The following is a 118,585-nucleotide window of genomic DNA, read 5'->3' as shown; positions in this document are numbered from 1 at the left end:
TATGTGTATGTGTGTGTGTGTGTGTGTATGTGTGTGTATGTGTGTATATGTGTGTATATATATATGTGTGTGTGTGTATATGTGTGTATATATATACATATATGTATATATGTATATGTGTATATATATGTGTGTATATATATACATATATGTATATGTGTATATATATGTGTGTATATATGTGTGTATATATGTGTAAAAAGAAAAATACATACAGCATATAAGAGAAAAATGACTTTATATTACCTTTATTCTTACACATACAGTTTGACACACTTATGCAGCTTTCTTGTAATTTCTTTAAGGAGTCTTCAGGAATATTTTTTGAGATGTCTCGAAGGACATTCAACGCTCTTCTTTGGATGTTGGCTGCCTTTAGCTCTGTTCTCTGTCGGAATGATCACACACTGCTTCAATAATGCTGAGGTCCTGGCGCCATGAATCATGGAGGCCAGTCCATGAGTGATGGTGTTCCACTCTGTGATTTTTCTTTCCTTGTATGGTCTTACTGCATTGGCTGTGTGTTTGGGACCATTGACATGCTGAAAAATAAAACTGTTGCCAATCAGACGCTTTCCAGATGGTATTGTATGGTGAGTCAAAATCTGACCTTGTTTCTTTGCATTCATAATTCCAACAATGATGACAAAATCTCAACACCACCGCCAAACCATGACAGAGCATCCACTGTGTATTACAAATGGTTGTGTCCATTAATTTCAAGTTTGGATTCATCAGACCTGTCAACACTGAATTTCAGTCCAGTTCTGGTGTAATTTGGCATGCCTCTGCCCTTCCTCCCACTTTCCCTTTATTAAGCACGACTTCTTGACAGCCATCCTTACACTGGGACCATTTCCGATGAGGATTCGGTAAATAGTAGATGAATCAACTGAAAGGTCAGATAGATCTTTTTTGTGTAGACCTGCTATGTCTCCTTTACCCTCCACTTTTCCACGTTCCTCAAATTAAGGGACATACAGAAAACTACAATAAGATATGCACCTTGTCGATGCACAAGTACTATTTTACACCTGTTAAACTGTTATCTTTGGTATTTTTCATAGCTTACACTAAAGAAAATCAAGAAATTGTGTTTCTGCGATGGTAACAAAGTGCCTAAAGATACAGTTTAAAATTGGTTCTTTGCTCAATTTTCTGTTATGTGTAGACAACATGGTTTCATCACTTCAGCTACATGCTTCTTTCAAGCTTGAATGAGTTATAGGTCAGTGTTAAGTGGGTTAATAAACAAAACATTCCTCTAAATGAGGAATGATCAAGTACGAGGACTGAACTAAAATCAGGGCAAAAGCATCCAATTTGAAAGACCTTCAGAAAGCCTGGAGGAGGTACAAATTACAAAATATGAAAAACTGAAGGGAAGGGTTAAAACAATGTTTAAAATGTATTGTTTAAATGTTATTTTTTTAAAGCACTATTCAGGTTCTCGGGACTAGACAAATATGACATATAATCATTCATATCTGACATCTGCAAAGAGCTTTAAAAGTTTTTCTGGGTTTCCCCCCCCAGGCATGAGGTTTTAAAAGATTGTTTTCAGCTCTTACGTGACATCCCCGAAAAAAGCCCCTTCTGCGTCACTATGAGGTTTGTAACGTTTACGTGCTGGCAAAGCAAATATCCGACGAGCATGTGAAGGCAGCACTCAGCTGGTAGTTCCCTGAGCAGCAGACGTCGGAGCGAGGTACTGACAACTGACAGAAAATATGTGAGTTTCATGTGTTTAGCCGAACATCTGACTGCGATTTTAGGATTATTAGAAGAGTTTCTGTTGTAGTTTTTATCTTGTATGCGTGGAAGACGTCGGTTAAGTCCAGGGTGCGGTCTTTTAGGCTGTTTTGCTTTCGATTTCTTCTTTCTTTCTTTTTTTTTTTTTAATGATCTATCGTGAGTTTACGGCCTTCAAAAGTTTATAAAACACATTTGAGGTCATCGGCTGGCAAGGGGGATGTCTTAAAAATAGCATTTAAGTCATTTCAGTTGTAGGAAAGTTGATTTTCAGACCGTTTTTGGAGCGTAAGCAGTCAAAGAATAGAACAATGGTAAGTGCGCAAAAGCAAATAAGCAACAACATCAGGAGGAGGCCTGTAACACCGGTGCTGCTTTCTGTCCTGACACCGAGAGCTTGCTGCACCTGTTCTCATCAGTCAGCGTCCTGAAATGTTTCATCATCGACCTTTATATGTTTTCTGGCAGACTGCATCTCAGCATGGAGAGCAACACTGCTACAGAGGTAGCAGACCACTCGGCGCGCACCTTCTCCCAGGTGGTGTTCATCGACATCCCTCAGTCATACCCACCGTCCACCCACGTCACCTGCAGCTACACCCTCACTGCGGCCTTCCAGCCCAACCCCAGGGACTGGGTGGGCATCTTTAAGGTGGGTTGGATCAATTAAATCCTCAACTTTTTATAAATGTTAAATCAAAGAATGTCCTTCTTAAGCTTTTCTACCCTTTTCCAGGTGGGGTGGACCACAACAAAGGATTATCATACCTTTGTGTGGGTGGAACCATGTATAGATGTAGTTGGGGAACAGACAGTGACAAGGCAAGCTTTCTTTAAGGGTAAGAAATGCTTTCACTTCTGTTTCCAGGTGAATGTGTTTGGCTGTGTTTGTAGTGTACACCCTAGTTGTGTCTTAAATGCAAACAGTTTCGGATTAAATCTGTTTTTCCTGAGCTGCTGTGTCAATGATCTGCACAGACAGATATGATTGTATCCAGGTTTCACCCACAGATTCATATTTTTCTTTTTGTTTTTTGTCCAGTTAAAATGGCAGAAGCTTAGAGTTCAAACAATCCATCACTGGTTTTTCAGCTTTACAATAAAGTATCCACATATTTTATGCCTCAAAGAGGTGAAAATACCCAATGTTTTGCACACAAGAAAGTCAATATGTTATATACCAAAATCTAAGCTTTTAGAAAGCCTTATTTTCATAATAATGAAACTTTTCCTGATATTTGATTTTTTATTTTTTTTTAACTTGCCAATCAGAAACCACTTTTAGCCAATTTTACAAGAACATGTAAAAACAAATCTATCATTCTGGCATCTTCAGGGTTTTTGTGTGTTCAGTTTATTGGGGGAGTTTAAAATGTAATATGGATCTTTTTACATTTTTTTTTTTTTAGCATTTTATTGATTGAGAAACAAAATAATAAACGTTTCAAAGAGCAGTGAGAGTTTTTGATTCATCATGACATCAAGATCTCGTTATCCGTTTCCTTCAGATTACTACCTGCCGAAAGATGAGATCGAGTTCTACCAGTTCTGCTACGTCGACAGCACCGGTCAGGTGCGAGGAGCCAGCACTCCTTTCTGTTTCAGAAGCTCTGCGGAGCAAAGCCTGGAGAGCAGCCCGGACGACGACCTCCTGGTTATCACAACACAGGTAAGTGACTTAAACCTGACATAAAGGAAGCGGCAGGGTAGCCAGGGTAATGTAGTGAGGAGTGATGTGGTGTTGAACAAGCTGGAGATAGGCTTCGAGACTCTGATTAGAGGGTATTACAGCAGATGACGACAAGGAAAAAGACGCATAACTTTTGCAATATTTTTCACTTGGTGAAAGCATGGCAGCGTCACCTTGTTGATATGTATGTCAAAGCAAAGCTCAGAGAGTTACAGATCGCACCCAGATGGTGGGCGGAGCTTGATGTTGAAGGACTGGTTTTAATTTCCAAGCTGCAGGTCAGGTATGTAAGGCCAAATAAAAGAGGGTTTACAGCCTCAGAGGTTCACAAGTGCCATTCCAAAGGCTGGATAAATGGGAGGGTTCAACCAATGTAAAGTCTTTGTGAATCCATCTGCTGTGGGAAATAACAAAGCTAAAAGTACCTATATTTGGAGTAACTAAGCTGTAGGAAGTTTTCTGACATCCAGAAATGAAGCTGCAAGACAAAAAAAACAGGACCACCTTAAAACCATCTTAAAGCATGGAGCTCAGCTTTGTGACTGTACAGCAAATAAAGATGCCTCATATGCCGCGTTAATGAATCAAAAAGAAACGCCATGAAAAAAGAAAGCCTTTTGCCCACCTACACTCGCCACCTTTCAAATTACTTCTTCAAGCTTTAAAGCGCCTTCATAGCCTCACAAATGTAAAAGACTCATCTGGAACGCCGTCACACTGACAAAATCCAGCCACAGATGTGCAGTATGAACGCGTGAGAAGTATTTAAACCAGTTCTGTGGCATTTCCTGCTGCAGTAGGTGCTTTGTTATGATGATGCATACACAGACTCAAAGTGAAAGCATTACAAGCTTTGCTGTCTAAGCTGGTAAAAACAAGTTATACATTCTAATAACAAAGCCTTTAAAAAGACTGTTACGGCCCTAGCAGGGCCTCCTAGCAGGGTCTCCTCCTGACATTGTCCTGGAGTGGGTGTGGTCTCTCGCCCCCCTGCCTAGGTGCTGTCCGTTTGGTACAGCTGACTCCCATCAGCAGTTAGAGGTACTTAAGGCCAGGGATAGGTGAGCTCTAGGCCAGAGCCAAGCCAGGTAATTATAGACCGATAGCTTTACCATCGCATATATGTAAAGTTATAGACAGAATGATAAATGAAAGATTAATATATTATGTAGAAAGTAGAGGATTTATCTAAATATCAAAGTGGATTTAGAAGAGGGAGAAGTACTATGGATCCAGTATTGTGTTTGGAGCATGAAATTAGGAGGGCTCAAATAAATAAAGTGTGTGTGGTGGCAGTGTTTTTCAATATGGAGAAAGTTAATGATATGATGTGGAGAGAAGGTTTGTTAATTAAAATCCATAAATTGGGTGTTAGGGGGTGGATGTATAGGTGGATTTTGGATTTTTTAAAGGGTACGCAAATACAAGTGAGAATTGGAAAGTGTTAGGGTTCCTGGGTCTTTGACCCAGTGGTTTCTGTTTTGTACCCTTTATTTGTGTTCTCTTCTTAGTTTATTTTTGTGAAGGTTTTGGTTTCTGTTTTGCATTTCTATTTTTTCCCCAGTTCTTCTTGGTGTTTGATTATGTAGTTCTCAGGTTTTGGTTTCCATACTCCCTCTATTCTGTGTCCAGTCAGTGTCTGTGTCTGCCCTGTTCCCACATCTGTTACAGTGCCTGCTTGTGAGTCTGTGACTATAAGTTCAGTCTGTTTCCTGTTTTACTTTGAAAGTCCATATCTCATGTTAATGCGTCTGGTTTTGCTTCCTTTGTCTCGTCAGCCCTGTTTTGTCCCAGCTGTGTTTCCCTTCTGTCTCTCATCTTTTGATTGCCCCCTCTGTGTATTTAAGCCCTGTGTTTCTGTGTCAGTGTCGCGATCTACCATCATATTGTACTGTGTGTTCTGTCTGCCAGCCTGCCGCATTCGTTTATTTTGTATTCTAGTTCAGCCAGTTTTCTGTTTTGCCGCCCAGCATTAAAGCTGTATTTAAGTTCACCTTTTGTTTCCGTGAGTCTGGATTTTGGGTCCTTTTCCTGCCCGCACACAGCCTTCACATGACAGTTATTCAGGAGAGGTTTTCTGTAGAGAACGGGACTCCTCAGGGGAGCATAGTGAGTCCCTTGTTGTTTTCTCTAATGATTCATGATGTGTTTAATGATATAGAGCGTGGGGTGGGATGTTCACTTTTTGATGGAGCCTTATGGAGGAGAGAGAGGAATGTAGAATTTATTGTAAAGAAGCTGCAGGAAGCAGTTGGTAAAGTTGAAGAGTGGTCGTATAAGTGTGGCTTCAAATTTTCAGTTTGATAAGACTAAGACAATGATTTTTACAAAGAAAGGGGTTAGTGAGGAAGTTAGGTGAAGCTATATGGAAGAGTGAGCAAGTTTAAGTTTCTGGGTTTGTGGTTGGATGGGAGGGTAACTTGGGGTGCACACATTCAGGAATTGGTGGGTAAGTGTAAAAAAGTTTTAAATATTTTGAGGTGTTTAGTTTGGAGGGATTGGGGAGCGAATAGCGAATCCTTGGGGGCCATATACACTGGGTTGGTGAGGTCAATGTTAGATTATGGTTGTGTGGCATATAATTCGGTAGCAGACACTACTCTCGGGAAATCAGATGTTGTTTGGTATCAGGTGTTGAGACTTTGTACAGGGGCATTTAAAACAACGCCTACTGTAGCCTTGCAGGTGGAGATGGGGGGGATGCCACTAGGATTGAGGAGAGAACATCTTAGATTGAATTATTGGGCAAATTTGCAGGGGCAGGATCACCCTACACTAGAAGTATTTAAACCTTGCTGGGAGAAAGGAAGGAGGGAATTAAAGAGCTTTGGATGGGTGGTGGTGGTGGTGGGGGGGGAGCTAGAGAATTTAATTTGGATCAGTTAGTCATATGTCAACGAGTACCGTGGCCTGCAATCCCCCCCATGGATACTTCCTGAAGCAGTAGTAGATTTTGCATTATTGGACAAGAAGAGTAAGGATAGGCAGGCGGTCTAGACTCCCATTCAGTTCAGGGTTACATTGAACAGTATTATGGGTATGTGCAAGTATATACAGATGCAAATCCAGCTAGTCAAGTGGGGGTAGAAGTGGTGATTCTGGATTTTATGGTAGAAATTGGGAAGAGAATAAATGATGGCTTGTCTGCATTTACAGGAGAAATGATAGCAATTCTATTAGCGGTTCAGTGGGCGGAAGAGATGAGGCCATTGAAAGCAATTATTTGTTCAGATTCAAGAGCAGCCATGGTCAGTCCACAGAGCGGTCATTCAGAAGGTCGATCAGATATTTTAATAGAGATTCGGCAAAGTCTTTTCAGAATACATATGATAGATCTGTTAGTAGTGTTTATATGGGTCCCAGCTCACTATGGGGCGAGGGGGAATGAAGAAGCAGATAGGTTGGCAAAGGAAGCCACTTATCATAGGATAGATGATCTGGCGGTGAGTTTTGTTCAAGCGGATTAAGAGTATTATAAAGCTAGAAATGAGGGCTAGATGGCAAAAACAAAGAAGAAAAGAGGGGAAGGTGGTTATATAAAATTCTAAGGGGAGTAGGAGAAAGGAGAGCCACAGGACGGAGTAGGCGGGAGGAGGTGGTGGTGTCAAGAATGAGATTTGGACATACAGGATTAAATTCTACACTATTGTTGATAGGGAAACATAATTCAGGGAAATGTGATTATTGTGGAGAGGAGGAAACTTTAGCACAGGGGTGTCGAACTCCAGGCCTCGAGGGCTGGTGTCCTGCAGGTTTTAGGTATCACCCTGGGTCAACACACCTGAATCAAATGATTACTTCATTACCAGGCCTCTGGAGAACTTCAAGACATGTTGAGGAGGTAATTTAGCCTTTAAATCAGCTGTCTTGTATCAAGGTTACATCTAAAACCTGCAGGACACCGGCCCTTGAGGCCTGGAGTTTGACACCTGTGCTTTAGCACATGTTGTTTTGCAGTGTTGGAAGTATAAGGTAGAGAGGAGACAACTGGTCCAAAGTCTCAGTAACATTTAAAATGAAATTGGATCTTAAGTTATTGCAAAAGGAGTCGGAAAATAAAAGTTATCAGGCTTTGTTTTAAGTTTTTGAAGATTGTTTGGAAGGATATGAAGTTGTGTGTGTGCTGCTTGACTCCTGCTCAGTGAAGAGGAGTGGGTTTGGTGATTAACCTTCTGTTTTGCTTAATTTTTCAGGGTTTTGACCAACTACTGAATTTTGTTGTTTACTTTCTTTTTTTTTAATGGTGATAGCAGCTTGACCATCTCTGAGTTTTGTTGGAATGTTAATAAAACCTTTTTAATTTAACTGTTTTACCCCTTTCTCTCCTTTTTCAACCTTTTTGTTACTTCCCCTCATCCCCTAGACATTTTCATGTGTACACATTTTCCTGCTGTTTGAAGGGTTTTCTTGACTTTGTCCACCTCTGTTTTGTCTCTGTATCCCCCGTCTTCATTCCACTTCCAGTTTATTTTGATGATTGTTTTACCTTGCTTTCCTCCTGTGAATTGACTTGTCTTTTCCCCTAATTCCTTGATGTTGTGGTTTGTTTGTTTTGTTTGTTTTTTTCCCCTACCCCAAGTCTCATCTTTGCCTGTCTGAATTCTCGCCTGTGTGAGCGTCTTCCCCACCTTATCTCCACCTGCACCCCTTTCAACCCTGTGTACATTCAGTCTTTATACTTTGTCAGATTCTGTAATATTTTATTCCACCGTTTTCAGTGTCCATGGAGGGTTAGGTCTTTAGTGCTTAGTTCTGCAGTGAGCGTGATAGATCTCAAACACTGTTCGCAGTCACGTGTCAGCGAGCGTCTGGGCTATTGAAGAGCTTCTGAAGATGTTTGTTTTAGCCAAAAAAAAAAGTATCGGTGATCCCTGAGAGGTCTTTGCTCACCATTATACTTCTAATACTTCAGAGGGGTTAAATGCAGTGCTTGCTTCTGACTTTTGTCTCTCCAACAACACATGAGAGCAGGTCGCAGTGTCTGAAAAGTAAACAGAGCTTTTTATTGACGTTTGTTTTTTCCTTTTTCCAGGACCAAGTCGAGCAGAGCTTACGCGAGAAAGCTGAAATGCAGAAAGAGCTGGATCAGATAAGAGCTGAAAACGAAACCTTGAAGAGTGCTCTGCTGAGGGAGCAGCAGCAAGCTGACAGCTTAAAGGTCCACTTATCTTATTTTCCACTCCGCCATTTGTCTTGTGCAACAGAGAAAATAGTAAAGTGTAAGCTGAACTTTGGTAAGCTGACTCAGTGTTATTGATTCTCTCACAGGGGCAGAATGAGCAAGAAGAGAAAGAAAACGCCGAACTGGCCACTGAACTGGATCAAACCAAGCAACAGATTGAAAACCTCAGAAGCTCTTTGCAGCAGCAGCTGAAAGAAAATGACAGCTTGAAGGTTTGCCCTCGCTTGACATGTTACATCTAAATTCAGCACTTCGACATCGGTGTAAAAACTTATGTTTGACGTTAGGAGGAGATGGTGATCCAGATGACGAAGCAGATGGAGATACAGCAGGACAGCGTCACTGAGAGGAGGGAGCGGAGTTCATCGAGAACGAGCGAGGTAAGATGGATTCTGTCTCACTGTTAGACAGTCTAAAGTAAGTGAGCTTTGTTAAGTGGGAGCTTTGAACACCACCAATGTTTGGTTCTGGGCTGTATGTGGACTAATCCACTGTCCAGCTCCCAAAGTGCTGAAAGGAAAATCGCGTTATGCCGGATTTGAAGTGATAAGCTGTAATATTTGATGTTTATGTTGCATTTTTAATATGCTTTGAGTTGTAAAGGTCTCAGTGATGATCTCAGTGTGATTTCCCGGTTAAATTAAAGTAAATAAAGAAGTCTGTAGAGCCAGTTTGCTCAATGCAAGCCGTGTTTGTGCAAATTATGTGTGCAAACAAACTTCTTTTTTTAAACTGCCACACTTCACTCTAATGGCAGATATAAAAAATAAAAAATCTTGATACCACAGTCACAGTTTTGTAAAATTGTTGTTTTTCTTTCCTTTTTTCCCATTTTCATCATTTTCAATCTGTTTCACATGTCAAGTGAACCCTTCTCCTATGCCTCCTGATCTGAATCTTACAGTAACCTTGTAACGTTGGACCCAAGAAACATAAGCTGGAGCGAATATGATGACAGCAGAACTTTTATTTAATACTGTGGTTTTTACTGGGACACAGACACTCCCGCTCTCTCTCTCTGCTGTCACGTCCGCTTCCCTCCTCCGACTGTCACTGCCAACATATAAAGAGACACAATCACTGTCAGATCCCAGCACACCTGTTCACCCCGCCCCTGCGCCACCCTGGGAGCTCACTGCGTCACCCCTCCTCTGCAGCTGGCCAGAGACCACACCCACGCCACAAACCTCTTCCTTGTTTTTACAGGAGAAATATGATCGAGCTGTGCAGAAGATCAACCAGCTGAAAGACGAGCGTGAAAAGCTGAAGGAGGCGATTGAGGCCCAGAGTGAGGAGATCTCCAAGTGAGTCATTTTCTACTTCAAACCAAAACTTTTAGAACGCATCTGCTTACTGATGCTCGAATCTGTGCGTTTTTAGGCTGAATGCAAAGGTCAGAGAAGGTGAACGGGAGCTGTTTAAAGCAAAGGACGGCATCCAGCTCATTGAGGTAAATCTTTAGTTAACTTTATGTACTGCTGTGATCATTTTAAATGGGCTGGCCTGAGAGTTCATCCATTCAGTTGTCATTTATTTGGAACCAGAAAAATACAAAAATATATATTGCATGCTGGCAGGTGGACCTTCAGAGCAGCAGGAAAGAGAAAGAGAGGCTCGCTGCAGAGCTGCAAAGACTGCAGAGCCTCACCTACAACGTGGACAAAATGCAGAGGGAGAACCAGGACTTACAGAGGAGGCTTTCAGTGCAGGAGACTCAGCAGAGCCCGTCGGATGACCTAATGGTGCGAACAGGTTCAAAAAAAGGGGATCGTAACCTCCTAAAGTATCTAATTTCATGGCTTAAAGATGCGTCTCCTCCTTAGTTTCAGTGTCAGACTCTTACCAGACAGCTACATGAGACTCAGGCCAAGCTGGCAGCTGAAAAGGAGGAGACCAGAAACGCCAAGAGACGTAATGAGTATTTGGAGGCGGAGATGCAACAAATCCGGGATCAGCTGGAGAACGTGTGCAAAGCATTGGATGTCGAAAAACGGAAGAGCAGCAAATTTGAGGTGAATCGATGTGAAATTTTAATCTTTTAAGATTTAATTCTTATCTGTTTTGGGTTTTCTTTTTTTCCTGCTCAAACTCCACCTAAATCAGAACAAGCAAGAAAAATCAGCTGATAATCATTAAAATAAATATAAATAAATAAAAATAGAAGAAATGCTGAGAAAATTAAATGATGCTATATTTATCATGTGCATATTGTGCCTAAACTCATGATATAATATAAAGGTACAGACTAAAAATTCAGCTTATTATTTTTTAATATTTAGCTGATCTGATACTTTGTGAGAAATGTGCAAATATCAAACCCCAAGAGCCCTGAACTCGACTCTATATGATACCTTTGGATCGGACCTCATTAAAGTTCTCAGCGGGTTTGACACAGGCTGGAAATTCTTTAGACTTACAGTGTTTTTAATTCTGTGGTTTATTATCATTTTGGAATTTTTGACCTGCAGTTTGTCTGTTGGACGTTTCTGAAAATTGAACTTGGTTTTCTTTGATTTTTCAGCTGCAAATCCATGAAGTTAATGAAGTGTTGGCAGATAAGAACATCGCCATAGATGAAAGTGTGTCGACCATAAATCGGAAAGACAATCAGATCACACTGCTGACACAAGAGAAGGAGGAGCTTGCTCGAGAAAACCAGGTACACACAATAATGCTGGCTCTACTCAGTAGATGTTCAAACTCAGAATCACTTTTTAAAAAAAAAAAAAAAAAATGTTGACACCTTAACTGTGTTTATTTTGCCAGACTCTCAAAGAAAACATTCAGGACCTGCGCAGACTTTACACAGAGCCCCCTACGACTCCTGCAGAACCTTTGTACTTGCAGCCAGATGACGACGCACCACCTGCTTCAACCCACGTTTATGAAACCATAGGTGGGAAATGGTCTCACACATGTACTGTCTAAAACCTACCAAATCTGAAGAAAATACTAACTTTAGTATATTTAGCTATTTACACAAACCTTTACCTTGATCTTACAGCCCCTCTAAGTACCGAGGGGCGACTTGGAGTGTGGTTCTTCCCGCACTCAAAATTTCATGTGTACAGGACATGTGTGCATGAAATCATGAAACTCTGTTTTGGTTGCAGTTCTTAACAATCTTGCAAAACTGCACTTATTTCATGCCTGTAACGTGCTTTCATTTAAAGATTCGTATCACTGTGTAGGTGAAAAATTCTCCTCTTATGGCGCTCACTGCTTTTCTTCTGTCTCATTGCAGGACCAGAGGACGAGGAGGTGAGTCAAATACTTTCCTTTTTATTTAAGTTTTTATATTTAATTCAGTCCAGCTTCATACCTACAGTGGTTTTGGTTTAGGATTTATTTTTTCCTGATAACCTTGGTGTAGATATCTTAACTAAAGCTGCCGCAGAGTGACTCCCATGGTATTTCCCTTCTCCAAAACACATTAATGAGAAAAGCGCCCCTCCCTCGAGTGACTCGACTGTTTAGGGTTTATTTTTGAAGCGGATTTAAAACTTAATCCGCTCGCTATTCCATTACGACCCCTGATGTGCTGCCGTCTCCATTTCAGTCGCTGGTGTGTCGTCACTGCCGCGAGAGCTTCCCCGGCATCACCCAGGACGAACTGGATCAGCACGAGCAGTGTCACCGCGTCTGCCCCTTCTGCACGATGATCTGCGACGACATGGACCAGGCCACGTTTGAAGATCACGTCTACAGCCATTAGAGAGAGCGGCAGCAGCGTGGTTTGAATAAGTCTTAAGAGATGGGTGGTTATACATTTAAAAGTAACTTCTTGGCTTCAACATGTTGGCCTGCAGACACTGGAAACCTGCCTGTGTTACATAATCCTTTGCGGCCTATGTTATTGCATTTAAATATAAAAATGTAGAAGTAGACGGCACAACTTCTCTGCTTACATTTTGGCACATGCGCACACACAGATATTTGGCTCTGCTGCTGGTATTAACACAAGTGTCAAACAAGTCAGTTAAACTAGACTACAGTCAAACGCCTCATTAAAACCTACTTAGGACATGCAAACTTCTGAATGCACGCTGAAAAATTCACTCACACACACACGTTATAAAGACACACCCGTGGTGGTTTCACATGAATTTAAAGGCTGGTTAGTGAATAAATCCCAAACATTATGAATATGGGAGATATTTAGGCACACAAACACTGATGTTGAACCCCTGCCACATGCAAAACATGTAATGTTTCGCACCACAAATTTGAGTCTACTTCTCCCCCCACTTTTCTTAAGTTTTTCCACAGGCACTGGTTTGGTGAAGAAATTGGAAAGTTGTGTGGAAATTCAAGTTTCTTAATATTATAGACTTTAACTGTATTGTAACTGTCCTCTAATCCGTAATCATAATGTGATGCTTCACTGCTGCAGAAGCCTCGAGGCAGATAGTGGTCTCATTGGTGGTCACCCTAACATTGTGCTATCGGAGTATGTTGTTTTTGTTCTCCTAAGTTTCTGAAATCAGGAAAGATTATCAGTCATGTATAACGGAAGAAGTATAGTTAAGATCAAGACTCCACTCATATTTGCTGAAGAGATGATAGATAAAACCTTAATTTACCTGACCTGAACATCATCGGGGAGGATTTTAAAAAAAAAAAAAAAAAAAAAAAAAAAATTGTTGTTCTTTCCAGCACAAGCAGGATGTGATATAATCTTAAAAAAAAAAAAGACCCCACTAGCAGTTTAAGATCCCATCTTTGTCTCAAAATCTTAGTAGTCTTTAGTTTCTCACATTGAAAGTCAGTTTTAAAGTTTTTACTTTTGAATATAGCCATCAGAAAAATGTGTGATTTTATTAAATGATCCTTGAAGTTGATGAATAGCATTTTAGGTTAATATCGAAACTTGATGAAATATGAAATATATTATCCAGAGTTATTCATTTGTCTTTGCACTTATCTGTAAGAGGAAATTATGATCAGTTATAACCAAGTCATTTATTTAACCAGGTTTCTGATGATTTGAACATGTAACAAGTTTGAGTCAAAAGTCATATCAAGTAATAAATGTAAGTGCATTTTATTGCAGAATAATAAAAAATGTACAACAAAACAGAATAATCTCGTTTATACATTTGGAAGAACTTTCTAATCACCCAAAAACCTTGATAGTATAAGCCGAATTCTTCTGCTGTGGGCTGGAGCTCCCTTTCGCTGACTCTGCGGTAATATTAGTGCACTCTTTGGAAAGTTTCCCCTCCACATGTCCAAAAACTGATCTCACAGGGAGTCCATGCTGCACGCCAGCTCCAGAGACCCAGCCAACTCCGTCACACGAGCCACCTTCTTCCCACAGGGCACATTTTGTTTACCAACAAGCCTCAAGCTGCAGGTCCGGGGCCTCCCACAGCTTAAGGTGTCATCTGATTGGCCTCCTCCGGTGTGACGTCACGGGAAGTCAGCTCAGAGAAGAGCGCTGGCAGCCAGTACTGTGCCTCTCCAGCTGCCTGAGAGTCCAGCCAAGCCAGGCCTTCCTTCAGCAGGTGATCCTGGGAAAAGGACAGGAGAGTGAAACAGTTATTTTTAGGCCCCAAATAAAAGAAAACAGCGGATCAGTTTGAAGTACCACAGGATTAAAGGAAGATGAAGAAACAGCCAATGGCCAGGCTGTACCCTGCTCCTCACAGACCTCGACCTTGATATATAATCTCCATCCTGGCTGCTTTCACACAGTTAAAGTGAGCGGTGTACTCACCAGCACGTGACACGCTCGCTCCTTCTCCCATTTTAGACTGTCCTTGATCTCACTCACTGTGACGTATCCCTTTTTCTGCAAACAAAAATAAGACTGACATTAGAGCACCAGAAACAGCCAGGATCTCACCTTTCAGAATAAAAGCCTTTATCTCAGACAGAAAATCCTCAACATTGTCCTTTTACCTCTCCCTGCTGTGATCCTTCAATACATGGTGGCAATAAAATAAAATTCAGGCTGGAGGTTTATTTTACTGCATCACATTGGCGGACTGCCTTCATGGAAATAAAAATGGGACTATGCAACAAAGTAGTTTGTCCAAAAGAATTATGTAATGGCATGAAAGTTACACAACCAAAATGTAATAAAGACCTCAGGATGGAGGATAAAGTACAAGAAGTCCTTAGGATGGTGTAAAAACAAGCACTTGATTATTTTTCAAGGCTGCTGATTGCTTTATGCTGAACTCTGGCTTCGTCTTACCTCGGCCAGCTGAAGAACCACAGTGTGGTCCATGTTGAGCTCAGCCGGGACTGACTGGACCAAGTAAGAACCACCAACGGGAATCATCCCAAACCCATTCCCCATCACCTTCAGTTTCTTTATGGCTCTCACCAAGTCGTCCCTGGGAAGCACATATTCAGCCACGTGATTTAAAGTTGATGTCCAGGCATTAAATAATCCAAAAATAAACATCTTTAAGGCATTTTATGTCAATCAGTAGCACATGTTTCTATACTACACAACACGTTCGGTTGGTTATACTTACTGGCTAACCTCCTGAGCGTATTTACCGCGTCCTTTCAGTACTCTCTGATGGAGCTCATCCAGAGTAATCAGCCCTGAAAGAAAACACACACATTGGGACTTTATTTAGTGATTTCAGAGCTGGGTTATAATTACCGGATTCAGTTCATGATTTGATTTTCTGCAATTCACTGTTACCTCTGATGTCTAAGATATTAATGCCAGCAGACTGCTGCAGGTAAATAAAGATGCAGGTTACTGTTGAATAGGAAGGGTCCTAACTGAGTGACCCAGAAGTATCTGCAACTGTAATAAGAATCCTCTAAATACTAGGAAAAGGTGCTTCTGTGTTTCTTATTTACCGCATTTAGCAGAGGATACACTGAACTAGCCTTTATGAAAGCAGGCCCAACATAATTAAGGAGTCTTGTGTAAGTGCAGTCTGATTCTCTCAGTCCTTAAAAGTTCTCTTTCAGATATTTCCTTGACCTTATGATGTTTTCTACTGAGGCTGAGAAAAACAGTTTTGGGGGGGACTATTCACAGCCACTCTGCATACAAACCTCCATTTCTATGTTTCAGGGCAAGGCACACTTCAATGATCTGCACACCGAGTTCATAGTAGAAGTCACCAACTCCAAGCATCTCAGACCAAAACCCTTTACCAGCTGTGGAAAACAAAAAATAAAAACGGCACAGAAAAGGTTACGTCACTTGGATAAGCAGAAGAAAACAGACGTGAAACAGCCTGAAAACTTTAACTCCAGCTGTGATCGTTTCCTTCTTTGCGATCAGTTTACTTGTCGAAGTTGATTCGTCACTAACATATTTACGTTTACAACCAGGCAGCCACTGCTCCAAGTTTTTTCACTGCAGGTTGCTATATGAAAATTTCGACTTACTAACTCAAACATGTGAAAAAATAACCTTATTACATTAAAATTTTGAGATAATAACCCAAACTTCTGACTTATGGATGCCAAAAAAATTTTTTGTCTCAGTGGCAGAAACAGGCTGTGAGAGAAGTGTGTGGGGACAAAGTGAAATACCTCAAATTAAAAAAACATGAAGGATACATGTTTACTAATAACTTTGCTCTCATACAGCATGATTTTTTTCCAAATTAAACTTGTAAAGTGAATTAATTTGGGCCTATGTAGAAAAAGAACACAATTTTCCAAGTTTTGTATTGTGAACTTCACTTTTTTTTCATTCAGATTTACAACTTTGATCTCTAAAGTTCTGACCATATTCTCTGAATGGATCCCCATCCAGTCCCTTATTTATTTATTTTTTAATGCCACTAATATGCCAAAACATATGCTGATTATATCCCAAATCATTCTCACATGCAAGCGGGTCAACGCCGATGGTGGCACACATTTCCTGAAACTGGACCCTGAACTGTGGGTTCTTGCGAATCTCTTGTTTATGTTTGCTGGCAAATTCTTCCAGGTGGGTCTTGAAAGTTTCCAGCTGCTTGGACATCTAGCAAAAAAGGGAAAAAAATGTTCAGTTGTAAAACTGGGGCTTCAATTGGGACTTATTTTCATAATTTATTGGTACTGATAGCAAATTTCATATTCAAAATATCTTTTAGTATGTGAAACATTCAAAAATAGCTCACCACAAGGTCACAGAATCTGAACCAACTACAATACCATCTGATTTTAATGAAACAAAAACTCTAAAACAAAAATATTCAAGGCCAAAAAAGCAAAACTTTTCAATAGAAAGAATAGAAACTATTTAGTATTATTATTATATATGTTTTGATTAATCAGTAAGAAAAAGGCGACAATCTAGAATAAACTAAGTGCATTTATTGCTATTTGAGGCCACCAATTTGCATTCAAGGAGTGTGTCAGTAAGCCAGTAAGATAAATAAATAATAAATTTAACACAAGAGTGAAAACAAATAATCACACAATTCATGGTTTAATTTACGGACAATGGTTTCACTTCGCAGACAAAACTCACAGAAACTCACCTGCACTATCTGATCCTCAGCCAGAACATTTCCTCTTTCTTTGTATTTGGCCTTAACAAACAAAAAAAGTACAAGTGAGATAAGAAAAATGTTGCTCCAGTTTCTACACTCATCATTGGCAGGCGGTTTTAATGTGTGTACATACGGGTTAACTGCTTACAAGTGCATTTAAATAAAGGTTGACATTATTTAGAGATATTTATGATATCTTTGCCCACATTAACCTGCATATTACAAACTAATTCCTGGTTTCATCATTACTGAATGATGAAGCAGCAGTAAATGGCTTTTGCAGGTGTATTCTGCTAAAATTAAACCACGGCAATAAAAAAAATATCTGCGGCTCACGTTGGCTTTTAAATACCTCCTGCCAGCTGGAATAAAGATAATACACATATGGCTAATGTGAGGCTCTTGAATCACCGCTTTGAGTTACAGCGTTACCTCAGCCAGCTTCTTTTTGGCGATCGCCCCGGCGCCGACACCTCTCCGCATTTTGGTGATGTCTGTCCCAAACTGTAAGAGGAAGGTTAAAACTCGAAACTACGAGGTTATGGCACAAAAATGACTCCTCTGCACAATTTTAAGGTAAAAATCTTAACCTGAGCTAAACTAATCCTAATTTAACGCATCGTCGCTCATGAATTCTTCCTGATTTCACCTCAAAGAACAAATCTAGCTCTTACATCACCGATCTGTAACTCCTAGCGATTTTAACGGCTGAAAAGTGAAGTTTTCTGTTTTTTATCTGGGATGTTTCACGCTAAATGATTGCAACTGCTTCCATTTTGTTTACAAGGAAGTAAACAGATGAACAGTGTACTGAACACTGCCCCCTGGTGTTGGGGAGGATATAGCAGCTTGTTGCCGTTAATCCGTTATTATGCATATATTATATCAAAATTATCCTCGTCAGCAAATAATAATTGCTTCTTAGCATCATGAGATCCCTTTATATTCTATTTTTGAAGAATTAATTTTATTTATTAGAAATTCTTATAAATTAAGAATTTCTGGCTGTTACAGCAGACAAAACCTTAAAAATAGCATTAGAAAAATTAAAGGAGCAGCTATATAGACATATATCTGAACAACATAAAACACAAAATTAAAAATAAGCTTAATTAAATAACAAAATAATAAAAATAAAAAAATAAGGAGCCTAAATAAGTAAAACTCTAAAAGCAATACAATACATATAATGATATGTAGAAAGAATACACCATACAGATACAGATTACCAGCTTTATTTCAAGTTCACACACACATATTTATTTTTAATGATGTTTTAATGAACATAGAAAATAAAATATATGACATTTAATAAAACAGAAAAAATAAAATTTATTGAATAACGTGGGGAAAAAAAACAATCAGCGGGTGTTGGGTGACAGGTTTTGCAGTGTAAAGTGTTACAGCGTGATATTAGTAGTGTGTTGATTGATTTAGGACTATAATTATTTTGAAACGGAGCAACAGTTATCAGGGTGTTATAGTTATAGTATCTCCAGTATTTCAGGTTCAAAGACTCTGAGAAGTACAATTCAGTGATTTTTAGATAATAACTTTATTCATTTATGTGAAGACTGCGTTACACAAATGGAGCCTTTGCACGGGACAAATATTCACAGTTTTACACTAGTAGACCTACAGATTGTCCATCACAGAGTTAAAGATGAAGAAGAGTTGAGATGATGTCTCCACAGTGCCACTGCATCCTTCTGGATCCTCACAGCCTGAGAACAGTGTGACAGATTATTTATATTAAACACAGCAAAGTAAATTGATTTTGGATTTTATTTTTAATTAATTCATTGTTCTGTCACAAAATAGAGAGAAAACGCTGCTTCAAATGTCCCAGAGCCCTGTGTCCTCATGAAGACACGAGGCTCTGGGACATTGAGCCTTGTTATGTTTATTATAGAATTATGCTTATTTCTAACCAGATATTCAAATTTTCTGTGCATCATCATCATTTGAAAATAATACAGGAAGTGCCTCTGCACGTCAATAAGTTTAAGCACACCTAAATGTTTCTCCCCTGCTTCTCCTGCAGGCTGAGCTTCAGCAAGTCGTTGTACTGATGTTCCTCTAAATCCTTCCCAGCATCAGCAGGCCTGAGAGAACAGAAAATACCTCTCAATCAAATAAATCTGTTGTTTTGTTCTGCTTTTAATCTGGTGCTTCATTCACTGACTCACTTGGTTTTCTTCTGCCTTTGGCTGAGCAGGAACTTGATAAAGTTTTTCTGCACCATTGAATCCATGATTTTGCTGAATTCGCTGGCGATGGTAGACTCAGCGTACCTCTTCCTCAGGTTCTGCTCGTCTTCACTGAGAGGCAACAAAGACACAAATATAAAAATCATATTATTTCCCTCTCCTCACACTCAATAGTAGTCAGATCCTGTCATATCTTAAAGACTTAATAGTATCTTATTATTAGTGCTTTGTGATACTGGAAATTTTGGTATCAAACTGATACCGAGTAAATACAGAGTCAGTGTTGCTGACACCAGTAACACCTTTGAGCTTTTCATGTACTTTGAAGCTGGTTTTGTTTTTAGAGACCTGTAAATCTGCCTGTCTCTAAATCCCTTTGGGTCAACTTCTGTTGTTTAACTGTGCTGTAGGCTATAAATAAAATAGACGCGACAGTGTCGATCCTCTCGTGCTAGTATCAGTCCAATACCAGTACTAGCACTGGTATGATCGATATTTGGATCGATCTGCCCACCTCTACTTATAATCCAAACAGAGCTCTTCCCTATATATATATATATATACAACCATTTGTGCTTAGTAGAAACATATTTATTTTTCTAATATATCTGCAATTCACTTCCTGATCCTTCTGCTGCTCAAACAAGTGAATTTCCCCAGTTTTGGATACACATTCTTCTTCCCCACTGTCACCAAGCTCTGCTCACAAGGGATCGCCTGCTTTTTCTCTAATATTGCAGGAACTTTGTCTCACACTATTTGGCACCTCGAGATGACTTTTGTTATTGTTATATTTTTTTGGTTATTTGTTCAACCTTTTGATTGCTAAAGTTAAAGAAAATTATGAAAAGATTTCCAGACGTGTAATTCTATCTGACCAAGAGTCAAATCCTCACATCCAAGAAGCAGAGGATTTTCCTTTTTGTACATTTGCTTAATAAGCGGCTCAACTAATCATAAAAATTGTAGTTTTAACCAATTAGCCATTTAACTTGTCCACATCAGCCACATTATTACAGTGTACTGTATTATAGCAGCAGAATATGGACCCTGATAGCTTCCTTGTCATATGATTGTTAGGTTTTCTCCGTTTTTCTTGTATTATTGTGAGGTTTTTACCTTACAATTCAAAGCACCTTGAGGAAACTGTTCGTGTGATTTCGCACTATATAAATAAATCTGAACTGATTTTAATTGAATTATCAACGATATAATAAAATGTGGTATAAAGTACTTATTATTATGTATTTAAGGAGTCACGCTATTATAAATTGTGTTGACATACTGGGGGAAAAATAGTCAGCTAAGCACACGGAGAAAAGTTTGGAAGCCATTTAAATAATTATATTAAATTCAAGCTCATTATGCAGATAAAAGGACTTCCTGCTGCACTGAGGCAAGGTTTCCAATCTTTTGTGATTGAAGTACCCCCCACAGTAACCCATTTCTACCCCACACTGTCACGTTCAGACTGTATTCATTAAAATGTTTAACCCACAAGTCAATTAAAAGTATAAATTCCAATTTAAGATGTTTTTTTATCAGAATATTTTCTAACATTTAAGATTTGTCTTCACAGCTGTGACCTGCCATGCACTATATTGTGATAAATAATCCCCCACTATAAGCCTTTACATTTATTTTCCTCCGCAAACACAAACATGTGTGAATATTTTTACAATTTTACAATCATATCTTTTTTGCTTTTATTAATCCCAACTTTTACATTTTAAGTCAAGCTAAATATGAGTTTTGCTGTATCCGAACCTCACTGTCCTATAGAACAGCAAAACTGTAGACTGTACACAGTCTACAGTTCACCCCAAAGTTTAATTTATAAGCATTCAATGTTATAAAATTCCCTAAAATTAAATATATAAATTAAATGCAAGTTAAAAAGTTTTAAAATCATTGGAAGTTTGAGCAGCCTTGTCTTATAAATGTTGCCGTTAAATCCAATTATCACTCAGTATGTTCAGGGGAAACAAGCATGTAAAGCATACAATGAGACTTACGCCATCTCTTCTGGTTTTGCATGCAGGGCTCCCAGCAGGCAGATGATCAGAAGTTTGAACAACAAAGCCTTCATGATGACCTGAAAGCAAAAACACAGATTGTTGGAGAAAGGTCTACACTTAGTTCAACAACTTTAAGCAACCTGGAGGAAAGGTGAGCATATTCTGCAGCTCAAACCAAGTGTGTGAGCAGTTACATGAAATCCATTCAAGTATATTTTCTCACCTTTGAATAAAACGTCTTTAAAGCAGGCAGAGGGGAAAATTTCCAGAGAAATTTGTAGACTGCTTACTACGATGTGTTGCTTTCAGAAAATGGGCTTTTATAGTTTCCACTGAGATAATATGAGCCAAAGCTACAAAAACAGTTTAGTTCCAACACATTAAGTCATTAATGAAACACATACACACACAGGTGACTACTGATAAAGAGGGACGTAATAAACTTTAAATGGGAAAATGCGTGGGCCATTAAACTAATGAAAAAGTGACAATGTGAAAATTAAAGCATGTTGAAAATACGGTGAAGATGTTTGACTGATGCTTATCGTAAAATGAGAAACCTCTGCTCTATGACACTTTCTCCAAAGTAATGACACCTACTGCTCCTCTCACAAAACAGCTTAGCCTCAGCTACTGCGACCCTCACACAGTGACACTGAAATTATAGATTAAAGAAGACCCATTACTATCATATATAGGGTGGATGCTTTCACATATTAAGATGGTTAATTCAGTTTCATTTAAAAAAAAATTCTATAACGCCAAATCACAAGAACAGTTGCCTCGAGGCACTTTATATTGTAGGGTACAGATGCTACAATAATACAGAGAAAACAGAAAAAAACACAAAAATCAGACGATTTCCTGTGAGCAAGCGCTTTGGCAACAGTGGGAAGGAAAAACTTCCCTTTAACAGGAAGAAACCTCCAGCAGAACAAGGCTCAGGAAAGGGGCAGCCAACTAGTGCGACCAGTTAGGGGTGAGAGGAGGAAGACAGGACAAAGAAACGCTGTGGAAGAGAGCCAGAGATTAATAATAACTAATGCAGAGTGGTGTAAAAGCTGAATTGTGTAGGTAATCATGTGGGTCAAAAACTCAGGCTTCAGAGTATTCTGAAAGCTCTGTTTTAGACATTTTTTCTACTCTTTGCTCTGTATGATGCCCGTTTGCAAAAAGCAGCCTATCTGCTGACAGGAATTTCTTATGTATTTTACATATTTGAACCTCGAAGTAATAACCATTGTCTGTTAGAAACAATTTTTAAAATGGTGTTCAACTGTAATCTATATTCATTTTGTAATTTACATTTTAAATGAATTATTTTAATTTTATTTTTTTTTAAGTTTTTAACAAAAGACAGTTCTCATGTAAGTCCATAGTGTTTCTATTAGCTCAAATTTGAAAAATAGACGTCCAACCACGGACGTAACACGGACACGGACGTAACACGTTGGCCTCTTACGTGACACCAACGTAACACTAGAACACGCCCCTTCAGTCGTTGTTTCCGGTTGCTTCACTCGGTTGCATTTTTTAAATATCCAGGGGGACCTTTCAGGCAGCTCTAAAGGGAGTAGTTACTCTTTGACTAAATGCACTTCCAAATAATACAGACTGGGCGTCTATAACGACTTACTTGAAAAATGTTTAACAATGATCTCGAAATGTCGCCATTTCATTATCTAATGTTGGTTTAATGCATGTATAAAGCGTCGTTGTGCTTTCTCGCGCCCCCTACTGGTGTCCTTCCGATGGAAACCTCCAAAACATAAGAAATGGCCATCCAACAAATTACGCATGCGCAGTAGTCAGCGCTTTAAAACAAGTCTTGAGGAGGGAACGCGAAGACAGTTGCAGGTGGACTTGAATAATAGTCGATGTAAGCTGAAAACGCATAAAAGCGTGTTGGTAAAAAGCAGGTACGTGTGAATTATGAATATCACAATGCGTACGTTACAGCCGGCCCTCTGCGGGCGCGCGGTTTGTCCGTTTAACTAACCGGCTAGCGTTAGCCACCTAGCTAGCTGTTATTGTTTTTTCGTGATTCCGCGAGAACCAAAATGGAGGAGATGGCTGATGCCAGTGTCCTACACAGCCACTCCCGAGTCCTTGTTTGAAGCCTCCACACTGAAATGTCGACCCAGGTGCATTATTTATGGGTCAAATTCCCATCAAACGCACGAGTTTGTTACCAAATCAGCGTGTCTGTGTTTGCACTGCTGTGCTAGTATAGCTTAGCTTCAGTTTTCAAACCCGGCGAGCATTTTTTTTTGTAAAATGTGCCCCCAAATCATACACAGTTTAACCGAGTAGTCCTCTTTGATTTGTCCAACCGTTACAAGCCCGTGTATGTTTTTTACCCCAAGCGCAAAGACTGTGTACTCTATGAAATAAACACACAGGAGGAGCCAGACGGATGAATTTGTCCTTTGTTTTTGCAGGACAGTAGCTTCGAGTTCACATGTGAAGTTGCTGCTGGTTGAATCTCAGGATGAAAAGTCGTCGTTGTGTTCGCCATGACTCTGAGGTCCACGCTGTATCCAAACACGCGATTCAGGCAGCACGCTGATGCTGGGGTCGTCACCGTTAGCCCCGTGAGCCTCAAGAGGGAGTCCTGCGACTTTGTTATAGATGTTCAAGACGTGCAGAGGGGCGAGATCCCAATCAAATCAAAGGACTTAGACCAGAATTACATGACAAGCAAGGTTGCCCTCGCTGCCACTGTTGCAGAGGTAGTTCAAGGAGACACTAAACCTGTGGGGATATTGTCCCCTGTCAGACCAATGGGGGGTGAGGGAACCCTGGTGAAAGGTAAACCCCTCTCTGTTGACAATATGGAAAACCCTCAGATGGCTGTGAACAATAACTCAAAGGATGCCGGTGCTGATGAAAGTGCGAAAGGGGTTGTGCCTGGAGTGCTTGGCACCGCATCCATCGAACTCTCGTCTGAGGGTAAGTGGAGGAACATCAGGAAGACCCCTGCCAACCCTCACACTCAAGCCAACTGCCTCCGTCAGATTCTCCTCCTCCAGCTGGACCTCATTGAACAACAGCAACAACAGCTCCAGTCCAAGGACAAGGAGATAGATGAGCTCAAAGCAGACAAAGAGACGGTAGGTTAAAGTCTTGGCCCGTCTTAATGTGTTTTCTATCACTTTTTCCTTCTTTATCCCAGAAATGTTGCTTTTTTTCCACACTTATGTCTTCCTTCTTTTGCAGCTGCTTGCACGTATTGAGCGAATGGAGCGCCGTCTTCAGCTCACAAGGAAGGACCCACCCCGTGATAAGCGCCTTTTCCAGCCCTTGGAGCCATGGACCCCTGACAAAGAGGACATGTGGGATCTGGAGCTCGAGAGTCCACAGCCTGACCCAGCCACGCCACTCATCTTCAGTCGGGGTGGCAAAGGTCATAAAAGGTACAATAAACGCCAGCAGAGGCAGCACAGGTGTTTGTTCCTGTTCCACATAATAAAGTGAAAAAATGTTCTGTATAATTTGGTCTATTCAGACTTTGTCCACGTTATTAAAGGAAAATGAGGTGACATTTTTCTGCATACGAAAGACCAAAAAGATTTTAACCGTCCTCCAAAGGGAAACTGCCATTATTTATTTCCTAAATATCCAGAAATAATGGGGAATTGATACTGTTAGATAAGATGCCGCAGACTTGGTGCCTGCACTGTATGTAGACCACTTGCATTTCCAAAGGCCAATTTCCATTTTATGTCTTTCATTTTTAGGAAATCTTGCTTTGGTGATACAAAAGTGCAAAAATCTCGAGGTAAAAGTGCCAAGTTGAGCCCGCAGAAGCCCGAAATTGAGCCTGGCTCTCCTAATCAGAGAGAGCTACGCAGCAAGGAAACCCCAGAGAAGACTGTTCCCGCGAGGGCAGAAAGGGACGGTTTGCTCCCTTGCAAAGAGGAGGCCGAACTGAGCTGCCAGATGGAGGATCTCCCGTTCATGTCAACGACAGAGATGTATCTGTGTTGCTGGAACCAACCTCCTCTGTCCCCCCTGCGTGAGACTTCCCCGAAAAAGGAGGAAGAGGTGGCCAGTGAGTGGACTCCTCATGTAGTACATGATATGCTGATTGTTTGTAAGCCTAACCTATATCCCACCTTCAATCACTTTATCCTTCAAAGTGTCCTGAACAAAATATCTATGAATAAACTCTTCTCCCTGCTTCTGTTCACCTCCTAGTCCCATCTTGGAGGGAAAATATAATAGAGCCGCTGAATGAAGACTCCTCCTTTAATCCCCCTGAGGTGAGAGACTCATCTGAAAAGAAACTTGTACCTCCTAAAATGAACTCGCATCAGATCCAAATGAGTTTTTAACTCGCAATTCACTTCTGTTTCCCCTCAAGCCGCTAGACGACGGCGTGTTTTTGAAACGTCACTCAAAGCTCGAGTTGGATGAGAAGAGGAGGAAAAGGTACCGGTCGCTGACTTAAACTTGGTTTAACATTTTAACAAATATATTTGTTGAGTGTTGAGCGGTATGGGTGCTGGAGTGAACTGCAACAACCTGTATTGGATAAATTTTATTTAAATTTTGATTATTAAATAGTTTTGATGAGAATTTTCAGAGACTTGGTTTAAACTGAGCCCTGGATTTAAAGATTAAAGACCAGAGTATCAATAAACATCAAGGTCTGCTCTGCTCTCATTGTTGAAGAATGCCAAAGTATCCCCCACCCCATTTTAATGAATGAAAGCTGAAGGTGTGATATTATCAGCAATGTTGAGCTTTTAATGCTTATATAAATCAAATTAAATAATGTCAATCTGCATACCAAAATAGTGATTTCTTTTATGTATTTATTTATTTTTTGCCATAATTGAGCAGCCCCACTACCACCTGTCTCTCACTCTTTACTTTTCCTGTCATGTAAACGAATCCTGCGTGTTTCTAGATGGGATATCCAGCGAATCAGAGAGCAGCGCATGTTCCAGCGTCTGCAGCAGCGCATGAACAGGAAGAAAGTTGTCCAGGAGACCGAGCCGGAGTTGTCGTCCTTCTATCCCGACACCGAAGATGGTACATTTTCAGTATTAGAGCAGTGTAATTCTTAAATCAAACCAGGAGATCTTCATTCTTAATTTTAATTCTTAATTCTCTTCCAGTTGAAAGTATAGTGATCACTCCCTTCTTGCCTGTGGTTGCATTTGGTCGGCCTCTGCCTAAACTCTCACAACAGTAAGTTAAAAGTTTTTTGTTTTGGGCTTTTCCTTTATTAATATACAAACTGTTAATAATATTGGTGGATTCTCTTTAAATATGGCCAAAGCTTCCAATAATAAGCTCAGCATATGTACAAGTGCTCTCTGTGAGGTTAAAGCTCAGGCACTACTTTGTTTCTGTGTCAGTAGGGCCATATATCCTTAATATGGTTGTGTGAGCACAGCAGCCCCACTCACCTGCTGTTCAACCTGCCTGTTTGGCTCACATGGTAACAGAAATTTGTCTCTAACTGAACAAACATCATAGCTAAAATCTTTGTGTAGTCTGAGTTTCATTTAAGACAAAACATCAAATGAAGTGAAGGCCATTTTCACAGTCCACCTCTTCCCCCGCTGTATTTCTTCTGTAATTTATTGCAGGCCTGTATTCATTTAAAGCTGGGATAAAATGATTTAAATGGAACCTAATGCAGTCCATATTTTTTTTGTCCTTGGACTATCACAGTAGCTTTGATGATTAACAGTTACATATCCTTATTTATCTTATACTGGGCTTTGGTGCAGCCCATCAGTTTGAAACAAGCTCCCTTTGAGCCAGGGTTAAATAATTATTATAAACAAAACAAACAAACTTTAAATAAATAAATTATATTTTAATAAAGCTGCTAAAGGACACCACTCACCACACTCCAGTGAAAAATGAACAGACACCAGAGGGTTTAATATTATTATTCAGTGATGGTATGTTGATAAGGCCATTAAGCATCTGTTTTATGTGCAATTCACTCACATATCTCATCTTTTCAACATTTAGTCTCTAATAAATATTGTAGTTTTACCACTATATTGTCTGGCCTTCGTAAACAAAAGGTTTGAAGTTTTGGTATACGCCGATGCTTTTATAAGAACCTGAAGCTGTTTTTAATATCAGCATCTGTCATTGTAACTCTGTGTGTAGCATATATATGATATAAAATGAGAAAAAGCAGCAGGAGCATTCCAGTTATTTTCACTCGTCTTTACTCTTGAACTGAGGGTCGACTGTCCGTTGTTTTCTCTCCAGGAACTTTGAGCTGCCTTGGCTGGATGACCGCAGCCGGTGCCGCATTGAGGTTCCCAAGAAACACACGCCTCACCGGACCTGCAGGAAGTGAAGCCCTTAAAAAACAGCAGCAGTGGTGGGAGAAGAAGATGATTATGATGATGCTCCACACCCAGATTAAAAAAACAAAACAAAAAAATTTGCCGGTGTGGCAGGGAGTCGCATCACTAGTCGCTTTGTTTAACTGTCACTGTTGCTTTTGCTCTCCTGAGTTTTGGTAAAGGATGGACGATATCTGCAGGGCAGGGTGTCCTTGATGTTTTCGGTCTCTTAAAAGAGAGGCTGAGCCCTCCATGCCAGAAGATTACAGCCCTCAAGTCAGCAGCTGTTCATAATTACACATTTACCAAGAGTTGCATGCATGTCCTGATACTTTTTTGGTGGATCTGCACCACAGACGTAAAAAAGACCCGTAGACTTAATCAAACAGATGTGGTGTTTCTGTCATGTTATATGGGGTCGGTAGTATTAAGGGACAAGCTGAGGAGCTCTAATCCTTGTGCATACGTGTAGAGGGAACGATTTAAAGCCACTTTGACTGAAAATAGAGCTTCGTGAGCAATGCAGCTGCATCCTTTTCGCTTTGGGTCGTGTCACCGCGCCTGTTCTCCCCGCATCAATGTCGTGCTGTGTATTGCCTATATCGATTGCACACGACTGCATTAAGATTTTATCGATGTTAGGTGTGATTATTGGGAGTTTTGAGCCAGCATGATTTCATATATATGCATATATATATAAAATAATCGAGCCAATCCAGTGTAAGGTGAAAAATGTAAACAATCAGATGATTGGGTTTGAGAACAAAGGTACAGGAAATTATTCGGGTGGTAAACTTGGCGTCGAATTCAGTGACCTGTCCCCTTTTTTTTTGTTGTTGGTGGTTTGTTTTTTTTTGGGGGGGGGTTTTGGTTTTTGTTGTTTTTTTGTTTTCTTTTGTTTCTGTTAGTTCCTTTTTTATGTGAGATGCATGGACTCTCTTTAGCCGTTTCCAAATAATAAAAAATAAAAAGGTATTAGCATGGCTTTGCCCCAAAATGGAGAATAATCTCTGCTCATTGGGCTACAAAAATACTGTCTTGAAAGCATGACCTTTGGCCGCTCAGTTCGGCCGATCTGATAATAACAAAGTTTGATTTTTGATCTTGATTTTTCTCTTTTTCCAATCAAAAAAAAAATAGCTTGTGTCCAGTAAATATACGATTTAGGTGTACGCATCAGACTCCTGACGTTCACGGGAGCCGTTTTAGAAAATGAAGCTTTCTAGCTGTAGTCTGTGTGCGCTCTTTAACACGCTGCCAGTTAGTCTCTCCCTCTGCGAGTTCATCTCAGTCACAGTCGCAGTGTTTGGTTTCTGCAGGTTTTCCTCTTCGCTGTGTTCACTCAGCCTCTTCTACATTTGATGCAACAGCTTTCTGCAGCTTCAATACTTTCAGCTGCTCAGTGTGCACCTGCACATGCGGCACATTCTGGAAATACAAAGTCAGTTTTTGTTTTGTTTTTTTTTCCTGTTGTTTTTCTGTACATAGCTTTCATAAACAAATGTACATAAAACATTGCTGTTATTTTTTTATTATTTAATGTTGGAAGTGTTGAGTACATCAATATCGTTCTATGATTGTAAGTTGACAAATTGACAGTTTTGAAAGTAAAACTTTTTTTGGAATAAAATGAATATGTCTATCATATGTGGATGTGGTTATTTGATAGGGATGAAGTGGGTACAAATGTACACTAGGAGGTTGTTTATGAAAAATACATAAAGCTATTTTTTCCATACATAGCACAAAAACTTTAGATTTAACTGTGTACAACTTCAGCCTCATCTGCTTTATCTGTGCCTGTGATCCTGATGACTGTGGAGTAGAGAGGATGTATAATTGAAAATTTCCAGGTGTTAACAGGTCATTAACAAGCTCCTCCCATGTAGTTTTGGGCTGTTCGTTCTCATGATCATCCCACCCCTGACTGGTCGTTTTACTGCACCAGCAGTGTGTTTGGGATGATTGTCATGCTTACAAATGAAGCTGTTCTAGATGATATTGCATGGATCAAAAAATGACTGTACTTTTCTTAATTCCATCAATTTTCACAAGATCTATAACGCCACTGTCTGAAATTCATCCCCAAACCACCACAGAGCCTCCACCGTGTTTCAGAGATGACTGTAGACTCACAGTTGTACCTCACTCTGGACTAAAACTTCAGATATTTAAAATCGCTCTGTAAGACGACCTGCTGATTTTGAGCCCAGTTCTTGTGTAATCTGCCTTTTCTCCCTTGGAGTAGATGGATCAACTGAAGGGTCAGATTCATCTCTCAGGTCCGGCATCAGGTGGATTTTTCCCTTTATCTGCCAGATATTTTTAGGCCTTCCACTTCATCTTTTGTGCGCCGCTTGTCCACTTTCCTCATTGTTCTTACAGACACGCTGCACACCATGCCCAGATATGCCAGGTTTTCAGCTGGTAGCTCTTTGGGAATCACCTTGTTGGTATAAAATGTTATATCACTCAAACTGTTGTTTCTGGCACTTTGTAGATTCAGCTAAAGAAATGGGACCAAAGTCTTTGATCTTATGACTGCTAGTAACAAAGTACCTAAATATACAACTTAAAACCGGTTCTTTGTTGTGTGTTTTGTGTAAACACTGAATCAGGAGACTTTTTTTTATGCTTGCATGGTTCATAGGTCAGTGTTAAGTGGGTGAACATAAGAAGAAACATTCCTCTGCAATTGATCAGGTACAAGGACTGGATGGAAAATGAGTGAAAAAGCAGCCAATGTCCAAATAAAAACTTTAAAAGACATCGAGAAAGGCCTGGAGAACTGGTGCTGAAGAACACCTTAAAAAATACTGGCAACCACCAGTGCTGCCTCTCAATGTCCCAGCAGACACACTTATAGTATCAGTTTCAAAATCCTACATTGCCTTGTTCTCAAGTTATCACATTCACATGATTTTCAGAAAGCTTTTTCTGTCCTTGCCATCAAGCTCAGTGAGATTCGAACTTGTCCAAGATTTGTAGTAGATGCACCTGTGGTATCAATTTGAAAATCCTAAGTGACTTCCTTCTTGAGTTATCGCCTTCACAAATTAAGGTGTCCCAGTGGGGTGACGCACATACCCCATCAGCCTGGCTGAGGAAAATATAAAGAAATGATGCGTGGCTCAAGACTTCAGACTTATTCTCAGTTCTCTAAACTAACTACACATATTCATAGAACCTTGGTAGCAGATATTGAAAGCCTATCTCAAGCAGTTTTTCAGAAAACTGAATAATTGAAATAAACGAATAACAGCAGTGATTTAATTCACATTAAGAAGTTTATCTTTCCCCTGGAATTTTGTCTGAGATGGTCAGGGTGAATCTGCTAAAAATAACACTCTGATCACACAGCCAGTTATTTAAATCTGGAAAAAATGTTTATTGAATAGAGAAAAAAAAAAACAGGACAGTTTGTCAAAAATAAACACCACTGACTCTTTATTAACATTTTGGTGAAATAAATCTTAAGAGTGCCAAGTCAGCTGACCTCACCTTTTTTTCCAAATATAATCTGTAAAATCTGTGAATGCAGCTGCAAAAGATGCCGATATTTCAACTTCCTGCACAGCATCTTCAGGTAAACCCTGACAAACCGCAGATTCCATCTACTAAACAATAAAAAAAAAAAAGGCTACAAGTGTATTATTATTATGATTATGGTGATACAAACACCAAAACAGCCTCATGTACAAAAAAAAAAAAAAAAAGAAAAACTTCACGTCACCCATATAAAATGTCATTTTCTGTGATATTACCAGCTTTTGTTTGGATTTCCTTAAACATTTTTATAATTAGTGTTAATTTAATTTGTGAAAACGTCATGCCTGGAGGAGTTAGTATTTACAGACTGTGACATAAAGTCAGCTTGTGTCATTTGGCAAAGTCGTAAATGAGGCAACAATTTGCCAAACCTATGAAGGATAATGACCCTTTTGCTTTTTTTTTTTGGATAAAATACATATTACACATAATGAGAAAACACCTCAAACAGAAAGCCATACACCTTTGTCATACACCCCAGTTCTGCTGCAACAAACCAGCGTACCGCTGGCTCTACTTCCAATAGAATCTAGACACAGAGATTCGAGTATGTTTGTATTAAAGGCTTCGCCACAGCGCTCAATCTCTCCGAAGGTTATTCAGACGCTCCTCCAGGTCTGCGTCTGCGTCGGCCAGGGTCGCCTGAGGCTCCGCCTTCTTCCCTCCTGCCACCGACAGGCTTCCGCCAGTGCTCGGCAAGCCTGAAATAAACACGGGGCGTTAAAAGAAAATATCCAGAGAGTCAAAGAAAAAAAACGTAAAAGGGTTTTTTTTTCCTTACTTGACAGTTCATCGGACAGGTTCAGACCCAGCTCGTCCAGCACTTGGGACACAATGGCGTCGCTGTGTAGGAAGCACAGACATGGAGGGTAAATCAGAAGTCTGCCAGTCGTATTGATATTGGGTGCCAGATAAACTTCTTCTTTAAATGATTTTAAAGAAGACTGTTTAATAAATCATCTAATCAAATCAAAGGACAGCAGGGCCACCAGAGAGGGTATCTCACTACTGTCAATAAAACAAACAAACAAACAAACAAAACTTTAAAAAAAAATAGAATAAAAGAGTGTTCTAGAGCTGAAACACACCAGATCTGTGATCACTTTTAGCTCATATTTGTCTTTTGTCCGTAAGTGTGTTCTGTTATATATCTGTCAGCTTCGTTTCATGCTACCTGTCGGGGCGGGCACTACGGATGTAAATTAGCAGCTAAATTGCTTATTGTAGCTTCATTTTTACACAGCTGCGAAAGATGATGGGAAATATGATAAAATTAAAAGATGTAAAGGTTCTACTTCCACATAATTTATCTTATACTTTGATTTAAATGCTGTACTATACTGCTGTTGATATACTAGCACCCTTCTTTTAAACTGTCTATTCCAAATTATAGTTGTCCAACATTACACTTTTCTCATATTTTATTAGTTTTGTTTTTAATGTTTTAAAAATTTAAGAAAGATCACAACTACAGGAGCTTCCTGGCCTTGGAAATCCATTGTCAGGAAGCTCCCCGCCCACAGTTTATGTGCTGATGTTAATGCTAGAGGAAGTTTGGAGCTCTACAGTTATGAACTCAGCAGAACGTTGGCAACTTCTAGACCCGCTCTGTAGCTTCATTTTTTGGTTGAGTTGCTGTGGTTCCTAAACACATGACTTGGTGCCATGCTGGCATCCTATTACAGTACCACGCTGGAAATCATTGAGCTCTTTGTTTCACAAATATTTGTAAAAATAAATCACAGGCCTGGGTGATTGATTTATACACCTGTGGCATTGAGACTGAAAACACCTGAGATCCAAGATTAAGAGACTGAACAGCTCAGTACTTTGGTCTGATCATGTTCCGATGCTCTGAGAATCCCTCACCTCTCCTCCTCATCATCCTCGTCTCCCATGGCGTCGTCGATGGCGTCGTTCATCATCTCTTCCTTCATGTCCATGATTTCACTCTGTCGCTCAAACTCCATCATGATCTTTTGGATCTGAGGCAGTTTCAGCTGTGGGGATGGGATGAATAAATGAGAGTCTGTCAGCATGTTGAGCACGGTGCATTACTATTTTTTAAAAGCTGGATCACAGAATGTTTGCTGGTTATCGGACCTGTCTGTTCATGGTGGCCATGGCTTTGGTGACGCCTTTCATCGCCTGCGCCATACTGTTGTTGGACTTCAATGTCTGTATCTTCAGGCTAACTGCCTGAATGTTGGCTTTCATCATGATGAACTTCTTAACGTAGCGCCTAGTGCGCACTAAATCTTTGGCCATGATCTTGACGGCATCCTGCAAAGACCGAAACGATAAAATCACTGTGAACATTCTTCCGGTACAAACGAAACTCTGCTCACAAGCCCCACGGCCTCACCATTTGTCCCTGTTTGGCCATTTTCTTTATGTCAGCGATGATCTTCTTCTCCTGCTGCTCCAGCTTCATTCGCTCCCGGTCCAGTTCTCGCATGGCTCGGTTGAGTGCCCGCTGATTCTGCCTCAGCATCTCCTCCGGAGTCTTCCTCCTTCCAAACAGGAAATCCATCTGGATGTGGATATAAGCAGAGGATCAAATTTGGTCAAACAAATATCAGTTATGGCTCCTTTTTTATATTCCTGCAGTCCTCTGGGATCAGTAGCCATATGATGTGGCGATTGAGTAAGAAACAACAGGAACCATTAAAAGTACCCTCTACCTTCAGTTATAAAGTGAGATTAATCTATCTATCTATCTATCTATCTATCTATCTATCTATCTATCTTCTAATCAATCAGTTGATCAACAGGTAACAGTCTTCCACAAAACAAAAAATGTCAAGGATTTCCCTTCTTCTCTGATGAGCTTCTCTGTCACACATGGAGTTAAAATAAATGCATGTGGGTCAAGGTAACAAAAACAGGTGACAAAAACAAAAGATTAATAAAAATTTTAAATTAGAACGGGGAAAATTAAAAGTAACTAAATATGGACAATGGAGTCTGCAGTTTTAGTCTCGGTGAGCCTGGTGAGGCTTTGTTCCACATTTCCTGAGACCTGAGATGACCACATGACTATGAATCAGCTCCCTTCACAAACTCCTGTGTTTATATTGTGGTGTCTATTCTGATCACCAGCCCCCCCCCCCCCCCAAGTAAATATATAAATAATTAAAATTAAAAATACTAAAACTTACACCAATAACAGTGGACATTAATGGTTATTTTAAGCCTGAAATATCAGACATCATAATCCTGACTCAAACCTGAGCCTGTGCTCACTCCATCGGCTTACAAACACATTATTAATTATTAAAATCGCTTTTCATCATTACTGTGTCAATAAATTGATAAATAAATGCCTGACATTTGGTCATTTGGTGGATGTGAGAATACGAGATGGGGGATTTCTATTTGAACTTCTCTGCCTTCCGTACAAATAAAACCCCCACTCTAAACAAACTTACAGCGACATTTTCTACACATATAAACGTGTTTCTAAAGCCGTCTCAGGCTGTCACGAGCCCCTGTTTACTGGACGGTTACTCAGCAGTCAGTTATGTGACCAAAGGCCTGAAGTCTAAATCCAGCCTTGTTTAGCTCGGTTGTTCTCCCCCTCTGGCAGGGCGACAAAAACCAACAGGTAACCCCACCACAGCGTGAGGCCGGCGGTTAAATCTCACCGTGTGCGGTGGAGACGGGGGTCCAGACGGCGAATACGGCGCGAAGAGGCGTCAGCTCCGACTTCTGCTCGAAACAAATTTAAACGATTATTTGTTTTCTTTCCTACGCTTCCGTGTTGCTAGACTTTTACTTCCCGGAAATTACGCCATCGCGCACACCCAGGCAGACGTCAGTTTTACCATGGCGTCACATTTGTCACGTGCCTACAGTCGACACCACAGACAGACATTTCAAAATAAAAGCTAGAGCTAGAGTGCTATAAAAGCTAGCTAAAAAGATAGCTACAAGCTATTGTTATTCGTTTAATTTATTTTTTTTTTTTGCGTTTAACTTAATTATTAACAAAGGAAGCTGTAACAAGCTGTAACAAAGGAATCTTACAGCTATACAGTGCTGTGAAAAAGCTATTGGCCCCACCCTAATTCTTTCTTTTTGATTTTTGTCTTTTTTAAAATATTTGTCACAGTTGGGAAGTTGGGAAATAAAACATATAGAAAAATATACTGATTAAAATTAAAGCAAAGCAAAACATGCAATAACGATAAAATTATACAAATAAAATCAAATAGATAATACAACAGAAAAGTAATTAAATAACAGTTTATCCATAGAAATAGACGTTTAATGACCAGTACGAAAATGAAACTAAATATTACAACAGCAACAAAAGTACATGTCAGACTTGACCCCGTAAGAAAAATGTTATTTATGCGAAATGTATTATTTTAATTCCATACACTTCCAGCTTTGGGTGACGCCTGTCATCAGACTAGCAGTCTCAGGCTTTTATTTTGTAGGGTAAATGACTCCACGTCAGGTCATAATATCCGCTGCTTGCTGAGACTGGATTGCACATGTGCGTAAAGGCTACAAGCATGTTTGCTGAGATAGGAAGTTGGTTCTTTAACTCCTCGTGACAGATTATCAGTGAAGGTCTCTGACACATCTGTGGATTGATGGACTTCTCGGGAAGCTGATTCGAGTTTCTCCAGTGCAGAGGCTGCCCCTTGCTGGATATGGCTGGATTTATTGCACATCAGCACAGGTTGCTGCTTGTATTAAACAGAAGATTTCACGCACCTTTATCAGCCTCCCAGGTTGCCTTTTACCACGTAACAGCTTCACACCTGAGCCCGAAGGACAGCAAGGTCAGCCCTGTAGCGAGGGGGCGCTCCAGGGTCCAGCACAAGCCTGCAGAAGGGCAGCAGCATGAGGGGTCAACTCAGAGAAAAGTGTTTAAAAGTGATATCTCACTGCTGCAGAAGCAGATGAGGGGAGATGACTTCAGAGTGTCACCTGAACTCAGGAAACTGTGCTTGGAAGATTTCCCTGCAGAGAGGGAGAGGCAGGTGAAGCAGAAACCTGCACCTGAAGCCAAATCTAAGGACTGCGAGGTTGTTTTTGGCGTTGCTCCCTGCTTCTTGGCTCTCACTCAGGGAAGGAGGAGGGTCCGTAAGCTGTTTGTAAAAGATGGCGAGGCATCTTACAGGGCGTCTGTGTTGAAGGTGTGCGAGGAGGCTCATCTGCGAGGAGTTCGAGTCCATCGGGTCAGCAGGAAGGAGCTGGACAAGATGTCCAATGGGGGAGTCCATCAGGGAGTGTGCCTGCTTGCCAGTCCCCTGAGCTACCTCACCGAGGACTCTGCACCCAGCAGGAAAGATGCCCCACTGTGGCTCGTTCTGGAGAGAATCCACGACCCCATGAACCTCGGCGCCATCCTGCGCTCTGCTTATTTCCTCGGGGTGGACAGAGTCGCCAGCAGTCTTCGCTACACCTGCCCGCTGTCTCCAGTGGTCAGCAAGGCGAGCTCGGGCATTATGGAGGTGATGGGGGTGTATGGATATGAAAACCTTGCAGAGATGTTGAAGCTGAAGATGGAGCAGGGCTGGCAGGTGGTTGGCACAGTGGGACATGAAGCAGAAGTGTCTCAGATGCCCATCACCAAGTGTTCAGACTTTAAAATGACCAAACCCACGTTGCTGCTGATGGGAGGAGAGGGAGAAGGACTCTCCAAGGAGCTGCTCTCCATGTGTCAGACACTTCTCACCATCCCAGCGGGCAGGGAGCTGGTGCCTGGCATCGAGTCTCTCAACGTTTCTGTAGCCACAGGCATCCTGCTGCACTCTTTGCTGTCCTCCAGGAGCTCGACCACATGACAGCCACCTCAAATAGCCTCCCAAATGAAGATGCAAGGTCACTGACAACACAGCCAACCACAGGAACAAATAGTTCAGTGTAATCTTGAGTACAAATTCATAGAAGACCAAACCAGAGCCCTCATACTCTTCTCTGCTGTTGTGTCTAAAAACTGCTATTCCTGAAAACAGAACTGAGTAGCATTTGCTGGAAACAAAAAACACAACCCACCTGTTTCAAGAAGTTACGTAGCCTTTAAAATAAATACACATTATTTATTTATTGCCTATTTTCAAGTTTGATGTTGTCAGTGGAAACCAACAGGCTCTGAGCCGAGTCTTACAGATCTGCGTGATTGTTTCCTGGGATTTGTTGACTATATATTTTCTCTGCTATCTGTTATTTGGCATTGATGTTATTTGATACTTGTTACTTGATATCAATGTTTTAAGTCATCTTACTGTGTAATTTGTATCTTTGTACAGCACTTTAGCCAACACTACTGTTGTAATTAAATGTGCTATATAAATAAACTAAACATAGGTAAACGTCCACATTTTCAAACCTTATCCACGTGTGTTTTGATTCAGTACAGGAGTACGTCCTGGTCGCCCAGCATCAGGACTGTGTAGTGTCTATTATTTTTATGTCTTTTGCTCACATTTTAAGGTAGGTTTCTGTATAATCAAACATGGATTTGGGTACACCAAAGTTTCAAGGTGCAAAATGTCCTCCACATGTCAGTTTGAGGAACTTTTGATTGCACAATTGAAGCATGAGGACCAAGCGTGACAGCTACACTTTTACTGTGTCTTGCTCCACACAAGGTTTCTTTTATCCCCCTCACAAATGTTGCTGTCCTCCTCACAGACCCTTGGTTGTGTGATGATACAGTAAATCTAATTAATTATGATTTTCTGCATTTGCAAAAAAATATTTGGTAACACAGTGTTTCTTGTTTAAGTTTTGGTCCTCCTCCAGAGGCCTGGATGTTTGAGGATTTGATGGTTCGGCTGCACCTTCCTGGACAGAGACCTCTGATGTTGTTCCCAGAGACTGTTGGAGCCATGATTCCAGCTCCTGTTACCAGTGGGACGCTTTGATTTTACCTTCCAGTTGTTCCTTGAGCCACTGGGAATTCTTGATTATCTCATATCCCTTCTATCTAATGCTGCTGTCAGCTGCTATTGCCAAATCTATCACAGCTGCTGTCTTCTGCTCCTTTGCAATCACCGCTATCTCTGATTGGTTGGCCAGCAGCAGCTTGTGTATCCCACAAGATTCTCATCCACCTCAGAGGTGTCTCCCATCACAACAGATAGGTTCCAACCCCTACCCGCTACTTTAGGTTGGATAAGTGGCGGGTAGGGAATGGATGGATGGATAACTTTTCGGACTATTCCTCCAAAAATGTGCATATATATATATATATATATATATATACACACACAAGTTTCAGCATATAACTTACATTTAAAGTCAACTGATTTCAATTTTCTCTTTATCTGCTGTCTTTTGTCTTCGCCTTACACATTATTTATTGTACACATGTTGACCCTTGACCAAAGAAAAGAAACACCTGTGTAATAAGTGACACCATAATGACTCATGTGCATTTACTTCCCCAGTACACCATGACAATGAGTAGACATGCACAGTAGGAGGACCTCCCCTAAGTGGAATGCAGCCCTGATTAATAAACCAGTGCTTTTCCTGCTGAGACATGCCGACTGTCCGCTGAGGAAAGAAGACTGCGGTTACGCTTCACATCAAACACTACGTGTCCAAAGGTTTGTGAACATATGATCACAGCAGCGGGGAATTTATCAGTCACAAGACCATCAGTGACGTGGAGCACTGATACTGGCTGATAAGGTGTCGATCACATCTGCTGCTTTAGTTTATCTTGGAGGCATGAATGAGGGTGACGTCAGGGCTCCATGCAAGCTTGTCAGGTTCTTCCTCACCAAACTGTAAAACTATTTACTGAAGCCCAGGGCAAATGCACAATTTTTATTGGTTGTCAGGTTGTAAATTGATAGTTTTGCTCATCTCCTGTGACAGGCGTGTTCCCATGAGTGTTGTCTTCTTCTTTACTATCAGGAAAAACAAGCAGTTCTTACACTTCTATTAACAAGAATCCTAAGAATAAAGGAAAGACAGTAGGAGATGTCTACATACTTTTGGTCATGTTACTGAGATAAGATCTCCATTTAAAAAACACTTTTCCTTTTTTTGTAGAAACTGAAAACTTAAAGTGACATTTACAAATTAATGAAAAAATAGAAGGTTTGTGGAAATATACTAATTTTCTTGTTTAAACCTTTATAACTAAAACTGCAAATACAAACCAACTTTCATTATCTAGCAAAGAAAATAGCATTTGAAGAGAATATAATGAAAGCTAGAACAAAACAGATACATAAAAGTTATTTTTTCATATTCTGACTGCTGTAACACAGTAATTTCCTAGATTTTTATATAAATAAAGTATTTTTTATTATTGTTTTCATATAATGGCTTTCATATCAGTTACACACATCAGTGATTTACTCAGGAGGTTTCGACTTGTGCCTAAATGATACTTTTCATCAGGTGGTAATTAAGTCCTTTTGGACTGCACCAAGATCCACATTTTTTCCAGAAAGCTAAAAGCTTTCCAAGCTTTCACTATAACAGCTATTTACATCCAAACCAATCCTCACTCTTAAGAGGTCAGACTTAGTTTGGTAAATCTTATTTAGGATTTTAACATTCACCCTTATACTTTCTGCTTTTCTTCAACGTCAAATTTCAGAATATGATCACAGTTTATCAGTTTTAATTTATATTATTTATATAATTTTTGTCTTCCAGTTCACTTAAACACAGGTTAGTCACCAGTGTGGGTTTCCTCATTTTAGTTTAAGTGCTTCAAATTTTTTTAATTGTGTTTTTTGTTATTTCAGTGGTAGTTTTAGCTTGTCTTTATTATGTAATGGGTGGCATTTGTCAGGGACAGATGAAATGTTTAAAACTGTCGGATAATAAAATAGTGGTTTAACACATTTGCAAATAAGCGAAAGATTCCCAGTTTCATCACAGGAGTTGGCACAAATCCCTTTCGGGTTGTGTCAGGAAGCGTGTCTAGTGTAAAAAATCTGTCATAACCGCCACATGGAATGACCTGCTGTTGTAGCTCCTTTTAAAAAAGCGTCAGGAGCGCATCTAGAGAAATTGTCTCAGGGTGGCATGAGGGTGGCATGGAAATCAAATGGGGTGGCAAAATCAAAGCTTTTTTTAAAAAAACAAAACACATATGCAGGTTTTACATATGGTTAAAATGATTCAAATGCAGTAAGTATACACATGTTATGTAGACCACATAGTTAAACATTCAGTTACATAAAACATGTGAATTTTGAGTTTATGCACTGTACAGCCTGTATAATAAATAAATATATAGCCCAATACGTATAAAATCCAGAAAGCAACACAACATGGGGCGGTTCATTTACAAGGAAAGGTCTAACTTAAGTTTCGCTTTTGGAAAAAAAATTACACTGTCATGAACAAGATTTTAAATTTGTATTTCACCTTCAAATTGTTTTATTTTATTTTTTACCTTGCCTTGCTTGGCATCATTCTTTTCAACCTCACGTGTCTGAATTTACAGTTATTTTTTCATTAACATACTGTATTAACACAACTGATCTGAAATCACATAAAAAACATAAAATCCTAGTAGTAGTTTTATTTTTTTTACTGTAAAAACCACAAACATGTTTAGTAAATTATTTTCACAACTTCAAATGCAAATATGAATTGTACATTTTGAAAACTTATGCATACATTTTGTAAACAATAAAGTTATATACAACTATTTATCTAAAAATGCAGCCAACACATGTGGTGTTTGTTTTTTCTTTTAAATTTGTACAGCCATTTAAAAATACTACTATAACTAAAACGAGAAAACAATCAGTTGTTACAATAAAATGTCCCAGAAATTATTTTTGCCAGTACAAAGACAGAGGAGAAAACCACAGGGATAAACCCTGCAGGCCTGAAAACAGGAGGTCTTTCACTTCTCTGGTTTTCCACCTGGAGACAGTTTACATTGCACACTAACTATACCCTAACTCTAATATCTAAAAAAAAAAAATCTTACCCCCCCCCCAAAAAAAAATTCACTATGAGGGTGTCCAAATTCATAGGCGACACCCGCCATCACACCCAAAACCTCCCCTTCTTCCTAATCGTACGAAACCCACGTGTTGCCGTTTCCACTAATAGGAAAGAGTTGGCTATTTTTCCTTATTTACTGTTTTCGCGCTGTCCTTAGAAGACGCTTTTTTTCTCTTTATTTGCAAAAATGTTATGTTGTAGACATTGAAAGAAATATTATATATTATAATTTGGCTCTTTAAAAATCTTCTGGGTGTGGAGCTTCTTTATGAAAACTAAAAACCTGACAGGACATCTCGGTCTCCATAGGGTGGCAGTAGCGGAGTAGCAGTACCAGCGGAGGTACCAATCAGCCTGCCTGATGACTGAGGAAGAAGAGCGGAGCACACAATGCACTGCACGGTTGACAAGGGTTGTGTCTCCCTGGTTTTCGCGATAAATCTCCAGTTCAGTACAAACTCTCGAAGAGGCAGCAGTGGAACCGACCTGTTTCTTTCTTTATAACCTACACACTGGATTTAGCGAGGGAAAAAAAGAATTCGGTGACCGGAAACGACGGCGATTGGTCAAGCTTCTCCTAAACATTGGATTACAGAGGCTGCATGAAGGAGCTGCCCAGCCCAACGGGGCTCGGCCGACACCCTCGTTTATGGAAATCGACCCCGAGGCTTTGATGCTTGGGCCTCGGTTTTTTTCCTTTATGATGGAGGTGGAACGACTCAACAGTTTTATGTGAAGGAGAGGGATATTATTTCGTGGATGATTCGTAGAATAAAAACCCGCTTCCGTATTCTTCCTGCTTCCTCTTAAAAAAATTAGAGATAGTTGGTTGTTGCTAACAGCTGGATTGGCTAACGCTGACTAGCATCCATGCTAATGTTACGTCTTTCTTTTGATGCGACTCAGCTACCACTATCGGCCATCAACAACCCGACAGGAGAAGATTTTGCCCTCTTGGCTGCTGATTATTAGTTATATTCACACTCCACAGCCCGGCTCATCAGTGTTTACAGAAACGTTTTAAGAATAAAGTTGTATTCTTAGTTTGTCTGGCTTATATTATTATAAATTGAATTAGCCGCGTATAGGCTAACTGACGTTCGCTAACAGCAGCCATTTACTATTTAAAGTAAAGCAGACAGCTCTTTTTATTCCTCGTAAGGCGTAAATTAGAGTAACTGTCAGAATTAAGACGTTCAGTTTCACAGTAATATGCAACGTCTCGTAATAGTCGTTATCAGGCCTGGCTAACTAGCTAATCAATTTGCTACTAATTTTGTCAGCGTGTGCAGAAATTAAGGAAATCACAAACAGTTTGTTGATTTAATCTGTGCTGAAAACAGCATTATTTTCAATCTGTTACTCCTGCGGAGGAAATCTCGCCCTGCTTTGGGTGTAACACAGCCAGACTTGTGTTTTATTGTTTACATGTTTACAACTTGTGTGGTTATCGCTTGGATTTCCTGCTAGCTAGCACGCTAGCTAACGTTAGCCGTCAACGAGACACAATCAGCGATGTCCTGACATTCGCGTTAATGTCGCCGATGTTTTGAATTCCCATGTGGATGTAAGTTTGTTTTCAGATTTCAGAAATGACACTAACATTTCGCCGAGAGAACGGCACTGATGCCAGCAGCATACTGCTGTCAGAGGACGGTAAATAATAGCCACTGGTTTCCATTAACGCCATTTTAACAGAGGTTCTCGGAGAGGGCCTGTGTGGTGGTGTTTTTATTCGCGGTTCGGTACCTTCAACCGGGCCGGGACTTGCGTAAAAAAGTGCCTTTGGGAATCTCACCTAAGTTGCGAAAAGGAGGTGTCATTTGAACATGGAGGGCCCGAGCCGAAACACCGGATTCAGGCAGAGCCGGCGATCCCGTTCCCAGCGCGACAGGGAGCGGCGGAGGAGGCGAGTGGATCTGGCCGAGGAGCGGGCCACATCCCTGTCCTCGGGCTCCGATCGGGAGGCATGTGGGACCAACAGCGTGCTGGGTCCCGGTGGGAGAGAGTGCCGACCAGGGTTTGGCAGACACAGGCCTCCACGCCGGAGGAAGAGGGAGTCTGTGTCCTGCGAGGAAGAAATCATTGATGGCTTCGCTATTGCGAGCTTCATCAGCTTGGAGGCTCTGGAGGTGATTGTCATAATTTGGTGTTTTTTACACCCCACTATCAGCTGTCATTCATGTGTACTTTCAGTGTTAGTGTTTGGTGGGGATTTGGCACCCTCCTTTCCTCTAATTTATTAAATAATCACCATCCTCGTAGGTGGTTGCTTTAATTCTCATCTTTGTAAATTAAATCATCCAAGGGTGTGAAGGGCTGCAAATTGAGCCCCTAAAGCGTGACAACAATCCACTCCCCAATCCTCTGATGGCTCCTGGAGAGGCCTCAATTATTCATGATCTAATTTTTAGAGGTGTTGATGAGCTGTGAAGTGGCCTTTGTAGATAAAGCAAGAACAAGAAATACATTAAGAAAAGATCGTTTAACTATTTTCTGAGTTTGCGCTGTCACAAAGCTTTTCTTCAGACACTCAAGATTTAAAGTCAGGATGCATATCGATGTCAGTGCCTCATATTGAATCCAGTTTTGATTCTAAAGGTGTTAAATAAACCAGTAAATGCAGATAATACTGACTCTCTGCCCCCAAGTCACCCCAAAATGCCCATTTTGAGAAGAACAGTCCCTGATATGTATTTGATGGGTTTTCTGGCTCAAAATTAGGCCTTTGATGGGTGACTACGCGCATAAGTATGACTGATTCCCATATAGTCATAAAAAGTGTATGTGTTTCCTGATTTTTCCCTATGTGATAAAAAGCATGTGCCAAAGGTAGGTCAAGTTAAACCCAACTTACAAAAAAAACTGTACTGCTTTGGTCCTTTGGTGGAAGACCAATTTTTTGTATGTAGCAAAAAAAGTACATTTTATGTTTAATTATTTACAAGATGTTGGCATGTGGTAATTTGTGGATAATCTTTGATAGTAGTTTAATCTGCCTTTGTGCCGATGCTGATATCATTTGCGTGCGTCTTACATCTGCATCAGTTTGAGGAAGCAAATTATTTGCCAATAGGTCCCGCAGTAAAACTGCCCATTCACACACATACAGCTGCGCTGTTCTTCTAGGTAACTTCATTTTACAGTCAAATGGACCCATGAAGTATCTGAAACTGCTAACAGAGAAAAAGGAAAGAGACCTGCCAAAAAATTTACTGCTCTATACCAATGAAACGTTGTAAGTCCCTTTTGTTTAAAAAAAAAAAAAAAAAGCCATATCCTGTCTGTAGTTTTTCTGTAAAACATTTTTAAAAAGGGACTTTTCCAAATTAGACAAACAGACTGTGTTAGTTTGCATGAATTTACCTGCAATTCATGCTGAGTTTATTTGCCTTTTTAAGTGTAATCTAAGTAGTTTTGCTCAAAATGACCCCATGGAAGCGACTATTAACGATTGGTCTGTAGTTAAGGCACACAGTTTGTGTAACTTTACTAATCAACTAACTAATATGTTAGTTTTCTTTTTAATTTTGGCCATTGAAAACACAAATATATTTAAACTTGAATAAAAGTTAGGCCTAATATAAAATACAACTCATTAATGTTTTAAATGTGGGACATACAGTGCTGTATGCCAGTCAAATGTTTTAAAAAAAACAACAAAAAACTAGCAATTTTTAGATCTCAGGTATAAGGAAATGTATATTTAATGTGGCTCTTTTGGGTGAAGGAAAATCAGCATAAACTAAACTTTTATAAGTGGGTTTAATTTACTCCAGTTTAAAATGCATTTTTATTTTTCAAATAGCTGAAAATCACATACTGCATAGCTTTTGCGGTAAGCGTAGGTGAACCAGTCATGCTTATTTTTTGCAGTCACTCCTGAAAGACGAGAAATATCCTGCATATGCATGTCATATCAGAGTTGTGCCTTTGGTGGTGACTAACAGTGATCAGTCCGGATGTAGTTAAGGCAAAGAGTCTGTGGGACCATACTTAACAGAAGTCTGCAGAGTTTCCTGTATTTTAGGACTGACTGTAAATGGCTATTTCTGTCAAATAAGATTTTTTTTTTTTTCAAAATTGTCAACTTAAAGCAAAATCAACATCAACTTTCAATGTAATTTGATTGATTTGCTCCATTGAACCTTTTCACCATTACTCTCTTTGACCTTTATATTGTTTGTGACATTCCAGCAACTGGTTAAATTTATCAGCAGTTTTCTGAAAGAGTCATTTTTCCCTGTTTAAATAATTTTGTTGTTGTAATTTGTCGTTGCCTTGAGGGCTGATACTTTCCAACAGTTCGTCAAAGAAAGGCAACAAGGCTGAATAATGATTGTTTGTAGCAGAGATGCGTTACTCGTCTCACGGCTCCGCTGATTTTTCTTCTCACCGCTGGGGGTATATAAGTAGGGAAGATAAATGGCCAGAAAAATTAGAAACCATGTACACTCCTTACTGTAGATTTTTCTCAGAAAGGTATTGATTAAACTCTTGAGTAATTGTTTAGACTGTAAGTTGTTATATCAGTTTTATTTTTCCTCTATAGAGAAATTTTGGTTGCTCTTAAAGACACGTTAAGTTCTTTTAACCAGTTTAACAATCAGTTCCTTTTTCTCAAGCAATTTGGACGTTTTTCTTCATTAAATGGTCCAAATATTTCAGTCAAATAAGGTTGTTACCTGTAGTTATTCCTCAGACTTATTGTGAGCCAAGAAAAATCTCATACATATTTATTTATTGCATATCAGAGTTTTTATTTGCTTAAAATGTGCTGTTGGGGGGTGACTGCATACCTAAATATGATTGGGTTGCATGTAATAAAGAGGGAAAAAGTATTACCTTATATTCTTTGGTAAAAAGTCTGTATGAGTGAGCTGGACACCACAGGTAAAAGACGCCCTTTGGAAGGGAGGTCATGTACAATGCTTCAGTTAAATATATTGTCAAAACAAGCAATATAATTGAGTCCACACACAAACAGCTCCAGTAATATCCTCATGCTGGCTCATCTTTTTTTTTTTCTATTTTTATGAACAGCAAAAATTAGGACTAATAAGCCTGTAGCTTGCCTTTGGGTCTTTGGCCTCAGGCTTACACATTAATGCTTATTTATCCACATTTAAATCCACATTTTTTTCTCTCCTCCTTATCAGATGGACTGTTCTTTGAAGCCCAGTCAGCGAACTGATATGCTGGGAAGGAGGAACAAGGGGAAGAGAGGGCCGGAGGAGAACGGCGGAGGGCCGCTGTCAGAGCCGGAGGAAGGAGCCCCGCCCAGCAGCTATTGGAATAATAGTAGAAATAAGAGAAGAAAGATAGAGGTGAAACTGACTTTACTAGCATGTTAGATGTCACTGAGATAATTCCTAATCAAACACACCATGTTTATACTTCTGTAGCGGTAATCACCTGTATATCCTGCTATTGAGAAAATGACCTTGTAAAACAGGTTCACATTCACGCTCTTGCACGAATTTTGACAACACCCATCGTCCAGGCAGTCCAGAGTGATTAATCACATCCATGAAAGGTTTAGAGCTAACTGAAACTCACTGAAGCTTATTTTATTCCTTTTTTTCCCCCCCCAGGGGCAACCTTTGGAGACTGGCTATATTGTAAGTTTCTTTTCTGCTAATGTCCAGTGTTTCCCACACAGACTTTATTTGGGCATGCCTCATTTACTAGACATGAAGCTCTACACAGTATAGCCTGCCATTACTTAAATTGCACACTTTTATTTCTTGGCGTATTAACAGTGTCATAATTATAACATTTGTATAAATAATCCGACATAACAATCTTTCTCTACTCTGTCCATGAGTGCACTGCTGTAAAGGAAAAGGCTGCGCTTTATTTAGAACACAGAACATATTAAATGTTATGAAAATATCCATTTTATCATTCGTGACAAACATTATCTGTATGTCATAGACTTAAAAATCATGTGGTCCACATGGTAATAAGGAGACCAAATAATTTAAAATTTCTGAAACTATTACAATAATACTTGATGGAAGAAATAGTGAAGTAAAAATATAAATGGAAAAGGCAAAGAAAAAAAAAGTTGGAATCCATGTATTTCTGCTTGCATGTACACAGGCATACGTGGATGTGCAGACTGTGTCCACTGATGTGTTGCAAAGCATGCCCAGCAGGTTTTCGTTTCCATTAGATTGATCTAATCTCTTCCTGTTAAGATCAGTCTAAATAGTTGAGCTTGTTAAAACTCAAACTTGAGATATAACTGGAGGCATTTCCCCTGGAAAAAAAAAGGGTTTAGATTTATTGATCTACTAAAGTAGATATAAATCCCTTCTGGGTTGCATTGGGAAGGCCATTCAGTGTTAAAAACATGCAGAGCTACCTGCTCGGGGGGGGTCCCTTGTGAATATGGGAGCAGCCAAAAATAGACTTACGCTGAGGGAATGGGATGATTGATTTACATGAGGACAATCCTGCTTGCTCTCATTTTAATCCCTCTGATGTCTAAATCATCATCTGTGACAGCCCCAACTCTAGCTCCTGTCCCTGTATTACGAGAAAGGCAGAAAGGACTTTAAATGTTTGTTTTCTTTGGACACCTGTTATGATGTGACACTATAACAGAAATACAACAGGCAGAGCTGAAGATGCTAAGAGTGACCAGGATGGACAGGATTAGAAACGAGTATTTCCGAGGGACAGCTCAGGTTGAGCAGTTTGGAAACCAAAGTTAGAGAGGTGAAGCTGAGGTGGTTTGGACATGTGCAGAGGAGGGATAGTGGATATACTAGGCAGGAGGAAAAGAGGAAGAGCTCAGAGGAAGTTCATGTAAAGGAGGGGACACACACACACAGGGTTGGTGTGACAGGAGGATTCAAGGGGTGGATGGAGGCAGATAATCTGCTGTGGCAACCCTTAAAAGCAGCAGCCAAAATAAGAAGAATTGTCATTTAGAATGATTAGTGTCTTTATCCTGAGATAACAAGACTTTGGAGTTTGGCTTGAAAGTGAAGCTGGGACGAGAGGCAGTTTATTATCACTCTATTTATTATCATAACGTGTACATAATCTAATTTATTTAAGAAAATGTGTGCCCCACAGATATAGTTTACTTTGCGAGTCATGTCACTGTGATTTAAAAAGTTAATTTGAAAACATGGTAAATGAATTGGAAAATGTAAAACCGGGAACACGGTGGGAAATAAAACAAATGACTCTAAAATATGAGGAATCAAGGCAAAATATTACAACAATGAAAATTAATAAGCAAACGAATAGAATAAACCCCACTAGGTTAATATTTTAAAATATAATTCTGTGGGGAAACACTGTTGTGATGAAGTTGGTTTACATTCATTGGCTGACGTATTCTAATAAACATAAATGTTTTTTTCTGCCCTATTTTCCTCTTTCAGTGTGACACAGAGAGTGACACGGGAGACAAGGTGTGTGTTGTTTACCAATATTCTTATCAAGAGTTTCCATGTTTGGTTATGTTTGTGTAGATAAAATTATTATTATTAGAGGGATCCTACCACAGTCATGTTCTCTTCGGTTGTAATCTTAAAAAATGTGTGTTGATTAAAATGGAGACTCGTTCTAATAAAATCCTCCTCTTGTTTTCCCGTGTAGGCCTCCGACAATGACATGGATCCAGTGTTCACAGTCAGCACTAGGAAAGGTTTGAGAAATTTACTATTGCCATTTCTTTCCTGCTGCTTTACATTCAGGAAACGCTGAACTGATGTGTCAGTCAGTGGGCTCCCACAGGGCTAAACTTAGATCTTAACAGAAAACGAGTTAAACAGGCTCAATTGTTTTCGTTCTTTTTGTTATTACACAAAGTGGAGCTGATTAAAATCTGCAGATAATGAAATGAGAGAATACAGACATGTGCTGCATACGGAAACATGAGGTGGAAGGAAACGTTAGAAAAATATTTTGGAGACCTGGAGAGGGTACAGAAGATGGTATCGTCACTGTCTGAGACTTCTTTTAATCTCCAGCAAAGTATTGTTAGATTTAAAATAGAACCCACTGGCTTTTTGTTTCATTTAACTCAGTTTATTTTATTAAGATAAGAAAATACCATCTTAAATACAAACTAAAGAAGACAAAGAGCCACTGCTACTCTGCATTAAAAGGAGCTGCTTAAGGTGGTTTGGGTATCTGACTCAGACAACACCTCCTAAATGAGGCGTTTTACGCATGCCTGCTGTGGAGGAGACCCAGAAAACGCCTTCTTATCCCCCACCAGAAGAAGTGGAGGAGCTGGCTGGGTGAGGAGGTCTGGGCCTGTCTTAGACTGTTAGACTGAGACTCTGATCCGGACCTGGAAAAGTGATATAAAATGGATGGATGGATAAACCCATCAGTGGTTATTCAGTTTTGTTGGATGTATTCATCAAAGGAACAATTATGAAAACAATTATAAACATAAATGTGTATGCTTTGTAAACCTTTCAGAAGCTTAATGGTCCTGATCAGACTCCTCCACTCCCAGTATCACAGTCACAGGTAGAAAGGGGTGCATCCAAAGTCCTTCTAGAAACAAGTTCAGCCACCCCGGCAGCCCTTCTGTACATTTATTTAGATGCCTTATCTAAATTAACTTTAATTTAAATGGTCATTCGGATATAATAAGCTGCATTTCTGCAACCACTAGTAAAATATGATTTTAAAAAATCATTTTGTCATAACTTATACTTGGTGTTTAGTTTCATGACATGACTTATTTCGGCAGAGACACCATGCTAATTCTTGTTCTGGACAGGAATTAAAGAAAAGCCAAGAAAACGGTTATGTTTTTAACCAGTTTTGTTAAATTAACTTGACTAAACTTGGACATAACAGTGTCCATCAACACAGCAAGCAGGACAAACGCCATCTCCCAAAGATGTTCCCATAAATGGCACCGAAATGTTGTTAGAGACGCAGCAAAGATTTTTAACTGTTTAGTTTCAAACATTTACCCGCCTGTGGCAGACGGCTGATCATCTTTTTTTCTGCTGCATACTCAGATCCAGGTCCATGTTTTTATGGTTAATTGATTAGGTTATTAAAAACTGTGTACCGCTCGGTCTTTGACTTCTAAGGAACATGAGGCTAAAACATTGAGATGGCAGTTAGTTTGCAGGAATTCATACTGACAGTGGAGGTGGGGGCAAAAAAGTATTTAATCAGGTTGGAACATTGGATTGTTGCGTCCAAATTTTTTAACTTTGGGTTTAATCACACTCAAGTGGTCAAGCCAGTTTTGGCTCTTCTGAGGTTGTTTTGCTTTGGAAGACCTTTGTCCTTCCTGCAGGAGTTGAGAAATTGCTGACTGGTTTTCTCTTCTCTCAGTTGTCGATCCCGCCCCTTCAAACATGGGCTCATCTGTGGGCAAAAGCTGCCCGTCTCTGCCGGTGCGCTTTGGTGGCGTCTCACGGTTAATGGTGACTCCACGGGTGTCTGGGCTGGAGCGAAGTCAGGAGAAAAACCTGGAGCCACACTTCCCTGAGCCGGTTTCTTCTTCTACCTCTTCCCCCTTCTTCCCCGGCCTGCCTTCCCACTCCCCGGTCACGGTGCCCCGGTCCAGCCCAGTCAACGGCAGCCGCCACAACAGCAGCCCCCCGCTCTCCAAACCCAAGCCCTCTTTGCCCCCTCGAACTCAATCCATCTACAACAGGTATGAAACATACTGAAAACTGAAGCTCAATTTCTTCTTTCATCCCTCTGATGTTGTCTTCTACAACTCTTTGGCTCAACTGTTGTGTTTTGTGTTTGTGTTTTCTCGGCGGCAGCAGCACCCCAGTCAAGCCTCAACCGTCTGCTTCATCTGTCGGGACTTCCTCATCTTCCATTCTTCCCCCCCCTCCTTCCGCCAGTGTTTCTCTGCCCTTCTCAAGGGGCTCAGGATCCTCAGGGCCTCTCCGACCCCCATCCCGAACCAGCTCTGGAGCATTGTTCACATCCTCACCTGGCCTTCCTCCGCCTCCACCTCTGCTGCAAGGTACAGCTCACCCGACAGAAGCGGGCACAGCAAAACAGAAATGCTTCATTTCACTCTTTCAGTTGTTTATGGGAATGTGATGACTAATGTGTTGCAAAAATAAACCAAACCCAGACTTCCCCAGGCGGTTGTCTGGGTTTGTCTGGGGTGTTGAGGAAGTTGTGTATTGATGAACTGAGATCGGGTCTCATAAGCACAGCATGTGTTGCATAAAGTAGAAGTTGCATGTAAGTATCACTTCAGTAGTTGTAACTCTTTTGTTCATGTATCTGTGAGCTTAACTTTAGTTTGTGTTTCCCACACACATACCTGGTTTATTAACCTTTAGGAGTATTTGGCAACAATTTTAGTTTGTTTTTTTTTTTTTTTCTTTTCATCTGGCAAAAGGGAATCATGAGCAACCAGCTCTTATTTTGAAAGTTGAGCCATCCTTTCGTTCTCATGTTTTCAGCTTTGTTTATGGCCACTGTGTTGGTTGTGGTGCACACCAATTATCATTGTTCTCACAGCTCTGTAACCATTTATACAGACCTGGCAGTCTTTTCCTAAACGATGGGTGTCACAACTCAGAGAAAACCTCAACTTCAGTACTGTCACAGGAATAGAAGAAGTCAAAACAGGAAGCAGAATGATTAGAGGGTTTTTTTTTTCTTTCCCAAAGCTGTTGTTTCAGTATCTCCCCCTCTTATAATCTCTCCGAACTCCTGCCTTGATATAGAATTCAAATGACAGTAAAGACTGACCCACTTGCACACTTGTCTCAGCCTGGTAAAAATTAGCAGTAACATAACACCAAAGCCTGGTGCACGCCCGCATATTTTAAATTTTTTTTTTGTCACTCTTGGTGTGCCCAACCATTCGTAAGGGCAACTGCTGTTGCAGCTTTCATCAATATCTATTAGCTGCTTCCACAAAGAGGATCTTGTCCACTCTGTGATATAAGTGCAAACCCTTGAGAAAACCTGGGCTGTAACAAGTGTTTATTTCCACCCATAGTTTTTATCAACAACCTTTTTTTTTTTTTTTTCCTGACATCAACAAGACAAATAGCTAAATAAAAACTGAGGCAGGAGAACAAAAACTATGATGGCACGAAAACACGAAATGCAACACGAAATGTGGCAGAGAGATGAGATCCAATCAGAAGTAATCTGCTTGTGTGGTAAGGTTAGACGTGTACATTTGAGCTGCCCTCAGGAAATCTTTTCAACTAGCGCCCATGCTCCCTGTTTCTCACGAAAATGCAACAAAATGACACATGGACACATTTTGTATTTGATGCTGAGGAAAATAAGACTTTAGAAACTCTATGGAGGAATTCTCACTGTTAAAAACACAGCAAACTTTTACACTTTATATTAACTGAATAAACTTTATATTTAGTCTACTATAAGCTTATGACGTTTAGTCCACTGAAACTGAAGAAATTTAGTGTCTTAAATTCTGATTAATTTATATCTTGATGCACAAGCTCACGCAAAAGACCCTTAAGAGTCAGCTACGTCGTAGGCTCCGCATAGATTCAAGGCAGAAATCTAAATAAGCTTGATTAGAGCTTGAACTTGTGGATGACTGGTTGGTGTGCGTCTATGCTGAACTTGCAAGCAGCTACAGAGCAGAATAAGGGCTACCTGTGCCAGATGCAGTTGTGGTGGTGTAATTAGAGTTCTTCTGCTAGATAAGACTCCCTGAAGAAGCAGGTAATGAATAATTTGGTGCTTGATAAACAAAATATTCACAGATCAGAAGATTTACCTCCACACATCCCTTTTAAGCATTGTTTGAATTTCTGAACTTGACCGCCAGTGTAAACAGAATTTTATGTTCTTTAATTTATTTTCTTTGTTTTATCCCGTTACCCTCCACTAATTACTGCCTCGTTATTCCAGCAGAGCGTGAGGGCAGACGCAGCGTCCCCGGGGCTGAAAATAACCCGGCGGGCCGCTCGACTCCAGGAGGCCCAGCAGCGCCGAGCTCCACGCAGGGCTCATCGAGCCGGACGTCTCAGAACCAGACTAGTATCCCGGCGATGGCGTTCCAGTTCCATCAGCACAACCACCAGCACCAACACACGCACACGCATCAACACTTCACGCCCTTCCTGACCCCAGCTACGGCGTCTCCGATGGTGAGAGACTCTGCTGTTTTACTCCTGTTTTAAACTCCACTGCAGCTGGAATGTGTTGACCCATCTCAACTGTTTTTGTCTTTTTAGTTCGATAAGTACCCAGGCAAGATGGACAGGCTGTACCGACACACTGTGAGTATCTGAGAATAGCTGTCAGGGCATGGAAACGGGAACTAAAACTGTAGGCGTATTTTGAAAGTTGTGTACCGGCCACTAAGGTGTGTTTGTGTTTGTGCCAGATCTACCCAACGTACACGCCGCCCTCAGTGCAGGGTATTCAGATTCCTCCTCCTCCTCCTCCTCCTCCTGGGCATTTCAGCTCATTGCAAGGGGCATTTCAGCCAAAGGTGAGGAAAACTCTCCTTGTGTCTGTGTGTTAGCATGATGTTTTTGTTTTGTTTTTTTCAGGCGATAACTTCCACGTCACGGTTTATTTGAGCTCCCTGCGATGACAATGTCACAGTGTCACAAGCACTAGAGGCAAATTTGCCAACAATCCAGTTTTTCCCAGGTTTAAACAAGGAAGCTTATATTTTAAGCTTCCTCGTTTTGTTGTTTCTCCCAGAAACTCCAGTAATTTCGACCAGTAACCTATCACACTCAAGTTGGAATAACCATAATAAATGCATCCGTTTGCCTTGGGGCTCAGTCACACCAGTTCTAGAGGTCTGTGTGAGTGATCCCCTACTGTTTGGAGAGTTGCTTGAAAGCAAGTGCAAATAATTTTAATAACTGTACAATTTACAGGTGCCAGGTTTTTGGTGATTCGCCCTCTCCAGCAACCACTGGCCAGATGCACATTTTTGCAGCCAGAGCGTCACTGATAGGTCCCTAGTGTGTGACTGAGTCCTTATGTGTTTTATTTGACAGAATTTGTTTGATAGAATTCAACACTTTCAGTGCAACCTGGGAACCCATAACCTGATTAAAATGGCACGTGTGCAGCTAACCTCTGCGCAGGCAGAAGAGTTAGATGCTGAATAAACTAGTTCACTGTTGACCCATATGTGCGATGTGTTTGATGTGTGCCACGTCCCAGCAGGGAAACGGCAACTTCATCTCCCCATTTGAAGCTGGTGGTGGTACAACCGCTAAAATGAATTGCAAAAGGATGTTTTGTCATAGCGTAGAGGTGCAGGCAGATGATTTCCTGTAAAGCAAGAAATGTCAAATTTTTGTTATGAAGTAATTAAATTTAAGTGCCTTTGTTTTTAATAATGTTGATTGACATTTTGCTAATTTAATCAGAATGCCTGAAGCCTGTTTTTTGGTCATTTTCATCTGTTTACATGTAAATTATGTGTATTTGTTGCCTGTTGAGCTTAACGTGCTTTTTGAAACCATTGCCAAATGTTGATCGTGTACTTGACAAATCTAAATCTTCCTTTTATGAGAAGGAAACAACTTGAACTTAATTTGAACCTTACCAAGGACGTCCAGGTGGTGTTAATGAAGGAAATCCAGTGCACTGTGAATTTGTCTCTCATCCACTCAAACAATTTTGGTTTAGAACTATATTTCAAATAAAACTAGATGTAGAAAAAAATAACATTTGCAGCCAATTTTCTACCAAATTAAGCAGCTGAAAAGGCAGACCAGACCAGAGTGCAAAAAATATTTATTTAAAGTGGCACATTCCTATTCTGCATCAGTGCGTTTATCTGTCACATCAAATCCTGGATTTTCAAATCTAAATGTTGACAGGTATGACTAGAGGCTAGTCGAATGAGCAGCACTCATCTAACAGCATGGGTGCTTTAGTTAACTGTGACTTCCTAAGGCTCTTCCAGTGTCTCTTGGGTTTGACCTGGCTGCATTAGTTACAGTAAAAATACATTAATGGTAGCGCTAAGAAAGCAAAGAATAACGCCGGGTGTAGGCTGTGGCTCATGTGTTTGTGCTGTTTCAGTGATAGCCTCTTTGTCCCTCAGGGAACGGGTCCTGATATACAACGATTTGGGGTTGTGCCTTCCCACCTGCAGCCCAAAGACCCCAGGGTAAGGACACTGCGCTTTACTCTCGCGATGGCAAATTTGCAGTATAGACTAGGATGTGCTGCAGCACAGTCACTACAGCAGAAACTACTCCTGAGAAAGAGCAAGATGTGCAGATTAAAAGTGGTTTTACACTTCTCTTCTCTTGTAGCTTACTGAACACTTTGGGACATCAACATTGAAAATCACAAATGTAAGCAGAAACAGATGTTTTTGAATCCCTCTGCTCCTTTCAGTTCTTTAGTCTGCATCACTGTCTCACAACTTCACGCACTCTTTGCACTAATCTCACTTGTAATCTTGACTGCTACTGGTCTATTTTCTGCTCTTGCACACTCGGTTAGATTTTTCAGACCTAGAAATTATGCTATGATGTATGCGGTTATTCTTTTCACCGCCTTTCCTTTTTTAAAAATATATACATAAGCTGGGCCCCAGATTTTAACTTTATCTCCTGCTGCAAAACCTCAAGCTTGTATGGAGGTTAGAAAAGATATTCTTGAACTGCAGGATCTGCCTCTGTGTACAAAGGCTTTAAAGTTGTAGATTCAAGATTTGTAGAATAACACAGTGTCTTTTTTGTGCTGTGCAGAAACCAGGAAAATGGTGTGCTATGCATGTTCAGGTGGCCTACATGATCCACAACCATCAGAGAAAAGTAAAGGTGAGTGTCTCTTACTGACATCATGTGGGGAGAGATTTAATTGCCACTATGCAAAGATGACAGTATGAGGTTTAACTCTTCTGCCCTTCATTCAGCTCATGCAGGCTGATCCTCACAAACTGGACTTCCGCAGTGACCCGCTGGCCCGTTTTTCTGGAGCCGGCGGACTGGGCCCAATGCCCTTACCTCCTGCTCATGACCTGACCAGACCTCCCAGTCTGTTCTCAGCTGCAGGTGCATGCCTTTTAATGTTTCGGTGTCCCAGCTGGTAAAATGTAATTTATTTATGTCTGTGCACAGATTGTTGCTGTAAATAATGTGCAACAAGACAAACAGGATTCAGGCTGTCGGTGTCTTTAAAATCTTAATTCTTTGTGGATTTAATGGTTAACAAGTACAAATCTGTGCTTTAAACTAGCGTGTGAACATTGCATTTACAAATCCAAGCTTCTTCAGTTTCCTCACAAATGAATTTCTCGTATTATGCCAAGAAATTTAAAACTACATAAACAAAAATTATAAATCCCAGCTGTCACATCCCTAAGTAAATACTGCTAAAACTACAACTTGTTTGCTATTGCAGCTGTATTGGTGTTTAATGGATTTTAAGCTAGTCAACAAAGTATATGCAACATCTGCAAGTATTGGCCTGGAATTGCACAAGATGGCAAAAAACACAAACAGTGGTGATAAGACCAAGACGACGAACACCGAAGAGGAAAAACGAATCAAGAAAAACCCCTCAAAAGATTTAAAGTGAAAACAACAATCAAAGCTTGGTGCATTTTAATTATTTAAAACGAATAAAGCAAAATTTACTAGTTTTCCTAGATAATATCAATGTTATATTCCTTATTGATAATACAATTATATTAAAAGTATACCATATAAAATGTTAAATGAATGACGTCACTGTTTGCAACCAGAGCAGCAATCAAAAGTTTGTTGGTGTTTTTTTAAAATTCAGTTTGAGATGAGTTTCCTCATTTCAGTTTAGTTTTTATTTTTTTTTTTTAAGGTTTTGTTTTAGTTTTGTTTTTTGTAGTTGCGTTATTAGTAGTTGTTGCTTTAAATGTTATAACTGGGACCAAAAGAGTGAGCTTTAGGATGATGGTGGTGATTCTGTGGTCAGTTTAAGAATACTTTTTCAAACTTATCAGCGAATCAGGGCCAAAGATGTGATCGGTTTCACATCGGTGTCCTTCTGTAGCTTTGCTGTTTGGTGTGTGAGTAGCATATTGAGCTTGATTTGAATATTCTTGACATATTTTTTGTTTTGTTTTATTATCTCTTTCCCTCAGGTCCAGTCAATCCACCCTCGGCTCCTTTCATCTCTCCATCAGCGCCACACTCCTCTTTCCTCGCACCGACTCCACACTTGGGTAAAATCAGTTCAAACTTGAAAGATTTTTATTTTTAACTCATGATGAACAGTAACGTTTTTTATAAATGTTTAGTTGATGAAACCAGGATTTTAGCTTGTTGTTGTAAAACTGTTTTTAATGGTTGTGTTTTAGATCTGTATGGCCGATCGCCGTCCTTCACCCCGCTGGGAGCTCTGGGTTCTGGTGCCTTTGGAGGACTTGGGAGTCCAACACTGGGTCAGTTTCTCAGCATCTCTACACCTGATGTGCAAAGCTTAAAGGATCAGTTCAGAGTCTTTCAAATCTACCTGAATGTAGCCCTCACATGTCACACGGATGTTGTGTGGGCTTCTTAGTTCTTACTTCCAAATCAAAATTAAAGGTGTAAAAGTGCCTCTGCTCCACAGTTTGGCTCAGTCCAGATAAAACTGAACCACAGCTCGGTGTCCTTGTAGTGTGGGGAAAGTGTTTTTTGGATGGTTCACGCTTGGTCTAACAACATTACAACAACAGTTAATATTTTCTCATGAGCCAATAGAAGTCTTGCCATTGTCTATGAGGGACAATGGTCCTTTCAGGTCATGTTTCAGGTTGTATTGAATAAAAAAGGAAGTCTATCCAGTCAGATCAACCTTAAAACCCCAACAAGACCAAAGGAGCGTTTATTTATAATTCTCTTAGCGAACTAAAACCTCTGAACACAAACCTCATCGCACACCGCTTTGTAGCTTGGCTACTAGCAGACATTTTAGTCTCTAACTACATAGGTAACCCGGAATGTATTCACCACCCCTCACGTCAATCAGGAATATTCTTCACTCCTATTCATTGTCCCGTTAGTCACTCACCTCAAAGTTGAGCGTTGGGACCTGCCCTCCTCCCGTCACTAGTAATAGTTTTGCTGGATTTCATTGACCTCTCGTGGCTTACTGTTGACACCACTTGAACCTTTATAACATTGACATATACAGCTGGGCTCCACCTCACTAATGGTGGTGTTGGTTTAACCGATGCTCAGTAATAGTCTAAAACCTAACAAACAAAAACACTAACTCGATGAGCGTTGGTGTTGCTTTTCTTGGATTCCTTTGACAACATGTTGGCCTCTTAAATAAGTTCTTGAGCTAAACTGTTCTGAGCTGCGTTTTGGTCACTGTAATCGTTCCATTTCACCACACAGGCCAGTAGGTGATCTTTTCCTAAAGGTTCAAAATCCACAGTTTGTGCAAACATCGAACAACACTTCAGCAGTCAGATGAATATAATGAATTGGATGTCTTCTCCCTGGCTGTTGTACAACAGGTACTGTGTGCTGATAACCTGATGAAATTATCAGGAAGTATCTCAGCTCTGTGCCTCGACAGGGAAATGCTGCTTGGGGAAGCAAACTGTCAAATATCTGTTTGGCTATCTCAAACTACTGAAGATAAACTTGGAAATTCATGTGGATTTTGCCCCCTCGTGTTTTAGTGTAGTCTCACATTTAATGGCTCATGTAGACAGGTGGGATAATTATAGTCAGCAGCAATTCAGCATATGTGTGACATGTGTGTTAAAACAGGTATTTAAATATCCAAACTGATCCTTTAAGTCCTGCTTCAGTGTGTGAGCTTTCTTAATGGTGTGTGGAGTGTTTCCACCTGGGTGACTGAGTTTTTGGAGTCTGTGATGATTTAATTTAATTGCCAAAGAAACATCTTAATTGTTTAGTTTAGTTTAAGGACAGACCAAAACTAGTCTTCACTCATGTAGTGCAGCGAGGGGCTGTCACGATACTTGATGTCAGCTAGAGGTAAAGTTGCAGGATTGGGGAGTCTGGAGGTCTCCCGTTGAAGGATGTGAAGGATTATAGGACAATTGTAGTTTGAGAAAAAGTCACATCATTGCAATTCTATCAGTCACATTGACCTGTAATTTTGCTTAGAGCCTTTCAGGCTGAAAACTGGCCTGATGAGGGACGACTGTAAATGAAAGCACGACTGGTCTGAATGCTGTTAATGCTGTTAGGTCTAAGTTATTATTCTAACCTTGTGCTATCAGAATATGGGAAAAAAATTCTAATGAAATTCTAACAAGCTTAACAAAATGGCTTAAATAAGGATTAAAATTATATAAAGATCAATAAAATGGAATACAATAAAACACCTGTATTATATATTATGGTAATAATAAACAAATCTGGAATCAAAATAATACAATGAAGTAAAAAAAAAAGCACAGATTTAAACAAAAACATGAACTAATATTATAGTATAAAATAAGATATTAAAATTACTTTTACTTTAAAGAACTGAGTGGTTTTTCTAACCTTACTTACCAGATGTTTCTGTATTTCCTTATTTCTGACTGTTTAATAAACAAAAAATGTATTTTATTCTGAAATAAGTGAAACTCCAATTAAAAACAAAAAAACAAAACAAAAAACTTTCTTTCTTTTTTTTTTTTTTTTTTTTTAAATCCCAACAAATTCAACTTAATTATACTACTGGATTTTTTTCCCCTGTATGTGTGTATATTTAACAAACAAAACACAAAACAAAAAACAAAAAAAAACTGAGAACTACCCAAGATGCTTGGCATCTTTCCTCTGAGGAAAATAACCAGAAGTATTATTTATTTATTTATTTATACATTTATACTTTTTTTTTTTTTTTTTTTTTAATGGGCTTTAATTTGCTCAAGCATAAATACTTTTGGTCTATCAAAAATCTAAAAATATCAGGTTAATGCCCAGACAACTTAACAAAGACCTCTTTGCTTTAACTACATGTGGCACGGTCGTGGTTGCTTGGTATGTGAGGCCAGTTTTAATTCAGTTCAGTTTTATTTAATACAGCGCCAAATCACAACACCAGTCGCCTCAAGGCGCTTTATATTGTAAAGTAGAGCCTACAATAACTGACAGTAGATCAGCTGTGCAGTGTTGACACTTCAGTCACATTTTGATTTTTGATTTTGAAATGTGACGTTGTCGTGCCACCACTTACTGCAACACGTAAGATTAATTTAATCTTTAAATTGTAAAAACATCTGTCTGGGTGTGTTGGGGCATTTACTGTGCTAATGGGACGACGATGATGAAAGGAGGAGGAGATGGTTTTGAGTTGTTGATTTGCACGACTGCTGGTTCACTCTGATTGGAAGCTTCTCTTTATGTCATAATTGTGTTTTCATGCATATAAGCTTGCGTTTTCTAACCTGAGGTGGCCTCCCCTGCCTGAGGTTTTACTGATTGATTTGATCTGCAGCTGCTACTTCTTTTATATTTACATTTAACAGTCTATCTGCTCCTGTGGTGTGGGTGTTGGGCTAGCCGTTAGCTTCAGTAAAAACAGAAACTGAGGAGGTGGCTGATAAACATTCAGCATAGCCTGACACACTCATAAGAGAGATTTATGATGGTACCTGGTTACCTTCCCTGAAGCCAGTCGGTATAATTTGGGGAACTGAGCTCCTGTAACCCAGCCTCTCATTACTACTGTCTGTCTGTACAGCTTTGAGTGTTGACTAGGTTTGAATTTTTAACACTCAAAGGTCACAGTTTGGTATTTAACTTAAATTTAGGCTCATTATTTGTGCAAAATGTAAAGATTGTTAGTATACCCGAGGGGTTGTAAAGTCAGATAAATTAAGGTAAACTTTGAAGAAAGATCCATTTAGAAATGCCCTAAATTAAGTTGACTATAGCTTCAGAGATGCACAAACTTTTTTCAGCATCTGTTTTTGATTAAACTTTATTGTAAGCGTCCAAACAGACTGTAGAGAGACGCACGGTGACCGGCTGACTGACTCAACCCATATATTGTGTGGATTTGGCTGCAGGAAGGCCAATTAATATTACTGAACACTCATATCTATTAGATATTACCACATCTATTATTGAAGCTGTAGAAAATGTAAAAGGAAAAAAAAGCTTGCTGAGACTAGGCATAAGACTAAGCTTTACATGTGCTACAGCTGAGTCACTGCTGACTTCTGTCTTCATACAAGGTTGGCGAGGGAAAGTTCACACAACTTCCTCTAGTTTATATTCTTCCTGTCCTGCTTGGCCAAAGTGTACCGTCACGGTCCAGAGGAGGGGCAGGAGCCTTGTTCCCTCTCAGACAATGTGAATTAAAATAATTAAAAAAATTATTTCTGGACATTTTATCCAATGAAACAAAACCTACCCTGGCTTTAAGTAAGAATTTAACTGAAAATCCATCTTATCATGGATAATAACATAATAACAGCTTTAGATACCAGACTATTTGGATATTATTTGGTTGGTTTAGAGATTACATCCCCAGGCCTATGTTTTTACTTTCATTATTGGTACAGGTTTTGGGATGTTAGCCAAAAGTTTAGAGTTTAAACCCTGAGCCGTCCTTTTGCTTCTGAGCAGGGTAAACTTGTCTTCGAGCTCGGGCCGAGGTGTTTGTCATCACCTGATGCTTTTCTCCCCTCTTAATGCTTTTCTTTCCTGTCTCATAGCACAGCTACAGCTCAGCAGTCACTGTCACAGAGACATGCTGTGCTGGGCTTTGTCACTGATATGCAAGTAAAAGGTTGGATGCATTAATTTGAGTAACGAGAAAGTCAAGTCCACCATGAACGTATGGATTTCTGTCCAATTGGAAAACAATCAGGGTTTGTTGGGAGGTCGTCCCATTGTTTAGTTGTGTTTGATCAACTAGACAAAGCTGGGCGAGTTAATAAAAGTACCCAGTACTAAACTATATCAATTAAAGGGTTACAAGAGGTTTGATTGTTTAGCAAGGGTCAGTTTCTTTTGAAGATTTCCTTTGTATGTGCTGCAGAAGAGGGTGTTGAAGGAAGTTAAGCGTTAAATAACTGGACTTGTTACTGAGAGGTGTTTTTACTGCTTTCAGTTTGAACTGCTACTTTCTAAAATAATATTAGATGCTAACAATAATACTTGGTGTAAAGCATGTGTTTTTACAAGCAGTAGATTGTAGGACTAGTGTTATCAAATATTTAATGTGAAAGTCAAAGGTGAAGATTTGCCTTTACGTTAACCTGTAATGTTTTCTAACATCAAAAAAATGTGTTTCATTTGCAGCCGGCTCCGTCTTTGGTCCTAAAGACTCACCAGCCAGTGTAGTCGGGGGCTTGTCTACCCCAAACCATCATGATCCCTGGAACCGTCTCCATGGTGGCCCGCCTGGATTCTCCGCCGGACCCAGCTGGGCTAAAGGAGCAGATAAGAGGGACGAGAGGGAACGAGTGAAGGAAGGCGAGAGAAGAGACATCCCTCACATCAAGGATGAAAAGGACAGGTATGAAATTAAACTGGTTTTAAGTCAGTGTAGGTTCTAAGTCATCCAGGTCATGGGAATCTTAACTGCTTGAGTTAAGGCAGCTGGACTTTGATGGGGAGTCTCAGGTATTTGGCGCTTATTAGGGGTTGTCACCTTGGAGGTGTTCCTGAGAGTCTTTCACTCTTTAAGTAAACTACCAGCCATCTACAAGTCTTGAGATCTATTCTTACATCATTTACTTGATGGCAAGGTTGGTTCGTCGACTTCATGAAACTAAAAGTTCATTTGTCTTTAACTTAAGCCTTTAAGGCTTATTTATAAATAAAACAATACATTTTTTCTGTATTGTGCGGCATTATTTAGTGTTAATCTCGTCTCTGCAGATAGAATGCAAAAATAATCACTCTGGGCCAGACTAAAAGCATTTTATTCCACAATGAAGCATTACAAAGATTGGACAGCTGCTGGGCTTAACTGTGTTACCCCTGTTGGGTATAGTAGTCTGTAGGTAATGCCTTTGATGGTAAGGAGGCTGTAAAACTTGAGTTGGTTTCAAGTTGTTGACTTGCAGTAAGATGCCTCAGGGGGATCAATGCAGTGCATGTACAAAAAGTTATGTCCCCTTCGTTTTCAAAGCTATCCACTGGGCACGATTGGATGGTGGGTCATATGTTGGACTTCCCTGTTCCATGGTGTCCTGCTTGTTTTGCTTGGCTTTCACTCACAAACCCAAACACATGCCTATGACATAAGATACAAATGCACAATTAAGTCTTTGACGATGGCTAAAAGATTCATTCAGTCATTTTATTTTACATGCATGAATACAGTCATGTTGGAAACCCACAAATATTCGCCTCTAACAACCAACCAAACAACAAACAGTACAGCCGATACCTTGAATCAAGTTACAGTTGCATATATTGACTTACCAGGAGATCCACAGAGGTTTAATACATTTCAATGCTGCCTTTATTTAAACTACTTTTTAAAAAAAATATCTGTATGCTTGACCGTGAGTCGTTGCAGGCCAGCCAGCAGCAGGCAGAGAAGGGAACGGAGAGGAAAAACTTCTATTGAGTGTGTGAATTTACTAAATTACTGAACACGTTTGAGCTTGCATTAAAACCACAGACAGACAGCTGTTTATTCTAACAGTGGTGAACACAGCGCCCTTTAACAGCTGAGGTTGTGGGAAGGGAGTCTCTCTTATTGTGTTAGACAAGTTATTTACCTCGAGAAAAGTGTAAACAGTTACCAGCAGGTGCAGGGGAGGGAAATAATTATAGATCACCTGCTGAATTTGTAAGTTTGTTCACTCATAAAGAAATAAGCAGCTTCTAATTTTTATGGTCATTTCATTTTAGCGGAGAGAGACAGAAACTTGACCAAAACTCCAGAAAAAACACACTACATAAAAATTACAAATTGACTTGCATGTCATTGAGGGGAAAAAAGTATTTGATCTCCAGCTACCCAAGCAGAATACTGGCTCACATAGATTGTAATCCCAGTCAATCAATTACAGATACTCCTGCCCTCATCTTGTTATGTATAAAGCACACGTGTCCACACGTTCAATTTCTTCCATTACACCATTTTGGTGAGAAAATAGTGCTGTCAAGAGATGTCAGGGAAAGCTTGTAGTCCTGCAAGAAGCTTGGTGGGAAGGTGGGAACTGTTGGTGCGATTATTCAGAAATGGCAGAAACATAAAATACGTTTGCAGCCCAAAACTGCACGGGAGGAGCTTGTTAATGATCTCAAAGCAGTTGGGACCAGTTAGCAAGAACACCATTGGTAACACACTACACCATGACCCAAAAAGCACCATCCCCACAGTTGAGCACGGAGGTGAAAACATTATGCTTTGGGGCTGTTTTTTGTGCTAAGGGTATGCGACGATTTCACCTCACTTAGTGGCCAATGATTGGACCCATGTACTGTAAATTCTTGGACGAGAACCTCCTTCCCTCAGCTAGAAGACTGAAAATGGGTTTTCCAGAATGACAATGGCCCAAAACGTACCACCAAGGCAGCCAAAGAAGAAGCACATTAAGGTCATGGAGTGGCCTAGCCAGTCTCCAGACCTCAGTCTTATAGAAAAACTGTGGAGGGAGTAGAAGCTTCAGGCAGCAGCCAAGACACCTATTGGATTCAGTTTCTGTAAAGAGCAGTGGTCCAGAATTCCTCTTGAGATGTGTGCAGACCTGGTGACAAGCTACAAGAAACACCACTGTGCTTGTCAACAAGGGTTTCTTCACCAAGTACTAAGTCATATTTTGCTTGAGGATTAAATACTTATTAAACAATCTATACTTTTGTTGAATGCGTATTTTCTGGACTTTTTTCCAATCTTGTGTCTCCCTCCACTAGAATAAAAGAATCAAAAAATTAGAGACAGTTCATTTCTTTTAAAGTGAGCAAACTTGCTGCAGTGTAACGTTCACAGAACTGGAAACTGAATTAAATTGTAATCTATGTGGAAAACTGGTGTGGCAGGTATTAAGCTCTACTGCTTCAGGCCTCCAGTTTTAATATTAAAAATACAAATATCAGGAGCTTGAATGTTGTTTAAATATCTTCCAGCCGCTTAAAAATCTAGCATGCCCTGAACTTTGTATGCTTTTTGTTTTGCAGAGACATGCTGTACGGCCCACCTGTGAGGATATCTCCAGTCGGTCCTTCCTATAAGCCCCGCAGCAGCACCCCAGTCTCACACATCAATGGCCACAGCAGCACCCTGGGGGGGACCATTGGACCTATTGAGGACCTGACACGCAGCTTAAATAGAGACAGAGACCGCGATAGAGACAGAGATGTGGAGAAGAGGCCAGTGCTGTCTGCGTCTTCAAGGGGGCCTCCTCTTGGATCTTCTTCTTTAGTAGCAGACAGGGACAGGCCGCGGTCTTCCTCATCTTCTGTGCTCACTCCTCCCCCACCTTCTAACCGCTCAGCCCAATCTCCCTTGGACCTGTACCCCCGCTCAGTGGCTTCCACACCGCACAACTCCCACAACGAGCCCTCGCACTCCCAAAGAGACGGTAGCCTTCCCTCTTCCTCCACTGCTTCCTCTTCTGTTTCTTCATTGTCTCAGACCAAGAAGCCTGATCGGACCTCGACGCCCCAGTCCAAACCTTCCATGCAAATTCAAGTGAAACAGGAGCGGAAGGAGGAGCCGGAGCACATCCCCATCTCCCACCATCCCCTAGCACCCAGCCACAGCTTTGACCGCCCCAACAGCCATCCTCACCACCCCAGTTCTGGCACCCCTTCTTCTTCCTCTTTATCTCTGACTCCTACTCCAGGTGTCCCTCTCCCACCACCTACTCCAAACCCACCTTCGCACCAACAGATGTCCCTGCTGGAACGCACAAGAACCATTGAAGCATATCTGGGAGGCGCAGTGGGTCCTGGAGGGTTGGTAGTCGGTCCTGGTGGTGAACGTTTTCCCCACGGTCCACCTCAAGGACCATCGCAGGGAGCACATAGCTTCCCTTGGGACCCGTGGAGGGAGCAGCAACATCAGCATCGTAGGGAGGCTTTAGCATTTCGGTCAGACCATCACCTAGCCCTGCGACCTGAACATCACCTGGCTCAGCTGTTCCGGCATCAGCGCCTTTTTGAGGCAGAAAGGGCCGCTGTAGCCGCAGCAGTGGTGCCCCACCCACAGCCTTCTACCTCTAATGCCTCCTCCTCTGCTGTTCGCCCCGACTTCAGCCTCATGGCGCATCCCTTCGATCGCCATCCTCAGCTCGGACCCCCAGGAGGTGGGCTGATGGACGAGGAGCAGCGGATCCAGATCTTTAGGGAAGACTATCGTAATTTAATGCACCTGCACCTCCCTCCTGGCTCTCACCTGTCCAGCCCCTCTCACGCTGCTACTGCCCCTCACCTGGATCAGCTTCACCCTCTCGCCCACTCTCTCCCTCCGGGAGCTTCTGGTGCTCACCAGCACCACCCGGGCTTCTACTCCCGCCTCACCCCGCTCATCCCACCCCACATGGCCAACGGTATCCTGGCAAAGACCACGGCGGGCTTGGTGGGACCTCTTCAGGTGGGGGCGCCGCCTCCGCTCATTCCGTCCGTCACCAATCGGTCGGCCACGCCCCCCCGCAGCTCTAGACTCGCAGGTCCAGGTGAGCTGGCACTGTACAGCGCCCACAAAGACGCAGAATCCAGATAGTACAGGGACAACACTGGAGGAGATTAAGGGAAATGTCAGGATCACTGTGCTGCTCTCAACTTGCCCCTTTTCCTCTTGCAGACTACTAAACCCCGACCTTCCAATTACACAACCAAACCACCCCCGCACCCCTCCAAACAATGTTTAAAAAAAACAAAAAAGGAAGGAGGTGATGGTAGGAAGGGGAAAAAGCAAGGCATGGAATAAGCCCAATGGTTCTATCAGTGCAATTTAAAGGTACATGGTTTCTGTGCATCCTTGGTGTATTTTTATTTTATACTGAAAGTTTTCAGAAGAGGCAGAGGACAGCTTTTTCATTTGTCAGGTGAATTATTTTCCATACTTTTTTTTTTTTAAAGCAAGCCTTTTCCACGTGGATTTGGAAACGACTTCCAGAGGGGCTAAATGCCCAGGGGTTTGTTTGTCCACGGCTTGGTTAATTTATGGGATACTTCAAAGCCCTCCGCTACATGTATCAACCCTGCTTTTAGGTGTTGTGGGTGAGGGTTTATTTTGGAAATACAGTGGTAAAGTGGTCCTCTCTTCTGTTTTTGTTGGTGTGTCACTGTGCAAAGACAGATTACTGATGAGACCATTTCACGAAGATCATTCAGCATCGTACCTCAGTTTCCTGCTTTACCCCCCAAAATCCAACTTCAGACCCCTCAGCTTCAATTTTGACATTGTTTTGAAAAAACTTTTTTGTTTTTCTTTGTTGGTTTTCAAAGGATGAATGGCGAAATGAACTGTGCTACACTGTGAACACAGTGTCTTTAGAGCTTCCTGTAAGTGTTTCCCAGTCTCCTCTTGAATATACGAGCAGGACCAGATTATAGTAGTCTAGAGAAATTGCCTTTGTAATTATTATTCTTAACATTAATTATCTTCTATAATAATAAATATATTCACTGTTATGTTATTTGTCATTGTTTTGGGTATCAACCAGTACTCTGTCCCCGGGTAGTAATGTTTCAAATCATGCAGAAAGGCCTGCTTCACAGAAAACTCTTCAGTGCTTGTGAACATTAAAGCCGCATCCATCGCAACCTCTGGCCTCTTCAAGGATCTCGTCTGTGACTATAATGCTAAGAGAGAGAGAGAGAGGTTTGCCTGTGTGTCTCACTGGTTGTGTGTGTTATATCCATTTGGGAGTATGGGAGCCTTGTACATTGAACTGTCGAGTTGTTTCTTCAACAAAAGTAAGTTATATACACGGATAAGTGGGACGTGTGCTGAAGAACTGAAAAGGAAAAAAAACATATAAGGACTGTCAAAAGACAACTAGCAGTGGGTATCCTGAGAGGGAAAAGACTGGGTCGATTATTTTAATATGACCGTTTTATACCTTTCGAACCCCTCCCCTAGAGACCACAAAGAATAATTATTAAATGAATTGTTGTTTACACTGTTGTGTGCGTCTTTTGTCCTGAATCTTTAAATACACCTGCTGTACACTTCGTTAGGTAGGAACCACCTCGCCCCCTTTTACCTTCAGAACTGCTTCTTTGTGGCAGAGGTTAATCAAGATAACTATCCCCCTCACCATTACACCCCCACCAGCAGGTGAACAGCGAGGAAGCACGGCTCCGTGCTTTTGTTTTTATGCCAAATTCTGATCCTACCATCTGAATGTTGCAGCAGGAGTTGAGATATTTTTCTGTTGTCTGATTTTGGTGAGCCTAAATGAACTGTAACCTGTTTCCTGTTGATGTTACCGTTGCCTTTCTATCAGTTTGAAGCAGTCTGCCATCAATAAGGCATTTTGACCCAGAGAACTGCTGCTCAGTGCAGCTCTTTATGGTTTACAGTGAATGGTCTAAAGGGATGGTTGTGTGGGGGAAAAACTTCAAGGAGATCAAAACGGGTGTATGTAACAAAAAAAAGAAAAAAAATAGCCAGTGATTGTTATTTAAAAGGATACAGGCTACATACTTTTTTCAATAGGAAAATATAATTAGTGACTTACAGTAATCACATTTTAAAATATAAATATATAAAAAAATAACCACTGTTCATCTTTATATACTTTTTGTCAAAGCCACAGGGAGCCACTGGAGATGGTCCAGGTTCACACCCCCCAAACTAAACAATTCATTATTAATGGAGCAATCGTGGAAACAATCAGCATATTATCTTAATTTCTCTGAACCTCAGTTGGGGTGGCGAGCATGGATATATGTGCAAAAATGTTTAGTCCTGAATCCCTTGAGCTATGAATTTAAAGGCCCAGAAATGAATAGTCATGGAGGAAAATGAAGAATTTCAGACAGAGGACAGGTTTGTTTATTTTCCCTACTTAAAAGTGTAGCTGGACCTTAGGAAAAATTAAATTAAGAGGTTTTGATATTTATAATCAAAACAGGCTCTTTTTAATTTAGGTTATTTGCAGAAACACTGGTACCCATCAGTGACCAGTGTAGCATTACAGTATATACTTCAAATCAGGCTTAATAGACTTTTTTTCTCCTTTGCTTCACAATTCTGTTGTACATTTGCAATGATAGTTTTTTGTATTTTTGTTCTATAATTTTTACATATGTAACAAAAAATATAGTGTTATTGTAATTAAAATGCAAATAGTCATAAATGCTCCTCTGTGAAACAGACGTGGACATGGCAGAGAATAGTATTTATTTACACCTGTTGATAATATTCAAAGGATAATCTGTCCTTAAAAGGCTGTGCTATTGTTATTATAATGATTAAATTGGTTTTGTGGCTCCATCAGATTTCTTTTGTTTAAAAATGGCTCACTGTTGTTCAAACTCAAATTTGGCAAATAATAGGGCAGTATTCTTTAAACCAAAGAAAACCACCTAATATTTACATAAAGCTTTTAATAGTAACATTGAATAATTTTAGTCCATTCAACAAGTTTCAGGTACATCAAATATAACATGTTATGCATAACATCACTTACAATCATACAGATAATAATTTACACTTAGAGTGCATTAAAAATATCTGTGTATTAAAAATAGCTGCGATTATATTTTATAAATAATCCAACATTTAAATCACCAAGAAAATGGCGAAATAGCGTTTACTTAGTGTAAACAAACCCGGACAGGGAAATTAAAATAGTTTTGCTGTCACGTTTATATAATTCTCTTTAATATAATGAATAATCCCGAAAAAAACCGATTCAACATGCACTATTTCTTCCAAGCGCACCGCAGTAAATCAATTAAATTAACTCGTCTTTATATTAATCGCTCACCAACGCCGGTAAATAAACTATCACAAATGTCAGCATTTCAAGTGGCGCGCTTGACGACTTCTCGCGAGATTTTCGTGCGTTCTGTACTTTGTCAGCAGCGGTCCTCCACCATTTCGCTGCGTAAAGTCTCCTCCCCGCGACCGCTACATTCTGCGCCGAAACCCAGTCTCTCCCGGTCCGTAATTTAACTTCTTCCCACAGACCTAGGGGTACCTCGTTGGGTACCGGGAGACAGTTCGGATCACTGGCATTACGGATTGAGTGCGATTTTTCGCGGATGACGACTCCTTCAACGAGAATTTAGTAAAAGAAAATTGGTCGGAAATTTCAGGTAGGTGGGAACTTAAGATGGCGGCCTTGAGAGGGAGGGGGGCGAAGGAGGAAGTAAAGGGGGATTCAAGGGAGGTTTCAGACAACTGGAAGGCCACAATCAGACTGCGTTTCATTTGCTCACGCTGCTTCTGCGGCGTGCGATGAAATATGTACCTACCTACAACACTGACCTAAACCAAGATGACAAAACAGTAGACAGTGACATGGGATATCTTCGGATGTTAACTACTCTAAAAGAAAAAAGGAGTGATAACCCGTCACTTCCGTGCGGTCGTTTCTAAAGTGCGGTCCGTGGGGACGTAGTTAGCCCCCTTGAGTCCCCCGTGTAATCGTTGCAAAATTTATATGGAACTTTCTAACACTGTTTTTTTAGACATTTCGTATATTTAACTAAAAAGTAATCACTATCTATTTTTAAAACTGAATAATTTAAACCCATTTATTTTCGCAAAAGAGGATTTGACCCCACGCAATGACGTCACGAGTGATTGTCTCCCCCCTCCCTCTGTAGTGCATGCAGAAGCGGCTTTTAATGCGACTTTTCGGATGTTTTGGGGGTATTTTTGGGTCCTCAGCGTACAGTAACGCATTAAAATGTATCGGCATAAACTGGCTTCTTTGAAGCCTGAGCATTACATAACTGCGGGTGGGATGAGGGGCGCCTGCGCGTCAAATGAACGCACCCTACTAACTAACTCTTCTAGCTGGCTAGTTAGCAGCAGGCTTCCCCCATTTAACTGTTATTGCTGGAGCTAACGTTAGCTAGTTAGCCAGCCTGCCAGCGAGCTAACCGGCAACGTTAGGCGTTAACCTTTGAATTGTGTTTTATGAAGCTTCTTGAGCTGCAGTTCTCATATGGGTACGGCTCATGTTTCAAGGTATCACCGCTGCCACATCACTAGTGAATAAACATAATTTCTTGGTCGTCTTTAACCCCCATGTGGCGACAGGTACTCACAATTTAAAAGGAAAAAGAAAAAATAGTCACGAGAGCACGGATTGAATGACTGACCGGAGGCCCGCGCGCTTGATCGCCGGCTTTTAGCGCGAGAGAGCGCGTGCTGCAGAAATCCTAACATCTTCCTGTGGGCGACTGCAGCAAATGCAACCAGGAGCTGGCTGTTTTTTTGTGTGTTTTTTTTTATTACCGCTGCACACACACCACAGTCATAGCAGGAGTTTGCTAGCCTAGCTGTCCGCTCCTTACGTGACATGTTACTCATCATCCCACACATTCATATATCTCTGTTTACCAACTGAAGCTTCTGCCACAGCTCATTTTTTATAGCTGTTGGAGTTGTAAGACCAGTCAGTTTCAGCAGTAGAGTTCCTAATAGTGAGTTTAAACTGCTTTTTTGATTTTAAAAATAAAGTTACCACCCGATTTGTGTTCCTCACTTCCTCAGAATATGTGGAGGGGACCCTAATTTCAGCATCCTGGAAGTAGAAAGCACTGAAGATCTGTGTCTTACACGACAGACAGGTGAGAGGCTCCTGCTTTGCACACACACATCGCTTCAGAAGTGGCTGTAATATCATGTGTAGTAATTATTTGTGACTTGCTAGTGAAGTCAGCAGTGTTTAGGCATTTAAATAGACTTCTTTATGTTATTATTTTGTTAGCAAAAACTTATTGTACTTAGTCCCCATGAAAAGAAACTCATCAAACAAAATATAGTGCACAGACTGGTTTTTATTTTGATATATTTAGTCTAAAAAGTAAACACAGATGAGCTGTGCCGCTAATGTTTTTGCATTAAAATTTATCTTGCTTCTTTTAGATGGAATCTAAGGTACTCTGTTATTTAGCTGGTATAAATGCTATTTAGACTGTGGAGCATCCAGAGATCCCCGTTTTTATTTGTTTATTTTGGTTTTTGGTTTCAGGTGTTTTATTTTCCCTTTCTTGTGTATGTATATTAATGACGTTTTTAAAGATATACATACAATTGTGGAAATTTTTTTCCTGCGATTTTTTGCAAATGTGCATTGCAATTATATTGTTGTTGTTATTATATTTAGACTTAAAAGAAAAAACATGGGGGTGAAAATGTCCTGTTTAAAGAGGGACATGTGGTCGCACTTTCATTTTTACCTGTTAAGTGAGTTATACCAGAGGTGTTCATGAGCCACGTTTGGCCCATTAGCCCAGTTTGACTAGTAAAACCAGTGCTACTAAAGAACATTCACCTGGACATCCCTGGATTCAAAATGAGTCAGACACGGAGTGTTCAGATCTTGTTTTCAATTTTTCTTTTTTCTTTTTTTTGTCTCCTTACATCATGTATTTGTTAAAATTGATAAATCATAGTGACAATATAAGATAAAGTTCTGCTTTACTTATCTCAAAAGTGGGGAAATTCCTTTATTGCTGTAAATACAAGCTATAAGCACATAAGATAAGTAGAGTGCTATATAGTACAATAAAATACATCACAGTAAAACAACTACATTAGTAAGTACAAGAACTGAAGTAAAATCAAAATTTAAGTGAGTATAAACTTAAATAAAATCGATTAAAGCACACTTATATAGAGAGATGTATACTTCTGTGTAAAGCTAGTACCATCATACCACAAAAAATGAGGAGTTTTATCAAATAAATTGAGTAATTTATGACTTCACTGCAACTCTCACTCTTTACGAAATATCCAGTAGCTGATTGGACCAGTTCATGCCTGACACCCCTGTTAACAGCCTGTGTCTCTCCCCTTGCAGGTGCAGTGTGTAGCCGGGGCAGCACAGAGGAAGGACGCTCTGGGGAGGAGGCGGCGCGGCAGCACGCCTCTCCGGCTGTGGATGTGCTGGGTGGCAACCCCCAGGCTGCACAGAATGTGGCTGGGGAGTCCCCTCGGCATGCCCCGCAGCCGGTCGCAGCTGCCCCGCACCCAGTCCCTCCGCTCACCGATCCGTCCACTGTGCCCCTGCTGGAGAGCAGCACCCCAACATTCGCCAGCACGGAGAACGCCCCTCCGACCACCTTGCCTGAGACTCTACCAATCAGTGGTAATATCATCTCAGAAGAGAGCGCCGTCGGAGTTGCAAGATCTTTGCCAGCGTCCCTCACTGAGGACTGCAGTTCCTCTGCTGAGATGCAAAGGCTTCCAGCTTCCCTTTGTCCTCCTGTCCCCTCACAGATTGACAAAACAGTGCAAGAGCTGCAATACGGGTCACAAACTGATAAAGAGAAAAGCCACTCAAACAGTCAGACAAACCAGCTTCCTAGAGAAGGTGCTGGACTTGTGGTTATTACGGGAACAAAGGAAAAACGGTCCATCACCTTGGAATATAAACCAGAGACTGGAACAAATATGGAACTTGGTGGAAAAGAGCACACAGGTGGGAATATTCTCCCACAGCAACCCAAATCTCAGATCTGTTTCACAGCCTCATCTCTCTCTGTCCAAGACGCTACGGAGGGTGGGGCTGTGGAGCAGTCCGACAGGACTCCATCTGTCCAAACAAATCAAAGCAGCCATATACCTCCGTCAGGTGCTGCAGAGCAAGCAGGGAGTCTCCAGGACTCGGCATCGCCTGCACTCCTTCTGTCCTCAGCCGAAAATAGAGAGATTAAACAAACTAACCTGTCAAAAACTCAACCCAAAACTATCAAGGGGATCTCAGCTAATGCTAGAGACGTGCAGAAAACGGCTTTTTCGGAGTCAGCTGAACACATTGAAACGCAGCCTCATTCAGCTGAAATACTCGAAGCCGCAAAGGCAAGAGAGCTGCTCCCTGGAATATACACTTCGACTGGAAAAGGAAGCTCAGCGTCCAGCTGCGGTCCTCTTGAAGGAGCGCAGGTGGAGAGTAGCACGAGCAAAGAGCAAGCTGACTCGTCAGGCCCCACAGTGCTGCAAGAGATTTCCTCAAAACCTTCCACCGGACCTGCTCTGTTTGACACAGGCCTAGTTGTCTCGCTTCAGGCGGGGGAGGTTATAAAAGCTGAAACATCTCACACCTCCGACCAAGTCGCCTCAACAGAGCTCATCGCGGAGATTATGCATTCTGCCGACACTCAGGAAATTGTGGTTGTCGGGGAGGAGGCTCATATCACCGGGGCCTGGCCCACCGTGCACCTGAATCAGAGTTACCTTCTGCAGCGAGAGGATGGCAGCGTCTGCGAAGCCGCCATCGTCAACGAGCTGACTTCGGAGATCTCCGCTGGGGAGCCGAAGCTGTACACGGGAAGCGTTCAGACGCAGATGGAGCTGGGCTCTCAACCTGTGGAAGTGTACGAGTTTTGCAGTCTGGTGGAGGAGGTTGCAGAGGAGACGGTCTGTGCCAGCAGTGCTGCACAGATGCCTCATTCTCCTGGATATGAGGTGAACTTATTCAACGCTTTACTAGAAAACTCTGAGGACCTCGAAGCATCTATCCACACAGTTGGTGAAAACAACACCATCATAATCTCCCAGCAGCCCTTGCGTTCAACAAGTGATATAAATCAGGCTTGCTCTAGCAGTAATTTATCCATACGAAACACAAGCATGGCCGGAGTTGAACAGCATTTGGTGTTAGATGCTAACCAAGCTGTTGAAGTGGCACACTCAAGTGCGGTTTGTTTAGTTGAAGTAGCGGCCGTTACTGCTGACTCATTCACTGTTGAACAGGCGGACACCAGCGCGCAAATCGGGACACAGGTCGGTGCTGACCAGACGGAGGTGAGCGGTGCTGCTGTGCTTCAGACTGTTAGCCCAAAACAGGAAGCAGAAGTAACAGTTGCTTCGTTATCTCTCTTATCCCCAGTGGTTACTATTACCAGTGGAAACTTGGGGATGCAGGCGCCTGTTGCTGTTACACTTTCTCATATAGGAAACCAACCCTCCCTAAATCAGACCCCAGGAGTCACTGTTGTAAGTGTCGCAAAGCCTGAGGTCTGTGTTTCTGCTTGTGACGGGACCAAAGAATCCCCCGCTGTCACCACAACGGCATCAGTGACTGTTCAGAATGTCGCCATGCCTTCAGTAAGCAAGCCAGTGGCTTTCCGTGCCGCTCCTGGGGCTATAAATCCAAAGCTGCTCCTTCTCAAACCGGGAGAAACTCCTCTCCTGAAACACCCACCCTCCTTTTCATTGTCTAAGCAACAGAATGCAGACGGCAAGCTGGCCAATGCCCATGGCTCCTGCTCCTGGTCTGGCACGGTGTCTGAGGAGTGCCTTCCCCAAACAGTCTCCGCTCTTAGCAGCTGCAGTGATCAGACACAGCGGGCTGTCAATGAATTGTCAGTGGTGGCAGCAGCAGGAGCTTCTGTCAAGCTAGAAAGTGGTAATATTTCTCTTGAACCCGACCCGGCTACACCTGCCACCCCCTCAATGACTACTACAAGCAAACCTGAGGCCTTAACCGTTAGCAGAACTTTATCCCAAGATGTTTCCACAGCAGCCGCTATGCTGCACAGTTCGAACATGCTCACAGCTTCAGTCTCAGCATCCACCAGCCCCAGCGACTTCCCCAGCCAACCCGATTCCATCTACGGGGAGGAAGACGGCGAGGACATTGAGCATGACGACCCTGCAGGAGAAACTGAGGTCCAGGAGAGCAACTCGGGACAGGTTAGCAGCCCAGAGGAAGGCAGTGACGACGAACCCGACGGCGAAAAAAGCGAGATGACCACCCCCAGCTCTTCACACAAGGTATTTAATCCATTAAAAAAAATGGAAACCAAAGAAACCATAGCTTAGACATAGGATTAAGACTCATAGTCATGAGTTATTGCTTGAATGCCAAGGTATAAGAGGCGTCCACAAAACACGAGCACAACTGAAGCAAAACAGCTGATAAATGCTAAATCTGCATCCGGACATCTTGTCGCTGTGAATAAGATGAGATGAACTGTTTATTGGATCTTTTTTGTTCTTTTTATCCGAGTGAGGAGCTTAGGGGTTTCAGAGAGGTTTGCTTCCTAACTGGGTATGACAGAATATTTTTTTTTAGTGATGTGCAACACTGTTACTGTTGCTGAAATGATTTTTCTGAGCTGTAATTCAGTCCTGAAGAGATGCGTTAATATTTTATCTTTGCTAAGAACAAAAAGCAGTTTTAGTTATCAAATGGTAATCAGATACGCTGGCATGCTTTTTTTTAATTTTAAAAGGACGTCACTCCGCATGTAGTCCATCTTTAATGCAACACGTGTGTGCGCGGTGTTCTTATATACAGTGATTCATTTCTTTTAAGTTGGCCGCATGCTAAGCCATGTGTGTTTTCCAGCATGGACAGAGCAGGACAGACAGACAAGCACTGTTTCTTAAGGTAAGTGGTGGTTGTCAGACACCCAGACAGGCTCATTTTAACAGGGCATTCATGAGCATATCCCAGGCAGGAGAATTTTAACTCAAGCAGGCATTTCTTTGACTTCAGCTCTTTTATGATTGCATGAGAAGACAGCTGCCACAGACTCGCTCGTGGCCAGTTTGACACGCTTCCTAAACACTTAAATGCTCTAATCCATTTCATGCATGATGCTTTTGTCTTAGTGAAGCTTAGGCTTTCACCTTAGTTTGTTTCATTTTCTAAAAATTAAAAAAAAAAAAAAATCCTCTTCATCCTTGTCCCCTTCACTCTCAGGTACGCCAGTGGATTGCAGACAGGGTCACTGGGAATTCTTCTCCTGGATCACCCTCAACCTTCTCCTACCCCGGATCCTCAACCACACCTGACTGGTCCACACCACGGCGAGAGAGGTCCTCGCCTCTCCGGGGTCCCCACGGAAAGTTTGTTTCACCTTCCTCTCTCGGTGCCTACAGTTCGTCGTCCTCGCCGCCAGACCAGGGCTCCTCTCAGCGGTCCCGCAGTGAGCGTCACACCGACATGGCAGAGCTGGCTAAACATGTGAGTGAGCATCATTCAGGATGTTCAGCATTTCTTCCACACGTCCGCGGGACAGTCGACCAGTCTGTCTCTCCGTCTGTGTTTTTAGCAGTCTTTCTGCTTGTCTAGATACAGTTTTATCTAATTATATCTATCCATCTATTATCAATCTCTCTGACTGCCTATTCCTTTGTCTGTCCTTCTGTTTACCTCTTTCATCTATCTTCAAATTTCCCAATTCAGTTTTTGTTTTGTTTTTTTCAAACCGGGCTCTGATATTTTTATATAAAATATTTCATCTTTGTAACCGTCCTGCATATGAAAGGGTTTTTTTTGTTTATCATGCTTTACAGTTTTATATTTCTCCCACGTAATCCAAGTAAAATCTTAACTTTTATTTTGCTGTAGGTTGTTTCTTGTCCCTCGGTAAATGGTGCCAGGCAGAAATCTTATGAATTGTGTATGAATCACTGCTTCTCAGCCTCTCACTAAATCCTCAAATTGACGAAAGCAGTTGCACATCCGAAGATTATTTGCCTCATGTCCGATGCCTTTTAACAGGCTGCTCCAGGAGTCTGAAATGTAAATAATCAAAACAAATCACTTTGAATGGCACAACATGCATTTTTTTTTTTAACCTTCTGGATTCTTAAAGGAGAGAAAATTTGACCTTTTTTACTAAAAAGACATTTCAGTTTTGTGAATAGACGCAGCTTTTGATCCATTTCCCTATTTAGCTGTCGGGCAGTTAAGTAGTTAATTGTTATTTTATGTCTGCTTTGAGTAATTTAAGAAAAGCAATGCAGCACTTTTTAAAAACTCCCCTGACATCCTTTTGACTTTGATGGTATACTTTACATGATTATGCTGGAGCGCTCTGCTGAACAACCTTTAAAAACTGTTGTGTTCAAGTGTTAAATATAAAGAGCTCTGTCCTTTGTACTGTTTACTTGCGTTACTTTTTGGGAACATCACGGTTTTAAGAAGAAACGTCTCAATCAGCTCCTCCTTTTTGTGAAGCAAGTGAAGCTCTGCTGATGAAGGTCACTATATGACAAACAGGACAAGGCAACAAAGTGTGTGGATTTGAAAGCAGGAGAAAAAAGATGGAACATCTTGCAGCCTTGTGACTGTGTGAGACAAAGTGTGAGGTGTGTAGAACAGCTTCTCTGCTGCAGTTTGAGTGCTAGGGAGGGATATTGTTATCGAAAATGTTGCACAGGTGCAGCTCTTTTGAAATTAAACAATTATTTTCTCCGACCGATGAGAGCCGTTCACCAGAGTGCCACACTATTTTGTTTTTTTTGTGTTTTTTTGTTACTGAGACAGATAACTATGAAGTAATGAATCCAGAGTGTACCTAAATGAGAGGTGCAAGGAGAACCTTTATTTTTTTATTTTTTTAAATGCCAACCCAGAGGCTGGCACCACCATGGTTCCCTCTACACACACCAAGTGGGATTTTTCTGTTTTTGTTTCAAGGTTGTTTTGGTGTTATTGCATAAAAATGCAAAAATGTTTTGGTCAATTTGTGAAGATAATCTTCACAAATTGATGCCATTAAGTGAAATCCTATAAGGTAAAAGCCATAAACAAACTGCCTTTTGTTCAGCTCTCTTTCCATATAATCTTTCTATTTCCCTTATAATGCCAAGATATGGCACTAGTATCTAAAAAGACCTGAAAATGGGGTTCTCAAAGCTTTGATAGACCCATTTCTACCAAGTGAGCCTACATCAAAAGTGGGGACCGCCTCTAAGAGTCGAAAGAACTAAGAAAAGGTTCCTCCGGTTTGAAAGCACCTTTGAAGATGCACTGTAGCAGGAGATCAGTATTTGGCATTTCTGAATCAGCTGACCCCCACCTTACTGTTTCAGAGCCAGGATTTTACTGACTTTTTGTTCTTCACTTTGTGCTGCAGGAAGCTGACATCGAGCATCGAACACAGGCACTGAAGCGAGAGGGCTTCTGGTCAATGAAGCGACTCACCCGCCTGACGGAGCCACCGCGGCCAAAGGTTCACTGGGATTACCTGTGTGAGGAGATGCAGTGGCTCTCGGCTGACTTTGCTCAAGAGAGGCGGTGGAAGAGAGGCGTGGCCAGAAAGGTAGGACATGCAAATCATCACAGAGGTTTGCTTGAAGTTTCACACATTCATGATGCTAAGAACAGGGGTGAAAAGTGCGCTGCTGTATTTTTGATGGTGAATGTTGTATATGTTCTAAATGTGTTCTGTTGATTTGTTGTTAGGTGGTGCGGATGGTGATGCGGCACCATGAGGAGCTGAGGCAAAAGGAAGAAAAAGCAAAGCGTGACGAGCATGCTAAAATCAGACGAATCGCCTCTTCTATCGCAAAGGAAGTCCGGGCTTTTTGGAGCAGCGTAGAGAAGGTACAGATGATTCCCTGAAACCAAGCAAACAGAACATTCTGCTTCTCTGTTCAGCGCCCGTGTTTGTTTGGGTTTATGACAGAAATAACATCCACTTTTCACATGAAGTGCAGTCCTGCTTCCAAAAACGTGGCAGTGTAATGTGTAATGTTCAAGGCTGTAGCTGAATAAAAACTGAAACGAGGTGGGGATCAGGAGGCTTTGGCGCACAGATTCCGAAACTGCAGGTTTCGTCACTCTCCTACCAAAATTCACTGAACCAGCAGCAAAAGACCAAAACTACACCTTTGAAAAACATCGTAATGAATAAATTCCCTCTTACTTTTGCTGTTTTGCTTCCACCACGATAAAATTGCACCTCCTGCACAGCTCTATCTCTCAGCGTGCTTTGACACCAATTTACCATCAAACACCTCTATTTTCGGTATTTTTTGTTTGCCTGCTACACACCCAGCTACCGTTGTGTACAGTGCTGTCGGCTGCCCCCCTCCAAAAAAATGGCCCCTGACAAGACAGCCTAATTTCTGTTTTTCAGTACTGAAGAAATTTAAACTTTCACACATTATACTAAATTGCAAAACGCTCATTTGTGTCTCCAATAAAAACGTTGGCACTACATACGACACAACACGACGCAACACAGTAACTTAACTTAGTAATAAAATGAAGAATAAGTGTAAATAAAAAAAACAAAACAAAACAAAACACTGGACAGTTTGGACACACGTTTAAAAAAAAAAACCCAAAACAAAATTATTTAAATTAAACTGAAAGTGAACCTTTTCATACGAGCAAAACTCGCTCTGGAAGCTGGCTGAAACTGAAAATAAAACTTCAGAACAAACATATACGATAGAAAATGGCACACAAAGTGATTAGTTTATATTGGGCTCTTCTTTTAACAACACTCTGGGAACCTTTGGAGGATATCAATTACCTCAGTAGGGGAAAACCAACGGGTTTTCTAATCTATGCTCGCTATCTCATGATTTCAGCCGCTCTGCTCGTCCCGTGTCATATTTTCTTTGGTTCAGAACAAGCTTAATATTTTCACTGGTGCGCTTGGGTCAGTTCAGCACCTGGATCCTTTTTCCTGCTGAGCTATTGTCATTGTAAAAATGCAGAATGTGTTTTGGTATTTTTTTGCTAAAATAAGCAAAGCTTTAATTTACAGGAGATGCATCTTTTTGTAAAGTAAGACGTAGTTTGCAAACACTTGGAATAAACTCTTGTGAATCTTCCATCTTTTTCTGGGATGTTCAGCCTTGTTAGTTATGAACTGATCTAGTGCGTGTTTTTAGTATTGCATTTTTTTTCCAGTGTTGTTTTTCTAATTTAAAAAAACACACACAAAAAAAACTTTAATGTGTGTTGTTGACATTATTTTAATGGTCTAATCGTTGTTTTGTTTGTTTGTTTGTTTGTTTTTAAAACAAACAAACAAAAAGACCCCCACAGAGCTCATAATAGCCCTTTTTTTTTTTTAAATTTTGTTATTTTTGAACTAAATACAGTATGTAAATCTAAGTCATCAAGAATTTTGGCTGAAATTCTTCTTGATGTTAAAACATGCAGCTTGAAACCTTGAATTGAACTTTTATGTTGTAAACTCAATTAAAATATGAGACCCATTTGAAATTTTATGCCGTTTTACCCAGCATCGCAACTTTTCTGCTTACGTGGGGTTTTTCTGTTTGCTTTTTTGTTTACTTTTTTAAAATCATGTGAAATTCCCAGCTGTTCTCACACGCTGTCTTATTTGTTGAACCTGAAGGTGGTACAGTACAAGCAGCAGTCCAGGCTAGAGGAGAAGCGGAAGAAGGCGTTGGACCTTCAGCTGGACTTCATTGTTGGCCAGACGGAGAAATACTCGGACCTCCTGAGCAAGTCCCTGGCACCCATCAGGCCTGCTGAGACCGTCGTGTCTCCACAGAAATCCCTGCCTAATCCTGTCGAGGAGGATGGTGAGAAGTTTTCCCTTTAAAGAAAACCTTCTTCTTATCGTTAGTGCTCACTGCCACCATGTCGCAGACAGCTTTCAGAGCTGATTCACTGGTTCAGACTGGGACGTTGTCATAGCTACACACCAGTGAGCGAATCTTCTCAAGCGTTCAGAGGTAAACTGTTTCATAGGAACAAAAAGCGTTCTTCACCGTCAAGGTCGCTACATCTTTGTAAGATTAAACCGCATTTTCTGCGAGCCCTCTCTGACTGATGCACCTCGGCTTGGTTTAACATGATGAGAAGTCAAATATTTGTCACAGCAGTTACACATTTTTATTTTTTTTGGGGGGGTGAACCACATCCAGAGCGCTGTACCTAATGCTCTTTGGCAAACGTCAGACTTGAGACCCATCAAACCTGTCAGACTTGTCTGCCGCCAGTATTACCGTTGGCAGCTTATTCCTGAAGCACTGAGGTGAGCAGCTTAATCTGAAGCTGTGTTTCAGTCAGAGGAGGAACAGACGTAGCAGTGGTTCTGATCCCACCTTCATTTCATTACCAAATACGGGTTTGTTGGTGCTAAAGTGCGAACACAGTCTGCTTAGCTGTGAAGAAGCTCACAGCACTGAGACCAAAACTTAAATTTTCCTTCTGCCTGTAGCTGAAGCCTTGCAGTAGCTCCAGCTGTGGCTTTTGTGTGTTAAAATCAAAATAGGAGACACAAACCAATAAGTCTTTAGTTAAGAAAGAGAAAAAAAAAGATATAGAGAGATAGATATAGGGATAGGTAGGTAGGTAGGTAGGTAGGTAGGTAGGAATGGAGCAACAACAAAACCCCCACCAGACACAACAAACTGCTGCTCTTAATCAAGACATGGATTTACATCAGCCTATTCTAGAAACTAACATAACATTTTATATTTCAAACAGTATGTGCTTATCATACATACTTTTGCTGTTTCTTTTATCTGTGACAGATAATCTGAAAGATATCTAATGTATATAAAATGCTGTCAATCATTTTTATGTTTAAAAAAAAAAAAAAAAGTTAAAATGGCTGCATATTATTTTATTTTATTTTTTTAAACCATTTGACACGTTTATGCTTCTGTTCAAATTTAGTCTAAATCAAACTTCTGTTTTTTGGATTTATAATACTGAAAGTATTTTCTGCAGACTTGTATTTAGATTAGTTAAACATCTGTTGTGATGTTTTGCATGACTAACAGGCTGAGAGTAGCAATATTTACTGCTGCTGAAGCTTCAAAGCAGAGGAAACTTAATAAGTGGGTATGATACACAAATAAAGCCACTGAAAACAAGTATTCCTGTATGAAATATATTTGCTTGAGGGTTTAAAAAAAAGAGTAAAATCCTTGTTTCAGTTCGCAAAATGCTTGGACTGCGTGGTTCCCATTCATCAACTATCCTCACAGACCATCTGTGCAAACAATCCATAAAAACTTCTTTTAAAAAGTATATTTAAGCGTATATGAGAGGAAAATCAGTCTTTTTCAGTGTGTATGTTTGAGATGGTGTTTTTCTTTTTCTCTTTTTGACTTTGCAGTTTGTCTAACTGTGTTCTTCAGAATAAAGTCTTTTTCAATACCAAACCCTTTTGTTTTCATGCAGACAGAGACTTTGAACCTCCCTGTGAAGAGGAGGATGATGAAGAGACCATAGAGGTGGAGGAGCAGCAGGAAGGCAATGATGCTGAGAGCCACCGAAGGGAGATTGAACTGCTGAAGGAAGAGGGCATGCTGCCACTGGACCAGCTGCTCAGCAGCCTCAATCTGCCTCAGGTAGGTCCACAAACCAAAGGGCAGTGATTGGATTGTTTTCTGAAAAGAACAAACGTACTGCAACCATCCAGAAACAGACCAACTTCACAGATGTCCTCAGTTTAACTTTGTTATCTAAATTTGTGGTTTAAATATTTATATCTGAAAAGTTGAACAGCCTACAACTTGAGCTACTTTGTATTAGAGATGGACCGATCCGATATTGACCTAAATTACTGGATTGGATATCGGAGAGAAATAAAAAATGTGATCCGATCCGAAGTATCACAAAATCACCTCAGAAAAAAACGCGCTACTTGGCATAACCCAGCTCAGTGCATCGTATCAGTATGTGTCACGTGATAGAGCGGCTGTTGTCTGCGAGACCTGTCGGTGGTCTGGTGGAGCATTTGGAGCCTCGCTACATGCTTCCAAACCGCGGCATTTCATCTCAGAGAAAACTATCCCAGAGAAGTAAAGCAAGTGTGTAAGTGCATCTCTGAATGTTTGCATAATATTTCCACGTTAAGCTTAACAACTGATATACTGAGCCACAGCTGGACTGGCCATCGGAGTTCCATATTGAGGTGAAAAGGAAGCGATTTGTCCTGTACTTCAGCTACAATGGGGGGGGGGGGGAAAGGCACAAAGCTGGAGTTATTCTGTCTTTGCTGCACAGCTGCCTCTTCTTCTCTCATTCTCCCCCCTCCCCTGTTGCTGCTTCAATCATGAAACTGATCAATGATCAGCTGGTTGGCTTTTCTGTCGCAAGTCCCGTCTCTCTTGTTTGTTTATCGCCCACCGTTTGGATATGTGGTGAGAGGGAAACATGAAAATGAATCCAGGAGATGTTCTTACTGAATCATCAGCTGAACAGTGATGGACAAACAGGATTACCTTTCATGTGAATGAGTTGAAGGGAAGTTATGAACTGTTTCTGAGAGACAAATAACACCAGGATCCTTTTCTACGTAGCTGACTGCTGGTAACTGTGCAGGGGCGGATCTAGCAAAGTTTTGCTAGGGGGCCAGGTAGGGCATTAACATTTAAAATGTTATTTCATTTAAAATGACTAACTTTTAATAAATAATTATCTGAATCTTACAACCAAAGTGGTCATCTGATTAAATGTATAGAAATCCATTATTGTATATAGTAACTATTAAGCTATAGTACTTTTTCCTTTGGGAAGGTACCATCTGTGCAGTCTGCAATTCTGTTGAAGAAAGATGTTGAATCTATATAATTATTGTAGAAAAATAATTGATTTCTGTGCATTTGTTTTTACACGTGCATTAAATTAAAGTTGATTAAGCATTGTGAGGTGGGGGGTGGTTCCCTAATATTTTTGCTGGGAGTTGGCAACCCTATTAGTTAGGTTGTTTAATATTTCTGCTAAGTGCTCTTTAAGATGCCAGAATAGGGAGGATGGTGCAGGTTTAAGTTTATTAGATTGATCAGTTTTGCTGAACTATAAATTATTTTGGGTGCAGTGTATTTTTTGCATACAAGTATAACAGAATAGCTTTAGTGTTTTGTTTTTTAAAACTTGAGTATGAACTTATACAAAATGTAGCAAGATATTTATAAAAAAAACTGTTTTATTGATTACAAAATACACTATATCGGATTCATATCGGTATCGGCAGATATCCAAATGTATGATATCGGCATCGGACATAAAGTGGTATCGTGCCATCTCCATTTTGTATATGTTTTGTTCACATTTGAGTAAAAATGAGCTATTAGTAGTTCCGGTTTTTAATCTGTTAGTGGATATACAGACAACTACTAAACAACTAGACTGATTTGAAAAAGACAAACGTTTTAAGAAGTTTCCATGGTTTCCAAGCAAACTTGTGAGTAGCTAATGATGGACCGAGAATAATGATCTGCTATGATGATCTTCTCTTTATGTAAAAATGACACTGAATCTTAAACATACTGTAAGTTAATTTGATTCAGTGTTGGTACAAATTCAGGCAGTTTGGAAACTTTTCCTCCACAAACAGCTGAAATTATGGACCACGTAAAAAGTGAGCTGAGTCAAGGCGTCCAGATACAGCACCTGAGTTTCTGCTGTTGTTTAAAGACCTGCCACTTTTATTTTGAGCTGCATCTTATAGTTGGATCTAAAGAGTCATTAAATTAAAAAAAAAAAGGTAACAGTTAAGATTCAGTGTTTCTCACGTGGGTGATTAATGCAGGTGGACAGCCTCCTCTGTCTTATTTTGGAAGTTCCTGTCCCGTTTTTACGGACATCCTTAAACTCCACTGTCTTGGACTACAGCTGCCAGCAGTAGTCTTCCTCCTGCTCCGCTGAGTACCTGCAGCAGGTGGAGAGGAGGTTCAAGGACTACGGTTACCTGCTGCAGTCTGAGACTTTGGACTTGGAATATTTGCAGGAGAGCAGCTGATCATATTGCTCACTTACGTATCACAAACTGCTTGGCCAGTTCAGTATTTTCAGAAAGGAAACGTGAATTAAATGATTTAATTCATTTAAGAAAGATTCGAAACAGTTGGTAAACACTGACATTATCACCCACATAAACAAGCTGCTGAGCTGTAGCTGTGCATTTGATTTAACAGTAATGTGTTGTATAATTATTCATCTTCATTTTCACTTCAAATTAATTCCAGATGCTGTCATCTCACTGAGGACTTATTGAGCTTTATTATTTGTTTTTATAACTCATACAAGTCTAATTATGGGATGATTATACCTGAGTAAACACGCTGACACCTCTGTTAAAACGAGGTTAGCTGATAATGTGCAAAAGCTGAAGAAAAGCACATGTTTTTAATACTGACCACAGATTTCATGTATCACTGAATCACGGTGTTACGCAGGACCAGGGCTCGGACGAAGAATGCTCTGATGAAACGTCTTCATCAGAGGCGGGGGAGGAAGAAGACGGGGAATTCACTGCCAACGAAGAAGATGGTGAGATTGCTCCCAATATAACCTCCATAAAAACAGAATGAGACCTTTTACTGGATTTTTTTTTTCTGCTCATTTTTTGTTTATCCAAGTTCATTTTTAATTGTCAAGAATTTGTTTTCCTTCCTCTGTGTTCACAGCTGAGGATGAGGAGGACACGATAGCAGCTCAGGAGAAGGTGGAAGGAAATGTAGATCATGCAGAGGAACTCGATGATTTAGCCAAAGAGGGTGAGGGCTTTATTTTCTACTGGAAGTGGTGCTAATTCATTGCATTGACCTGAGGTTTTATGAAGTGTTTGAAGAGCTTTCTGGCTTTTTAAAGAGGAAAGCGAGCTTGATGACACCTCTGCATTGCTGCTCTCTTTCTGCCTTTTTTAAAATAATGTACATATGAATGAAATTTCATTCATTACTAGCTGCTCCCTGGTCTAAAATAAGAGGCTGCAGACCGGATCCTTGACGTGTCTCTACTTCCCTTCCAGGCGATATGAGCATGGAGGAGTTGCTGGAGAAGTACAAAGGAGCGTATGCCTCAGACTTTGAGGTCCCGTCTGCTTCTGGCTCTAAAGCGAGCTCTGATTCGGAGGTGTCTGGGGATGAGGAGGTGGAGACTGAAGAAGATGAGAGTGATGTGGAAAGTAACACTTCTTCCTCAGGTATTAAACTGCTCATAAAGACCCAAAATAAACTGTTTATCTCCCTCCACTCTGAGCGGAAGCTTTCAGAAAATGTTTTCCTTCTTACGTCTGTTTCAAGTTTGTTTTGCTGCTTTAATTTATTATTAATTCATTAATCATTTCAAATGTTCTCCTCTCAGATTCACCAGGCGACAGTGCTGAAGATGAGGAGAGCGAGAAGGATGAGGAAGAGAGTGAGGAGGAAGACGAAGAGGAGTGTGGAGATGAAGGGATGGAGGTTTTGCTGAAGGAGGGAGACAGCAGCCCGTCTTCCTCTGGCTCACGGCCAAAGAAGGAGATCAGTCACATTGCTGCTACTGCAGAGAGCCTGCAGCCCAAAGGCTACACTTTAGCGACCACAAAGGTCAGTCTTTAAATATTAAAAATGTATATTTCAGTCATTTTATCAGATGGAGGAAAAGTGTAGATTAAACTCTTCTGCAGATCTGGGTCACAGTTGTTTCAACTTTCTCTACAACTTAAGGTCAAGACCCCCATTCCATTTCTGCTTCATGGCACATTACGAGAGTACCAGCACATCGGACTCGACTGGTTGGTCACCATGTATGAGAAAAAGCTAAACGGCATTTTGGCTGATGAGATGGGCCTCGGCAAGACGATCCAGACTATTGCTCTGCTGGCTCACCTCGCCTGTGAGAAAGGTAACAGACTGCGGCTTCTTATATGTACCGAGTTACAAAACTTTGGTTGTTGGAGTATTATTTGTGATTAATACACTGTCCTGTTTCATTTGGTGTTATTAGGTAACTGGGGCCCTCACCTCATCATCGTCCCCACCAGCGTAATGTTAAACTGGGAGATGGAGCTGAAGCGCTGGTGTCCAGGGTTTAAAATCCTTACGTATTTTGGCAGTCAAAAGGAGAGAAAGTTAAAGAGACAGGTACTGAGTTTGCTGGTTCTGCAGGCGGCTCATATATATATATATATATATATATATATATAATTTTTTTTTTTTTTTTTTTAGTTTGGATATCTGGGGTTTCTGCTGATACGAGCACTGATCTGATACCAGTCTTAAATTAATAAGCTGGGTTTCTCTTTGTGAGAAAGAGATTCGGCAATCGCTCTTTTATGTGAAAGACAACATTATGCTTGCCTCAGTCAGGTTTCAGAGCAGCCAAAGCATGAAAAACAACCTAGCGCAGGGGTAGGCAACTCCAAACCTCGAGTGCCGGTGTCCTGCAGGTTTTAGATTTCACCCTGTGTCAACACACCTGAATCAAATGATTAGTTTATTACCAGGCCTCTGGAGAACTTCAAGACATGTTGGGGAGGTCATTTAGCCATTTAAATCAGCTGTGTTGGGTCAAGGACACATCTAAAACCTGCAGGACACCAGCACTCGATGCCTGGAGTTGCCTACCCCTGACCTAGCGCAATAAAGTAAATTTCTAAATCAACCAAAATCTAACTAGAATCCAATAAGGAGTTTAATGAGGAAATCCAACAGAAGATTCAGGGATTCCTAACTTTAAAAAACAAAATGTAATAAATTAAAATGTCAAATAATCTAAATTTACTGGAGTGGTTTTAATTAGTAAAATAATCCAGGGTGGGACCATTAGTAACATGGCCCTCCTAAAATCCAAAGACAGACATGCTAATTGTTGATTGATTCTAAATTGGTCGTAGATGAGGATGTAAGCATAAATGTCCTGTCATAGACTGCTGACCTGTTCAGGTTTTTCTCTACTGCAGCAGGTTTAGGCCCCCAAGTTTGATAAGTGGTTAAGATGATGTGTGGAACTAAACTAAGACTGTTTATTTTATCCACCTAATTTATTTGCATTCTTTAGTTCAGTTTCAATAGTTTGTCTTCATTTTTGATACAAGCCACAACACAAATGTTTCAGTGATTGTTTAAATTTCAGGAGTGCAGATACTGCAGCAGTTTGTCAATTAGTTTCTTGTTCACACTTCTTCCTTTTTAGCACTAAAACTAGGGTATTTATTTATATTTGCCTATATTTAGGGGTAGACTACAGCGAGGCACAAGTTGAAATGCTTACTGGTTACTGTGTTGATGCCAATACGTCACCCGTAACTGCAACACGAGAGACGTCACTGCATATTATTGTCATTTAGAGTCTGTGCACCTCCTGCCAGAGCGACACAAAGATTGTATTAATCAAGTTTACGACAACTGGTTAAGAAGTAAAAGCTTCCCAACAAGTGTTAAACCTGACATCATACACTGGGGTCTTCTGGTATTTTCAGTTCCATAACTTTATACAGTTATGGATTGATTTGTTTAACTTTTCCCACCGATATGATTCCTGTCTCGCATTGACGCATTCCTAATTTCCAGCAACTGTTGACATGTTTGACAGATACTGTTATAAAGTGAAAAACTGAGTGCTGGAAAATAATAAGCCACTCTGTTACACTTTCTCTTCTTAGGGCTGGACAAAGCCAAACGCTTTCCACGTTTGCATCACTTCTTACAAGCTGGTGCTGCAGGATCACCAGGCCTTCAGGCGAAAGTCTTGGCGCTATCTGATCCTCGATGAGGCCCAGAACATCAAGAACTTCAAGTCCCAGCGCTGGCAGAGTCTGCTGAACTTCAACAGGTCAGTGGAGACTGTTTGTGTATATGGGCCCACATCAGAGAGTGAAACCTGAGGCTCAGTGGATGAGGCATGCCCTCTGGGTTTTTTTACACTAAATTCCAAAGTTTGTTTTTTGTTTACAAAAAAAAAAAAAAAAAAAATCTATTTTTTGCATTTTAATGAAAAAAAAAAAAAAAGATTTATAGATATATTTTGGGGGTATTTAGACTCATGGACAGCAAACATGAATATTTGTATGTACAACTTCTGATTCTTATTGAAGAAAATCATCCTCCTTTCTCTATAATGCTTTCAAAGACATGGTGTCACTCAGTACCATTTGACTTTAAATGTATTTGAAATGCACTGAACTGTTAATCTACAGGCCACAGTTGTGTGTAAATATCTTCACATTTAAAAGTGTTTGTTCTTTTCAAAATGATTGTCATCATTTGGCTGGTGGCCGGGGCCAGCTGGTGGTAATTTCTCACTGTTGTGTGGCGCTCCAAAGAGCCTGGCGCTTGTGCACATGAATAGATGCACGCTCTGAGAACGCACACCTTTATACAGGCTGGAGCGATTCGCTCCGATGATACATCAAGATTACAACATCATCAGTATGAGGCTGTTTCACGGTACCGGCTGAATAGAGAAATACTTGCACAGCATATAAAAAATGATCAGTTAGAAGTTTGAGAGTGCCTCTCATGTTCAGCATCAAAATGTTGGTTTGTGAGCTTTAAAGCAAATAAAGATGTGCTGCAAGATGCACACTTCAGCGTGGATTGTGCGCTAAAAGCTTTTTTAAAAATCATTTATAATCTAAATTGATACTCAGCCCCAGTGAGATGAGGGTAGCCATGCCGACGGTGTAACCGCAAAAAATATTTCTACATGAACCTCAGGATTTCCCAGCAGGACGTGGTGTTATTTACTTCACCTGTCAGTGGCTTTAATGCTGTGACATATTTGGGTTTTAAAGAGTTTTATGATTTAGACTATTCCAGCAGACAGAAACACGACTCCAAATAAATGGTTATGTTATTCTCTTTTGATGGATGTTATAAACTCTTTATGGGGTGATGATTGCATTCTCAGCTTGCTTCACCCATGTGGCTAAAAATGAGTTAAAGCATGTTTGATGTCTTTAGCAGCTGAAAACTCTTATTTTCCTCTCCGTACTCACCTGAAGCTTGAATGATACGACTTTTTTTATTTACGTCTCTCCTCGTGTCTGTGCTGATCATAGCCACCGGCGACTGCTGCTGACAGGAACCCCTCTACAGAACAGCCTGATGGAGCTCTGGTCCCTCATGCATTTCCTCATGCCCCACGTCTTCCAGTCCCACCGCGAGTTCAAAGAGTGGTTCTCCAACCCGCTGACGGGAATGATCGAGGGCAGTCAGGAGTACAACGAAGGCCTGGTTAAGAGGCTTCACAAGGTGTTGAGGCCGTTCCTGCTCAGGAGGATCAAGGCTGACGTGGAGAAGCAGATGCCCAAGAAATACGAGCATGTGGTGCGCTGCCGCCTGTCCAAGAGACAGCGATTCCTCTACGATGACTTCATGGCGCAGGCATCGTAAGTTACTGACTCAGCAGGAGGAATTCAAAGTTAATGTAAATTTAGTTTGTGTTTTGAAACGTAGTCACCAAAAGAAGGTGAGAAGTATGTAATTGAAACTTGAAACTGAAAAAAAATGTAATTGAATTTGACCCTAAACCATCTGATTTACAGGACCAGGGAAACGCTGGCCAGTGGTCACTTCATGTCTGTGATTAACATCCTCATGCAGCTTCGCAAAGTGTGCAATCATCCCAACCTTTTTGACCCTCGACCCATCCAGTCTCCCTTCATCATGCAACCCATTATTTTCCACACAGCCTCTCTGGTGCATGACGCCCTGGAGGTATCTCCTTTGAAGGTAAGCCTGAAAATAAAATCTTTCATTTGTTCAGACAGTTGAGCCTGATGGTGTGATTTTTAATCGATTCTAACGTGCTTTTGCATTCTCAGCGCTGCGACATTTCCACGTTTGACCTTGTTGGTTTGGAGAGCCGCGTGTCCCGTTACCAGGCAGATGTCTTCCTGCCACGCTACAGGGTCAGTCGCCAACTAATCCAGGAGATCATGGAGTCCCCCGAACCTCCTCCAAGGCCCAAACCAGTCCGCATGAAAGTCAACAGGTAAAGGGGAAAAAAAGAAAGGAAAGAAAAATGCAGATTTGGATACTTGCAAATTTACATGTATTTTGGTTTTCTACGTTACCTGTGTTACCATACCTGTGACATTTATTACATGATATAATTATTGTCCTAAGTGCAGTAGTTCCCATACTTTGTGTGTGTCCTCTTTCAGAATGTTTCAGCCGCCTCCTAAAGGTGATAATCGCCCAGTTCTCCTGATGAACAAACCTACCTGCTCCGTCCCCCCTGCAGCACAGACCCCCAAACCACCTCCAGTCACTGAAGTCACCTCAGCTCCTGCACCCGCTCCTGTAGTTCAGCAGGGTAAGCAAGGAATGAAACACCCTTAAAAAGGTGGAACATAAATTTTGCACGTTTCTCTAATGCATTTTTTGTTAAATTTCAGTGGTCTGTTCAGTCGCATCCACTCCTTCTCGCCCATCTCTTCATCCTACCGCTCAAACTGCAGTGAGGTCCAATGCTCCAAAACCGATGCTGACTGTACGGCCTCCCACTGCTCCCTGCACAGCCACTATCCCAGCTCAGCCGAGTCCAAACCCCAGCAATGTCATGCCCCAGAGGGTCCTGCTTAGTCCAGATATGCAAGCTAGGTTGCCTTGTAAGTACATTTATTTCAAAGCAGATAAGCTATGATGTTGTTGAAGTATTATCTCATTAAAACTCTGAGCCTGGGGACAGTTTCATGAGCTCCTGTTCAAAATGTAAGTCTCGTCCATTTCTCTCTTTAGATGAAGCATATTTTGAGCATCTCGGTTTAGATTTCAATTTAAATGATTGTTTACTCATTTTCAAAATATCTTATTGCTGGGTAAAAACCACACAGGAACACAGTGTGTACTGTGCCTCAGGTTGTTTCTTAAGGTGCAGGTGAAAAATAAAGATGGCAGTGCTTAGAAAATCTCAAACACACTTTGCAACTTCTAAAAATGGATCAGCCATTAACACACAAGAAAGAGATTAGTCTACTTTTAGTTACATGAGTCTGTGTGTTCTGTTATTTTCAGTAAGAAAACAAAAGGTATTTGGGGGATTTTTACTAACTAAATGCAGTACAGGTCTCTGTCCTCTGTCATTCATTCATAATTAAATTAATTTGTGGTAAAGTGAATGAATTATTATTTCTTACCTACATGTCTCTTATTTTTCTTCCTAAGCTGGGGAGGTAGTAAGTATAGCCCAGCTGGCTTCTCTGGCAGGTCGGCCTGTGTCGTCGTGTCAAGGAAGCAAACCTGTCACCTTCCAGCTTCAGGGCAACAAGTTGACTCTGTCTGGAGCACAGATCCACCAAGTTCCAGCAGCTTCCTCACGCCCAGTTCAAGGTTGGTGTCTCCCACTAACTGTGGGTTTTCTAGTTTTCACCGATCAGATTTTATAGTTAGTAAAAGGTGTAATACCTCGTTTTGTTTGAACTTCAAAGTGTCATATTGCTGTTTGGGATGCTCAAAACAAGTTGTATTATCTACCTACATTTTGATGCCAGGATTACTTCTGAGTCAAAATATTCTATGCATGTTAATTAACAAGAAAACTTGGGTGCAATCATGTAAATATGCTAAATTTAGCCATACAGGGCCTGGAAGTTTGATAGCATTTATCTATTGTGGTTATAGTTTAAATGGGACCAGGATATCCTTTGACCTCATTTTTATCTGATTTGAAATCAGACTAAAGATTCAAGATATTATATGTTTTTGGATTTTTGCAGAATCCCACTGCAGCTGGACTGCTTTATATTCAGTTATGCCAAAGTCTTTTAATCCTTCAATCAGAAGATAATCCACATTGGTCTGCTTCATTTAACTGATGACTGTTATTGTCCCGTAATTGTGATTGATTTCTTATTTACATAAATCCCATCCCGTCCCATAATTAGGGAATAATTAAAGTCCTTATAACAGTCTGATTCACTGTCACTCTACAGGTAATGTGATAAACCTGGTCCCCGGTGGCGTGCAGCATCACCTCATCAGCCAACCTGCACAGGTGGCTGTCCAGAGTACAGTCAGCACACACCCTGCAAACAATCCCTCTGCTGCCCCCCCTGCTAATCGCCTGCCACACAACACCACCTCTCAAGGTGTTAAATCCTTCTCCCTCCTCCTTTTATTTTAAGTATGAGACTTCCTGCTGGATATATGTAACCCATGTTTGTATATTTAATGTTTTTCAGTGTCCTCAACCATGGTGAGCAGCCCTGGGGTCGTGAAGATCGTTGTGCGTCAGTCAACAGGCAAGGAGGGCGGGCCTGTGCCCACCCTAGCTGTGGCCCCTTCCCCTCGTGTCGCTCCCCAGCCATCCCCTTCCCTGCACCCACACGCCAACACGACCCCCGTCAGGAACACCGCTCCACTGCAAATTGCCCAGCGCACCCCTGGTCCTGCTACCGCCCACTACACCATAGCTCCTCCCAGAAACCCTAGCTCAGCCCCGAACCAGCCCCAACCCCCTCGCCCTGTCCTCAAAGTAGTGCAGCCTCCTCCTCCATCGAGCACAGAACAGCCAGGTGAGAGAACGGGCTTGAGCTGTTATTCTCACTGAGCTGAAATTCACATTGAATTCAGATGAAATGAAGATTGCATGACAAACCGAGCTGGGTCCAGTTTTTAAGCTTTATTTCTGCTTTCCCCTAACAACCTGCTGCAAGTTAATAAAATTGAATGTATAATGAAACATACAGGCATGCAAAAAGGTATTTTTAAGTAATGAAAATAATTGGATTTTAAATCGAATAACACAGAGATGCAAAAGAAGAAGAAATAAAAGTGAAATTGACTTTAAAGCAAATCCATATTGAGTTTTTTACAGGAGGCTGTTTTCTCTTCTGTCTTTCTGCAGCTCCAGCTCAGGTGAGCGCCTCTTCTTCTGCTCCAAAGACCTCAGCAACACCGCGGGAAAGTAGCAGCAGCAGTCAGACAGCAGTTAGCACAAAGTCAAAGTCCAATCTGGGTGCAAAAGCCTTCCCTCCACCCAGGAAGGTCCCGCGTCCCGCTCCCCGTTCACCTTTCTACATGGTAAGCAGTTTGTCCCTCTTGGACTTCACCTTTTAGATATTTAAAGCATCTGCAATCATTTTTTGAGGTGTTACCCAATACTTCTTCACCTAGTTAAAATAAATGCCCCCCTGTACTGAGACAATCTAATGTCCTGTTATTTTGGAACCATGCATCAGCGCTATGGAGACATGAACTGGGACGTTTCTAAAGTGAAAAGATGCATGAAACATCAGTTTAAAAAAACAACAACAAACAAACCAAACTTTATGTGTGCCAAATCTCAGAGCGATGGAGTTGTAAAGACAAGTTTGATCATAGCATTCAGTCAGCGGGGCTCAGCTCACTAAAATAAAACTACATGATCAAAGAGGTTTCACTGTTACACACAGGTATGGATTTGACATGTTCCGGCTTGTGATACTGGCTCCGTGAGACTTTTAGAAAAGCTTCCACAAAGAAAATTAAAGGTTCATTATTTTGCTTTTACATCAGGATAAGTTTGTTATACTCATAGCTGCCATACCCAAGCTGTTCCAACAGGCTGTTGCACTGCAGTAGCCGACTTGTAAAAGTGTTTTTGAGGTCTTTATGTGGATCACAATGTTTAGATTAAGGCGGTATGGGACCATTAAAAACCATAATCTATGATCTTTAAATTTTATTGGTTAAATTGAAGCATGTCAATAAATTATATACATCTCTGATGCCAGTTTACCAGTTTGGCAATTTTTTTTTATTATAATTGAAATTCATTCATCACCATTGGCATACAGCAATAAATGATTTAGCCTACCTTGTTTAGTAGACATAGGATGAATATCAGCTGAACAGTGACCACTGTTAGGGATTGGGTTACTCAGGACTTTGGCCCTGTTATAAATTTACTACTGGTTTTATAGAATAAAATGTCAGGCTCAATAAAACTGGATTAAAAAAGCTGACGAAGTGCAGTAAAACACCAGAACAGAAAACAGATCAGCTCATTTTATCAGGTTGAAATAAAGTGTCAGCGTTTTTCCTCTCCTGTGGTGCAGACGGTGGTCAAGTTTATCAATGAGCAATAAGTTTGTCATGTGAACTTCAAAGTAGATTTTTTTTTCCAGTTTATTTCCGCTGCCCCCAACTGGTAAAGGAAATCAATTACAATCATTTTTCCTCCATTGTACATTTAAACAAGACTGAGCCTGATATATGAGTGTGTTTTTCTTAAATATGCTGTCAACACTGCCCTGATTTCTGTAGCCTCCATTTACTTGTATCTCTTTACCTCAACAGTCATGGCTTGCAGACTCCGAGAAACAGCAGCACAACAGCCGGCTGGACTTCATCTTTCGAGTCAACGAACTCCACTGTGGAGCAAAGCCCATGTACGGTCAGGAGGTTCTGGACTTCCTGACTTTCCTGCCCGGTCGTCGTCCATCACCTGCTGCCCTGAACCCTCAGGGAGAGTGGGGCCGCTCTGGCCAGAGCAGCTGTCTGTATGCACAGCAGCAAAACGAGCACGACTACTGGTTTCACAGTCACGCTGTAAGAGAAGCCATCCACAGCATCGAAGGACGGCTGGAGCTGCTGAGTGACATCATAGACCGGTACGTAGCTTAACAGTCGTTTGGTTATTTGATATTACAAAGCTTCAGCTAAGGAGAAGGAGCTAACTTCGCTGTTTGTTTAGGTACACATTTGCAATTCCTCCAGTGGAGGCTCCACCCATCTCCATGCACTGCTGCCATCCTCCGCCATCTCTGAACCACAAGCAGGCAGTCTTCTCCTCCATGTTATCAGCTGAAGTCACGCCGCTCACTCGCAGCCTCCACCACGTCCAGTCCTATATGAGGACGCAGTTCCCTGACCTGAGGCTCATACAGTACGACTGTGGTGAGTTCTCAGTGTGTTTTTTGTTTTGTTTTGTTTTGCAGAAAACCATGGAGCACCTTGTGGCAATCCACACCTACATCAGATACTCCTAATCACAAAATCTAAGGTTTAAATACAAACGGTGTTGACTTGCAGGGGTGACACAAAGCAGGAAAATGCAGGACTGTCTAAGTATCCATTCTCACCTATTAGCCTTTGACAGGATGTTTGATAAGACTGTCATTTACTAAGGTGGGAGTCACCCACAGCTTAGATCCCATTCATCCCTCATCACTGACTCGATCCCAGATGCACACTGGCAACAACTTTAGCAAAACTCTCGACTGTACTGCAAAATTGGCACTAAATTTTCTTGAAATAGTATTTGGTTAGTCTTTTCTTTCCACCACCGTGTTTTATGCATAAAAGGCTGCTTCAAAGAGTTTACTCCATGTGCGATTATTAAATAATTTTATGCTCCTGCAGCTTGTTTTGCTTGCTGGTGGCTCATTTTGTGTCTTCTGTCTCCTGTTTTCAGGTAAGCTTCAGACTCTCCACACGTTGCTGCGAAAGCTGAAGGCGGGAGGCCACAGGGTGCTGATTTTCACTCAGATGACTCGAATGCTGGATGTGCTGGAGCAGTTCCTCAACTACCACGGACACATCTACCTCCGTCTGGACGGCAGCACCCGGGTGGAGCAGAGACAGGTCAGCAGCGATGGTGTTTTGATAGCGTAATCTTCACCTGTTCCGCTTCCAGGCAAGAACGAGAAAGCTGTAGTCTGTCTGTGATGCTCATTTCCTCTGTTTGTCTTCTGCACGCCACCACCAGGCACTCATGGAGCGCTTCAATGCAGATCGACGCATCTTCTGCTTCATTTTGTCAACCCGCAGCGGCGGCGTCGGGGTCAATCTGACCGGGGCCGACACTGTGGTGTTCTACGACAGTGACTGGAACCCCACCATGGATGCTCAGGCTCAGGACCGATGCCACCGAATCGGCCAGACCCGCGACGTCCACATCTATAGGTGACTTTCTTTTTCCCTGCTTTTACTAAAAAAAAATAATCCTCACATAAAAACTTTCCCAAATCAAAGCCCACTCCCTTAGCTAAGATTTAAGATGCTTTGTTGTCATTATGTAGTCACATACTGAAATTCCGTGTGGTAGTTCTCAGCTTAAAGTCAGACACAATACTATAAAACACAGACAGACATACAATAAATAAGCATGCACAATAGAGACTGGACTCACAGACAAAAGACACAAAGAGAAACAAAAAGCTGAGAGCACAGAGCCGCTGCATTGAACATAAAAAAAGAAATGTTGTCAACATCTGTTTGACACATACGAGCGTTCATCTTGTTTGACTTAAACTGATGAGCATCTCCTACGTTCTTTGCATAATTTCAGAAGCAAAAGCAACAAAACAAAGTAGGAATAAAAATCTAAAGTTTAAAACGGAAATTGGAGCTCAGTAGTCTCTGAATTTAAAAAATCTGCAGAATCTGGTTAAACGCTTCACACCACCTGGTCAGCACGAACCCATCTGGGTGTAGGGGGAGGTTTTATACACTCGATAATCATTGGCCCAGTGAAAAATAGAAATGTGATTTTAAAAGACTAAATGGTTTTATGTTCCTCCTCAGGTTGATCAGTGAGCGCACGGTGGAGGAGAACATTTTGAAGAAGGCAAACCAGAAGAGGATGCTGGGAGATATGGCTATCGAAGGAGGAAACTTCACCACGGCCTTCTTTAAACAGGTATCACGTTTACACAGGGCCTTCTTTGTAAAATAAATGCCCTTCAGTCAAGCCTTTTTTTCCCTTCTTTCTTCTTTTGTGTCTGGATAAGCTCAGTGATTCATCTGTGCATGATTAATAGTTGAAAGGCACTCAAACATGTGGGTGGGTGCTTGGTGCATAATTGAATACAGTCACTGGTATCATGTGAAGGGATGTTTTTTCAGTGCTGGATGACAGGCCGAGACCTCATCCCCCTTTTAATTAAATTTGTTCAAACTGTCTTTTATATAAATACCACTTGTGCTTTTTTTTTTCTTTCTTTTTTTTGAAGTATAATGGAGTTTCTTCTAATTGGTCTTTTTGAGTTTAATGTGTTGATGACATTAAGCAGTTCAAGTGCCTCTTGTTTTCTTTGTCTCATCAAGCACACATAACCCGTTCTGCCTTTGCTAAATGTGTCCGACTGTCACTTTGTTCCTCAGCAAACCATCAGAGAGCTGTTTGATGTGAATGAGGGGGAGAAGAGGGAGGCGGCGGTGGAGCTGTCGGTGCCCCAGGCTGAGGAGGAGGAAGCCGTCAACAAGCAGAGCACCACCATCCTGGAGCAGGTTAGAAACTTGGTGTACTGGATATTTACCACCCACCTTTTGGTGATTACCAGGAACAAAATGTACGTTTACTGCAAGTCTTAGATGCAATATAAACTGAATCAGGTTTTTGCTCTCAGCCTATTGAAATGAAAAGCTTAAAAAAATGATCTCATGTTAAAGGTGATCTTCTTATGAACTTCCGGACTGTTTCAAGGACTTTTCAAGAATTTAGCGATTCCTTTATTGACATTACTCATCGATTCAATTCTTACTCGATCGACACTGGGTTCTCATTGGCTCTGTTTTGACAGCTAAGTAGGAACAAAGAAATTACATTCATGCAAATCAATTGTATACTGTGGGTCAAATGTTTGTTGAGGTATTTCCCGTCTTTGTTGTGATCAGTGTTGAAACTTTGCTCAAAAAAGTAATTATTACACAGAACACTTTTCTCAAAAGTAATGCAGTACATGACTTAATTACTCCTTGGAAAAAGTACTTTGTTATACTACTTGTTACATTACTTTCACTCTGCGTTCTTGGCTAGCTTAGCGTTAGCATGCTGTCTGGGCAGATTCTTTTAAAGAACAGTTGTTTTTTGTGTTAGCACCATAATGCGGTTGTTTCTGTCCTGGGTATGCAAGTTTCCACTTTACCGTTCATCTCGTCCTTTTGTACAATAAAAGTAAATGTTCAAATCCATGCTCTAGACTGCTTCGCTATTTTCCTCCTCTGACACACAAACTGAAATCAGCTGATTGTGCAAGAACTGTAATTCAACTGGTTTTCTTCAATAACTGGTTCTCGATTCCCATCCCTAATGGCTCCCAGTTTTGTCGCTTGATCTAACACGAGAACTCCTGTCGTGTTCCTCCTTTACTTGTACCCTGGCTGTACTTGAACTCTTGATCTCCTCCAGCGTGTCAAAGCTGCACATTTTCAAAAATGTTCTTGCACTGTGCCGTGTGCTGGGACGCACCACAGTTTAGATCATTTCTGCTGACATCCAGGGCTTAAAAATGAAGTCATCTGAGGCTGGCTTTGAAAGCAAGCCATCCCCATGTTCATGTAAACATGTATATGAGGATGGCGATGGTGTTAAAATGCTCAAATTTACAGCAGGACTAAACCCGTTTATAGACCAGTACAAAAGCATTTCTGGACTCTATGGATAGTTTCATCCTTTTCCAACTCTGCAGGAGACGGTATTTATAATAACTCCTCCATCTGGTCAGGGTGTTGTAGCTGCTATTTCTCCCCTCCTCCAATTCCATTCACTAACCTGGACCACTGTTTGAAAAGAATACAATAGAATAACTTCGAAGATTCGACCAATTTGACTAGGCTAAGTTATTTGATTTTTAAAACCTGAACTTTATTTCACACCTTGTACGCAGACATAATCCAAGAGTCAGGAAAAAGTTTTACTCCTGCCACATTTATCATGCTTGTGGACATTTACCTGATTATCTCCATCTGTTTGCTTCAGGCGCTGTGTCGTGCCGAGGATGAGGAGGACATAGTGGCGGCCTCTCAGGCCAAAGCAGAGCAGGTGGCCGAACTGGCGGAGTTCAACGAAAACATACCGCTGGATGACGGCGGGGAGCAGGAGGAAGTGGAGGAGCTCTCTAAAGCCGAGCAGGAAATAGCCGCACTGGTGGAGCAGGTGAGTAAAAACACATCAGCTATAAAAATGTATAATATAATAAAATATTAATGCTCTGCTGAATCTTTGAATTACAGTTTGTTTAAACGCACCTTTTCCTCTGCTTGTCTTTAGCTCACTCCCATTGAACGCTACGCCATGAACTTCCTGGAAGCTTCGTTAGAAGATGTGTGCAAAGAGGAGTTGAAGCAGGCTGAGGTAAAATCACAACTTTCAACTTCAGCTTAATAATTAGTGATTAATACTTGAAAGTAATTTAGACAATAAAGGGAAAAGCAGGAACTAGAACTAGAAAATATTTGATTTCGGTTTAAGTCAAACATTTTTAACTTGATAAAACTTTAAAGAAAATCTTCTCCTCTTGTGTGTTTAGGAACAGGTGGAGGCTGCCAGGAAGGGTCTGGACCAGGCAAAGGAGGAGGGCCTGAAGCTCCACACATCATCTGATGATGACGAGGACGACTTTTTGTCAACACCAACTTCTGCCGAACCCGCCCATCCAGCTCCAGCCCGCCGTGGTCGTAAACCCAAGGACAAGACTGCCACCTCTACAAGGACTAGCGGCCGACTCCGTGGGGCCTCGCCTGAAACTGAGCCTGAGCCCACAACTCCCAGAGAAGTGCCTGAAAGATCCCGCTCAGGTCTGAGAGGACGAGGAGCTGCCAAAGACACAGGTTCTGTGTCTACGATCCCATCCCGCACGGACCACCACAAAACGTCATCATCCACCCGGGTTCAAGATTCCTCCAAATCTTCGAAAGCGTCATCTCCCGCCAGAGATCACCAGAACGCCAAAACCAGGACTCAACCAAACCGCTCCCATCCCAGCCCAGTGCCTTCCCCTCCTACAGCCTCGCCCCCTGGTGGGAAACAGCAGTGTGCTGGGGAGACGGACAGTAAAATCTCCAAAACGGGGAGGGAGGAGGTGGAGAAGGAGAGGAGGGCGTCTGAGTCATCGCTGGAATCCAGCTGTCCGGCGGATCATCAGACTAAGGATGATGACAGTAAAGACTGCGCCATGTCTCCTCCCTCCACCAGCTCACGGTCGCCTCGCAAGCGGCAGTCAGCTGACGGTGAAGTGCTGCGGGGACTGGTTGAAGATTCACCATCAGCCAAAGTTCTGCGGAAGCTCCCGGGCCGGCTAGTCACAGTGGTGGAAGAGAAAGAGCCACGAAAGAGGCGGCGGCGAGGAAGTGGGACAGGAGGTGGTTGCTCTTCAGAAGAGGCAACGGCGGAGGACAGCGGTGCTGGATTTGTTGACGAGCCAAACAAAGAGGACGCATCACCGAGCCCAGACGGCAAAACTAAAGAGACTGTTACCAAATCCCCTCTGGACCAAGACGCTACCCCAAGTCCGCCTGTGCACCCTCAGCCTGTCAGAGGCTATCCTCCATATTCCCCTCCTCATCTGTCTCCTGACATGCCAGTGCTGAGGAATCTTCCCGTGCGGCGCAGATTGGAAACCGAATCTCGTATGGCTGCCCAGATGGGAGAGCAGCATCTAGGGAGAGGGCGGGGAGTGAACCAGTCCAAGAAAACGGACATCCCACCAGGCAGAGACGCTGCTTCCGCCTCTTCTGCGGAGTCCAGCGTGAACTCTCTCATGCCACCTTTGAAAAGAAAGAGGGGCCGGCCCCCTAAGACTCCCACAAGACTACCTGAACTTGACAACGCATCGACCACATCCCCACATCCCATCTCGGCAATTGAGGAAGGAAACCCGCCACTGTCCCCTAAACGTAAGAGAGGTCGTCCCCGCAAGGACTCAACGACCACGCTAGAGACCGTTAATGAGAGTCAGAACTCTGATCTATCAAAAACTGATTCCAGGACAGAACTGACGATCTCAGAGACCCCGCCTCCTGCTGCTATTTTTGAAATGACTCAGTCTTCACAGTCGACCAAAGCTGATCAGACAGACACTAAAACTGAGGCTTTGGCCCCGCCTCCAAATCCAGCCTCCTCAACAAAGTCAGATGAAGTTTCCACACCTGTCTCACTTCCCACTTCACCTGCACCCCAGGTGACCTCACTGATCTCTGAGACTGCCTCTCCCCAAGTGGTTGCTTCAGCCCCAGCTCCAAGTCCAGCCTCAGCACCAGTCCTCTCTTCTTCCACGTATACCTCCACCCCCGTCAGCAACACAGCTCCGTCACCACCTGTCAGCGATGTCTCACCTCCTCCTCCAGGTGTTAAACCAACACTTGTGGTTTCCACAGTTTCAGATGCTGCTGTTCAACCAGCTGTGGAGGCAACCACCACCACAACCACACCAATTACACACTCCACTCCACCCACTACGTCATCTTCCAAAGCTGTTAAAGACCCCACCCCAACACTCACAACAGCTGCTACCACAGTGTCTGTAACAGTTAGTATTACACCACAAGTCACCACTGCAATGACATCACCTCCAACTGCTTCTCTTGTGAAGGACTTGCCACAAGCCTCTCTAGCCTCCACACCCTCCAGTCATCCTGTATCGAGTGTGGATACAGCTTCACCCAAGCAGGCCCCTGTAGCTACAGCTTCACCCAAGCAGGCCCCTCCAACTACAGCCTTCCCCAAACAGACCTCCCCAGCTCCATCTTTACCCAAGCAGAGCCTTCAAGCTACAGCTTCACCTAAACAAGCCCCTGTAGCTACACCTTCCCCCAGGCAGACCTCCCCAGCTCCACCTTCGCCCAAGCAAACCTCCCCAGCTCCACCTTCGCCCAAGCAGACCTCCCCAGCTCCACCTTCGCCCAAGCAGACCCCCCCAGCTCCACCTTCGCCCAAGCAGACCTCCCCAGCTCCACCTTCGCCCAAGCAGACCCCTCCAGCTACAGCTACGACTGTGACAGCTCCAGTAAAAACAGCACAAACCAGTATGTTAGACTCAATCCAGACCGTGTCTGACAAGACTTCTACATCACCACCAGTCAAAACAGTGGCACCATCTTCTGGTAATACAGCTCCACCTTCCCCTCCAGTCAAAGCAAAGACAATTGAGACTGCTAACAAAAGCCCGACCGAACAAGCATCACCAACTGCAGAGGTTCAGGAACATGTAGAGCCCGAAAAGCCTTCAGCATCAAGTCCAGTCTGCACGCCTCCTCCAACTACACCATCCACAAGTGCTGCTACACCTGCAGAGGCAAAGAAGGCTTCAGCAGCTTCATCACCCCCAGCAGAAGGAGTAACAACACCTTCAACTGCAGTGCCCTCCAAAGTCCTCACTTCTTCTTCTTCTCCTCCCAAAACTGCAGAAAAGACTGACAAGACACCTCCGGTAACAGCTACAACATCAGCATCACTGTCTGTCACCATAGCTACATCATCACCAGAAAAGTCTGCTTCCCTAGGGTCAACAACCACAACCATCACTCCTGCTTCAGTAGCTACAGTCACAGCATCCACAACCAAAACAGCTCCACCCGTGTCCACTACACAAACCTCTGCAGTCACTTCCTCTCAGCTACAAACTTCTTCATCCACAAGTGTTCCTGCACCATCTCAGACCGAGGAAGCCACACCTGCTCCCATATCCGCTCCCTCATCCACTCCCCTTGTTGCACCATCTTTAGAGCCATCAACAGAGAAAGAGTCAGCTTCTAAAAGCGACCAAGAAGAGGTGACAGAAATGGAGGCTGAAGCTGCGATGAGTAAGGAAGACGACGATAAAAAGTCAGACATTAGCCAGTCTCAGCCTAAAAGAAGAAAGGTGGAGAGTTCCTCTGAGACCAAAGAGTCAGGAAGGCCCCAAGGAGTGGGACGAGAAACAAAAACCACAACCCCCATTCCGAAAGATGAAGCTAACCCTCTGGAAGAAGAGAAAACTACTGAGGATCAAAAACCTGCTATCCAGAAAAGGTCACTTAGTCGCCAGAGTAGCCAGGAGTCTGCTCGCTCTTCTTCGCCATCGTCTGGGTGCTCTACCTCCACCCTCACCCGCCATGCTCACCACAAGAGGACCTACGAGAACAGACATCCTACCAAGAAGAGGCGAGTGGATCCTACATCAGAGGCAGGGAAGGAGGACAAGGAGGAACAAGGTGAGGAGGAGGAGAAGATAGAAGGGGGTAGTGAGACAGACCTTCCCACCACTGCCTCTCGAAGGAGGCGCTCCAGGTCTCCTTCCTCTTCCTCCTCCGACTCTGACAGCAGCAACAGCAGGAAGGAGCACCGGCTCACTCGCTCAGCAAAACGCAGGCTCCAAGATCAGGAGAAGGAAAAGTGCACCAAGGACAGGAAGGGAGCCAAACCAGCACGCAGCTCGGACAGAAACGCGTCAAACAACGCCAATGCGTCCACGGGAGGAGAGTCGGGCAGCGATACGTCCTCTGTTAGGATCACCAGGAAGTCTGTGGGATCACAGCCGCCACAGGACACTAAAACGCTGACCAACAGCACCCCCTCGCTACCTCCTGAGCCAGAGGTTCTAGGGAAAAGGTGCTCAGCACTCAATGCAGCAGCCAAGCTTTTAGCTATGAAAGGCAGGGTGGACACCCCAGGCCACACCCCTCGGAAAGACTCCACCCCTAAAGCTCCTGCGACTTCCACCACTGCCCCTTCGGACAAAAACCAAAAGCCTAAAAGTAAAAGTGTGCCAGCCTCTCCTCAGAGCAACTCTGTGACCAACAACAAAAGCAGCAAACCTTCAACACCCAATCAGGCGAGCCGATCTACATCACGCTCCACCAGACAGTGCCCTGGCTCTCTGGTTCCACCCTTAGAGGTGGAGTACAAGAGGCCTAAACCAGAGGAGAAAGAGAGAGGGAGCAGGAAGTCCTCGAGGGGCAAGGAAGGCGAGGGAGAGACGCGATCGTCATCAAGGGGCCACAGCGCCTGCAGCAGCATGAGCAGCGATGGCGAGGGCGACTGCGGCGGACGCAGCAGCAGAAGCCGCAGCAGCAGCAACAGCAGCCAGCGCACCCTCAGCTCCCAGAACACGGAGCACCGAGGTTCCCGCTCCCGTGCCACTTCCTCCGGCAGCGAGCGGGAGAGGGACCGCAGCCCTGAGCGGGCAAAGAGCCGTGACAAAAAGGAGAAACAACAGCGAGAGAGTCGCAAGGAGAGCAGGAGGTCCCAGAAGCTCTCGCAGGATGTGACCAGCAGTTCGGGAACCGAGGGGTCAACGCCGGACAGGGTGCTACGGAGTGTTGCTGCACTCGCTGCAGTGCAGGCCCGGTCACCGGCCGCAAGCACCCGCTCCTCCTCAAGCCAACAGCGTCACAATAAGACATGATTGGAGTGCCAAAGGGGAGAATTAAAAAAAACAAAAAAAAAACAGAAGCGAGGGTGTGGCAGAGCGTGATACGAGAGCATGGCGTGATCTCCAAGGTTGCTGCTTTGTCTGCACTCTGAGGAAAAACAAGAGTAAACTGAGTGCTGCACAAGCCAGGGACCTCACCGCCTCTCGGGCCCTCTCCCTTTCTAGTCGGGGCGCGCCAGCTCTGCTTTTGAGCGCTGGGGGAAGGCTCAGGGACGCTGGACTGACGGTAAACAGGCGGCGCCGCTGTCGAGCGTCCAGATATGTGGACATGCCGTGGATAAAACTCACCACTTGGACTCGGAGGGGGTGGGGCGTGGGTGGGACAAAAGGTGCAAGTTGTTAGTTCACATAATGTACTGTAATCATTAAAAGACTGGAACACTCAGATGCTCTGTTAAGACAGGGTTAAACGGCGCCCTCTGCTGGGGTTACCCATGAAAAGTAATTTGTGTGACATTTAAAAGTCTCGAGTGAGCGGTTGTATTGTAAGTTGAAGGTTTTAGAAAGTTTGGTTTTGAGATTTTCTGTCCTGACTATTGTTTCTCTGTAGTCAGTTGATAAGTTATGCATATTTTATTATTTCTTCCAGGTTATTAGGAAGAGAACAGATCTGTCAATGTGATCTTTGCTGCACTATGCTGGAGCTCGTCTTTTTGTTTGGCCCCTCCTCTCCCCCTCTTTGTTTATTTTTAATTTTTTTTTATTTTCTCCATGTCACTTTCTGTTCATCGGATTCGAAAATCCAGCCTTGCATTTCTCTTTTGCACATCTTTAATAACGTGGCCCTCGGCTTTTTTTCAGTACACCGTGGTGTTGTGATGCGTTTGTTCATCAACTGAAGTTGATGAATTGGTTCCTGGTACCTGACGATGTTTGTCTCCAGTTTGGAAAATGTATTACCTTTAGTCACACCACAAAATCCAGCTTTCATCCCCCCAAAACGTCCTAAAGGCAGTTTAAAAAAATTACTTGTCACAAAAAGCCAAGTAAATGTTGAGAACTAAATTTAAGAGTGCCTCTGTGGCCAAATGGTTTTGAACCTCAGATTGCCTTGTGAAGCACCTGAAGCAGGGGTGTTAAATTTCTCTTATTCAGTTATTAAAAAACAAATTAATCCAAAAAATGATGTGGGGAAAAATCCACCCCTTACATGAAACAAGAAAGGAAAAACACCCCGAGCATCAGTGCTACTGAATTAATGTTTCATTTTTCACCTGAACTTTGTTTTTCTCTCACATCATCGATTTTGGTTCATGTTAAAAAAAAAAAAAGAAAAAAAAGAAAAAAGTATACTTGGACAAAATAAAAAAAAATATGTGAATAAAATTACTGGTACAGTTTGAGATGACTGTAAATTGTCGATTTACTTTTGAGCAAAGATGATATCTGGTGGGGGGGCGGGGGGGTAGTTTATGGTGATGGTCTTACTTTGATTTCTGTCTCTTTTTGTTGCATTCCTTTGATCCTTGTAATTCCACATTGTTTTACTTGAAAATTATGGCAATTACAGTTGAATAAAAAGACCAAAAATTAGTTGAATTCTTTTTTTTTTTTTTTTTTTCCAAATGAAGATTTATTTCTGTCTGACCAACAGAAGAAAGAAGAGCTGGAGCTCTGCAACCGTTGCTGAGCTTCACCTTCTATTAGTGCGACTTACCGAACTCCAACTCTTAATGGATTATCTGACAAATATGGTTTGCTGTGTAGAAGCCATCCAGGAGGTTATTAGTTTGTTTATGGATGTAATCTTAATGCCTTCGCTTCTAAATATCATGACATGAAAAAACAGTTGAAGCCAACAGACCAACTTAGCTGAGGTTAAATCCTGAACCATGAAAAACTGTCAGGTCTGAAACATCTTCTGTATCTGTAACAGAGAATCAACTGCTTTTACGAAGCGCTTCTGTTTTTATTGTAATACTTTTACTTGTTTTCCTAAATCTTGCCTCTGACATTTGCCCTCCATACTTTCATAACACTAAGACCAATGAAAACTAAACTGAATTAAAACAGTCGAAATAGAATAAAAATTAACTAGACAATATAACTGCCCTCGGCTCACCTGATTCATGACCTCATCTGTAACATTTTTGCAGTGAGTTTATTGGCTCAATCACTAGTTTTAGCTCTTGAATATAAATCAGCTAAAGAGTTTCAGTGTCACAATTCGACTGACCTCATGTCTGGTTTCAAATCAGCTTTTTTCAATCATAAAAATTAAATGTTTGGTAAAATACAAAATTGGTCTGTGTTAACCTGCATTTTTGTCCCTGTGGCTACAAAGCCAACAGCTGCTCTCTAACAAAACAGGAAGGGAGGAGACCCTGACTTATTTTAATGAAAACTGCCCACTGATTTTTTTTCCTCCCACCAATCAGGATGGAAACACCCCACAGCTGAGTGTTCAGCAAGCTCGCCAACTTTAAAGCTTTCAGGGATGTTTTCCATTTTCCTGTGAGGTACAGTGTTCTTCATTATTTCAAACCACTGTACACCCTGTGCATTAAATAGATCATAAAAATGCAGGTTAGGCAGGTATTCCAGACTTTGTCCTCCCCAGCAACGTTTTCCAGTTCTTCCTGGGGATCCCGAGGTGCTTCCAGGCTCCTTTAGAGGGCCAGCTGATAGTTCAAGACTTGCTAATCTTAAAAAGATACAAGGCAGACTGAGGATAATGGAACATGGCGGTATTTTATTTTTAAAAACAAATGTATAATAAAATAAATGAGCAATGCAAAATTTAAACAGCCATAATTTTACACAGTAGCAGTGTCACTCCCCACTCTGCCAGCCTTTTTCACAGCAACTTTTCTGCTTCTGAACGAGGCGTCACCAAGAAGCCGCCTCTCAGTTTTGGTTCATTTTTTCTTTTTTAAATGGGTGTCATTTGTCCCCTTGGTGTATTTTGACTCCAAAATTTAGCAAAAAAAAAAACTGCATAATGGGACAAAACAGTGAGAAAAAAACCCAGAACAAAACACGTTGAAGTCTAAAATACATCCATCCCTTTTTGTTAATGCACGACGTCACATTTGCAAAGGAGAAGGCACCATTTCTGAAGACGTGTGTGTTGTTTAAGCAGGCGCTTGCACAACGTTTTGAGTCAAAAATGCAAACTGGAAGGACGCAGGAAAGGGGAAGCGTTGGACCTGTAGTGTTGAGAGACCTTATGCAAATGTGAAGAGAAGTGAGGAGGAGGAAAAGGCGGAGGGTAGGGGTTATTTCACACACACATACACACAAAAAAAAAATCTGTATTTACACTTGTTACATGTACGCAGTATGAAAAAAAAAACCTTTGAAGTTTTAAAAATCATCTGCATAAATCTCATCACCAGCAACATCGGTTATGTACAATTATATTAGTCTATTTCCTGTATCAGACTACAAAAGGCCTACATTATAAAATTGTTCTTTAGGTCTCCAATTCATCCAGAAGCATCAACGTTACAACACAGTTTTCCTGAGTACAGTATGACGAGTGCCAGTGTTTGATCAATACTGCTCTGTGCCCCACTCAAGGTCACTTAATTCCTCTTTTTTTTCTATTTTTTTTTTTTTTTTTTTTTTAAACACAGGAGGGGAAGGATCGACTGGTGTAACAGTCCACAGTGAGTCCCGCTGTTTGTTTTTGCAGAACAGAAACTGACAGAAAACGTGCAGCGCCGGCATCGAGCGCGCAGCACAGATTGTGAGATTAAACGAGAGAGCACATCTCTTCCATGCAACAGAAAAAGTGGAGAGTAGGACCGTTAGGCGGACAGGAGGGTTAGAGGAATAAAATAAAAAAAATCAAACTGAAATCCACTGACTCTGCTCAGCTGTACATCCTGTGAGCTGATGTATACGCATGAATGTGTGGATTTGGGGGTATCCATAATGTGCTTCTGCTAACTTGCACCACAGGGTGTTGCTAGGATGAGAAGGTGGTGACCAAGGCGATGATGATGATGAGGAGAAGGATGGCCAAACAGATTCCAATCCAGAGTTTTTTCTGCAGCGGGAGATAAGCACACAGGTTAGAGTCATTCCAGGAAAAAAAAAATCAATCCCCCCACCCCATCATGGTTTCAGAGTGGGGCCAATTTATAGTCTCTGACACACAGAAACAAGTACAGCGGCCCCTTTTTCTGTGGGATAGATCGCTGTTTATAATCAGTTACAGCATATGAGAGGTCTCATTTTAACCCAACATGTAATACCAGGCTTGTTTTCTAGCTAACAAAGGCGTGGTTTGTAAAGTTAACCTTGTTTTTTGTTTCCTTTTCTTTCTTTTGTGCATGAGCAACACACATCGTCTTTTTCCAATCACGTCATAAAAGCAGAGCTTTCCCAACTGATCATCATGAGGCTGTGAAGCTTAGCTGGTGCCATAAAGTCTGACCAGATGGGGATTTAATTCAAAGAGTCAACACCCAAAGACAAGCTATTGTCTTTTCGGGGCTGTAACTTGCACAACTTTTGAATGGCTTCAATAAACAAGCTAAAGTTGCTGTATATAAAAATCAGCTGATCGTGATCGGGTCAGGTGGGAGATGCTCACTGATTTTATATGGGATGATGTGTTCAAGATTAAAGCAGTTTTCCTGCAAAGCGCTCAACCTCGAGCCAAGATTTAGTCACTTCTATTTAATTTTATTTACATAGCGCCAAATCACATCGGCAGTTTCCTTAAAGTGCTTTTTACTTTAAAAAATAAATAAATAATAATAATCAGTATTTAATAATAAAACCATCCCCTTTGAGCAAGCACTTTGCGACAGTGGGAATAAAATTTCCTTTTTAACAGGAAGAACCCTGCAGCAGAACCAGGCTCAGGGAGGGGCGGCCATCTGCCCCGGTGGGACAAATCTGGATCTTGTTTATCCAGAGGGTCTCATTTGTGAGCTTAAAGTTGACCTGAAGCTGTTTGATCAGTGCGATGTGTCATGTAAACACTAAAGTCGCTCCATTTCATAACCATAAGCAACATTCAGGAGCGTTAAAGCATCCCAGCATTCGAAATACAGCTAGAAGATGTGCCTGGTATCAAAAAGGAGACGTTCACATGCTGTAGCTTGTTTTGACCAGACACCTGTCCCACATGGTTATATGACCCTTCAAAGTTTACCGAAAAAGCACTTTAAATTTTGTCCAATGAATTATAAGGGGAAAAAAGGGTCCTGGTGCTTGGCTCTCATCTCTTATCATGTAGTTAAGAGCTATGAAGGCTTAAAAATGCATTAGGGTCTCACATGAGACCCTAATGTGCAAAATTACAAACAGAGCAAAAACTGATCAGGAAAGTGTTTGCTCAGGTTATATATTAAAGGCTTTTTTTCCATACATCCTCACTTCACAGGAGTCGCCCCCTGCTGGCCAAGAAAGCAGCACTTCACTTATCACACAGTCTAGGATTTTTAATCTTTTTAACGAGTCTGATAGAACCAGACAGATGGGATTACCACAATATTTGAGAAGCTTAATTTATTTGCTGTTCTCCTCCATTAGAGCAGTTTCCAGTGTCAATATTTACAAACTCTCCGACTCTGGAGCGTGCTGCCGTTAAGCACACAGAGGCCGCTCCTCTGCACGTTTAGCACAGTGATCGAGTTTTAGTGGCGATCCAAACAGCATTTCTCTGCAAGGCAGCATTTTCCAAAGCAGAATAATGAGGAAACTCATTTCAGGAAGTTTCACCTTGCGTCACTCATGTGAATACAGGGCAGAGCTATTCTCTCATAACAGCACGGAGGAGGAAGAAAAACAACGAGGATCGGAGCCCTCTCCTCGTTTTCCCTGTAAAGTACCCATGAAACCAAAAGAGGATACGACTCTCTGCAGCACAAAGTGTCCTTTTATTGTTATGCATCTCTGCTGTTTCTGATTTAGTTTTTAATTTAGGAGATTTTAGGACAACTGCTTACACTAGGAAAGCTGGTATATTTACAGAAAAAGGCACTAAGAGGATATTAGGAAAACAGCGAGTCGTGTTTCCATCTCTTCATCAACACATTCTGGTTTTCCAAATTTAATGATAACCATTAAATGAATTACTGTTTAATAACAAGCTTAAGGAAGTATTTTCATAGATTTTACAGTTTCACTGAGTGTCGTCTGTGTAACTCTGACCTCTAAATTGGAAGATAAGTATTTCTCATCCTTTTTTTTCTCCAATGTATTAACATCAGGGAATGTCGGCATGGAAATAACCAACAATCATGCCTGATGACAGTTGGTTAGGCCTCTCCACACTCTCATTTCTGCCAGTGTGAAGCTGCTGTGTTCTGTTCACAGATGACAACAGCTTCACGCCGATGATGGCCTCTGATCACAGGTCCCACTAAAGGACTTCAGGTCATCATGCCACCCTCACTGAGTCTGATTCTGACATGTGTACATGTAGGGCTCTGACCAGCTCCTGCTCTCTCCTCCACACTGTGGAGACCCTGGAGGAGCTGAAAGGGGTACAGGTACTATTTCATGCCAGTAGCAGCGAAACAAAACTAGAGGAGGGATAAGGAGAGAGCACGCACTGTAAAACCATTTCCTGTTTGGCGGTTCCCTTGTTATTGCCTCTCTACCAGTTGTTGCTGTAATTTGCACCAAAGCAGCTGAAATCATAAATGTTTCTACTTCCTAACTGGACAGACTGATCCTCCTGAAGTTTACTCTTTGTGTTTTTATTTTAGAGAAAAGTGAGAACCTGCAGAAACGAGCACCTTAATGTGAATGTGGGAAAAGTCTCTTGGCTAAGAGGCTTCGCATCGATTTGTATCCTTGTTTAGATTGTGTGTGTAATCGAGCTGCGAGAAAACTTGGCTTCGTTGTTGCTGTGAGTGTAATGAAAGTAAAAGTGACGCTTAGATCGACTGATTAAAAAACTGTCCTTTTCATGATGTCATTCGGGTTTCTCTGTGCGTACCTTGCGTGATCTATGCTGATACGTGACCGCTTTATCCAGCTCGCCCTTTGCTTTCTCCACGTAGTCTGAAGACTTGTTGATATTGTTCTCAATCCTGTCCACCATCTCCCCCTGCGGTGAACAAAAACATCACAATCACACGCCATCCGCAGCCCGAACCAGCTCCACCGACTTCATTGGCGCTGCGTTACCTGAGCCTCCACCTCCATGGCGAGGTACTGGAACATGTCGTGCAGCTCTCTGATGCTGCTCTCCAGCTTCAGGATCTCATCGTGCCGGGACTCGATCTCATTCAGAGCCTGCCTCGTAGCTTTAGTATCACTCAGGATCTGGACACCATATTTATTAGGGAAATCGTGGACAGCAGAACCAGGCACAACTTTTCAGGGGGTCATCTATGAACAGCAGCACAAAACCTGCAGGATTCTTCGCACGAGCTACTTGAGTTAGACTACAGCACAGCTAAGGGCTGCACAGGATATTCTTACCATATCTGTAGTCCTGTTTGAGCAGTTAGAGAGGTGTGTGAAAGTTACTAAACCTGCAGCCACAGAACACCTGCATCTGCTGCAGGGAAGTCTGTGTTGTGGTTTCTCACGTTGAAACACACTTTCCTTTTTGTTAACTTCGCACGTACTCACATTTTGGGTGAAAACATCCGTCTGCCCGCTCTCGAGCATCGCATCCAGCTGCTCATCTGTCACGTTGCTGCCAGCTGAAGACAGGAGAAAATCGAATCAGAGTGTTTAGAGGAACGCGCAGAACGGTGAAGATATTGTTTTGTCCTCGTCTACAGCTGATTACAGCGCTCCCATTAACATTATTCACACTCTACTAGAGTAGCTTTGCATGATTAGCAGTTCAAAATAATCTCTTTATCTTAAACTTGAAGGCGTTTCAGCCATTCCCCTTTTAGCCAACCCTCTTCTGACTGACGGGTGGAGCTGGGTGGGTGAGCTTCGAGATAAGAGGTCCATTTAGGTCACTGTAATATCCATACATCAACATTTTAGAGCAGTTTAAGGCCTGAGCTTTTTAGTTTGTACCTAAACTGACTTCATTATTTGACTGTATGGTTTCGTTTAACAGGAACGCCCACCACTGCAGGATATGACAGGAAATTACAGCAGTGCTTTCTAGTCATTCGTGACCACACATGAAGCTGTGCAGAGCTGCTAGCCGAGCACCTTTGACTCATCTTTGGTCAAATCAGCTTCAAGCACCAGCATGGTGTCAGAATTCTTTTAAAGTGAACTTATGCTTTTCCTTTAATTCATGTCCAGTTTTAAAGGTTGTATAATAATGTGGTCAGTTTATGTACACGTACTCCCTGTGAGCCAAAAGATCAGGCTTCAGACTGTGTTTTTCTAGTCTTGGCTCAGTATGACGTTACAGAGAGGGGATATTTCTAATATGGTCACAAACCCCACCCACCGGCCACCCAACCCTTCTGTGTTTGAGGGGCAGCCAATTAGGAGAAAGTTGGCTTAAAAAGGGGGAGGAGCTAAAACGGCTTTTGGTACAGTACAAGATTAAAAAATAAAATAAAGGATTATTTTGAAATGTGAATCATGCAAAGCTACCCTAATAGAGGCCAACTGCACATTAGTATCCATCTCACCCCCTTTAAACATATGTTGTGTCATTTTAAAACAGAAAGTGACTAACAGAAGAAAACGGCACGGCGTTGTCACCCGACTTTAAACCTCCTGCCGTAGTGTGGAAGTGATCGGTAAAACTGATTTCCCCAACTGAGACCACAGACCACAAAAATCTGACATGGTGACAGATATATCTCCTCGGTGCTGCGTGCTACTCACTGATTTTCAGCTGCCTCTGTATTCTTTCAACGTTTCTGTCCCTGTACTGAGCCTGGATGGTGTTACAGTGGCCCATGAGCTCCACAAACTCCTTGGACAAGATAGCGTGCTGGCAAAAGGAGAGCGAACGAAAAAGGAAGCAGAGTGAAAAAACAAATGTAGTGGTAATTTCCCTCAAAATTTCCCCCAAACCAGCTGTCATTTTCACAATGAGTGGCCATTACAGATAATACCTACGATTTAGCTGCTTTTAAAATGGTTATCAATAACCGAAGTCTAAACTATCAGCACAGCATTCATTTCCACTTTAAGGCTATAAAGCTCATTAAAACCGATCATACGCCAGTCACATGACCTCGATGGCATGCTGTTTACAGAGAAAATAGAAAGAGAGGGGCGTTATGTTTTTAGCTGATTACAAAAAGTCTCGGGTGCTACCTGTGTGCGCTGCATTCGAGTATTTATGGATATGTATTTCCCATCATCCTCTCCCTTCTTGGGCTCAATACCTGTGGAAAGATGGCCATAAGTCAAGCCACACTGAACAAAATAATAAATCTTTTCCCCCTGCAGCTCAAAGACACTCACTCTTCAGCTTTCTCTGGATTTGACCAGCCAGCGTTTTGATCTCGTCTCGAAGAGTTTGGAGCTCTTTCTTCATATCTGTGCAAAAGATCAAAAACAGTAAATTTAGCAAACAAAACCCTTGAATATGACAACCTGATCGCCCCTCTCCTCTGACAGTTTACTAACATGCTTCTGTCTGCAACTTTCGGTGAACCACTACACCTTATATATGACGAGCATTTAAACTCGCTTACGCACCTTCCTTCGGTAGCGCCTCGCCCAGCACAGTTTTCTGTTTGTTCTCGAGGTCAGACACCATCCTTTTGAGTTGCTGGAGCCCCTGGTGAATTTCTTGGGTCTGACGATGACAAGGAAAGAATTTTAGGTTTCTTGATCACCACCTGCACTCATGTATATATCTATCTACTTAGCACTTTTAATTCTTATTCTTATTTTTTTTTTCTCATGTCTATTTGAGCGTTATTTATGACAGTATGTTTGCACTAAGCACCGCAGCAATTTCCTAATGTTGTAAACCTGCTCAACATTTGGCAATAAAACCCTTTCTGATTCTGATTAGGGAACAAAAGAACTATTTTGTTAGCTCAATTTAACTCATATATCAAGCAAATATCATCCTATTCCCTCTATCAGTCCTTATAGCTAAAATGGGTGCAGCTCCCTCTGATATCTATGAAGCAATGCCAACATATGTAAGGTTTCTTTGTGTTAGCTGGCTCAACAACACCTAAAGTCCCCCATTAGAGACAATAACGGGTATCACACAGGCTTTCTGCTTCAGGCTCTGACTGCACTCACAAAAACAAGGCACTACTGGTGCAGCAAATAATTCAGAGAAGCAGTGCTGCAGAAAAGTGTTTGTTTTGTGAATTCATAAATTAATATACCATCACATGAAAAAAGAAAGTTTCCACTGGACTCTCTGCAGTCCTGTAAGAAGAACTAAGTCCGCAGCGTAACCAGATCCCCTCTTAACCCTACGCCGTAACCTGACGTGCACCTCCTAAGAAATATAACTACATGCTGGGTCGATGCAGCACACAACATGTGGAAGGTTATGGCGTAGTGTTAAAAGGAGGTTCCAGGAGGTTCCAGTTTTGTCACAAGTTATGACGCAGCTTTCCTACGCATTTGATTAGGAACACCTGGCTGCTACTTGCCCTCTTATTTCCTGCCGAAGCAACAAAGGTTTTTGACGCGACAGCTGCAAGTTAAAGCTGTGAAATGTTTAACTTGATTCATCATAATATTCAGTGAATTCAGGACTAACAATGGACCGTGGCTCGATGACAAAGGTGTGGAAACCACTTCAGTCTGTGGCCAAATTAAAGTCAAAATTTTAAGATGCCGGCTACAAATTTTGACTTATGGATGGAAAAAGAAAAAAGTTCTTTAGTGAGCGAGCTTCCATGATTAAACCCTGTTTACACTGCTGCTCAGCTTTCCTCAGCATGAAAAATATAAGCACACTTACAACATATTCTCAATCAGTGAAAGCACATTTCCAGATGATTTTTAACCAAAACACTGAACATAACCTTCTGCAGACTAGGTCATGTGTTCAGTCTAAGTTACCATAGTGATCCAGCCAAGTAAAAAGCCACCTTCATGACAGTTGAAACTGACTTCAGGCTCAGTATGGCTCACTAACCAATTAATCTGCCTTATAAATAGACTATTCATGCTGGTTGAACAACTACTGATTTTTTAAAAATAAAACACTTGCATACAGCACCGTTAACCCACTTATTTATGCAGTACAGTTTAAACTGCTCTGACTCCACATCTATTTAACCTGACACTGGATGTCTAGCCTCTATGGCTCCCTGCCCTTACGTCCTTGTGTCCTCTCCCCAGATAACCTGGGTCCTTATCCTCCAGCTTCTCTCCTCCTGTAGGTGAACGGTGTCACAAACATAAACGTCTTTCTAAAAATTTATAGTGGCAAGAAGGTCAAGTGGATCAGGCCTCATACTTTCCATGTTTTTGCTTTGGACCAATAAAAACAAAGAACAAACCAATTTCTATCCACGGGCCATCAGGCTGGATCACTGATGAACTGTTGAACTTTAATTATTCATAATTGTACATTTGCAATTTTGTGCATTTATATTAACCTGTAAACTGTGTTTTGCTTGTAAACGTCTTGAATCTTGAAATATGAGAATATCTAAGGCATTCCTGACATATTAGTCACACTTTTTGGACCTTTAAAATACTTTCTAGGGGGAGTTTTCCATACCAAGAATAAGACTCCAAGGACAAAAATGTGGATATGCATAAATTGATAAGTTTCTTCTAACCATTTTAAATCAAAACCAAAAGATATTCAAACACATTACTACAGAGGCCTAAGATCAGCGCAGAGAATAGTCACATTTTGTGATATTAGGTGAATAACTCTGGTTCCTTACTCGTGACAGTTCGGGTACAAGGAGACTGGGATTTAGCAGACTACGATTTGTTGACAAAACAGGTTAAGAACGCATCAGCAGCAGTCTGTGATATTTAAGCCTCTGTAGTGCATTTATGTCTCTCTTTTGCACAAATGTAAAATTCAGAAGTGTGTGCAAACTACCAAAGTGAATGAGTAACAGGAGGACAGTGCAGATCATTTGATTTTGGGGGATTTTCCAGAGAGAAGTGCGTGATATTTCTGCCTCACCTTTCTGAAAAAGGTTTCATTTTCCTTCTCTGAGCCTCCAAATTTGATCAGCGCTTTGCCCTCCTCGTCGTCATCCGAAGCCTCTGCGGTCTGAAGTCACATTGATTTTAAATAACATAAACAGAAGAAAAACAGTGAGTGCTTTCTCGCTGTCCGAGGATGTGAATCATGAGCCCTGCAGCCCTGCCCTGTCCCGGCCTGCCCTATCCTTTAAGGAGAAAGGACTGAAACGGAAGTTGGAAGTAAAACATCAATAAAGTCAACTTTTATAAAGAGAAATATCTGCAAAAAAATCCCACTTAACCACTTTTTGATTCCCTCTGCTCGTCTAAGTTGTCCCTGGAGACTCTTAGGTTAACTCGGGTAAAGTAGTGAACTGGGCTAACTTAGCCACGCTAGCGGAGCTAGAGCTAATGTTAGCACTTTACTTTGAAACTCACATTTCCTAATTCTTTGGTCCGGTCCCTCATTTTTCCAAAAGCGAAGGGAAGAAATCAAAAGTAAAACACGCTGCACTGAAATAAAGCGAGCCGCTCCCAAAGCGTAATATCCGCAAAGTTCACGCCGCCGCTGTCATTCAACTAGTAAACTCCAGCGGCAGCGCGTCTTCTTCTGCGGCCTACTCAACACTCAACTCATCGACTCACTGGCGCCCCCTGTCATAGCAGGAGGAACTGCTGAAAGGCTCCGATCGTAGGCTTTCTTTCCAAATACTCACTACTTAGAATAATCTAGGCATATAAAGATAAATAAAAAATATGTGCGAATATTTATATAGATAAATAAACACATATTGTGTAGATACAGTGGAGATATAAAGGTCTTGACTTTAGGATATTAAGATTAAGGAGGCACAGAAAAAGAGAATAGATAATTTAGTGGACAAGTAAAGGAAAAGAG

At 41.6% G+C, this 118,585-nt stretch overlaps 9 protein-coding genes across 16 annotated transcripts; 5 read left to right on the top strand and 4 right to left on the bottom strand.

The window, feature by feature from the left end:
• The first annotated feature begins 1,619 nt into the window (after nt 1–1,619).
• On the top strand, nt 1,620–13,559 carry calcoco2 (calcium binding and coiled-coil domain 2). 3 transcript variants are annotated; one of them, XM_084937142.1, is made up of 15 exons: nt 1,620–1,708; nt 2,221–2,404; nt 2,489–2,591; nt 3,261–3,421; nt 8,475–8,600; nt 8,711–8,836; nt 8,912–9,004; nt 9,831–9,928; nt 10,005–10,074; nt 10,202–10,366; nt 10,448–10,636; nt 11,146–11,283; nt 11,391–11,520; nt 11,869–11,885; nt 12,184–13,559. In XM_084937142.1, exons 2-15 carry the CDS (start codon nt 2,234–2,236, stop codon nt 12,337–12,339), a joined length of 1,743 nt encoding a protein of 580 aa, XP_084793268.1. In that variant the 5' UTR covers nt 1,620–1,708; nt 2,221–2,233; the 3' UTR covers nt 12,340–13,559. The 3 variants fall into 3 exon arrangements, with proteins under 3 accessions (XP_084793268.1, XP_084793267.1, XP_084793269.1); XM_084937141.1 differs by having other exon boundaries at nt 1,629–1,732; XM_084937143.1 differs by lacking the exon at nt 1,620–1,708 and adding an exon at nt 1,772–2,066.
• An 85-nt stretch (nt 13,560–13,644) lies between these two features.
• snf8 (SNF8 subunit of ESCRT-II) lies at nt 13,645–17,884 on the bottom strand. Its single transcript, XM_084937144.1, has 8 exons — nt 17,525–17,884; nt 17,081–17,131; nt 16,440–16,578; nt 15,654–15,758; nt 15,113–15,185; nt 14,827–14,968; nt 14,344–14,418; nt 13,645–14,137 (listed from the first exon to the last, which is right to left on the bottom strand). Exons 1-8 carry the CDS (start codon nt 17,573–17,575, stop codon nt 14,000–14,002), a joined length of 774 nt encoding a protein of 257 aa, XP_084793270.1. The 5' UTR covers nt 17,576–17,884; the 3' UTR covers nt 13,645–13,999.
• Nucleotides 17,885–18,311: 427 nt separating this feature from the next.
• gip (gastric inhibitory polypeptide) lies at nt 18,312–22,805 on the bottom strand. Its single transcript, XM_084937140.1, has 5 exons — nt 21,544–22,805; nt 21,318–21,397; nt 19,282–19,413; nt 19,107–19,197; nt 18,312–18,816 (listed from the first exon to the last, which is right to left on the bottom strand). The coding sequence occupies exons 2-4, from the start codon at nt 21,389–21,391 to the stop codon at nt 19,107–19,109; spliced, it is 297 nt and encodes a 98-aa protein (XP_084793266.1). The 5' UTR covers nt 21,392–21,397; nt 21,544–22,805; the 3' UTR covers nt 18,312–18,816.
• A 57-nt stretch (nt 22,806–22,862) lies between these two features.
• On the top strand, nt 22,863–29,291 carry msl1b (MSL complex subunit 1b). Of its 2 annotated transcripts, none has more exons than XM_084937138.1 (9): nt 22,863–23,239; nt 23,762–24,433; nt 24,540–24,736; nt 25,061–25,374; nt 25,521–25,585; nt 25,687–25,754; nt 26,236–26,360; nt 26,447–26,519; nt 27,567–29,291. In XM_084937138.1, the coding sequence occupies exons 2-9, from the start codon at nt 23,837–23,839 to the stop codon at nt 27,655–27,657; spliced, it is 1,530 nt and encodes a 509-aa protein (XP_084793264.1). In that variant the 5' UTR covers nt 22,863–23,239; nt 23,762–23,836; the 3' UTR covers nt 27,658–29,291. The 2 variants fall into 2 exon arrangements, with proteins under 2 accessions (XP_084793264.1, XP_084793263.1); XM_084937137.1 differs by having other exon boundaries at nt 25,061–25,416.
• Nucleotides 29,292–31,010: 1,719 nt separating this feature from the next.
• On the bottom strand, nt 31,011–35,008 carry chmp2a (charged multivesicular body protein 2A). Its single transcript, XM_084937139.1, has 6 exons — nt 34,843–35,008; nt 33,561–33,728; nt 33,299–33,478; nt 33,065–33,195; nt 31,977–32,038; nt 31,011–31,896 (listed from the first exon to the last, which is right to left on the bottom strand). The coding sequence occupies exons 2-6, from the start codon at nt 33,726–33,728 to the stop codon at nt 31,775–31,777; spliced, it is 663 nt and encodes a 220-aa protein (XP_084793265.1). The 5' UTR covers nt 34,843–35,008; the 3' UTR covers nt 31,011–31,774.
• A 666-nt stretch (nt 35,009–35,674) lies between these two features.
• mrm1 (mitochondrial rRNA methyltransferase 1 homolog (S. cerevisiae)) lies at nt 35,675–37,548 on the top strand. The gene has a single exon (XM_084937136.1). It carries the CDS (start codon nt 35,860–35,862, stop codon nt 36,997–36,999), a length of 1,140 nt encoding a protein of 379 aa, XP_084793262.1. The 5' UTR covers nt 35,675–35,859; the 3' UTR covers nt 37,000–37,548.
• Nucleotides 37,549–41,478: 3,930 nt separating this feature from the next.
• fbrs (fibrosin) lies at nt 41,479–68,127 on the top strand. 4 transcript variants are annotated; one of them, XM_084937133.1, is made up of 18 exons: nt 41,479–43,278; nt 46,306–46,473; nt 46,741–46,767; nt 48,550–48,579; nt 48,767–48,815; nt 50,480–50,804; nt 50,920–51,128; nt 53,021–53,256; nt 53,344–53,388; nt 53,496–53,603; nt 55,188–55,253; nt 55,402–55,443; nt 55,843–55,914; nt 56,010–56,148; nt 57,216–57,296; nt 57,432–57,515; nt 62,341–62,557; nt 65,179–68,127. In XM_084937133.1, the coding sequence occupies exons 1-18, from the start codon at nt 42,976–42,978 to the stop codon at nt 66,722–66,724; spliced, it is 3,747 nt and encodes a 1,248-aa protein (XP_084793259.1). In that variant the 5' UTR covers nt 41,479–42,975; the 3' UTR covers nt 66,725–68,127. The 4 variants fall into 4 exon arrangements, with proteins under 4 accessions (XP_084793259.1, XP_084793257.1, XP_084793260.1 ...); XM_084937131.1 differs by having other exon boundaries at nt 53,018–53,256; XM_084937132.1 differs by having other exon boundaries at nt 41,480–43,278; nt 50,923–51,128; nt 53,018–53,256.
• A 2,106-nt stretch (nt 68,128–70,233) lies between these two features.
• Nucleotides 70,234–107,241, top strand: srcap (Snf2-related CREBBP activator protein). Of its 2 annotated transcripts, XM_084937130.1 has the most exons (34): nt 70,234–70,275; nt 71,684–71,760; nt 72,996–75,913; nt 76,491–76,532; nt 76,848–77,111; nt 79,012–79,197; nt 79,341–79,481; nt 81,256–81,445; nt 83,058–83,227; nt 86,060–86,153; nt 86,291–86,380; nt 86,635–86,808; nt 86,970–87,193; nt 87,314–87,491; nt 87,594–87,730; nt 89,251–89,420; nt 90,649–90,978; nt 91,135–91,321; nt 91,414–91,583; nt 91,756–91,907; nt 91,990–92,202; nt 92,759–92,923; nt 93,526–93,681; nt 93,775–94,107; nt 94,440–94,615; nt 95,873–96,186; nt 96,270–96,472; nt 96,990–97,159; nt 97,284–97,480; nt 98,102–98,216; nt 98,681–98,806; nt 100,278–100,454; nt 100,569–100,652; nt 100,828–107,241. In XM_084937130.1, exons 3-34 carry the CDS (start codon nt 73,370–73,372, stop codon nt 105,679–105,681), a joined length of 12,726 nt encoding a protein of 4,241 aa, XP_084793256.1. In that variant the 5' UTR covers nt 70,234–70,275; nt 71,684–71,760; nt 72,996–73,369; the 3' UTR covers nt 105,682–107,241. The 2 variants fall into 2 exon arrangements, with proteins under 2 accessions (XP_084793256.1, XP_084793255.1); XM_084937129.1 differs by lacking the exons at nt 70,234–70,275; nt 71,684–71,760; nt 76,491–76,532 and having other exon boundaries at nt 73,256–75,913.
• A 1,139-nt stretch (nt 107,242–108,380) lies between these two features.
• stx4 (syntaxin 4) lies at nt 108,381–118,318 on the bottom strand. The gene is made up of 10 exons (XM_084937135.1): nt 118,126–118,318; nt 117,686–117,775; nt 115,258–115,357; nt 115,021–115,095; nt 114,871–114,941; nt 114,433–114,541; nt 113,254–113,327; nt 112,804–112,941; nt 112,613–112,723; nt 108,381–109,702 (listed from the first exon to the last, which is right to left on the bottom strand). Exons 1-10 carry the CDS (start codon nt 118,153–118,155, stop codon nt 109,622–109,624), a joined length of 879 nt encoding a protein of 292 aa, XP_084793261.1. The 5' UTR covers nt 118,156–118,318; the 3' UTR covers nt 108,381–109,621.
• Between the last annotated feature and the right edge of the window lie 267 nt (nt 118,319–118,585).

This window comes from Perissodus microlepis, chromosome 8 (genome assembly GCF_051167445.1).
Source record: "Perissodus microlepis isolate ML-2025 ecotype Zambia chromosome 8, ASM5116744v1, whole genome shotgun sequence".
NCBI classification, from domain to species: domain Eukaryota; kingdom Metazoa; phylum Chordata; class Actinopteri; order Cichliformes; family Cichlidae; genus Perissodus; species Perissodus microlepis.
The sequence above is the reverse complement of the archived record's forward strand: the minus strand, read 5'-3'. Positions and strand labels throughout refer to the sequence as shown.

Excerpts from the sequence above, each read along its gene's own strand:
- stx4 (XM_084937135.1), bottom strand. The coding sequence starts at position 118,155 with ATGAGGGACCGGACCAAAGAATTAGGAAAT. Across the intron at positions 114,942-115,020 it reads AATCCAGAGAAAGCTGAAGA|GTATTGAGCCCAAGAAGGGA; the intron begins GTGAGTGTCTTT and ends ATCTTTCCACAG. Across the intron at positions 114,542-114,870 it reads CTCGAATGCAGCGCACACAG|CACGCTATCTTGTCCAAGGA; the intron begins GTAGCACCCGAG and ends TCCTTTTGCCAG.
- mrm1 (XM_084937136.1), top strand. The coding sequence starts at position 35,860 with ATGGCTGGATTTATTGCACATCAGCACAGGTTGCTGCTTGTATTAAAC.
- msl1b (XM_084937137.1), top strand. The coding sequence starts at position 23,837 with ATGACTCTGAGGTCCACGCTGTATCCAAACACGCGATTCAGGCAGCAC. Across the intron at positions 25,417-25,520 it reads ACATGATATGCTGATTGTTT|TCCCATCTTGGAGGGAAAAT; the intron begins GTAAGCCTAACC and ends TTCACCTCCTAG. Across the intron at positions 26,361-26,446 it reads CTATCCCGACACCGAAGATG|TTGAAAGTATAGTGATCACT; the intron begins GTACATTTTCAG and ends ATTCTCTTCCAG.
- snf8 (XM_084937144.1), bottom strand. The coding sequence starts at position 17,575 with ATGCGGAGAGGTGTCGGCGCCGGGGCGATCGCCAAAAAGAAGCTGGCT. Across the intron at positions 17,132-17,524 it reads CCAAAAAGAAGCTGGCTGAG|GCCAAATACAAAGAAAGAGG; the intron begins GTAACGCTGTAA and ends TTGTTTGTTAAG. Across the intron at positions 14,969-15,112 it reads TACGCTCAGGAGGTTAGCCA|GGACGACTTGGTGAGAGCCA; the intron begins GTAAGTATAACC and ends TGTGCTTCCCAG.
- srcap (XM_084937130.1), top strand. The coding sequence starts at position 73,370 with ATGCAAAGGCTTCCAGCTTCCCTTTGTCCTCCTGTCCCCTCACAGATT. Across the intron at positions 90,979-91,134 it reads GACTTCATGGCGCAGGCATC|GACCAGGGAAACGCTGGCCA; the intron begins GTAAGTTACTGA and ends TCTGATTTACAG. Across the intron at positions 93,682-93,774 it reads ACACAACACCACCTCTCAAG|TGTCCTCAACCATGGTGAGC; the intron begins GTGTTAAATCCT and ends AATGTTTTTCAG.
- fbrs (XM_084937131.1), top strand. The coding sequence starts at position 42,976 with ATGGAGGGCCCGAGCCGAAACACCGGATTCAGGCAGAGCCGGCGATCC. Across the intron at positions 53,257-53,343 it reads CAGCTACGGCGTCTCCGATG|TTCGATAAGTACCCAGGCAA; the intron begins GTGAGAGACTCT and ends TTGTCTTTTTAG. Across the intron at positions 53,604-55,187 it reads AAGGGGCATTTCAGCCAAAG|GGAACGGGTCCTGATATACA; the intron begins GTGAGGAAAACT and ends TTTGTCCCTCAG.
- gip (XM_084937140.1), bottom strand. The coding sequence starts at position 21,391 with ATGAAGGCTTTGTTGTTCAAACTTCTGATCATCTGCCTGCTGGGAGCC. Across the intron at positions 19,414-21,317 it reads GCAAAACCAGAAGAGATGGC|TGAAGACGAGCAGAACCTGA; the intron begins GTAAGTCTCATT and ends GTTGCCTCTCAG. Across the intron at positions 19,198-19,281 it reads CAAAGGCAGAAGAAAACCAA|GCCTGCTGATGCTGGGAAGG; the intron begins GTGAGTCAGTGA and ends CTGTTCTCTCAG.
- chmp2a (XM_084937139.1), bottom strand. The coding sequence starts at position 33,728 with ATGGATTTCCTGTTTGGAAGGAGGAAGACTCCGGAGGAGATGCTGAGG. Across the intron at positions 33,479-33,560 it reads TGGCCAAACAGGGACAAATG|GATGCCGTCAAGATCATGGC; the intron begins GTGAGGCCGTGG and ends CGGTCTTTGCAG. Across the intron at positions 33,196-33,298 it reads TGGCCACCATGAACAGACAG|CTGAAACTGCCTCAGATCCA; the intron begins GTCCGATAACCA and ends CCATCCCCACAG.
- calcoco2 (XM_084937142.1), top strand. The coding sequence starts at position 2,234 with ATGGAGAGCAACACTGCTACAGAGGTAGCAGACCACTCGGCGCGCACC. Across the intron at positions 2,405-2,488 it reads ACTGGGTGGGCATCTTTAAG|GTGGGGTGGACCACAACAAA; the intron begins GTGGGTTGGATC and ends ACCCTTTTCCAG. Across the intron at positions 8,837-8,911 it reads AAGAAAATGACAGCTTGAAG|GAGGAGATGGTGATCCAGAT; the intron begins GTTTGCCCTCGC and ends GTTTGACGTTAG.